General features: G+C 42.7%; 2 protein-coding genes across 2 annotated transcripts; both read left to right on the top strand.

The window, feature by feature from the left end:
• Positions 1–35636: 35636 nt before the first annotated feature.
• Positions 35637–69150, top strand: LOC124976288 (signal-regulatory protein beta-1-like). The gene is made up of 5 exons (XM_047539239.1): positions 35637–35762; positions 55247–55600; positions 63711–63768; positions 68333–68447; positions 69082–69150. The coding sequence occupies exons 1-5, from the start codon at positions 35690–35692 to the stop codon at positions 69148–69150; spliced, it is 669 nt and encodes a 222-aa protein (XP_047395195.1). The 5' UTR covers positions 35637–35689.
• Positions 69151–74140: 4990 nt separating this feature from the next.
• LOC124976913 (signal-regulatory protein beta-1-like) lies at positions 74141–95578 on the top strand. Its single transcript, XM_047539991.1, has 8 exons — positions 74141–74213; positions 77170–77175; positions 83169–83519; positions 87402–87722; positions 88204–88539; positions 93014–93097; positions 94397–94511; positions 95121–95578. Exons 1-7 carry the CDS (start codon positions 74141–74143, stop codon positions 94507–94509), a joined length of 1284 nt encoding a protein of 427 aa, XP_047395947.1. The 3' UTR covers positions 94510–94511; positions 95121–95578.
• The last annotated feature ends 19359 nt before the right edge of the window (positions 95579–114937 follow it).

The raw sequence follows: 114937 nt of genomic DNA, 5'->3' as shown, positions 1-114937 counted from the left end.
CAAGATGAGTCAAACTAATCAATGACATGGAGAGACCCCTTTCTCTCTCTCTCTCTCTCTCTCTCTCTGTCCCCCTTTGAGGTACATGGCTTTGTTCCATCTTGCCTTCCCTACCATGATTTCCTGCCTCCTGTTTTATTGGTGTGTAGTACAAACCATAGGGACAGGTGGCAGATTTTTGCTTTGGGACATCTTATGCTCATCATGAGTGCTCTAGAGATACCAAGAGGAAATTTATGTTGTCTCCTTCTTGGTGGTGTTTTTGAAGGCGACATGAGGGGTGCATTTTGCTTTTAATGGTATATGAATTTAGGACATGAGGAACGTGTTGGTAGTTTCATGAGCTTTCTGGAGGTTCTGCCAATGGGTGTAGAGAATGGTGGACTGAGGGGAAGAGGGTGTGTGGTGTTCTTCTCCAGGGTGCTTCTGCTTCCCTCCTGTATTTGTCAAATAGCTCTTGTTTTAGCCACGTATTCTGTGTGAGAAATCACCTTCTGGCAATTTCTACCAAATTTCTCCACTTCAACTAGACTTGTGCCATACAATGTGTTTTGCACTGAGCAATACACACATTAGACACACATTGATTGGACACCTACTGTGTGCCAGGAAATCTTACCAGAACTTGCAGTGCTTTGGGTATAAAAGATGAAAAGTAGTGACCCTCTGTTAAGATCATTGTAGGGACATGGACAGTAGTCAACACACAACCAAGAGGTGACTCACAGCACATATTAAACAGTGACCACTGTGAAGTGGAAACCATCAGCTGGATAAAGGAGCTGGAGAACCTGGGGGAGAGGGGTTCTGATAATGGGGTGTCTGGGTGGGCCTCCCTGAGAAGGGATCTGAGCACAGAAGAGGAGGTGCAGGAGTAGCCATGAGGTCCTCTGGCAGCAGGACTTCAGGACAGGGACTCTGCATGTGCAAAGGTGTGACAGCAGCTGCCCCTGCTGAGTTCAGGGGTGTTTCTCTTACTCTGATGGAAATAGAGCCACTCCCAGGCTTGGAACAGAGAGGTGACCTGCCCTGGGCTCAGGAGACTGCCTGGGCGTTGGCAAGGGGTGTTTTCCTTGGTTCCCATGGTTCAAAGGGAGATTCAGGTTAAGGGGTGGAAGGCAGGCAGGTCCCATGGAGTCCAGGGTGCCTGATGGGTGGCTGTGCCTTTCCTACAGTCCCCAGACTCCATTACTGCTCACTAGGTTAATGCTGAGGGTTCCAGCCAGTCAAGGAGCCAGGAGGGAGGTGACCCTTGGATACCCAGGCTTCATTTAAGGAGTGAAGCATGGGGAAGCCATGCCATCTTGCAGGTGGGACACTCCAGGGGTCTGGGTGTTCTCTGTCCTGTCCTGATGATGCTGTGGTAGCTTGGAGAGCCATTGAGGTGATCAGTGTTCCCAGAGCATCTAAGTCCTAGAGAGCCAAGGGGTCACCAGGCATCTGTTGCTTTCATGACATGTGGACAGGCTGAGGGGCAGATGTTGGCCTCCAGAGCCATCGGGAATTTTAAAATCATTGTGAATGGTCTAGACACTCCACGGGGAATTTGGTTTTGCTTGCAGTGAAAGGAAATAACAGGGGTCTGTTGGGATTTTTTTTTTTTTTAATTTTGGTATTTGTTCTTTTAAATAAACATGACAGTAGAGTGTATTATGACATATTATACATACATAGAGGATAATCCCATTCTTATGGTTGTACATGCTACAGAGTTACTCTGGCCATGTATTCATATATGAACATAGGAAAGTTATGTCTGATTCATTCTGTCTTTCCTATCCCCATTCCTTCTCCCTTCCAATCATTTCCCTTCATCTAATCCAATGAACTTCTATTCTTCCCTCCCACCCACCTGTTTTGTGTGTTAGCATTCACATATCAGAGAGAACATTCAGCCTTTGGGTTTCTGGGATTGACTTATTTGATTTAGCATGATCGTCTCCAGTTCCATAGTTTTACTGGAAAATGCCATAATGTCATTCTTTTCTATGACTAAGTAATATTTCATTGTGTATATATACCACATTTTCATTATCCAGTCTTCTGTTGAAGGACACCTAGATTGGTTCCATAGCTTAGCTCCTGAATTGCTTTACTATAAACATTGATGTGGTCATATCACTGTGCTATGCTGATTTTAAGCCCTTTAGGTATATGCCAAAGAGTGGAAGAGCTGGGTAAAGGGTGGTTCCATTCCAAGTTTTCTGAGGAATCTCCACACTGCTTTCCAGAGTGGTTGCACCAGTTTGCAGTCCCACCAGCAATGTATGAGTAATCCTATTTCCCACATCCTCGCCAACTTTTTATTGCTAATTCTATTCTTAATAATTGCTATTCTGACTGGAGTAAGAAGGAATCTCAGTATAGCATTAATTTCCTTTTGGCTAATTGCTAGAGATGTTGAACATTTCTTCCTGTATTTGTTGACCATTCATATTTCTTCTTCTGTGATGTTTTTGTTCAGTTCCTTTGCCCATTTTTATTAGGTTGTTTGGGGGATTTTTTTGTGGGGTGTTAAAATTTCTAGAATTATTTCTATATTCTGTACTGTATTGCTCTATCTGAGTTGCAGGTGACAAAGATCTTCTCCCATTCTGTAGGCTCTCTCTCTTCAAACTCTTGATTGTTTCCTTGCTGCACAGAAGTTTTTTAGTAAAATGAAGAAATGGATTCTTCATTTTACATTTTAAGTTTTAGAAGTCTCTTTGAGGAAGTCAGTTCCTAAGCTGATGTGATGGAGAGTTGGGCCTACATTTTCTGGAAGTAGGCACAAGGCTTCCAGTCTAAAGCCTAGGTCCTTGATCCACGTCGAGTTGCGTTTTGTGCAGGGTTAGAAATAGGGGTTTAATTTCATTTTGCTACATGTGGATTTGCAGTTTTCCCAACACCATTTGCTGAAGAGCCTATCTTTTCTCCAATGAATGTTTATGGTGCCTTTGTCTCATATGAAATAACTGTATTTATGTGAGTTGTCTCCATGTCATCTATCTGTACCATTGGTCTACATGTCTCCTTTGGTGCCAATACCATGCTGTTTTGTAAATATAGATCTGTAGTATACTTTAAGGTCCAGTATTGTGATACCCCCTGATTCACTTCTTGTGCTAAGGATTGCTTTGGCTATTCAGGCTTCTTATTCTTCCAAATGAATTTCAGGACTGTTTTTCCTATTTCTATGAAGAACATCATTGGAATTGTATTCAGAATTGCATTAAATCTGCATAGTGCTTTGGGTAGTATGACCATTTTGACAGTATCAAGTCTGCCTATCCAAGAACATGAGAGATCTTTCCATCTTCTGAGGAATTGTTCAACTCCTTTCTTTAGTGTTCTGTCGTTTTCATTAGACTGGACTTCCACCTCTGCTTTAGTTTGATTAATGTTTATTTTTGTTTTTTCAAGCTCTTATGGATGGGATTGTTTTCCTAATTTCTCTTTCAGTTGACTCAACACTGATGTATAGGAATGCCATTGATTTATTGGTTTCAATTTTTATCCTTCTATTTGCTGAATTCATTTTTGAGTTCTAGCAGTTTTCTGGTGGAGTTTTGGGGTCTTCTGAATGTGGATTCATGTTATGGGCAAATAGGGATAGTTTGAATTCCTCTTTTGCTATCATATCCCTTTAACTTCTTTCTTTTGTCTAATTGCCATGGCTAGCATTTCCAGGACGAGGTTGAATAGAAGTGGTGAAACAGGGCATCCCTGTCTTGCCCCCGTTTTTAGAGGGAAAGCTCTCCATTTATCTCTACATAGAGTGATGTTACCCTGGGGTTTAGCATCTGTAACTTTTGCAATATTGAGGTATGTTCCTAGTATCCCTAGTTTTTCTAGTGTTTTGAGCATCAGTGGATGCTGAATTATTTCTAAGACTTTTTCTGCATTCATTGAGATAATTGTGTGCTTCTTGTTCTTAAATCTATTGATGTGATGAATTACATTTATTGATTTCCATATATTGAACCAACTTGCAATGCTGAGATGAACCCTACTTAATTATGGTGCACCATGTTTTTAATATGTTTTTGTATGTGATTTGCCAGGATTTTATTAAGATTTTTGCATTTATGCTCACGAGGGATATTGGCTTGAAGTTGTCTTTCCTTGATGTGTCTTTGTCTGGTTTTGGTGTCAGGGTGCTAGTAGCTTCATGGAATGAGTTTGGAAGGGTTCCTTCCTTTTATATCTCATGGAATAATTTGAGGAGGGTTGCTGTTAGTTTTTGATTGAAGATCTGGTAGATCTTGGCTGGGAATCCAGCTCATTCTGGACTTTCCTTTCTTGGTAGACTTTAGATAACATCTTCAATTTCTTTGCTTAAATAGATATGTGCAAATTTTCTACATCCTCATGATTAATTTGAGTAGGTCATATGTCTCTAGAAATTTGCCAGTGTCTTCAGGATTTTCTATTTGACTGTCAATTTTCAAAATAATTTCTGAATATCTTTTGTATTTTAATCATGTCCATGGTGATGATTTTCTTTCTTTATGATTTTTAGTTAATTGAGTGTTTTTCTCTTTGTCTTTGTTAACTTGGATAATGCTTTATTCCTTTCGTTCGTATTTTTTCAAAGAACCAACTTCGTGTTTTGTTGTTTTTGTGCATGTGTGTTTATTTCAATTTTATCGATATCATCTCTGATATTTAATATTTGCTATCTCCTACTACTTTTGGTGTTGATTTGTTCTTCCTTTCCTAGGGCTTTGAGAGTAATCATAGGTTATTTATTTTGTGACTTTTCCTTCTTTTAAACATTACAACCTCATGTACCTGTGACTGCAGTACTGATGTGATCCTGCAATATGTATAATCACACAAGTCAGAGATCACACTTTATTTATATAGGATCTATCAAATTGTATAATGCATTCTACTGTCATGTACAACTAATTAGAGCAAATAAAATAAAAACATTGGAGCTGGGGATGTAGCTCAGTTGGCAGAGTACCTGCCCTGCATGCACAAGGCCCTGGGTTTGTATCCCAGCACCACAAAATAATAATAATAATAATAATTTTTAAAAAAGAATAAACTCAATACAATAAAGTTTCTCTTAGAACTGGCTTTGTAGCGTCTCAGACATTTTGATATGTTGTAGCACTAGTCACATTTACCTATAAGTAGTTTTTAGTTCATTTATGATTTCTTCTACAAATACACAACTGAATATTATTCAGCCGTAAGAAGAATAATATTATGGCATTTGCAGATAAATGGATGGAATTGGAGAATATCATGCTAAGTGAAATAAGCCAATCCCAAAACACCAAAGGCCAAATGTTTTCCCTGATAAGTGGATGGTGATACATAATGGGAGTGGGAGGTTGGGGAGGGGGGTAAAAGAAGAATGGAGGAACTTTAGATTACGTAGAGGCAAATGAGAGGGAGGAGGGGACGGGTGTATGAAAGATGGTGGAATGAGACAGACATCATTACCCTATGTATATGTATGACTACATGAATGGTGTGAATCTACATCGTGCACAACAATAGAAATGAAAAGTTGTACCCCATTTGTGTACAATGAATCAAAATGCAGTCTGTAAAAATAAATTTTAAAATATCATTTGTCATTCAATAATGTATTATTTATTCTCCGGGTGTTAGTGAAACTTCTGTTTTCTATTTTATCATTGATTTCCAATTACATTCCAGTATTACTTTGTCAGCTGTGGGGTACCAGAGTGGGGACAGACAGTGGGTTTTGATCCTTGAGCAGTACAAACTCAGAGAGTACCTCACTCCTTATGATGGCACCAGCTGCATCAGCCTGGGCTCTGGGGTGGGTGGGGAGATGACCTGAGATCCTCTTCCAAGGCACAGCTCCTGTGGAGACTCTGGGCTGCTCCGTAACTGGCTGCAAGCCTGTGTGGACTGTGAAGCTTTCCAGGGGCCATGGTGCTGACCTAGCTTGGACCTTGGACTGAGTGGAGGCAGGTCCCTGGGGCCTGTCCCTGAGGAAAGCATTGTGTCCCTGGATTGGTGAGTGCACTCGTTCTTTCCAATCACACTACCTCTCTCCCTCTCCCTCTCCCTCTCCCTCTCCCTCTCCCTCTGCCACCCTCCTTCCCTCTTTATCACTCACCCTCTTTTACTCTCTCTGCTTCCTGGAGCTGATGGCCAGACTGAGCAGCTGTCCACCACAAGCCCTCCTTGGTGCCAGCTGACAGTGGACTGACCACTGAAACTGTGAACCCACAATAAGCTTCCCTCCCCTAAGTTGTTCTTGTCAGGTGTTTGGTCACAGTCATGTATTCTCTGTGGGAATCAACTTGTGGCAATTTCTACAAAAGTTTTCCACTTCAAATAGAATTCTGCAATACAAGAGGTTTTGCCCTGAGCAATTCACACATTAGGCACACATTGACTGGACACCTACTGTGTGCCAGGAACTGTTATAGGAAATTGCAGTTCTTTCCACATAAAAGAGGAAAAGAAGTGATCCCATGTAGCTAAGATCACTCTAGGGACATGGACAGTGGTCATCATATAACATAGAGGTGAATCACATCACACATTGAACAGTGACCAGTGTGAAGTGGAAACCATCAGCTGGATAAGGGAGCTGGAGAACCTGGGGGAGAGAGGTTCTGATAATGGGGTGTCTGGGTGGGTCTCCCTGAAAAGGGGATCTGAGCACAGAAGAAGAGGAGGTGCAGGAGTAGCCATGACGTCCTCTAGCAGCAGGACTTCAGGACAGGGACTCTGCATATGCAAAGGTCATGACAGTGGCTGTCCCTGCTGTGTTCAGGGGTGTTTCTCTCACTCTGATAGAAATGGAGCCACTTCAAGGCTTGGAACAGAGAGGTGACCCTGGGCTCAGGAGACTGCCTGGGCTTTGGCAAGGGGTGTTTTCCTTGGTTCCCATGGTTCAAAGGGAGATTCAGGTTAAGGGGTGGAAGCAGGCAGGTCCCATGGAGTTCCAGGGTGCCTGATGGGTGGCTGTGCCTTTCCTATGGTCCCCAGACTCCATTACTGCTCACTAGGTTGGTCCTGAGGACTCCAGCCAGTCAAGGGTCCAGGAGGGAGGTGACCCCTGGGATACCCAGGCTTCATCTAAGGGGTGAAGCATGGGGAAGCCATGCCATCTTGCAGGTGGGACACTCCAGGGGTCTGGGTGTGCTCTGTCCTGTCCTGATGATGCTGTGGTAGCTTGGAGAGCCATTGAGGTGATCAGTGTTCACGGAGCATCTAAGTCCTAGAGAGCCAAGGGGTCAGCAGGCATCTGCTGCTTTCATGACATGTGGACATGGCCATGAGGGGCAGATGTTGGTCTCCATGTATATATCCCATTTTCTTTACCCATTCATCTGTTGAAGGGCACCTAGGCTGGCTCCATAGCTTAGCTCCTGTGAATTGTGCTACTGTGAACTGAGCTGCTGTAAAAATTGATATGGCCGTGTCACTATAGTATAGTATAGTATGCTGATTTTAGGTCCTTTGTGTGTAGGAAACACAGGAGTGGGATAACTGAGTCCTAGGTGGCTCCATTCCAAGATTTCTGAGGAATCTGCATACTGCTTTCCAGAGTGGCTGCACCAAATTACAGTCCCACCAGCAATGTATGAGTGAACCTTGTGCCTACATCCTCACCAACATTTATTGTTAATTGTATTCTTGAAAATGGTCATTCTGAATGGAGTGAGATGGAATCTCAGAGTAGTATTAATTTGCATTTCTCTAATTGCTTGAGATTTGAACATTTTCTCATATATTTGTTGACTGATGGCATTTCTTCTGTGAAGTGACTGTTCACTTCCATTCCCATTCTGTGATTGGGTTATTTACTTTAGTTTACTTTAGTTTTGGTGTTAAATTTTTTGAGTTCTTGTATATCCTGGAGATTAATGCTCTATCTGAGGTGAGGGTAGCAAAGTTTTCTCCCACTCTGTAGGATCTCTTCACATTCTTGATTGTTTCCTTTGCTGTGATGAAACTTTTTGGTTTGATACCATCCCATTGATTGAGTCTTCATTTTACTGCTTACACTTTAGAAACCTCATTGAGGAAGTCGCTTCCTAAGCCAACATGATGGAGAGTTGGACCTACTTTTTCTTGGCAGGCACAAGGCCTCCGGTCTAATGCCTTGGTCCTTTATCCACTTTGAGTTGAGTTTAGTGCAGGATGAGAGATAGGCATCTAATTTCATTTTGCTACACTGTGAATTCCCAGTTTTCTCGCACTGTTTGCTGAAGAGGCTCTTTTCTCCAATGGATGGTTCGGTGCCTTTGTCTAGTATGAGATAACTGTATATGTAGGTGTGTCTGTTTGTCTTCTATTCTGTACCGTTGGAATTCATGCCTGTTTGGGTGCCAAACCATGTTGTTTTTGTTACTACCACTCTATGGTATAATTTAAGTCTGGTATTATGATGCCTCCTGCTTCACTTTTCTGGCTGAGGATTGCTTTTGCTATTCTGGGACTCTTGTTTATCCATATGAATTCCATGACTGCTTTTTCTATTTCTATGAAGAATATCATTGGAATTATAATAGGAATTGCATTAAATCTGTATAGTGCTTTTGGTAGTATGGCCATTTGACTATATTAATTTTGCCCATCTAAGAACATGAGAGATCTTTCCATCTTCTGAGGTCTACTTCAATTTTTTTCCTTTGTGTTCCATAGTTGTTACTGGAGAGGGCTTTCAACTCTTTTGTTGGATTGATTCCCAAACATATCTTGAGGCTCATGAATGGCACAGTTTTCCTAACTTCTCTTTCAGTTGATTCATCACTGTGTGTAGGAACACAACTGACTTTTGAATATTAATTGTATATCCTTCTACTTTGTGGAACTCATTTTTGAGTTTTAAAATTTCCTGGTGGATTTTTGGGGTCTTCTAGATATGAAATCATGTCATTGGCAAATAGGGATCGTTTGAACTCTTCTTTTCCTCTTCATGCCCCTTAATTTCTTTCCTTTGTCTAATTGTCATGGCTAGCATTTCCAGGACTATGTTGAATAGAAGGGGTGAAAGAGGGCATCCCGATCGTGTTCCAGGTTGTAGAGGGAATGCTTTCCATTTTTTCTCCATTTAGAATAATGTTGGCCTGGGGGTTAGCATAGATAGTTTTTACAATGTTCAGGTATGCTCCAACAACCCCTAGTTTTTCTCATGTTTTGAGCATCAATGGATGCTGAATTCTGCTAAAGGCTTTTTCTGCATGTGTTGAGATAATCTTGTGATTCTTGTCTTTAAGTCTATTAATGCGATGAATTGCATTTATTGATTTCTGTATATTGAACCAACTTGCATCCCTGAATTGAACCCCACTTGATCACAGTGCACTATCTTTCTCATATGTTTTTGTATGTGATTTGCCAGGATTTTATTACGAATTTTTGCATCTGTGTTCATGAGAGATATTGGCCTGAAGATTTCTTTCCTTGATGTATCTTTCGGCCTTTGGTATCAAGGTGATACTAGCTTCATGGAATGAGTTTGGAAAGGTTCCTTACTTTTCTTTTTCATGGAATAATTTGAGGAGGATTGGTATTAGTTTTTCTTTGAAGATCTGGTAGATCTTGACTGAGACTCCATCTGGCCTGTGCTTTTTTTGAGAGTCAGCTTTTGAAGACATCTTCAACTTCATTGCTTGAAATTTATCAGTTTAAATTTTCCTATGTCCTCCTGATTCAATTTGGGTAGGTCATATGTCTCTTGAAATTGGTCAATGTCTTCAAGATTTTCTATTTTCTTAGAGTATATATTTTCAAAGCAGTTTCTGATTATCTTCTGCACTTCAGTAATGCCCTTAGTGATATTTCATTTTTCATCCCAAATTTTAGTAATTTGAGTTTCTCTTTCTTTCTCTTTGTTAGCTTGGCTTAGGGTTTATCACCTTTATTTCTTTTATCCACAAACCAAACTTTGATTTCATCAATTTAAAAAAGAATTTTGTTTCAATTTTATTAATTTCTGCTCTGACTTTAATATTTCCAGACTTTTACTGCGTGTGGTGTTGATTTGTTCTTCCTTTTCTAGGACTTTGTGATGTCATGTTAAGTTATTTATTTTGTGACTTTCTATTCCTTTTTTAGAATTTCTATTCCTTTTTTAGAATTACTAATCAGTCTGATGGACCAAATATGTTCTTCTATATCCCTTACCAGTTATTACTAAGATTCTGTATTATGTGGACTAAGACCCCCAAGGTTGTGGGTTTGGGCTATTACTTCTTTGTTCTGGGAAAATTACCTTTTTATAATGTATCAATCTCACTTTTGTTATCTTTTTTTGTAAAGTAAGGTTAATCTGAAACTATTTATACTTTATTTGTCTTTTCAGCCTTCCAGACTCTTCCCCCAGTCAATTCTTGTCTTTTTATTAATTACCCAGGAATATAGTCGTCTTCCCATTATAGTTTAAATTTATCCTCATCTCTCCGTTTGTGTTATTCTTATCCTTCTTAAGTATCATCTGCTAAGTTCTTCTTCTAGCTCATTAACGACATGGCTAAACGAGGTTAGCATTTGCACCAACACCTTGAGATCACATGCTGTTACCCACACGTTGCCATTCATCTTTCTTGAGGATTGCCATTCTGACGGGAGTGAGGTAGACTCACAATGGGGTGGAAACCACACAGGTGTGCACTGGTTGAAAACTGTGTTTTTAAATTCTCTATTTGTGACCTTTTAATTTTAATGGAGAGACTACACTTAGCCTGTCAAATGTAGGAGCACTTCAGGTCCAAGCACATGGCCTAAACTCTAATGACTTCCTTGAACATCTGTAGGAGAGAGGGCTCACATTGCTCCCTCTGTGTTCTCCTTGTACACAGAGCCACCCATCACGTTGATGGCATCCGGTCATGGGGTTGGGAGATGGAGATCCACAGCAGTATTATGGTTTGGATGTGAGGTGTCCCCCAAAAGCTTACATTTGACAATGCAAGAAGGTTCAGAGAAGAAATGACTGGGTTGTGAAGCCTTAACCCAATCAGTGGATTAATCTTCTCATAGGGACTGAGTGCTAACTGAAGGCTAGTGGGGTGTGGCTGGGGGAGGTGGGACATTGGGGGCGTGGCTTTGGGGTATATATTTTGTACCTAGTGGAGTCTCTCACCTTGGTGATCATCATGTGAGCTGCTTCCCTCTGCCACACTCTTCCACCATGATGTCTTGCCTCACTTGAAGCCCCAGGGAATGGAGCCAGCCTCCTGTGGACTAAGACCTCTGAAACTTGAAACCTCAAATAAACTCTACTCCACTATTGTTCTGGTCAGGACCCTTAGTCATAGCAGGGAAAAAGTGTATTAAAACAAGCAGCAAGGGGCACAGCAGAGAAGGGGCGGCAGGGAAAGTGTCCTTGGGAGGGGACCATGTGGTGTCCAGAGGAAGACCTTTCTCACAAATGCCACTGCACCTTATTCTGGACACATGGGCAGGTTCATCCAGCTGTACTGTGGCCCTCTACCCCCTTGACCCTCACACTAGCTCTCAGCAATGGACACTCAGCACCACAGGGAACTACACTTCCACCAGCAGAGAGCCTTCCTCCAATCACATCCCACTCCAGTGCTCTGGTACACAGCCAACCCCATGGTCTGGTGTTCCAGGTTCCAGTGGTAGGATGATTCTGCAGCTGGGTCAAGGTAGCACCTGGTTTTCCAGTGTGCATTCTTGGAGTTGGGACAGGAGTAGCACTGTAAGGTAGAGAATGTTAGCAGCACTCTAAAGAAGAAACAGAGAGCTGCACAAAGCAGGGCACAAGACAACCAGCGAGCCAGAGAGCTGTGCAGCATGTGGAACCATTGGGACAACCAGGTAGTGAAGCATGAGCAGTCATAGGTTGTGCCCTGGGGACTTTGCACCTGACGTGAGAACCTCCCTTCCACATGGATTCTGTGTTGTTAATGTGAGGGTGAATCCCACAGATAAGCCACCTAAGGACCACGCCAACACAGCTGTGGGAACTGCACCTGGAGAGGCACAGGAATTCAGGATTGATCAGGATCAGAGTTCCTTGAGAGAACCCCTGGCCAAGTGCCTTGTTGGGGTCCCTGCACATCACACAAGCCAACACACTGAGGAATTGCACAGGTTTGTGTGAATGCCACTAGATCACAGTCCAGGCAGAGCAACAAGGGACTCTTGGCTGAGAACAGCTTATTGCATTGACCAAATGGAGTGTTCCCATCTGCTTGTGGGGATGCTGAGGGATCAGGAAATTCTGAAAGGTTAAAAATTTGTGATGCTACTGGAGAACTGTATCTGTGGAACCCCTTGGAGTTTCTATCTCCAGCATCCTTTCATTCCAACCTCACAGCCTCCATTTAACATTTCTTGCAAGACAGGCCTAGAGGGATTGATCTGCCCATTTTTGTTATCCTGGAATATCTCTATATCCCCATCACGACAGCAGGACAGTTGTGCCAGGTATAGAATTCCAGGCAGATTTTTTCAACACTTACATCATCTTTCTGCCTCTGGTTTCCATCATTAAGAACTTGGATGAAAACCTTAATAGGATCAGGTGTATGTGCTGTACAGGCCTCTCTCTCTGCTTCAGCTTTGTCTTTGTTACTTCAGCTTTGGCAGATGGGTTACAAGGTGGCTCAGTGTGACTCTGCTCCAGTGATGGTACCAGGAGTGTGTGGAGCATCTTGGATTTGCACATTCATATTCCTGATCATATACAAGATTGGGGATCTTTTGCCCCTTCTCTCTTCTTTCTCCTCTTCTGTGATTCTCATATGAATGGGTCAGTAACAAGTATGTTGATACTTTTGTTGATATCCTGCAAGATCTTCAGATTTTTATCTTGAATATTTTTTTCTGAACTGTAGACTCAGAAATGTCGATGGTTCCTGCTCCACATGTGATTTTTAGCTCCCTATTCAAATCTTTCTTGGAATCTTCAGTGACCTTCTGAGTTATTAGAACTTATCAATCCCCAAACTTCTCTTTGGTTCCCTTCATCTTTTCTCTATTGATGTTCTCAATTTGCTGACCACATTCCAGATTTCCTTTGCTCCTTTGACCATATTATCCTAGAGTATGTTTGAGGCAGCTGCTTTACAGTGCTGGTCTCTTGTCAGGTTGGTTCCAGTAGATCATTAGGGTCCTGATGAGAAAGAGACAGGAGGGTAAGAGCCAGGAAAGGATGAGGAATGGGGAGGCAAGAGGGTGGAGAAAGAGGGGGACAGGAAACAAGGGGAAGCAGCTCAGGAGACCTGGATGTGCAGAGTCAGGCACAGAGCCTCCTCTTGCACCAGCTCCCACGACCCTAGGAGGACGCCAGTGACGGCACATTGGGCTTGTGACGTTCACATCATTACGTGATCAATTTCTGATTTGGGCACTGGGTTTGCAGTCATTTGTCACAGCAGCATTAGAAAACTGACACAACGTGATCACACTGTGAGGAAAGCGAGGGGACCTCAGCATGTTTCGTTTCTTATCTGAGCTGCACGCTCACTGTCGTGTGCACCATGACCTCTCCAGGCTGAGGGAGGGAACCCATCGTGAGCTGGGGTCTCGTGGAACAGGGAGGCTGAGCCAGAGACTCAGAGTCCAATGCGTCTCCCACTAACTGCACCCACCACTCCCCACAGCTCAGGAGTCTCAAGAGCCACATGACCCTCCCAATGTCATGTCCATGAAGAGCCAGACACCTTGTGGTCAGAAAGGGAAGAGGAACAAATAGTTGGAGACACCTGAGAGTCAGGGGAGGCTCAGACCCTCAGTCCCTCCCTCCAGCTTGCTCAGGGCTCTGGGCTCAGGAGCAGGTGCTTCACTAGTGGGAGGTGCAGGCCGTGGTGCTGCTCAGTGTGAAGACACACACCTGTGCTGAGCCCACGGCCACTCTGTGAGCACTGTCAGTGACAGGCACTGCTGATGACACGTGATAAACCAAGAGGCTCCCACCAGGATGAACAGGGACCACCCTGTGTCTCCGTCCAGGAGCAGCTGAACCAGAGCTGCATGTGATTCAGCCTGAGACGTCAGTGTCTGTCGCTGCTGGAGAGTCAGCCAGTATGCACTGCACTGTGACCGCCATGCACCCTGTGGGGCCCATCGAGTGGTTTAAGCAGGCAGGGCCAGGTGGGGAGTTAATCTACAAATTCATAAAAGCCACTTCCTCCGAGTCACAAATGTCTCAGATACCACAAAGAGGGACAACAGGGATATTTCCATTCCCATAATTAAGGTCACCACAGCAGATGTCAGCACCTACTATTCTGTTAAGTTCCACAAATCCAGCACTGAAAACAAGGAAGTTAAGTCTGGACCAAGCACCGAGCTGTCTGTGCGAGGTGAGTACAGCTGACTCCTCATCCCTGCAGTGTGACAAGAGGTCAGGGTAACACCTTCCATTCTGGGAGCCACACTAAGTAGCAGGACCAGCCATGGGTGCTCATGTCATGATCTGCTGTCACCCCTCCTATAGGTCAGAGAGGCAGAGGCCTGTGGAGGCCATGCTATTTGGTCCAGGCTCCACGGCTGGTAAAAGGGGTCCATCTGCACCCCTCACCTGCCTGCTCCACAGCTCTGACCTTTTCTAGTCTGGCCCAGTCCTGAGGCTCCACAGCTGCAGGGCTCTGAGGGTTTGAGGGACTTGCCAGTCACAGAGCCAGACCGTCTGCTGGCTTCAGAGAGCACTTCCTCTGTCTGAGTGAGTATTCAACTTTTCCACAGAAACCAAGGGCCTACTGTGTGCCAATCTGTGCTCTGAATGCTCTGGAAGCAGTCAGGGTCAGCCCAGGCTATTGTTCTTCTTCCACTGAGATAGTGTTCCTGTGCCTCCCCTAACATCTGGGTTTTTCTCAGCAGCAAGGCCACAGGGCATGCTTTCCTCACTTCCTGTTCTGGAACATCACACTGAGGACTGTGACAGGCTCAGGGTCCTGCGGAGGCCCTGGTGGAGGAGCTGCCGACATGTTGGGTCTGCCCTGGGACTGCCTAGATACGACTGAGTCTCAGGAGCTAACCCTCGCAGGCACTCCAGGGTAGGAGCAGAGCTGGGTCACTCACCCGGGAGCACTCCCCTGCAGGTGACATAGGGTTCCAGGTCAGGAAGCGCAGGTGCTCATGGTGTTTCCTCACGAGGCCTGCATGCTCTTCCTAAGGCATGAGTCTGAGGTCCTCAGCACACTGTGGATCTTCACACCTGCCAGCCCTGTTGACCCTGGGGAGCTGGAGGACCAGGCAGGCCTCTTGCACACAGCTCATTAATGCCAGCATGGGGAGCAGGGCCCAGATCCGAGTCCAGCCCAGGGTCCTTGCTGCCCTGGGAATGGACACCGTCTCCACAGAGGAGCCAGGGCACAGAGGGTGCTCAGTAAAGATCCTGGCCTGAACTGCTGAGCAGTGATCCAGTGTTTCTGCTCCTCATCTGTCTCCCACAAGCTCAGGAAGCCATCACATTCATACCCTGAATCCCACAGTGACTGGAAAACGTCTCCCAAATGTTAGCAACAATTTTCTTCCACAGAGAGATCCACAGCAAGACACTCAGAGCTGCTTTGTTGTTTAAACAAGGGCAAAATCCTTCTTCCTGTGGAAATGTTGTAGTTGTTCTTACTGTGGTGGTGGGTAGGGTCGGGGGCTCCCCACTGGCTGTGCATAGAATCAGGTGGGAAACTGAAGCCAACAACTTCCAGATGCAGATTCCCTCCACATTTTGTTTATAAGTCTGACATGGGTCGGGGTTTCTGAAGATTTTGGGTACTCCAGAGGGTTCTAATACACAGCCAGGACTAATGACCCCTCAGCAGATGTCCTGAAGTCACAAGAGAAAAGTTGAAGGTACTTCCTCTGACAAAGCAGGTCCCCCATGGAGGACCCAGCCTGCTCCCCAGGGGCCTTTGCTCAGGACCTCACTGGCCTGGGCTCTACTTCCCAGCAGGGTTGCCCACCTGCCATGCACATGGGGACTCCTGCCCTGTGGCCCATCATGTCCTGGTGGCTTCACTTCATTGGCCAGTAGCAACTACCCCTGCTGAGCTCCTACCAGAGCCGAGCATCAGCGTGCCAGGGTAGGGGAGTGGGTCCATCTACTGTGCTAAACTTTCTGCAGGCCAGGGATTGGGCTTGTCAACTTCACTCACTTTTACCCTAACGGAAGCCACTGGTCACTGGGCACATAGAATGTGGCAGGCTCTGTGATTAGTGATTCCGTTCCCGTGCAACCCTCAATGTTTGAGCACCTGCTGCATGCCCAGCCCTGTCCTGAGGGAGGCCCTTGCTGAGCTGGCAGGAGCTCAGCTCTCTGTGCCATAAGGTCACAGCTTCTGCCTGTGCTGTTTCAGTTCCGCCCACTGTGGAGGTCACCGCACTGACCACAATGGCAGGGAGCCAGGTGAACGTCACCTGCCAGGTGAAGAAGTTCTACCCCCGGATCCTACGGCTGACCTGGGTGGAGAATGGAAACGTGTCCCAGATAGAAACGGCCTCGACCCTCTCAGAGAACAAGGACGGGACCTACAACCTGACCAGCTGGCTGATGGTGAACTCGTCTGTGCACAGGGAGGACGTGACCTTCACCTGCTGGGTGGAGCATGATGGGCAGCATAGAGGGAGGACCACCCTTTCCTCCTGTCCTGCCTCTGTTTCTGCACCTGACAATTGCTCTGTTCTTCCTCATGGCCTCTTCCTCCTCCTTGCCTTGTCGACCTCTCCCCAGCCTCCGTTCCATACTGGAATTTTCCATACACATCTGTCTCCTTACCTAGAAAACTCTGGTCCCTGTTGCATGAAATCAGGAAAGGACTCCCTGAGGATGCAGAGACTGTTTGGATCAGGACACTAGGTGACCTTGAGTGGTCTCCACAGGGGTCTCATTTGCCTCCTGATTTGTGATAACAGACCAACAGTAATGACAACCCTCAAAGCATCCTCACAACACAAATTTCTGCTTGTGTGTACTCTCCATTTTTGCTTCAGGCATGCTGTGAGTTAAGAGTTTACAGAAAGGGAGACTACGATGGCTCTGGAGAGTAATGGGGGTGTCACTGATGACTTCCTACCCTGACACCTGGAGATATAGCTACACTACACAAGGTTAATCTAATGTCCCTGGGCAGAGCGCCACCAGCCTGTAACACAAACTTGAGTTAATGGAAGCAATGTTCCCTCTCCAATTAACATTGTCCCGAGGACCCACAGTTGTCTGGAGACTTCCATTCTGTGACCCAATGTAACCACAGGAGTGGGTCTGGACTCTGGAAGAATCTTTCAAGTCTGAGTTCCTTCCAGCATGGCCAATCACGGGCCTTATGTGCTGTGCCATGTGCTGTGACATGTGCTGTTGTCCCTGTCCCTTCTTGCAGGAACACTTATGATAGCAAGAGAATGGTAATTTCCCCCAAAGGAGAAGATACATGGAAGCTGCCTACTCCCATCCACTAATAGCTTACTCAGGTATTCACACCAATGCAAGTGCAATCTACAGCTGGAATCATCAAATGATGAAGGACATTCTTCTACAAATCCAACTGCATTATCCCAGTTAATAAAATTAATAATATCTTTAATCATTGAAAATATATTCAGATGTTTCAAAATTCCTTTTATACCAGTTTTCTCTGAACCAATATTAATTTTAATTCATCTTTAAATGCATGGTAATACCTCCTTAGGAAACCATCTGGGCAACAAGAAGCTTTTTCCAAATGGGAATTTCCTTAGCATTCTAGGGCCATTCACATGCTAGATTTCATTTTGAGTGTATTGGGGTTGGTTGTGCTTCTGGAGGAATTTTTGGTCCATTTTATCTAAGATGTCAGCTTTATCTATGCCTGTAGATTTGCACCTTTTTCTAACTTGATGTTGGTTAATGTGTATTCTCTCTCTCTCTCTCTCTCTCTCTCTCTCTCTCTCTCTCTCTCTCTCTCTCTTCTCTCTCTCTGTCTCTCTCCTTCCTCCTCCCATCATCAGATTGCAAGAAAATTTTCAATTTTCAATTTGATTGACCTTTCACTGGGACCAACTCTGGTTTCAATGATCTTCTCTATTACTTCTCTGTATTCCATTTTATTGAATTCCTACTCTTCTTACTTCCTTTATTCTGCTTTCTTCAGGTTCATATAGATTTTTTTTAATTGCTTCTGTGGGAGGAACTTCAATTATTGATCTAAGACCCTCCCAGTTTCCTCTGATATGCCTGGACACCAGCACAAAATCTGCATCCTGATGGCCAACCCATGGGAAATGTGACCTTGTGCAGCCCAGATCCACTCTGTAAAGTGGGACCACAGCATTTCTTTTTTCCTGATTGCAGTGGTGATTACATGATTCAGGAATGCATTTTTGTTGGGATGGAGCCCAGAAGAAGGCACTGGATATTTGTGGAGTCAGGTTAATTTGAGTCCATCCTCCTGCGACTGCGATCAGCAACACAGTGTGTCTGAAGGTCTTTGAGTGCCTTCATCCATTGGTCGATAGTTCATCTCAGGTTCTAAAATTCCCCCATCGAGGTCCAATCCAAACCCTGAAAGTCATTGAATTTGAGATTCCAATCTCCCCTGCAGCTCTCCTACTCTTAAAATTACCTCCGGGAAACATTCCTCTGCTTTTGCTGCCCTCTGGCTCCAGGAGACAAAAAGTGTACAATAGCACCAAAAAGTCTCTTGGCCCTCACCCTTCCCTTAACCTTCTGATGACTCACACTTAACTTGTCATTGTCTTTCCTGAGACCACTGATGGCCAGAAGCAGCCCTGAAATGCCACAGCTAATATGTGTTCAGACATCAGATGCCAAGATTCCCTTCCTGAGGTTAAGCCAGTTCACTTTTGATGAAAATGTGAGCAACTGCAAACATGGCTCTTGGTAAAATGCAAAGACTCCAGAGATCTGCTGCCCAGGATCTGGCTTTGTGTGTCCAACAGAGAGACTTCAGGTGACCTAGCATGGGAGTGGTGGTCTACTGAATGGAGTTTGAGGCCCCTCCCAAGAATAAGAACCATTTTTGTGACTCACCAGTGTGTATCTGGACAGCAATTTTGTCAGGTCAGCAGGCTCCTTAGCAGGGTCCTGAGACACAGGGTCATTCAGTTCACCATGGCACCTAGATGGCATCCTTGCTCTCTCGCTCACAATGGCATGGCATTCACCCAGGTGCATGCCCCCTGGAAATTGTTCTCATGTCTCTGAGACACTGGACCATTTTCTTGATCCAAAAACATGGTCTCAGGAATCACAATAAAGGACTCCAGAGAGGAGTTTCTCTGGCTTGGATTCCACTAAGCTATGTCCCTCCCTAAACTCCTCAGGCCTCGTTTTCCTTAACAAAGGAGATGGAGATCACTCTGCACAGAATGGTGATTATCAAGTAGGAACCAGCACAACTGGGCGGGCGAGGTGCACAGAGCACATATTTTTACTTTCCCTCAGTGAGGACACCCTGGGACCAAGGGGTGGGTGATTGAAAATGAGGAAACTCTTGACCTGGGCTTCTGCCTAAGGCTCAACCAGGGCAGCTAGGACAGGGTGTGTGTGATAAAGCTTCACGAATTTGTTGGAACCAAATCAGCTGGGAAAAGTGCAGGTTACTGGGTGGGCATGGATCCACGGGATCTATTCTAATGGTTCCTCCAGTCCCTTCATTTTCAGAAGCAGTGAAGTCTACACTCACAACATATCTCTTAGCCCTGTTCCTTGATCCCAAGATCCTACTTGCAGTAGATGTCTCCACCACCTTCGTCCACAGGAAGCAGAAGTCCTGACTGTAAGTCTTGAGGAGGGAGGGTGGGCAGCAGGCTGCTGCAGAGAAGCAGGGTCAGCGGGAGTGCCAGCCCACCTGGGCACAGCAGCAGAGTCAGTGGTGTCTAGAGAACAGGCACACATCCATCAGCACCTTTGGGTTCTCATGGAACTTTGTGGGGTTCCCAGCTCCTAGGAAGTGAGTGGGGTGTGCTGGAGATGAGTAGGCCAAAGGTTGACAATGGATGTCCACTGACAATGGGTGTCTAGGCCTCCATAGTTCAGAAGATTCCATGGTATCAGCAATGTTGAGAAGGTCTAAGTGGGCTGATCTCAGGGCTGCTCCCCTCTGACCCGCAGTGTGGCCAAGTTGAAGAGAGAGGGAAGGGGAGTCAGGACACAGAAGAGGCTGAACTCAGAGCCGTGTTTCAGGCCTGTTGGTTCATTCACGACAGGCATCCCAGGATGACCACACCAGGACCTCATAGCTCTCAGGGGACATGTCATCAATGCAGAGCAGATAATTGAATGAGGACGTGTTTCCCACAGATCCTTCATCTCTCCCTGCTACCTGTGACCCTTGTTCTGTCACCTTCTTCCTGCTCCTTGGTGCTCAGCCTGGGAGAAGGAACCTTCAAGAAACCTCTGTAGACTTGCTCCAAATGCCTCCCTCCCTGGACACCCACAGCCCACAGGCCCCTGTTGCTCCTCTGGTCAGTCCTTGATGCCCCACGGCTAAGTCTGCACTCATTGTCCTGAGCAGGGCCCTGGAACCTGCTTCTGGGCAGCAGCTCATGACTCCTCCTCAGAATGTGATGACCAGCCCCATTGAACATGTCGGTATGGCTCTCCTCCACTGCCTTGGGGTGCCCATCAAGCACCCCATGTCCTCTCTTTCAGGGGTCATCCTGCCTTCTTTCTCCTGCCTACCTCTCCTTCCCAGGCTTCTTGATGTCCTCAATGGAAATTCATTCTTCTTTAATAAAAATAATTATTCTTTTTCCTCTTTACATAAGTGTCTCTGCCTCAAACCCAGAAAAAAAAAAAAGTTTCTACTTAACCTAAGCAATTTTCTACCTGAGCGCTTACTAACATGAATATTTCCCTGGATAAAGGCATCCATCGTTCTCCATGGAAGAGCAGGATTTTAAAAATGATCCTGAAAACTGAAACTGTGGGATGCCATCTCCATAGTGATACTGAAAAATAATGATCGTTCTTCCACATTTACAGTGTCTGTCAAAATATTGGGAGTGAAGGGAGAGGAACGGGTATTGGGGAAGGAATGATAGTGGAGTGAAACGACATCATTACCTCATGTACATGTATGACTGCATGACCGATGTGATCCTAAAATATGTATAGTCAGAAAAATGAGAGATTACACTCCATTTATGTGAGGTCGTTCAAAATGGATAAATGCATTCTACTGTCTTGTCCAACAAATTAGAAACAATGAAAAAATAAAAATAAAATAATAACTTTAAATATTTTTTAAAAAGTCAATTTCTCAGTGTTTTGAGTGTCAGTTTAAACATTTAGGAAATGTAAACTATACTAAAATGAGTGCTCAGTGCACAGCAATTTGAAACATTAGAAACAGGGAGTGAAGGGATCCAATATGGTGGACTAGAGGGAGGCTGCATTCCTTGTTGCTCTGTAACTGGGGTTTCAAGCGAGGAAAATCTGTTTCTCTGTGAGGCAATCTTTACTGCTCACGGATCCCATGCTGTTTACACTAATTGTCTACCTGCATCACCTGCAGTCTGCCAGCTTATCGACTACTTTCTCAGTGCCTGTTGCTCACTGCTGCCATTTGCCTGTTTGCCTGCCTCTTGTCTGCCCATCACCTGCCTTTCATTTACCCATCACCCACGCTCGAGGTCCACCTGCCAGTCATCCATCAGTAGCCTGCAGATTGCGCACGGACCACCAGCGAATCGCCAGCTGCCTGCTGTTGCCTGGAAGTCCACTGTCACAGTACCAATAGGTTTGATTACACATGGCTGCCACCATTTGGGGACAACAGCCAGGACCTGCAGGACCCCTGGCCTGACTGACTTGTGCCCTACCTCCAGGATCCTCCAGCCCAACTGACCGCACCCCACCTCTGGGACCCCAGGTTGAACCACACACCACATGGGCTCAGCACACATGCCCCATAGGGTAGCCCCCATTTGCTAACACATTTAGAAGCCAGTGTAGACATCTTGGATTAACCTGGAAGCAGAAGCTGTCATCTTATGTGGGGTAAATTCCTTCCTGAGACACCTGCTGGAGACTGGAAGCTCATTGTCACATATCTCTCATATATCAGGCTCCTGAAAACTGGGAGGTTTGAATAGTATATGACTGTTAGAGTGTAGATTCTTTTTCTCCTTTTTGAAAATATTTATTTTTTATTTCCTTATTTTCTCACTTTATTTTCCTTTTGTTTACCTGTTTCCTCAAGTCTCTTTCTCCCTTTTCTCATGCTAACAACCAACTTATTTTGATGACACTTTCACTCTTCCTACCATCTAGAACTTCTACATACTCTTTTCGTATCACTTTAACAGTTACATCCCACAGCCCTCCCCATCCTCTTTGTCCTCCATTAGAAATGGCAGACCTCACTGCAAATCTGTTTGTTATAGTGCAGATAATAATAGAACTCATCATCTCTGTTTATTATGACAATATTGTTAACATCTTCATAGGGGCTATTTGTTGTAGGGCTGCGTAGTGTCTGTACTGGGTGCTGCTAAATTGATCTCTCCCTTAAAGAGGAGGTTTTGGAAACTTGCAGGGTCACTATAAGCCTATAGGGGGGAAACTGCAATACCCCAGATCTGCACTGCTAGACGGGAAGATACATGAACAACATGAAAAAACGAGGGAAGGAAATGTTCCAAACGAACCACAATTCTCTATTAATAGACTCCAGTGACATATGGTAGAAGAAATGTCAGAAAAGGAGTTCAGAATATACATAATTTAAGTGATTCCCAAAGCAAAGAATGAGATAAGAGAGCAAATGCAGGCAATGAATGATCGCTCCAATAAGCAGTTGAAAGAGTAATTGCAGGAAGCAAAAGATCATTTCAACAAAGAGAGATTCTGAAAAAACACACAAACAGAAATCCTTGAAATGAAGGAAACAATAAACCAAATAAAAAACTAAATGGACAGCACCAACAGGCTAGATCACTTGGAAGACAGGACCTCAGACAATGAAGACAAAATATGTAACCCTTAAAACAAAATTGACCAAACAGAGAAGATGGTAAGAAATCATGAACAGAATCTCCAAGAATTATGAGACATCATGAAAAGACCAAATTTAAGAATTATCAGGATTGAGGAAGGCACAATGATACAAACCAAAGGAATGAATGCCTATTCAATGAAATAATATCAGAAAGTTTCCTAAACCTGAAGAATAAAATGGAAAATCAAATACAAGGGGCTTACAGAACACCAAATGCACAAAATTACAACAGATCCACACCCAGGCACATTAAAATGAAAATGCCTAACATACAAAATAAAGATAGGATTTTAAAGGTTGCAAGAGAAAAGCAACAGATTACATATAGGGGGAAACCAAAATAGAATCAGCAGATTTCTCAGGCCAGACTCTAAAAGCTAGAAGGGCCTGGAACAACATATTTCAAGCTCTGAAGGAACATGGTTGCCAACCAAGACTCATACCCAGCAAAACTAACCTTCAGATTTGAAGACAAAATAAAATACTTCCAAGAAAAACAAAAGTTCAAAGAATTTACAAATAGAAAACCTGTACTACAGAGCATTCTCATCAAAATATTCCATGAGGAGGAAATGAAAAACAACAATATAGGTCAGCAAAGGGAGGAACTACCATAAAAGAAAAGCCAGTCAAAGAGAAAGCAAGTCAAGTTAAGACCAAAAATAAGCCCAAATGACTGGGAATACAAATCATATCTCAATAACAACCCTGAATGTTAATGGTCTAATCTCAACAATCAAAAGACGTAGACTGGCAGATTGGATTAAAAAGAAAGAACCAACTCTATGCTGCCTTCAAGAGACTCATCTCACAGAAAAAGACATCCACAGACTAAAGGAGGGGAAAAAAAAAAAAAAAAACCTACTACACACACAGACTCAGTAAAAGCATGGGGGTTTCCTTTCTTATATCAGATAAAGTGAACTTCAAGCCAAAGGTAGTCAGAAGGAATAAAGAAGGACATTTCATACTGCTTAAGGGAGCCATAAATCAGGAAGACATAACAATATCATAAATATTTACACCCCAAGCAATGGTACATCCATGAACATCGAACAAATCCTTCGCAAGGGCTGGGGAGATAGCTCAGCTGGTAGAGTGCTCGCCTTGCAAGCACAAGGCCCTGAGTTCGATCCCCAGTACTGCAAAAAAAAAAAAAAAAAAAAAAAAAAAGAAAGTTTCAAATCCTTCGCAATTCCAGGAATCAAATAGACCACAACAGAGTATTTCTGGGTGACTTTAACACACCGCCGTCACCACTGGATAGATCTTCCAAACAAAAACTAAACAAAGAAACCATAGAACTCAATAACACAATCAATAACTTACACTTAACAGACATATAAAGAATATTCCATCCAACAATGAGCAAATACACTTTCTTCTCAACAGCATATGGAACCTTCTCAAAAATAGACCATATGTTATGCCACAAAGCAGCCCTTAGTAAATGCAAAAAAATAGAGATACTACCTTGTATTCTATCAGATCATAATGGAATGAAATTAGAAATCAATGACAAAATAAAAACAGAAATTACTCCAATATCAGAAGACTAAATAATATGCTATTGAATGAAACATGGATAACAGAAAACCACAGGGAAGTGATTTAAAAAATTCTTAGAGGAAAATGAGAGTGACAATAAAACATATCAAAATCTCTGGAACACTATGAAAGTGGTACTAAGAGGAAAATTCATTGCATAGAGCACATTCAAGAAAAGAATAAAAAGTCAGGAACTAAATGATCTAACATTACATCTCAAAGCCCTCAGAAAAGAAGAACAGAACAACACCAAAAGTAGTAGAAGACAGGAAATAATTAAAATCAGAGCTGAAATCAATGAAATGGAAACAAAAGAAACTATTCAAAAAATTGACAAAACAAAAAGTTGGTTCTTTGAAAGAGTAAACAAAACAGATAAACCCTTAGCCACACTAACAAAGAGAAAGAGAGAGAAAACTCAAATTACTAAAATCTGTGATGAAAAAGGAAATGTCATGACAGACACCACTGAAATACATAACAAAATGAGAAGCTACCTTGAAAATCTATACTCCAACAAAATAGAAAATCTCAAAGACATCAACAAATTCCTATACCCAAAGAACTTAAAATCGGCATACTACATTAACGCAGCCACATCAATGCTTATAGCAGCTCAATTCACAATAGTTAGATTGTGGAACCAACCTAGATGCCCTTCAACAGATGAATGGATAAAGAAACTGTGTTATATATACACAATGGAATATTATTCAGTCATAAAGAAGAATAATATTATGGCATTTGCAAACAAATGCATGGAATTGGAGAATATCATGCTAAGTAAAATCAGCCAATCCCAAAAAACAAAAGGCCGAATGTTTCCCTGATAAGTGGAGAATGATATATAATGGGGGTGGAGGTGTGGGGAGTGAGAGAAGAATGGGGGAACTTTAGATTATGTAGAAGGAAATGAGAGTGAGGGGGTATGAAAAATGGTGGAATGAGACAGACATCATTACCCTATGTACATGTACAATTACACGAATGGTGTGAATCTATATTGTGTACAACCATAGAAACGAAATGATGTACCCCATTTGTTTACAATGAATCACAATGCAGTCTGTAAAAAAATTAAAAAATAAATAAATAATTTAAAAAAAAATTCCTAGAGACATATGATCCTCCCAAACTGAACCAGGAGGACATACACAATTTAAACAGATCAATTTCAAGCAATAAAATAGAAGAAGCCATCAACAGCCTACCAACCAAGAAAAACCCAGGACCAGATGGACAAACCCACATAAATACAGTTATCTCATACTAGGCAAAGGTGTCAAAACATACAATGAAGAAAAGATAGCCTGTTTAACAAATGGTGGTGGCAAAATTGGAAATTCATATGCTGTAAAATGAAATTAAACCCCTATCTCTCACCCTGTACAAAACTCAACTCAAAATGGATCAAGCATCTAGGAATTAGACCTCAGACACTTCACCAAATAGAAGAAATAGTAGGTCCAAATCTTCATCATGTTGCCTTAGGACCAGAATTCCTTAATAAGACCCCCATAGCCAAGAAAGAACAGCAAGAATCAATAAATGGAATGGATTCAAACTAAAAACCTTTTTCTCAGCAAAGGAAACAATCAATAATGTGAAAAGATAACCTACAGAGTGGGAAAAAAATCTTTGCCACACACACTTCAGACAAAGCACTCATCACCAAAGTTTATAAAGAACTTAAAAAACTTCACACCAAAATTACAAAGAACCCAATCAATAAATGGGCTAAGGAACTGGGCAACCACTTCATAGAAGAAGAAATACAGGTGATCAACAAATATATGAAAAGGTGCTCATCATCTCTAGTAATTAGAGAAATGCAAATTAAAACCACCCTAAGATTTCATCTAACTCCAATTAGAATGGCTGTTATCAAGAACACAAGCAATAATAAGTATTGATGAGAATGTGGGGGAAAAGGCACACTCATACATTGCTGGTAGAGTTGCAAATTGGTGCGGTCACTCTAGAAAGCAGTATGGAGATTCCTCAAAAAACTTGGAATGGACCCACCATTTGACCCAGCTGTCCCACTCCTTGGTTTATACCCAAAGGACTTAAAATCAGCTTACTACAGCGATGCAGCCACATGGATGTTCATAACTGCTCAATTCACAATAGCTAGATTGTGGAACCAAATGCCCTTCAATTGACGAATGGATAAAGAAACTGTGGTATATATACACAATGGAATAGTACTCAGCCATAAAGAAGAATAAAATTATGGCATTTGCTAGTAAATGGATGGAGTTGGAGAATATCATGCTAACTGAAATAAGCCAAATCCAAGAAAAACAAAGGCTTAATGTTTTCTCTGATAAGTGGATGATGATAAATAACAAGGTGGTGGGGGAGTGGTAATAAAAGAATGGAGGAACTTTGGATGGTGTAGAGGAAAATGGGGAGGGAGGAGGTGGGGGATAAAAATAGTAGACTGAGACACACAGTATTACCCGATGTATATGTATAATTACATGAGTGGTGTGAATCTACATTGTGTACAACCATAGAAATGAAAAGTCGTACCCCATTTGTTTACAAGGAATCAAAATGCAGTCTGCAAAAATAAAAATGAAAAAAATATACCAAGGAAATTGAGTTTTTTTATCACATGGAAAAAAAAAAAAGAAACACCAAGTGTTAGTGTTTCATTGCTTTGTAAAATCTTATCCAGAGGAGTCTGAATCTTGCTGACCTTCTTCTTATTAACTGAAGAGGTGGAGGACGTGTCCTTTCTACCTTGACGAAGCTCAGCCTCCTTTCACACCCTCACCCTTTGGACACCACCACGTCCCTCAGCTATGTGGGTAAAGTCACCTACCCCAGGTTCCTCTGTCTGCCAGAGGGAAGTCCCCACGAGGGACCTGCGTGTCCACACACCAGGACAGCTGCTTCTGTTCTGACCCACTTGTGTCCAGCTTAATCTCACTTCCAGCATTACCCCCTCTCCTGTCCTCACTGGGCTCTCATCCCTGTGACCTATTCTTAAAATATGGAATAGATCAAAGAGGATTAGAGTAGAAATCAAGAAACTCTTCCAAGCAAATGAAAGCAGAGATGCAACAGACCTCAACGTCTGGGACACTGTGAAAGCAGTCTCAAGAGGCGCATCGATAGCCCTGACTGCCTAACTTAAAAAAAAAAAGAGATCACTAATAAACATGCTTATGCTGCACCTCAAGGCCTTAGAAAAATAACACTAATTCCACAAAGAATAGATGATAGGAAATCATTAACATCAGAGCAGAAATTCATGAAATTGAGAAGCAAAAACAATATAGGGGAGTAATGCCAGGAAGAGTTGGTTCCTTTAAAGGATAAATATGATTCATAATCCCTCAGTTAAATAACTAAAAAATAGAGAAGTCACAAATTGGAGTGAAAAAGAATATATCACTGGAGAAATTCCTCAAATCCAGAGGATCATTACAAAGGCTGGTGAAAATTTAGACTCCCATAAGCTGGAAAGTAGGAAGACACTGCAAATGTCTAGACACGCATGACCAGCCAACATTGAACCCAAAAGATATAGAACACTAAACCGAACAATATCAAAGAATGAAATTCAAAGAGCAATTAAAATCCTTCTAACAAAGAAAAGTCGGAGTACCTAAGCAACCCACCGAGATCCTGTCTCTAAAGAAAATATGAAAGGGGCTGGGGATGTGGTTCAGTGGTTAAGCACCCCAGAGTTCAGTCACTGGAACAAAAAAAGAAAGGAAGAAAGAAAAGAAAGGCCCAGGAGACTGGGTCCTGAGCTGAGTTTACACACCTTTAAAGAAGAACTAAAGGCTGGGGAGATAGCTCAGCTGTTAGAGTGCTTGCCTCGCAAACACAAGGCCCTGAGTTCAATCCCCAGTGCCACAAAAAAAAAAAAAAAAAAAGAAGAACTAAGGCCAGTGTTTCACTAATTAGAACATGAAACAGAAATACCTTCTATGAAGCCTAGTGTTACCCTGATAAAATAACCAGACAGGACACATCAAGGAATGGAAACTGCAGGCCAATAGTCCTCATGGACAGAGAAGTAAAAATACTTCCTAAAATATTACCAACCTGCATAAAAAAAAAAATCAACATGGTAATACACCATGATCAAGTGGGTTTCCTCCCAAAGATGCTACATTGCTACAACATTCACAGATCAATAAGTGTTAGTCACCACTTAGACAGAATCAAGGACAGGAATCACAGCATCATCTCAGTACATTCAGAAAAGGCCTTTCACGGATGGGAAAAAACCTACCACGCACACGGACTCAGTAAAAAAGTGGGGGTTTCCATCCTTATATCAGATAAAGTGGACTTCAAGCCAAAGTTAGTCAGAAGGGATAAAGAAGGACATTTCATACTGCTTAGGGGGATCATAAATCAGGAAGACATATGATAGTAAATATTTATGCCCCAAACAATGGTGCATCCCTGTACAACAAACAAATCCTTCTCAATTTCGGGAATCACATAGACCACAACACAATAATTCTGGTGACTTTAACACACCACTGTCACCACTAGACAGATCTTCTAAACAAAAACCAAACAAAGAAACCATAGAACTCAATAACACAATCAATAACCTAGACTTAATAGACATATATAGAATATTCCATCCATCAACGAGCGAATTCACTTTCTTCTCAGCAGTACATGGAACCTTCTCGAAAATAGACCATGTGTTATGCCACAAAGCAGCCCTTAGGAAATGCAAAAAAATAGAGATACTGCCTTATGTTCTATCAGATCATAATGGACTGAGAATAGAAATCAATGACAAAATAAAAAACAGAAATTACTCCAACACCTGGAGACTAAATAATATGCTATTGAATGAAACATGGATAACAGAAAACATCAGGGAGGAGATAAAAAAAATTCTTAGAGGTCAGTGAGAACAACGATACAACATATCAAAATCTCTGGGACACTATAAAAGCGGTACTAAGAAGAAAATTCATTGCACAGAGCACATTCCAGAAAAGAATGAAAAGTCAACAACTAAATGACCTAACATTACAACTCAAAGCCCTAGAAAAAGAAGAACAGAATAACAGTAAAAGTAGTAGAAGACAGGAAATAATTAAAATCAGAACTGAAATCAATGAAATGGAAACAAAAGAAACTATTCAAAAAATTCACAAAACAAAAAGTTGGTTCTTTGAAAAAGTAAACAAAATAGACAAACCCTTAGCCACACTAACAAAGAGAAGGAGAGAGAAGACTCAAATTACTAAAATACATGATGCAAAAGGAAATATCACGACAGACACCACTGAGATACAGAACATAATGAGAAGCTACTTTGAAAATCTGTATTCCAACAAAATAGAAACTACCAAAGACATTGACAAATTTCTAGAGACATATGCTCCTCCCAACTGAACCAGGAGGACATACACAATTTAAACAGATCAATAGCAAGCAATGAAATAGAAGAAGCCACTAAAAACCTACCATCCAAGAAAAGCCCAGGACCAGACGGATTCTCAGCCGAGTTCTACAAGACCTTCAAAGAAGAACTCATTCCAATACTTCTCAAAGTATTCCAGGAAATAGAAAAGGAGGGTAACCTACCGAACTCATTCTGTGAAGCTAATATCACCCTCATACCCAAACCAGGCAAAGACACATCAAGGAAAGAAAATTTTACACCAATATCCTTGATGAATATAGATGCAAAGATCCTTAACAAAATATTGGCAAACCGTATCCAAAAACATAGTAAGAAAATTGTACACCGTGATCAAGAATGGTTTAACATCTGTAATCAATAAACGTAATCCATCATGTCAATAGACTTAAGGATAAGAATCATATGGTTATTTCCACTGATGCAGAAAAAGCGTTTCACAAAATACAACACCCCTTCATGCTCAAAACACTAGAAAAAATAGGGATAGTAGGAACATACCTGAACATTGAAAAGGCTATTTATGCTAAGACCATGGCCAACATCATTCTTAATGGAGAAAAACTGAAACCATTCCCATAAAAATGGGAACAAGACAGGGAAGTCCTCTTTCACCACTTCTATTCAACATTTACCTCAAAACTCTAGCCAGAGCAATTAGGCAGACCACAGAAATTAAAGGGATACGAATAGGAAAAGAGGAACTTAAGCTGTCACTGTTTGCTGATGACATGATTCTATATTTAGAGGATCCAAAAAACTCCTCCAGAAAACTTCTATTCCTCACCAATGAATTCAGCAAAATACCAGGCTATAAAATCAACATGCATAAATCTAAAGCATTTTTATATGCAAGCGATGAAACATCTGAAAGGGAAATGAGGAAAACAACTCCATTTGCAATAACCTCAAAAAAAAAAAAAAAAAAAAAAAACCTTGGGAATCAATCTAACCAAAGAGGTAAAAGATCTCTACAATGAAAACTATAAAACATTGAAGAAGGAAACTGAGGAAGATCTTAGAAGATGGAAAGATCTCCCATGTTCTTGGATAGGCAGAATTAATATTGTCATAATGGCCATACTACCAAAAGTGCTATACAGATTCAATGCAATTCCAATAAAAATCCCAATGATGTACCTTACAGAAATAGAGCAAGCAATCATGAAATTCATCTGGAGGAACAGGAAACCCAGAATAGCTAAAGCAATCCTTAGCAGGAAGAATGAAACAGGGGGTATCGCAATACCAGAACTTCAACTATACTACAAAGCAATAGTAACAAAAACGGCATGGTATTGGCACCAAAATAGACAGGTAGATCAATGGTACAGAATAGAGGACACAGGCACAAACCCAAATAAATACAATTTTTTCATACTAGACAAAGGGGCCAAAAATATACAATGGAGAAAAGATAGCCTCTTCAACAAATGGTGCTGGGAAAACTGGAAATCCACATGCAGCAGAATGAAACTAAACTCCTATCTCTCACCCTGCACAAAACTCAACTCACAATGGATCAAGGACCTTGAAATCAGACCAGAGACCCTGCATCTTATAGAAGAAAAAGTCAGTCCAAATCTTCTACTTGTTGGCTTAGGATCAGACTTCCTTAACAGGACTCCCATAGCACAAGAAATAAAAGCAAAAATCAATAACTGGGACAGATTCAAACTAAAAAGGTTTCTCTCAGCAAAGGAAACTATCAGCAATGAGAAGAGAGAACCTACAGAGTGGGAGAATATCTTTGCCACTCATACTTCAGATAGAGCACTAATTTCCAGAATATATAAAGAACTCAAAAAACTCTATACCAAAAATACAAATAACTCAATCAAAAAATGGGCTAAGGATATGAACAGACACTTCACAGAAGAAGATCTACAAGCAATCAACAAGCTTGTGAAAAAATGTTCACCATCTTTAGCAATAAGAGAAATGCAAATCAAAACTATCCTAAGATTCCATCTCACCCCAATTAGAATGGTGATTATCAAGAATACAAGCAACAATAGGTGTTGGAGAGGATGTGGGGAAAAAGGTACACTCATACATTGCTGGTGGGGCTGCAAATTAGTGGAGCCACTCTGGAAAGCAGTGTGGAGATTCCTCAGAAAGCTTGGAATGGACCCACCATTTGACCCAGCTATCCCACTCCTTGGCCTATACCCAAAGGACTTAAAATCAGCGTACTACAGAGATATAGCCACATCAATGTTTATAACTCCTCAATTCATGATAGCCAGATTGTGGAACCAACCTAGATGTCCTTCAATTGATGAATGGATAAAGAAACTGTGGTATATATATACAATGGAATATTACTCAGCTATAAAGAATAATGAAATTATGGCATTTGCAGGCAAATGTATGAAACTGGAGAATATCATGCTATGTGAGATAAGCCAATCTCAAAAAAAATCAAAGGTCGAATGATCTCGCTGATAAGCGGATGATGACACATAATGGGGGGTCAGGGGCAAGAATGGAGGAAGGAGGGACTGTATAGAGGGAAAAGAGGGGTAGGAGGGTGAGGGGAAGGAAAAAAAAAGAAAAGGCCTTTCACAAAATCCAGCATCCATTCATGTTGAAAACCCTGTAGAAGATGAGGTTGGAAGAATCTTACCTCAGCATTATAGGCTGTGAAGGTCAAAGTCACAGCTAACATCATACCCAATGGAGAAAAATTAAATCCACTTTGTCTCAAATTAATTACAACCAAGGTTGTCCATACTCACGACTCCTGCTCAATATAGTCCTTGAAACACTAGACACAGCAATCAGGCAAGACATGGAAATTAAGGGATACAAACAGGAAAAGAAGAATGCTGCTTGCAAATGACATCATCCTATAACTAGAAGACCCAAAAAACTCCAGAAGGTTTCTAGCAATTACAAATCAATTCAGCAAAGGAACAGGACTCCAGACCTACACCCATAAATGAATTGCTTTCCTTGGCTCCAACTGTGATTCAATCAAGGGAGAAATCAGTAAAACCATCCCACTCATAAAAACCTCAAAAAAGCAAAGGTTGTGGGAAGTGACCCAGCCAATGTGGTATAAGAGCTTACAGTGAAAATTATAGAACACTGAAGAAGGAAATTGAAGGAAACCATAGAAGATGGAATCACATCCCATGTTCTTGCATAGGCAGAATTAATACTATCAAAGTGACCATACTTACAAAAGCAATATGCAGACTCAAGGCAATCCCCATCAAAATGCCATTCTTCACAGAATTGGAGAAAACAATTCTTAAATGCACAGGTAAAAATAGAAACCCAGAATAGCCAAAGCAATAATGAGCAAGAAAAGAGATGCAGGGGCATCACCATACCTAACCTGAGCTATAGGAGCAAAAACAGCATGGTATTGGCAAAAAGTAGACATGAAGATCAATGGAAAGGAACAGAAGGAGCAGAGACAAACCCACACACTCACAGCTACCTGATATTCATTAAGGGAGCCACAAAGACACTTGGGACAAAATACAACATTTTTAACAAATGGTGCTGGGAAAACTACACAGATACATGAGAAAGAAAGAAACTAGATTCAAATCTCTTACACTGCACAAAAGTCAAATCAAAATGGATGAAAGATCAGGAATAATCCAGAAAGATTGCAAGACTAAAAGAAAATATGAGGACACTTCATCATGAGGGTACTGGCAACAATTTCCTTAACAGACCTCCAAAATGCAAGACAGAAAACCAATGAATCAATGGTGGGATGCTGCCAGTTAAAATCCTGTGCACAGGAGGAGAAATGATGAAGGGAGTGAAGAAAGAGCCCATAGACTAGGGGAAGATCGTGGGGAGGCCCTCCTCCAACCGGGAATAAATATTCAGGATATGTAAGAGGCTCAAATACCTTAAACCAACACATAACAATAACCCAATCAACAAATAGGCAAAAAAACTAAACAGAAACTTCACCAAAGAAGAAACACAAATGGCCAATAAATATATTTTTTAAATTTCAAGATTCCTCATCATCAGAGAAATGCAAATCAAAACTACACTAAATTTCATCTCACTCCAGTCAGACAGCAAATGCCAAGATTAAAACAATAGTAAGTGTTGGCAAAGTTCAGGGGAAATGGGGGCGGTCTGTGTAACGCCTGGATGAGGGGAAGAATTTCTGTCAGAGGACCAAGGTGCCAGTGATCAATGAAATACTAATAAATTTATCTAATCAATAAACACAAGAGTCAATACTCTTTTCAAATGGAAGATCGGGCCATACCAAATCTGGCCTCCAAGAAGATAGGGAACCCCACCTTCACCTTCATTTATAGTAACACAAGTAAAGGAGCCCAGACTGGAAGGGGCTGCTTCTGTGAGGAACAGGATGTGGCAGAGTTAGGGAAGCCATTTGCTTGGGGAACTAGTATGTCCTCAGATGGTGAGCCGTTCCCATAGAGGGCCACCTACTCCCCAGTGGTCTGAAACAGCCTTTCACGATTGCCAGTTCCTGGGAGTCACACCTCTGTATCCCATGGCTCAGCCAAGTCTGATTCTGCTAAGCATGGATGGCTCCCCACAGAAATGTACACAAACATGTTGTTGGGGGGACTGCAAATGAGGTCAACCACTCTGGAAAGCAGCATGGAGAATTCTCAAAGAACCAGAATGGGACCACCACATGATCCAACTATCCTACTCCTTGGTATTTTGCCAAATATCTAAGATCAGCGTACTATAGGGGCATAGTCACCCTAAATGTTTAGAGCAGCACAGTTTACAATAGCTACATCATGGGATGAACCCAGGGGTCTCACAATAGACGAATGGATTAAGAAACTATGTTTCATATAAACAATGGAGTTATCCTCAACCACAAAGAAGAATGATGTTATGGCAACTGCTGGTAAATGGATGGGAATGGAGAACATCATGCTAAGTGAAATAAGCCAGACTCAGAACATCAAGGTTGGAATGTTTTCTCTCAAATCTGTAGGATAGAGTTAAATACAGGGAAAAAAGAGAGGAGGACTGTGTATAATGAAGATATAGGAGAGGTCGGTAGAATAGGAGGACATCAAGTGTCAGGGAGGAGGGAGGAAAGGAGGAGGGAATGCAGAAGGAATTCTTAAAAAATCTTGTTATGTGCAAATATAAACTCACCACAGGGAATTTCAAATTTATGTATGAATCAATAGAACCCATCAAAAATCAATAAAGAGATAAGGAAAATGAAATCTGGTTGAGATGCAGAAGGAGGAGGTGTGGGGTGAGGAAGGAGGGAAATGGCAGATGCAGAACTGAAACCACCTCACATGCGTGTCTGTTTTGTCAGGATGAACCAACTATCATGGATAACTAATCCTCTGAAGAAAAGAAAACGATTTTTAACGAGTGGTCATGGCAGGAAATGACCAGCTCCTCCCCAACACTGAGTAGCCTCAGGAGCCCTCCTCTTCCCTCTGCTGAGGGACTCTTAGTGAGTGAGGCCAAAGCCAGCTAACCCTGGGTCTCAGGGTCAGGAGGCTCAGGAACATCCTCCTTCTCCTAGGACTACCAGATAGACAGTTGGGGAGGCCCAGGAAACCACCAGGGGCCAGTGGACCACCACAGGCCCAGGAGAAGGAGGCCCGTCCAGTTCCTCCTGAGGAGCATCATGAGCAACTCCTCACCTTCGCTGCCTGTGCTCCCTGGTTTCTGCTTCACACTCTTGAAGGAAATTGCTCGTCACTCCATCACAGTCACTTCCTCTTGCAACAAGAGAGGCAGGGTGTCAGTTCTCTCCACAGAGCAGAGTCTGGCATCTCCCCGGCACAGACGCTGGGACAGAGCAGGTCATTTGGGCTCCATGATGTCTGTGCCTGCTTCCTGGTTCCAGCATCCTTGTGTCCTGCTGCTGACCCTCCTGCTGGGACTCGCAGGTGAGTGAGCACTGTCTGGGGAGAATCCTCTGTCCTAGGCCCTGTTCTGCCCTTGAACTCCCAGGGACTCAGGAGAAACCCAGGCTCTGCCATGGAAGGCAAGGGCAGGGCGTAATGTGGAGCACAGACCAAGGGTCCTGAACATTGTCTCAGGATACATGCCCTGCAGCTGGGGCCAGAGGCATCACATCAGCTGATGCTCCAAACAGCAGCCACAAGAATTATGTGCATATTATAATACTTCAGCTCACAAAATGATTTTACAGAAGGATCAATGTTTGTATCCTGATAACTCCGGAGATTCTGGGAATGCCAAGAAGTGAGTAAACCTAATCAAGGTCATAGAGGGAGCAAACTCTCTCTCTCTCTCTCTCTCTCTCTCTCTCTCTCTCTCTCTCTCTCTCTCTCTCTCTCATAGTCTTCCCTTGAGGTACATGGCTTGGTTCCATCTTGCCTTCCCCACCATGATTTCCTGCCTCCCACAGGCCCAATGCCCATGGGGCCAACCAATGCTGGACTAAAACCTCTAAAACTCTGAGCTGTCAGCATCCTTTTCTCTTCATAAGTGGATTTATCTCAGGTATTTCTTACAGTAATGAAAAACTGACTGACAGAAGCTTTGATGATGTCCACACCCTCATCTCCATCACAGATGCCAGTGGAAGGCTTCAGGTCTCAGGAAATATACTGAGTAAAACTTAGAATATCTTCAACATTCACCGTGGACCAGACACTCTTGGAAGACTGTACAACTCTTATCTCATGTGACCATGATGCCCAAAGCAGACACTCTGGCCACCCCACCTTACAGATGAGGAAACAGAATCAGCAAGAGCACCAGGGTCGTTTAATGGCAGTGCTAGTTCTATGGTTTGAATGCAGGTGGTCAGATGGGAGCTCCTGGTTCAACCACTCCTCTTCTCAAACATTGGGGCCCTGACCCTATGTGTGGCCAGACATTATTTTAATGGCATGTTGTACAAACCATGGGGCAGGTGGAATCATTTTGCTTCTAAATCCCTGAGGCATCTTATGGTCATCGTGATTGATCTAGAGACATCAAGAGGAAATTTATTTTGTCTCCTTCTTGGTGTGGTTTTTTTGTTTTGTTTTTTTTTGTTTTGTTTTTTGGGTTTTTTGTTTGTTTGTTTGTTTTTTGAAGGCAATAAGAAGGATACATTTTGGTTTTAAGAGGTATGTGAAATTAGTGAATGAGGAATGAGTTGCCTGACTTATGAGCTTTCTACAGCTCTGACAATGAGTATAGAGAATGGTGGAGTAAGGGGAAGAGGATGTGTGGTTTTCTTCTCCACTGGGCTTCTGCTTCCTGCCTATACTTAGCAAATAGTTCCTGTTTTGCCAAGTACTCTGTGTGGGAAATCAAGTTGTGGCAATTTCTACCAAATATCTCCACTTCAACTAGACTTCTGCAATACAGGGAGTTGCGGACTGAGCAATTCACACATTAGGCACACATTGACTGGACGCCTTCTGTGTGATGGGAACTGTCACAGGAACTTGCGGTGCTTTGGGTATGAAAGATGAAAAGTAGTGGCCCTCTGTTAAGATCATTGTAGGGACATGGACAGTAGCCAACACACAACCAAGAGGTGAATCACATCACATAATCAACAGTGACCAGTGTGAAGTGGAAACCATCAGCTGGATAAGGGAGCTGGAGAACCTGAGGAGGGAGGTTCTGATAATGGGGTGTCTGGGTGGGCCTCCCTGAGAAGGGGATCTGAGAACAGATGAAGGGGAGGTACAGGAGTAGCCGTGAGGTCCTCTGGCAGCAGGACTTCAGGACAGGGACTCTGCGTGTGCAAAGGCTGTGACAGCGGCTGTCCCTGCTATGTTCAGGGGTGTTTCTCTCACTGTGATGGACATGGGAGCCACTTCCAGGCTTGGAACAGAGAGGTGACCTGCCCTGAGCTCAGGAGACTGCCTGGGCATTGGCAAGGGGTGTTTTCCTTGGTTCCCATGGTTCAAAGGGAGATTTTGGTTAAGGGTGGAAGGCAGGCAGGTCCCATGGAGTCCAGGGTGCCTAATGGGTGGCTGTGCCTTTCCTACTGTCCCCAGACTCCATTACTGCTCACTAGGTTAGTCCTGAGGGTTCCAGGCAGACAAGGGGCCAGGAGGGAGGTGACCCCTCGGATACCCAGGCTTCGTCTAAGGGGTGAAGCACGGGGAAGGCATGACATCCTGCAGGTGGGACACTCCAGGGATCTGGGTGTGCTCTGTCCTGTCCTGATGATGCTGTGGTAGCTTGGAGAGCCACTTGAGATGATCAGTGTCTACTTGCTCTGGCTAGTCTTTCCAGAACTATGTTGAGTAGAAGTGGTAAACAGGGCATCCCAGTCTTAATCCAGTTTTTAGAGGGAATGCTTTCCATTTTTCTCTATATAAAATGTTGTTGGCTTTGGGGTTAGCGTATACATCTTTTACAATGTTCAGGTATGCTCCTACTATCACTAGTTTTTCTAGTTTTTTTGAGCATCAGTGAATGCTGAATTTTGTCAAAGTCTTTTTCTGCATGTATTGAGATAACTGTGGTTTTTCAGTCTATTGAAATGATGAATTACATGTATTGATTACCATATATTGAAGAAATTTGCTTCCCCAAGATGAACCCTACTTGATTATGGTGCACTATTTTTTCAATATGTTTTTTAATGTGATTTTCCAGGATTTTATTAAGAAATTTGGCATCTATTTTCATGAGGGATACTGGCCTGAAGTTTTCTTTCCTTGATGTGTCTTTGTCTGGTTTTGGTGTCAGGTTGACACTAGCTTCATGGAATGAGTTTGGAAGGGTTCCTTCTTTTCTATTTCATGGAATAATTTCAGGAGGGTTGGCATTAGTTTTTCTTTGAAGATCTGGTAGATCTTGGCTGAAAATTCATCTGGTCCTGGACTTGCCTTTTTTGGTAGGCTTTAGATGACATCTTCAATTTCCTTGCTTAACCAGATATGTTTAAATTTTCTATGTCCTCCTGATTAATTTGCATAGGTCATATGTCTGTAGAAATTTGCCAATGTTGTCAAGATTTCTATTTGAGTATAAATTTTCAAAACAGTTTCTGAATATCTTTTGTATTTTAATTGTGCCTGTGGTGATAGTTTTCTCCCATCACGAAGTTTAGTTATTTGAGTTTTCTCTTTGTCTTTGTTAGCTTGGATAATGGTTTATCCCTTACATTTTTTTTTTCAAATAACCAACATTGTGTTTCATTGATATTTTTGGTTTATTTCAATTTTATCGATTTCAGCTATGATATTAAATATGTGCTATCTCTTACTGCTTTTGGTGTTCATTTGTTCTTGCTTTTCTGTGATTTTGAGAATAATCATAGGTTATATATTTTGTGACTTTCCTTTCTTTTAAACATTACTACTTCGTGTACATGTACGACTGCAGGACTGATGTGATCCTGTAATATGTATAATCACAAAAGTCAGAGAGTACACTCTATTTATACATGATCTATCGAATTGTATAAATGCATCCTACTCTCATGTGCAACTAACTTGAACAAATAAAATTACAAAATTAAAAGAAAAACAATGAACTCAATGCAGTTAAGTTCCTCTTAGAACTGGCTTCATAGCATCCCAGATATTTTGATATGTTGTATCCCTACTCTCATTTATCTCTAAGTATTTTTTTTATTGCATCCCTGATTTCTTCTTCTACCCATTGGTAACTCAATAGCCTCTTATTTAGTCACCAGGTGTTACAGTAGCTTCTCTTTTTTATTTTGCATTGATTTCCTATTTCTTTCCCTTATTCTGTGGTCAGCTGTGGGGTACTAGAGTGTAGGAAATGCGGTAGTTTTTGATCCCTTTGAGCAGTACAAACTCAAATCCCATCTCACAATCCCATCATTTCACCTCCCAACTTCCTCGTAAGGTCTCATGTGAGCTTGTGAGGGACACCTCTTGTCTGAACCATAACAATAGGTATGCAGGTACCTCTGCAGTTCTCCACAGCACACTGACTTTATTATTTAAGATAAATGCCAAGAGTTGACCACACAGCAGTTCTATTTTCAGCTTCCTGAGAAGCCTCCTCACTGATTTCCATAGGGGGTTCACTAAGGGACAGTTTCTCTAACAGTGAGTGAGAGTTCCCTTTTCCCACTTCCTCACCACCATCTAGAGTCTGTATTCTTGATGACTGCCATTCTGATGGGACTGAGATGGAATCAGAATCGGGTGGAAACTGTAGGCAGGTGTGGACTGGTTGAAGGAAGCAGGTCACTGAGGCCTGTCCCTGAGGATGGCATTGTGTCCCTGGATACTCGGGGACTCACTGTTCCCAACACCACCACCTCTCTTCCATCTCTCTCTCTCTCACTCCTTCTCCCTCTCTCACCCTTCCCTGTTTCTCTCTCTGTGTCCCTCTTTTCCTCTCTCTCTGGTTCCCAGTGCTGAGTGTCATGAGTTGAGCAGCTGTCCACCACAAGCCCTCCTTGGTGCCAGCTGACAGTGGACTGACCTCTGAAATGTGATCCCAGAACAAGCTTTCCTTCTCTAAGTTGTTCTTGTCAGGTGTTTGATCACAGCAATGCAAAGTTGACTAACGAAGAGGGACTGAGATAGTCATCCAGTGGAGCGATAGTGATCTCAACAGTGTCTTTAAATTCTTTATTTGTGACCATTTAATTTTAAGGGAGAGACTCTTCGCCCGTAGAAGATAGCAGCACTTCAAAGTCCAAGCATGTTACCCAGCACTGGCTGTGCACAGGAATCACATGAGAAACAGAAGAGAAAAAAATGCCCAGATCCGGATTCCTCCCAGAAATTTTGCTTTAATGCTTTAGATGCTTTGAGGCATCTAAGTCTTTACTTACTCCAAAATATTCTAACACAGCCAGGGCTGAAATTCCCTGAGCTAGTTGTCCTGAAGACACATAAGGAAAGTTCAGGTTTTTCTTCTGGCAATGGAAGAGAGAATGGGAGCCCTTCAGGGTGTGGATACTTCGGAACAGCATGTACTGGGCTCAGCTCTCTGGGGCCCCTGGCAGGTCTCTCCCAGCAGAGCCGCTCAGCTCCAGAGTCAGCCCGGGACCCCCATCTGATACGTGTCTGCCTCTGAACAGGAGCTGGAGCCAGTCAGTCTTGTCTCTTTAGCACACAGCTCTCCCTGCCATGAGGATCCAGAGTGTTTCTCAGGAATCTGTCCCTTAACCCTTCACAGAGCCCCACTTTCAGGAAACAGCTTCTCTAGAGGAGACACTTGTGATGCTGTTTGTGGTGCGAGAAGCACTTGGCCACTTTCCTTACAGTGGGGATTATTAAGAAAACAACAGTATGTGGGGGTTTCAGTCACATTCAGCATGGATGAAGGAAGGGCTAACTGTCTGAGGACAGTGTGGATGATAAATCTATGAATTACTAATGAACTTTTCTAATCAATAAACAGAAGAGTCAATACTCTTTTTAAATGGAAGGGAGTGTAGCAGATCGGGCCATAATAGATCTGGCCTCCAAAAAGATGGAGGACTGCACCTTCACTTTTATTTATAATCAAACAGGTAAAGAGGCCTTGACTGGCAGGGGCTCCTTCTGTGAGGAGCAGGTTGGGGTGGAGTTAGGGAAGCCATTTGCCTGGGGAACTAGCGTATCCCCAGACGGTGTGCCACTGCACACAGGGCCACTTACTCCTAGGCTATGTGAAAGTCTCCCATGACCACAAGTTTCTGGGAGTCAGACCTCTGTATCCCATGGTGCAGCCAAGTCTGATCCTGCTAGGCATGGATGGCTCCCCACATATTCCCCTTTTTATATTTTTTTAAAATGCAAATGATAGGCAGTTATTTTGAGGTTCTGGATCCTGGTTCTGAGAGCTGCTTCAAGTTCCTGGATCATGGCAACCTATTATCATGATTCAAAAAAGAATTAGTAGCAAACAGATCATTCCAATAATAACCATTCAATTTAGGAAGTATTTGATCAACTAGAATTACAGAATCCATGAGATCAATTTTGCTCTTGAATATCCTGGATATGGCAATGCAATTATATAAGATCCAGGTTATTATTATTATTGTGTCCAATGTTCATTAGATGATTCTTAATTATTTCTTAGTCCCATTGGGAAGTATGATATTTAGTTGTAGCAACATAGACATGTTAGAGTTATTATGGCATTGAAGCCCTTGTTTAAACTGGAGAGCAAAAAGTTCATCACTGATATTTCTAATAGTAACTATTAAACCATTTAATTTGATCTCAATCATTTTATTAATACTTATCTTTCAGAGGCCATAGCATCTTAACAGAAGGAATGATGCCCCTAGATATAACGAACATGGGAACAGATAGAAACCTAAAAGAATACTTTAAAATATAAAGGACCAAAATTGTCATCAAATGTAAAATAACTATTACAATATAAATGTGAATTATTCATCTGTCTAGTGTAATATCAGCTGGTTTTTTTGGATTCTAATTTGGTCCTATTAGATGGTCACCAGCAGTGTAAAATTAATATCTAAACAATAGGGAATAGTCCTAATTGAAAGCACCCAGAAACCACTCCAGACATGGGAATTCATACAAGAGATTTTATTAAGCAGACAGGAGAGTGTCTGCCCTCAGGGTGAGAGAGAGAGAGAGAAAATGAGAGGGTGGGGGAGGGAGAGGGAAAGAGAGTGAGAGCAAGGAGGAGAGAAAGAAAATGGTTGGGGAGTTATCCTTAAGTAGTGGAATTTTGCAGGCTAATAACAACAGACCAATAACTGACTAGGAAGTTCCCATGCTAACAATCTGGATCAATGACTGCCAAGAATGTTCACAGACTGATGAGCAGACCACTGGCTGGCTAGGATGTTCGCAGACTGACCATCTGGGTTGTAAAATGGTGTGGGGGAGGGCAGAATACTGGTGGCAGCAAAATAGCAGATCTGATACCAATATTTCTCCCTTTTTGTTTTTTTAGATACCAGTGGTGGGACAATGATCTTTCTTCTGTAGCTTCTTCCTGCTAGTTAGGGGCAAAGAGTCTCATTCCTGTTAAAAAAAAAAAAAAAAAAAAAAAAGGAGGGGGGATATAGGAGGGCTTTAGGTGGGAGCAGAGTTTTTGGAGCCTCCTCTAGAGGTCTCATTAATCTCCCTGATCAAGAGGTCAAGTGACCCAGAGTTGCAAAGTTCCTTAGAGAAACTCCCCTGTTCCCTGGGTTCAGGCTGATTCAGAGGGCAAGAGCAAAATACTGGTTTTCTTGGTCCTTTTGTGTTAATCTTGATCTTAAACTTGATCTTAAACACCCAGGAAGCCAGTCTCACCAATCATAAAGTGAGAGTATTGCACTTTAATGTTTTTGACTTTACAGTTATTTACCCTCTTTTATTTAATTAGGGTCTATATTATATTATCTGTCCTATAGGTGATGGCTTGTTATCTCAAATTAATTTAGGTTGTTTGTTCTTGAAGCAGTACTTCTGCAAAACATTAATCAAGCAACAGTTATAGAGTTTATGAGGAAAATACAAAATGGTATTAACAACAGTAAGACATTTAGTTTGTGTAATCACTATCTTGAATTTTGACTGAGATATACATTACATCCCCTGTTTGAGATCACAGCAATTTTACCACAACAACAACAAAAAATTTTATAGACATCAACATTTTATTAATTTGACCACCTGGAGACTTGTGAGGTAAGTGATTTTAAAGACATTTTACCTTCATTTGAACCTTTTTAAATCACGTGAATTAAAGGTATCTGGATCCATTTTTTAAATTTGAATTTTATGAGTGCTCATTATTTATGTCAATTTTGTTATTATAGACATACATAGACAACATGACATTAGACCACATGATATACACATAAAACAAAAGCAAAATCCTTGTAGCCTTTTCCAGGTGAATCCCCATTGCAACAGATATTTAAAATTAACTCTAGAGTTGAATAAAAATAGAACTGATCAAAAAAGGGGCTGGGGAGATAGCTCAGTCGGTAGAGTGCTTGCCTTGCAAGCACAAGGCCCTGGGTTCGATCCCCAGCACAAAAAAAAAAAAAAAAAAAAAAAAAAGAACTGATCAAAAAAGCATTAACCTAGGTATGTAGGATCAAAATCATGAGCTCAAAAAATATAGCATTTAAGAAAAACAAAACAAAACAAGAGTCCTAGAAGAAAACATGATAATGGCCATTAATAATTTTAGTAAAATATTATGAGGAAGCCAGAAAGAGAAAGACAGAGAGGGGAGGGAGAGGGAGATGGAAAGGGGGAAGGACAGAGAGAGAGAAAAAGAAAGCCTTAGAACCATTTTTCTGTGTTGCAGCCTAGGAGAAGTTCAAAATGGACACTTTTGTTCCTTCAGTCTCAGGTTGTTCCCTTGCTGAGTCTTCTGCAGTCTACATTCCAATGTAGGCTTCAGCAAGCCTGGGCAGGGGAAATTGCCTAGGATTTTTTAACTCTTTTTCCTGGTTGGTGATCAGGTCATGTTTGGATGCAGAAAATTATGTAACTATCTCCCACTACTTTCGAAGAATGGGGCTGCTAGATAGTACTCCTTACTGCGACATGCCACTGGCTGTTGGGCTGGTTAGGGTTACTCCCTCCACACCAGCCACCTCAAATGGGGGGCTAGAATATGTGTGTGGGACCTCATGGCAGGAGAAGTGGGTGGACTGGGCAGGGGAACAGAAGCAGAAACAGAAGGGGGTAAAGGAGATGGGGGAGCAGGAACCGGAGGGGCCTCTGCCTCAGGGGACCGGTATGGGAGTGGTTTGTCAACCGAGTCAAAATTGGAGGAGGAGGGTTTTCAAGATGGCGGACTAGAGGGTGGCTGCATTTCACGTTGCTCCAGAATGCAAGATTCAAAAGAGGAGATACTGAGAGGCTTGGGACCAACTCAAAGCCACCGGGTGAATCTCTCCCATTGGGGAGGTGTCCCGGATGGGGCGGTAGCCCCGGAATGCAGGGAACTTTGTGAAGTAGAGTTGCTCGGCGAGACGCCCCTCCCCCCACAGGAGCGGTAAACACGGACAACTGGGATCATCATAGAGGAGGCGGCTCAGCACAGCGCTTGGACTCGGAGCAACCACCGGGGCTCCGGGCGGCTGCCTGAGGAGGAGCTGTGTGGCGAGCTGTTTGGACTCAGAACGACTGCTCCAGAACACCACGGGGTTGCCCGGAGGAAGAGGAGCGTGGTGGGTCGCTTGCTCTAGGAGTGACTGCATCAGAGCCACAGGCGGTTGCCAGAGGAGGAGGCAAGTGGTGAGTTGATTGGACTAAAAGCGACTGCTATTGGACACCGGTGCCCTGCCTGGAGGAGGAGCACGGTGGGTCACTTGGTCTCGGAGCCACCGCTCCTGAACACCCGGGGGGCTACCCCGAGGAGGAGGAGGAGGAACAGGGCGGGTCACTTGGACTCGGAGTGACTGCCTAGGGCTACGGGCGGTTGGCGGGAGGAGGAGACGCGAAGTGAGTTGCTTGGACTCCTAGTGACTGCGTCAGAAACCGGGCCGCTGTTCGGAGGAGGAGGTGTGTGGCGGGTCTCTGGGTATCGGAGCTATTGTACGGGGCTCCAGGTGACGGCTCAGAGGAGGGGCTGCATAGCCGGGCGATTAGGTGCAGAGCAGGGTCCCAGGAGCTAGGTGGCTTCTTGCTGGAAGAGCCGCACAGAGACACGCCTAGGGGCAGAGTGAAGTTTCCAGGACTGCGGGCAGATTCTCTGAGGAGAGGCAGCCTAAGGAGACTCGCCTGCGAAGGGTGAGGCTCCCAGGCCCAGGAGGTAGGTCAGGGCCCCTGGGAACGTTGCAGAGGAAGACAGCCCAGCCCAGGCGGTAGTTGTAGATTGAGGGGAACCTCTAGGAAGGCAACTGACCAGTGAGACGTCCCCACTGAGTGAGTCTTCCCTGCTGGGGGAGGTTTTCCCATAGGGACGGTAAAACCAGAGACACAGGCACAAACAGGCCTTGCCTCAGCCCACAGCCTAGTTCCCCATTGGATGACCATTGGTCAATAAGTGGAGGCACCTCTGCCCACTAGCAGGGAATATACGCCACCTGAGGGCCACCACCCCTAGAGAGGCAGCTTCTTCGTGGAGCTCTGCATTATCAACTTCCTCCAAGACTTCAGGCTACTGAAGGATAAGAGGGGATATACTAGCAATCTTCAGGGACATTATAAGTCGATAGAAGAAATCTGCAATATCTTAATGACCCACTGATTCCTGAACAATATGAGAAAACAAGGGAAGAAAATGCCCCAAACAAATCTAGATGTTACATCAATAAAATCCAACGACAGCATGGCAGAAGAAATGACAGAAAGGGAGTTCAGAATGTACATAATTAAAATGATTAGGGAAGCAAACGATGAGATGAAAGAGCAAATGCAGGCATTGAATGATCGCACCAATCGACAGTTAACAGAGCAAATTCAGGAAGCAAAAGATCATTTCAATAAAGAGTTAGAGATATTGAAAAAAAACCAAACAGAAATCCTTGAAATGAAGGAAACAATAAACCAAATTAAGAACTCCATAGAAAGCATAACCAATAGGATAGAACACCTGGAAGACAGAACTTCAGATATTGAAGACAAAATATTTAACCTTGAAAACAAAGTTGAACAAACAGAGAAGATGGTAAGAAATCATGAACAGAATCTCCAAGTACTATGGGATATCATGAAAAGGCCAAATTTGAGAATTATTGGGATTGAGGAAGGCTTAGAGAAACAAACCAAAGGAATGAACAATCTATTCAATGAAATAATATCAGAAAATTTCCCAAATCTGAAGAATGAAATGGAAAATCAAGTCTAAGAGGCTTATAGGACTCCAAATACACAAAATTACAACAGACCCACACCAAGGCACATTATAATGAAAATACCTAACATACAAAATAAAGACAGAATTTTAAAGGCTGTGAGAGAAAAGAACCAAATTACATTCAGGGGGAAGCCAATACGGATATCAGCAGATTTTTCAATCCAGACCCTAAAAGCTAGAAGGGCCTGGAACAACATTTTTCAAGCTCTGAAAGAAAATGGATGCCAACCAAGAATCTTATACCCAGCAAAACTTACCTTCAAATTTGACGATGAAATAAAATCATTCCATGATAAACAAAAGCTAAAAGAATTTACAAAAAGAAAGCCAGTATTACAGAACATTCTCAGCAAAATATTTCATGAGGAAGAGATAAAAAACAAAGAAGCAAATCAGCAAAGGGAGGAATTATCCTAAAGGAACTGTCAAATAAAGGAGGAACCAAGATGTGTCAAAAATTTTAAATATGAACCAAATGACTGGGAATACAAATCATATCTCAATAATAACCCTGAATGTTAATGGCCTGAATTCATCAATCAAAAGACATAGACTGGCAGATTGGATTAAAAAGAAAGATCCAACAATATGTTGCCTGCAAGAGACTCACCTCATAGAAAGAGATACCCATAGACTAAAGGTGAAAGGATGGGGAAAAACATACCATGCACATGGATTCAGCAAAAAAGCTGGAGTATCCATCCTCATTTCAGATAATGTGGACTTCAAGCCAATGTTAGTCAGAAGGGATAAAGAAGGACATTTCATACTGCTTAAGGGAACCATAAATCAGCAACATATAACAATCATAAACATCTATGCCCCAAACAGTGGCTCATCCGTGTATGTTAAACAAATCCTTCTCAATTTTAGAAACCAAATAGACCATAACACAATAATACTAGGTGATTTTAGCACCCCTCTCTCACCACTGGACAGATCTTCCAAACAAAAATTGAACAAAGAAACCATAGATCTCAATAACACAATCAATAATTTAGACTTAACAGACATTTATAGAATATACCATCCAACCAAGAGCGAATACACTTTCTTCTCAGCAGCACATGGATCCTTCTCTAAAATAGACCATATATTATGCCGCAAAGCTAATGTCAGCAAATACAAGAAGATAGAGACACTACCTTGTATTCTATCAGATCATAATGGATTGAAGTTACAAATTAATGAAAGAGTAAAAAACAGAAACTACTCCAACACCTAGAGATTAAACAATATGCTACTATATGATGAATGGATAACAGAAGATATTAGGAAGGAAATTAAAAAATTCTTAGAGGTAAATGAGAACAAAGAAACATCATATCAAAATCTCTGGGACACTATGAAAGCAGTACTTAGAGGAAGATTTATTTCATGGAGCGCATTTAATAAAAGAAGTAAAACTCAAAAAATAAATGACCTAACACTACAGCTCAAAGCCCTAGAAAAAGAAGAACAAACCAACACCAAAAGTAGTAGAAGACAGGAAATAGTTAAACTCAGAGCTGAAATCAATGAAATTGAAACAAAAGAAACAATATAAAAAATTGACAAAATAAATAGTTGGTTCTTCGAAAAAATAAACAAAATTGATAAACCTTTAGCCACACTAACAAAGAGAAGACGAGAGAAAACCCAAATCACTAAAATTCAGAATGAACAAGGAAATATCACAACAGACACGACTGAAATACAAAACATAATTAGAAGCTATTTTGAAAACCTATACTCCAACAAAATAGAAAATTTCGAAGACATCAACAGGTTTCTAGAGACATATGAATTGCCTAAACTGAACGAGGAGGACATTCACAATTTAAATACCAATTTCAAGTAATGAAATAGAAGAAATCATCAAAAGCCTACCAACAAAGAAAAGTCCAGGACCAGATGGGTTCTCAGCCGAGTTCTATAAAACCTTTAAAGAAGAGCTCATTCCAATACTTCTCAAAGTATTCCATAAAATAGAAGAGGAGGGAACTCTCCCAAACTCATTCTATGAAACCAATATTACCCTGATACCTAAACCAGACAGAGACACATCGAGGAAAGAAAATTTCAGACCAATATCCTTAATGAACAAATTCTCAACAAAATTTTAGCAAATCGCATACAAAAACATATTAAAAAGATAGTGCACCATGATCAAGTGGGTTTCATCCCAGGGATGCAAGGTTGGTTCAACATCAGGAAATCAATAAATGTAATTCACCATATCAATAGACTTAAAATCAAGAATCACACGATTATTTCGATAGATGCAGAAAAAGCATTTGATAAAATACAGCACCCCTTCATGCTCAAAACACTAGAAAAAATAGGGATAGTGGGAACATTCCTTAACATTGTAAAGGCCATCTACGCTAAGCCCATGGCTAATATCATTCTAAATGGTGAAAAACTGAAAGCATTCCCCCTAAAAACTGGAACAAGGCAGGGATGCCCTCTTTCACCACTTCTATTCAATATCGTCCTTGAAACTCTAGCCAGAGCAATTAGACAGACCAAAGAAATTAAAGGGATACGAATAGGAAAAGAAGAACTCAAACTATCCCTATTTGCTGATGATATGATGGTATACTTAGAGGAACCAGGAAATTCCACCAGAAAACTTTTAGATCTCATAAGTGAATTCAGTAAAGTAGCGGGATATAAGATCAATGCACATAAATCTAAGGCATTTTTATACATAAGCAATGAATCTTCAGAAAGAGAAATTAGGAAAACTACCCCATTCACAATAGCCTCAAAAAAATAAAATACTTGGGAATCAATCTCACAAAAGAAGTGAAAGACCTCTACAATGAGAACTACAGAACACTAAAGAAAGAAATTCAAGAAAAACTTAGAAGATGGAAAGATCTCCCATGTTCTTGGATAGGAAGAATTAATATTGTCAAAATGGCCATACTACCAAAAGTGCTATACAGATTCAATGCAATTCCAATTAAAATCCCAATGATGTACCTTACAGAAATAGAGCAAGAAATTATGAAATTCATCTGGAAGAATAAAAAACCCAGAATAGCTAAAGCAATCCTTGGCAGAAAGAGTGAAGCAGGGGGTATCGCAATACCAGATCTTCAACTCTACTACAAAGCAATAGTAACAAAAACGGCATGGTATTGGTACCAAAATAGAAAGGTGGATCAATGGTACAGAATAGAGGACATGGACACAAACCCAAATAAATACAATTTTCACATACTAGACAAAGGGGCCAAAAATATGCAATGGAGGAAAGATAGCCTCTTCAACAAATGGTGCTGGGAGAATTGGAAATCCATATGCAACAGAATGAAACTAAACCCATATCTCTCACCATGCACGAAACTAAACTCAAAATGGATTAAGGATCTCGGAATCAGACCAGAGACCTTGCATCTTATAGAAGAAAAAGTAGGTCCAGAGCTTCAACATGTCGGCTTAGGACCAGACTTCCTCAACAGGACTCCCATACCACAAGAAATAAAAGCAAGAATTAATAACTGGGATAGATTCAAACTAAAAAGTTTTCTCTCAGCAAAGGAAACTATCAGCAATGCGAAGAAAGAGCCTACAGGGTGTGAGAAAATCTTTGCCAATCATACTTCAGATAGAGCACTAATCTCCAGAATCTATAAAGAACTCAAAAAACTCTACACCAAGAATGCAAATAATCCAATCGACAAATGGGCTAAGGAAATTAATAGACACTTCACAGAAGAAGATCTACAAGCAATCAACAAACATGGAAAAATGTTCAACATCTCTAGTAATAAGAGAAATGCAAATCAAAACCACCCTAAGATTCCATCTCACCCCAATTAGAATGGCGATTATCAAGAATACAAGCAACAACAGGTGTTGGCGAGGATACATTGCTGGTGGGGCTGCAAATTAGTGCAGCCACTCTGGAAAGCAGTATGGAGACTCCTTAGAAAACTTGGAATGGAACCACCATTTGACCCAGCTATCCCACTCCTTGGCCTATACCCAAAGGACTTAAAATCAGCATATTACAGAGATACAGCCACATCAATGTTCATAGCTGCTCAGTTCACAATAGCCAGATTGTGGAACCAACCTAGATGTCCTTCAATTGATGAATGGATAAAGAAAATGTGGTATATATATACAATGGAATATTACTCAGCCATAAAGAATGATAAAATTATGGCATTTGCAGGCAAATGGATGAAACTGGAGAATATCATGCTAAGTGAGATAAGCCAATCTCAAAAAATCAAAGGAAGAATGATATCGCTAATAAGTGGATGATGACACATAATGGGGGGTGGGAGGGGTTAGTGTTGGGGTTGGAGTTGGGTTTAGGGAGGGGGACAGGAATGGAGGAAGGAAGGACTGTATAGAGGGAGGGGAGGGGTGGGAGGGGTGGGGGGAAGGGAAAAAAATAACAGAATGAATCAAACAACATTACCCTATGTAAATTTATGATTACACAAATGGTATGCCTTTACACCAGGTACAGGCAGAGAAACAACATGTATCCCATTTGTTTACAATTAAAAAAAAAGAAAGAATTTCCCAAATATTATATTAAAAAATTCTATAATAGATTATTAATTCAACTACTTCAATATTAAAACAGTATGAAAAAAAAAATAGAGGAGGAGGGATTAAGAGGAAAAGAAGAAGCCAAAAGGAGGTGTTTGTGTTTGCAGGAAGAGCAAAGATCAGGTTTAGTGTGCAAGAAAGAGAAAGTTTGAAGATAAGGAATCCCTTCTATCTGCCCACTCGCTCACAGAAGTTGTATGCCATTACATGGCCATTTTGGATTGAGTATCTAAAGGATAAGTTTTGGTGGTTTTAGGCCGGGGGTCAGGTAAAGGGCTTTAGATTGTCTAGTAGACACCCAGGGTTGAATCTGCCAGAACAGAGGACCCAGATCCCATGGTGGAGACTGATAGAGCCAAGTCAGTGTCCAAGGTATCGCAGACTAGTGGGCGGAGATGAGAAGGCAGCACAGTGATGGGGATTGTCCCCTGACCATCAGTGTGTGTCGGGCAAAAGCTGAGAGAGTTGAGGACCTGCCGTCAGCATGTTCAAGAGACAGAGCCAAGAGGATCCTCAACCCTGAGAGAGAATCTCCACCATGAAGATCAGGGACCCACCCGTTCAGATAAGGTCAACTAAGGGGGCCAACTCAACTACCACTGTAATAATCGTAACTGGGGGAACCCCCACTCCTGAACCTCCTCAAGGGCGCTGGACAATCAACAGTCATGTCTCGGGTCAGCAGAGAAGCGTTTAAGTCACCCTAGGGGAGAACTCACCAATCTGAAGCAGGTGTCTGGATGTGGAGGAGAGCGTCCGGGTGAATGGAAGGTGTGACCAGAGTCCCGGGATCTGTGGCAACAGATGGAATTCCACTCACCTAAGTGGCAGTAGAAGACCATCTGTGTCACGGCACCTATGAAAGCACCCAGAAACCACTCTGGATGTGGGAACTCATGCAAGGAGATTTTATTAAGCAGACAGGGAGAGTTCTGCCCCCAGGATGAAAGAAAGAAAGAGAAAATGAGAGAGAGAGAGGAAGAAGAAGGAGGAGGAGGAGGAGAAGGAGGAGGAGGAGGGGGAGGAGAGAGAAAATGGTGGGGGAGCTATTCTGAAATAGTGGAATTTCACAGGCTAATAACAACAGACCAGTGACTGACTAGAAAGTTCCCCGGGCGAACAATCTGGACCAATGACTGTCGAAATGTTCTCAGGCTGACAAGTTGACCAATGGCTGGCTAGAATGTTTGCAGACTGACTATCTGGATTGTAAAAAAGTGTGGGGGGACAGAATAGTGGTGGCAGTAAAATAGCAGATCTGATGCCAATACAAATTACATGGAGTTTCAGAAATCAGAATGATTGTATGTCTAATCTTATTCTGTATTCTGAAAATAGTTTTAAAGAACTCAATTATTTGCCTAGTTTCTTAGATCTTTCAGTGTTTTAAAAATTTAGATTAAACATGGTTGCTTGTAAATTCTTTTCAAGAAGAAGTAAAAGTGAAACATATTTAGTGGTAATGTTGCCCTGTTAGGCCTTTCTGGCTTTGAATCTTCTTGAAGAAGATATTTTGATATAACTGTCTTTTATCAATTTTTGAAGATCAATCCACATAGATATCACCATCTTTAGAAATTTGATGAAGTATTGGCAAGACATTTGTCTTTTTTTATCCTCTTAGGAAAGGTGCCAGATTCCATTGCAGAACAATTAAGGCAGGGAGATATTGATGGATATTTTATAGCAATAACTGACTTTTTATGAGATAGTCCTATTCTAATAACTGTTTGAACATACAACCTTAACTTCCAAGGACCAGTATATTATGCAGTGTTTTCCTCAAAGGTTACATCTAGACAGCCAGAGAGTCTATCATGAGACCAGCATATAGACAAGTTTCCACTGTAGCCAGTAGAGTTAATTCCAGTCCCATGGATGGGTGTAATGTGGGCATCTGTAAAACCTCCCATCATATGAATGTCATCAGTAAATACTGGGATTGATTCTCCAGTTCACATCACTGGGTGTATTAAAGGTGGATCTGGGAAACGGGCCCACCAGATTTCCCATATATTTCAGTTACCTGAGAGTTCAATAGAGCTAGCATGCAAATATTGTGGTTGGAGATCTAAGATCTCCTTATTGTAAAATCTGGTGCATCCTATTTCTTCATGTGTCATTCAGCAGCAGTGAGACTTCTAATACCATAATTTTTAGAAAATTTTTTGAAATTAAGTGGGTTTATATAGGGTTCTGTTTCCCCCTTTTTAATTTTTAAAAGTGTAGAAATAGATTGATATAAACTGGACCATAATTAACCTTAAATGGTAAACAATGGACTAGGATTGTACAAGTATTCCAACCACAAGAAGTGACTTAATGAATATTTCTATTTGCCCAGGAAAATTAATAAAAGTTACCTGTTGTTAAAGTCAATGTTGTTGAGTTGAAAGGGACAATACAATCAAAGAAGTTCTAGCTTTTACCAAATATATGATTTGATTTTGTCTCTAGTAGTGGGCTGAGTTATAAAGTTATAAAATGGAGTCAGTATAGACATTCGAAATTAGTCTTATGACCTGTTCGTCCTATAGGTAATGATCTTTTTATTCTAAATTAACACAAGCTATTATATTAGAATTGGTTATATCTGTCAGGATGTTGATTCAATAAATTATTTAAAAAGTCTTAGAATTTATGTCATTGTTCTGGCAATCATATTTTAAGGGATTTATGCAAAGATAATCTATTCATAAAGATATAGTTTTATAAATATCTTTAATAACCCTGTTTTTAAAGTAGGAAAAATAACCCAAATGTCCAACATAGAGTTTTGGATAAATGAACTAAATGACAAATATCTGGCATTAAAAGTAATGTTGCAAAAGAATACTAATTATAAGCAATCTAAAACAATGTTACAAGCATTAAAATTAACAATATGATTCCATATGTACAAACTATGTTTATCTCTGAGCTTATGTATGGAAAGCAGTTTAGAAGTTTATTTAATAAATGTCAATAATAGTTGTTTATGGATGGTAAAAGCTCAAAAAAAAATTTTTATATGTACTTAATTTTTCTTAAGTGGGTTTCTGGAGAAAATTCAGGGAAGGTACCTTAATATTAAAACCATTTTTAGCCTCTTATCTGAACACTATTTCACAAAACCTCCATATATAAATCATTGGATTAATGTAAACTAATTAACATAATCCAATATCACATCTGAAACCTGAAACAGATAAGCCAAGAGAGCTCTATCCCCTCTTGGGGGATGGTGTCAAAATACTTCCATATCCCATCTTGTTAACCTTTAAATAAGCCAGTATCTCCTCAATGTCCTCTGGAAATACAGTTAAGTTTACTTCTTAGTGTGGAGAGTAACATAAAAGGTGTTTAACTTATATTTAGTCAATTTTAAAATATTAAATGACATAATTAAATTTTTAATTAATTTGTTATTGTTATATAAGTTTGTAAGAGACCATTATTGGAAAAGCTTTGATTTGGAGGGCATCAGCTTAGTAAAATGTACTTTCAATCCATATATTTTAAAGACTTCTTTATCTGGGAAACAAGGATGTAATGAACATAATAAATCAGTACTGATTACCATGGTTAATTAAAGTATAGTCATCGATGTTTTCATATTAATCAAATTTGGCTTGTAAAGAGAAATTTGAAATTTGGAATGCAAGGTGGTATTTTCAAATATCAGTTATTGTTTAACCAAATTGTATAAATTATAATGTCTTTGTAATTAGTTTTATTCAATAATTTATTCAACAGGCATAAGAAATTACTTTATTAGAATGAGAGATCAATGTTTTAAGTATTTCCCTTTTCTTCTGTCCTTTAGTTAGAAGGTCCACTTAATAGGGGTCTGTGAAACAATCTTATCTATGTTTGTAAATAGCCTTTGTGATAGAAACTTAGAATTTAAAGAATAAACAGCTTAAAATAACCTTATCTGATTGTGTTAATTATATACAGCCAATTTGACAACATGTAAACCTTTTGAAAATTACTTTGTACAAATTTTGTTTTAATTTACTCAAATATGTTGTAGTCTTTTACTTTAGTAGGTGAGAAAAAAAAATTTTAGACCCTTATATATCAAAATAATTAACCAAGAGGGTCCCACCAGGATGAACAGTGACCACCCTGTGTCTCCCTCCAGGAGCAGCTGAACCAGAGCTGCAGGTGATTCAGCCTGAGACGTCAGTGTCTGTCGCTGCTGGAGAGTCGGCCACTCTGCACTGCACTGTGACCACACTGCTCCCCGTGGGGCCCATCGTGTGGTTTAAGGGGTCAGGACCAGACCGGGAGACAATCTACGCGTTCAAAAGAGGCCACTTCCCCCGAGTCACAAATGTCTCAGATACCACACTGAGGGAAAACAGGGACTTTTCCATCCGCATCAGGAACGTCACCCCAGCAGATGCTGGCACCTACTACTGTGTGAAGTTCCAGAAAACCAGCAATGACCTCAAGGAAGTTAAGTCTGGACCAGGCACCGAGCTGTCTGTGGGAAGTGAGTACAGAGGACCTCCTTGTCCCTAGAGTGCGACTAGAAGCAGGGTTAACACCATTCATTCTGGGAGTCACACCAAGAAGCAGGAGCCAAACTGGGATGCTCATGTCATGGTCTGCTGTCACCTCTTCTACAGGTGAGGGAGACAGAGACCTGTGGAGGCCATGCTATTTGATCAAGGCTCCATGGCTGGTAAATGGGGAATATTTGCACCCCTCACCTGCCTGCTCCACAACCCTGATTTTGTCCAGTCTGGACCAGCCCTGTGGTTCCACAGCTGAGGGCTCTGAGGTTTGAGGGACTTGCCAGTCACAGAGCCAGACCAAGTCTGCTGGCTACAGAGAGCACTTCCTCTGTCTGAGTGAGTATTCATCATTTCCACAGAACCTAAGGACTGACTGTGTGCCGTTCTGTGCTGTGAATGCCCTGGAAAAAGTAGGGTAAATTTCTCCCACTAAGCGAATATTGCTGTCCCTCCCTTGAAGTTCAGGCCCTCCAGAGCAGGGAGAGGGCAGGGCATGCTTTCCTTACTTCCTATTCTGGAACAGTTTCCTGAGAGGCTTCAAATCCCTTTAGATCCTAGAGGCCCTGGAGAAAGAATTGCAAGAGGTAGGGCCTCTGTCTGGGTCTGTCTGGAAATCCCTGTGTCTCAGGGACCAGATCTTACAGGCGGTGCATTGTAGGAGCAGAGCCGGGTCACTCACCAAAGAATGTTCCCCATGTGGGTGACAGGGTTCCAGGTCAGGAAGCGCAGGTGCTCATGGTGTTTCCTCACGAGGCCTGCATGCTCTTCCTAAGGCATGAGTCTGAGGTCCTCAGCACACTGTGGATCTTCACACCTGCCAGCCCTGTTGACCCCTGGGGAGCTGGAGGACCAAGCAGGCCTCTAGCACACAGCTCATTAATGCCAGCATGGGGAACAGAGCCCAGATCCGAGTCCAGCCCAGGGTCCTTGCTGCCCTGGGAATGGACACCACCTCCACAGAGGAGCCAGGGCACAGTAGGTGCTCAATAAAGATCCTGGCCTGAACTGCTGAGCAGGGAGCCAGTGTTTCTGCTCCTCATCTCTCTCCCACAGGTTTAGGAAGCCATCATATTCATACCCTGAATCCCATAGTGACTGGAAAACCTCTCCCAAATGTTAGCTACATTCTCCTTCCATAGAAAGATTCTAGTCAAGTCACAGAGAGGTGCTTTGTTGTTTAAAGAAGACAAAATATTTCTTCCTATGAAAATGTTACACTTGTTCTTACTGTTGTGGTGGGTGAGGTTGGGGCCTCCCGACTAGCTGTGCATATGAATCACACGGGAAACTGAAGACTAATCTCCCAGACCTAGGCTCCACCCAGATATTTTGCTTTAAATATTTTTCTTAATTTATTTTTATTGTAAACAATGGGATACATGTTGTTTCTGTTTGTACATGGAGTAACAGCATACCATTTGCATAATCATACATTCACATAGAGTAATGAGGTTTGATTCATTCTGTTATTTTTTCCTTCCCCCCCACCCCTCCCATCCATCTTTCCCTCTATACAGTCCCTCCATCCTCCATTCTTGCCCCCCTCCCATCCACAATTATGTGTCATCATTCGCTTATCGGTCAGATTATTCGTCTTTTGGATTTTTGAGATTGGTTTATCTCACTTAGCATGATATTCTCCAATGTCATACATTTGCCTGCAAATGCCATAATTTTATCATTCTTTATAGCTGAATGTTATTCCATTGTATATATATATACCACAGTTTCTTTATCCATTCATCAATTGAAGGACATCTAGGTTGGTTTCACAGTCTGGCTATTGTGAATTGAGCAGCTATGAACAGTGATGTGGCTGTATCTCTGTAGTATGCTGATTTTAAGTCCTTTGGGTATAGGCCAAGGAGTGGGATAGCTGGGTCAAATAGTGGGTTCATTCCAAGTTTTCTAAGGAATCTCCACACTGCTTTCCAGAGTGGCTGCACTAATTTGCAGTCCCACCAGCAATGTATGAGTGCAACTTTTTCCCCACATCCTCACCAACATCTATTGTTGCTTGTATTCTTGATAATCACCATTCTAATTGGGGTGAGATGGAATTGTAGTGTAGTTTTTATTTGCATTTCTCTTATTACTAAAGATGGTGAACATTTTTTCATATATTTGTTGATTGCTTGTAGATCTTCTTCTGTGAAGTGTCTGTTCATATCCTTAGCCCATTTGTTGATTGGGTTATTTGTATTCTTGGTGTAGAATTTTTTGAGTTCTTTATATATTCTGGAAATTAATGTTCTATCTGAAGTATGAGTGGCAAAGATATTCTCCCACTCTGTAGGTTCTCTCTTCACATTGCTGATAGTTTCCTTTGCTGAGAGAAAGCTTTTTAGTTTGAATCTATCCCAGTTACTGATTTTTGCTTTTATTTTTTGTGCTATGTGAGTCCTGTTAAGGAAGTCTGATCCTAAGCCAACAAGTAGATTTGGACCGACTTTTTCTTCTATAAGATGCAGGGTCTCTGGTCTGATTTCAAGGTCCTTGATCCATTGTGAGTTGAGTTTTGTGCAGGGTGAGAGATAGGGGTTTAGTTTCATTCTGCTGCATGTGGATTTCCAGTTTTCCCAGTACCATTTGTTGAAGAGGCTATCTTTTCTCCATTGCATATTTTTGGCACTTTTGTCTAGTATGAGAAAATTGTATTTATTTGAGTTTGTGTCCGTGTCCTCTATTCTGTACCATTGATCTACCTGTCTATTTTGGTGCCAATACTATACCGTTTTTGTTACTATTGCTTTGTAGTATAGTTGAAGTTCTGATATTGCAATACCCCCTGTTTCATTCTTCCTGCTAAGGATTGCTTTAGCTATTCTGGGTTTCTTATTCTTCCAGATGAATTTCATAATTGCTTGCTCTATTTCTGTAAGGTACATCATTGGGATTTTAATTGGAATTGCATCGAATCTGTATAGTACTTTTGGTAGTATGGCCATTTTGACAATATTAATTCTGCCTATTCAAGAACATGGGAGATCTTTCCATCTTCTAAGGTCTTCCTCAATTTCTTTCTTCAATGTTTTGTAGTTTTGATTGTAGAGATCTTTTACCTCTTTGGTTAGATTGATTCCCAGTTTTTTTTTTTTTTAAGGCTATTGCAAATGGAGTTGTTTTCCTCATTTCCCTTGCAGATGTTTTGTCACTTGTGTATAAAAATGCTTTAGATTCATGCGTGTTGATTTTATAGCCTGCTATTTTGCTGAATTCATTGATGAGGTCTAGAAGTTTTCTGGAGGAGGTTTTTGGATCCTCTAAATATAGAATCATGTCATCAGCAAATAGTGACAGCTTAAGTTCCTCTTTTCCTATTTGTATCCCTTTAATTTCTCCGGTCTGCCTAATTGCTCTGGTTAGAGTTTCGAGGACAATGTTGAATAGAAGTGGTGAAAGAGGACATCCCTGTCTTGTTCCTGTTTTTAAAGGGAATGGTTTCAGTTTTTCTCCATTCAGAATGATGTTGGCCATGGGCTTAGCATAAGTAACCTTTACAATGTTCAGATATGTTCATACTATCCCTATTTTTTCTAGTGTTTTGAGCATGAAGGGGTGTTGTATTTTGTCGAACACTTTTTCTGCATCAATGGAAATAACCATATGATTCTTCTCCTTATGTCTATTGACATGATGGATTACGTTTATTGATTTACGAATGTTGAACCATCCTTGCATTCCAGGGGCGAACCCCACTTGATCATGGTGCACAATTTTCTTAATGTGTTTTTGGATAAGGTTTGCCAATATTTTGTTAAGGATCTTTGCATCTATATTCATCAAGGATATTGGTCTAAAATTTTCTTTCCTTGTTGTGTCTTTTCCTGGTTTGGGTATGAGGGTGATATTAGCTTCATAGAATGAGTTTGGTAGGATACCCTCTTTTTCTATTACCTGGAATACTTTGAGAAGTATTGGAATGAGTTCTTCTTTGAAGGTCTTGTAGAACTCAGCTGAGAATCCGTCTGGTCCTGGGCTTTTCTTGGATGATAGGTTTTTAGTGGCTTCTTCTATTTCATTGCTTGATATTGATCTGTTTAAATTGTGTATGTCCTCCTGGTTCAGTTTGGGAGGAGCATATGTCTCTAGAAATTTGTCAGTGTCTTCGGTAGTTTCTATTTTGTTGGAATACAGATTTTCAAAGTAACTTCTCATTTTGTTATGTATCTCAGTGGTGTCTGTCATGGTACTTCCTTTTTCATCATGAATTTTAGTAATTTGAGTCTTCTCTCTCCTTCTCTTTGTTAGTGTGGCTAAGGGTTTGTCTATTTTGTGTACTTTCTCAAAGAACCAACTTTTTGTTTTGTCAATTTTTTGAATAGTTTCTTTTGTTTCCATTTCATTGATTTCAGCTCTGATTTTACTTATTTCCTGTCTTCCACTACTTTTGTTGTTATTCTGTTCTTCTTTTTCTAGGGCTTTGAGCTGTAATGTTAGGTCATTTAGTTGTTGACTTTTCATTCTTTTCTGGAATGCACTCCATGCAATGAATTTTCATCTTAGTACCACTTTCAGAGTGCCCCAGAGATTTTGATATATAGTATCATCGTTCTCATTGACCTCTAAGAATTTTTTTATCTCCTCCCTGATGTTTTCTGTTATCCATGTTTCATTCAATAGCATATTATTTAGTCTCCAGGTGTTGGAGTAATTTCTGTTTTTTATTTTTTCATTGATTTCTACTCTCAGTCCATTATGATCTGATAGAACATAAGGCAGTATCTCTATTTTTTTGCATTTCCTAAGGGTTGCTTTGTGGCATAACATATGGACTATATTTGAGAAGGTTCCATGTGCTGCTAAGAAGAAAGTGAATCCGCTCGTTGATGGATGGAATATTCTATATATGTCTATTAAGTCTAGGTTATTGATTGTGTTATTGAATTCTATGGTTTCTTTTGTTGGTTTTTGTTTGGAAGATCTATCTAGTGGTGACAGTGGTGCATTAAAGTCACCCAGAATTATTGTGTTGTGGTCCATGTGATTCTTGAAATTGAGAAGGATTTGTTTGATGTACAGGGATGCACCATTGTTTGGGGCATAAATATTTACTAGTTATGTCTTTCTGATTTATGGTTCCCTTAAGTCGTATGAAATGTCCTTCTTTATCACTTCTGACAAACTTTGGCTTTAAGTCCTCTTTATCTGGTATAAGGATGGAAACCCTCACTTTTTTACTGGTTCATGTGCGTGGTAGGTTTTTTCCCATCCTTTCACCATTTGTCTGTGGATGTCTTTTTCTATGAGATGAGTCTCTTGCAGGCAGCACATTGTTGGGTCTTTCTTTTTAATCCATTCTGCCAGTCTGTGTCTTTTGATTGATGAGTTTAGGCCATTAACATTCAGGGTTATTGAGATATGATTTGTATTCCCAGTATTTGGTTTATCTTTGGTTTTTAAGTTGGCTTTGTTTCTCCTTTGAGTGGTTTTTCTCTAAGGTAGTTCCTCCCTTTGCTGACCTCCATTGTTGTTTTTCATTTCCTCCTCATGGAATATTTTGTTGAGAACATTCTGTAGTACAGGCTTTCTATTTGTAAATTCTTTTAACTTTTGTTTATCATGGAAGGATTTTATTTCATCTTCCAATCTGAAGGTTAGTTTTGCTGGGTATAGGATTCTTGGTTGGCAATCATGTTCTTTCAGAGCTTGAAATATGTTGGTCCAGGCCCTTCTAGCTTTTAGAGTCTGGGTTGAGAAGTTGCCTACTATCCGTATTGGTTTCCCCCCATATGTAATCTGATGCTTTTCTCTCACGGCCTTCAAATCTTATCTTTATTTTGTATGTTAGTCATATTCATTATAATGTGCCTTGGTGTGGATCTGTTGTGTTTCTGTGCATTTGGTGTTCAGTAAGCCTCTTGTATTTGATTTTCCATTTCATTCTTCAGGTTTGGGAAATTTTCTGATATTATTTCATTGAATAGGTTGTTCATTCCTTTGGTTTGTATCTCTGTGCCTTCCTCAATCCTAATAATTCTTAAATTTGGTCTTTTCATGATGTCCCATAGTTCTTGGAGATTCTGTTCATGATTTCTTACCATCTTCTCTGTTTGGGCCACTTTATTTTCAAGATTAAATATTTTGTCTTCATTGTCTGAGGTTCTGTCTTCCAAGTGGTCTAGTCTTTTGGTGATGGTTTCCATTGAGTTTTTTATTTGGTTTATTGTTTCCTTCATTTCAAGGATTTCTGTTTTTGTTGTTGTTGTTGTTGTTGTTGTTTTTGTTTTTGTTTTTGTTTTGATAATCTCTATCTCTTTGTTGAAATGATCTTTTGCTTCCTGCACTTGCTCTTTCAGCTTATTGGTATTATCATTCATTGCCTGCATTTGCTCTCTTATCTCATCCTTTGCTTCACGAATCATCTTAATCATGTATAATCTGAAGTCCTTTTCTGACATTTCTTCTACCATACTGTCATTGGATTCTATTAATATAGAATCTAGATTTGTTTGGATCATTTTCTTCCCTTGTTTTTTCATGTTGTGCATGTATCTTCCCCTCTAGCAGTGCAGATCTGGGGTATTGCAGATTTCCCCCTATAGGCTTATAGTGGCCCAATAGGTTTCCAAAACCCTTTCTTTAAGGGGAGATCAATATTAACAGTGCCCAATTCAGACACTATGCAATCCTAGACCAAATAGCCCCTATGAGGACAATAACAAAATTGTTATAATAAACAGAATGAGTTCAAATATTATCTTCAGTATAATTAACAGATTTGCAATAAGGTCTGCTGTTTCTAATGGAGGACAAAGAGGATGCAGAGGGATGTAGAATGTGGCTGTTAATGGAATAAGAAAAGAATATACAGAAGTTCTAGATAATAGAAAGGGTGAGAGTGTAATCAAGAGAAATTGAATGTTAGCATGCAAAAAAGGGAGAAAGAGACTCTGAGGGAACAGGTAAACAAAAGGAAAAGAGAGCATGAAAAGTAAAGAAATGAAAACAAATTTTTTCAATAAGGAGAAAAAAGAAAATGTGCAGTATAACAGTAATAAAATAATGAAACCTCCCAGTGTTCAGTAGCCTGATGCATGAGAGGTACCTGACAATGAGCTTCAAGCCTCCAGCAGGTGTCTCAGGATGGGATTTGCCCCACCTAAAGATGGGAGCTACGGCTTCCAGGATTATCCAAGATGACCGCTCTGGCTTCGAAAAGTGTTGTCAAATGGGGAACTGCAGCTCAGGGTGTGGACGTGGTCAGCTGGAGGTCCAGGAGGCGGGGTGTGGTTGGTCAGGCAGGGCCTTGGAGTTCCGATGTGTTTGGTGTGGTTGTGGGATCCTGGAGGCCGGGTGCAATCAGTCGGTCTGGGGTCCCCGTGATAGGGCGCAGTCAGTTGGTCTGGGGGTCCTGGCGGCAGGGAGCAGTCAGTTGATGTGAGGGCCCCAGAGGCAGGGAGTGATTGGTCAGGCTGAGGGATCCTGCAGACGGGGCTCAGTCAGTCTGGCCAGGGGTCCTACGGGGCCTGGCTGTTTTCTCAAAATGGCTGCAGCCACGTGTAATCAAACCTGCAGGTACTTATAACAGTGAACTTCCAGGCAACAGCAGGCAGCTGGTGCTCCACTGGCAGTCAGCGATCAGTTTGCTGACTGTTGTCTGAGGATCAGGAGGTGAACCTCGTGCGTTGGGTGATGGATAGGTGTAAGGGAGGCGATGGATAGGCGAGAGGCAGGCAAATGGCTGCTTTAAATATTTTGACATGGGTCTGGGCATCTGAAGTTTTTCAGTCCTCCAGAAGATTCTAACACACAACCAGGGCTGACAATCCCTGAGCTAGGTGTCCTGAAGACACAGAGGGAAAATTGGTGTTATTTCCTCTGGCAATGGAGGAGAGCAAGGGAGCCCTATTCAGGTGTGGATGCTGTAGAATAGCCTATGCTGGGCTCAGCTCTCTGGTGTCCATGGCAGGGCTGACCCAACAGAGCCCGCTCAGATCCAGCATCAGCCCCAGAACCCCATCTGATGCGAGTCTGCCTCTGAATAGAAGCTGGAGACTTGAGGCATGGCTCTTCAGCACAGGGTCCTCCCTTGTCTTGAGGAACCAAATGTCACTGAGTAGTCTGTCCCTTGTCCCTTCACAGAGTCCCACTTCCTGGAAACAGCTGCTCTGGAGGAGACCCCTGTGATGCTGTTCATGGTGTGAGAAGCTCTTGGCCACCTTGCTTGCAGTGGGGATTGCTAAGAAGAGAGGGAGGGCCGGGGTGCAGCTCAGTGGGGGACGCCTGCCCAGCTGCCTCAGGCCCTGGGTGAGACTCTCAGTACCTGACTGGGGCAGGAAACAGGTGGAGCCTCATCACCGGGGGTTTCTGCTCTTCCTCTCACTGGGGATCTCCTGGCAGCTGAAGGAGCAGGACAGAGGCTGTTCCTGGGGTCCCCACTGCATTTGTTGCTCCTTCTGGCTACTAAAGAACGAATGTGTGGTTTCAGAAGGAGTGAGCATAGCAGGCACTGGAGTCACTTCTTAGGCTCCTACTGCATGCCAATGCTGTGCCTTGCCTTCCCCCTAATCCTGCAGGGTGGTGATCTCAATCACCTTACAGAAGGGGACACTGAGGCTCAGCAGAGAAGGAGCAGGGGTAACATTAATGGTCCTGTGCGGATGAGAGGACCTGCTCTCCTCCCCTCCCCCCCAGCCTGTGCCCTTGGCCGGCCATGCCCCTCTCTGAGCCTTATCCCACAAGGGGCTCTCACTAGGACCCCCTCATGGGGCAGGTGGGGATTCAAGAGCTGAGAGGTTCCAAATGCTCAGGTCACTGTCAGGACCGTTAGCACAAAAAGACCAGGCCAGACACAAACTTCACAAATCAAATCATATCTTATTCAGGAAGAAAGTTTCATGCAGGGGATCAGGGTGGGCAGGGATGGGGTGTGCACCTCCCAGGGACCCATTTTCCTTGTGCAAAATGAGTCCTGGTGGACTGACTTTCCTGATATAAAATGAGCCACTGACCAAAGTAGGAGATTGGGCTTTTCTGGGTTCTGTGAGATGATTTTGTGAGCATGTCAGTTTGGACGCTTGGGACTTTGGTTCTTGGCGTGGGTGTGGTAGGCAGCACCTGGAGAGGATTTATCTTGAAAGAGATGAAAGCTATCAATGTAGGGCTTTCTTTTTCACTTTTTCCTCAGGCAACACTATTTTGGGTAATTTTTATTTTCCATATTCAACAAGGACACTTAGCAGCTCTTGACATGTGGCCACTGATCAGAGTCCCTAACCCCTGTAGGGACTTCCAGCTGCTGGGGTCTGGGTGACTTGGGGTCTGGGTGACTCCACTTCTTCAGTGACACCCTCCATGGTGTGCCCTCTGAGTGTTGGATGCAGGTCAGGCAGTGAGGTTCATATTTGCTAAGACCAACATTCAAGGTATTTGCCACCCAGTGACTGCTGTAGAAGGTGCTGGGTGTTGTTGAGCGATCTGGAGTCTCCAAAGGACCCATCTGAAGACCATCCCCTGCCCAACGTCCTCATGATCCCGCCCCCTCAGGGCCTGCTCAGCAGCATGGGTCTGTGCCTCTTGTATATTCATCAGTTATGATGACTATTCTTGTTCATTGTAGAATAATTTACAAGTCTATATATAGATTAGAACCTGCAAGTCAGTTGCAATCCCCTGTCCTCAATCCCAGAGTCTCCACTATGAAGAACTTGGTCCTTTTCTCCAAGGATCTTCTGACATAAACAGCTATTAAAGAAGAAAGGGAGGGAGAGGACCGCCCCCCATCCTACTGTCCTGCCACTTGTCTCTGCACCTGATAGTCACTCTGTTCTCCTTCCTAAGGACCTCTCCCTCCTGCTTACCCTGTCAACCCCTGTCCAGTCTCCATTATTATATATTGGAATTTTCCATACACTTCTGTCTCCTCACCCAGTAGGCTCTGGCTCCTGCTAGGTAAAATCTGGAATGGAATCCCTGAGGATGTGGAGACTGTTTGGACCAGGACCCTAGGTGACCTGGTGTGGTCTTCACAGGAGTCTCATTCGCCCCATGATTTGGGATAACAGACCAACAAGTAGTGATGACCTTAATACCATCTTCAAACCATGTAAACTTTTGCTGGTGGATATTCTCCATGTTTGCTTCAACCACCCTGTGAGTTAATAGTTTAGAGCAAGGGAAACTAGGACAGCCCTAGAGAGCTGATGACTTCCTGCCCTGACACCTGGAGACTGGCTACACTACTCAAGGCAAATCTAAGGTCCATGGGAACAAGTCTGCCACCTGGCTAGAAAGCAAATTTTTGCTACTGAAAGAAAATGTACACTTTCTCAAGGATCCACAGTTGTCTGGAGATCCCCATTCTGTGACCCAATGTGAGTTATCTCCCTGTGTAACCACAGGAGTGGGTCTGGATGCTGGAAGATTTCTTCAATGTCCAGATTCCTTCCAGCATGTCCAATCATGGGCAGCATGTGCGGGGTCAACACTGGGCCCCTGATTTGTCCCTGCCCCTTATGGCAGGAATAGTAACTAGAGGAAGAGAATGACAATTTCCCTCATAGTAGGAGACATATGGAGGCTGCCAAATCCCATCTGCTAATCACTTAGCCAAGTAAGCACACCACTGCAAGTGGATTCCACTGCTGGAATGGTCAAATGATGAAGGATATTCATCTATAAATCCAACAGCATTATCCCAGTTAATAAAATTAATGAAAATTGTGTCTAATTATTAAAAATGATTGCAGTATATATTCAAATTTTTCAAAGTACCTTCTATAGCAGTTTTCTCTGCAACAAAATTGGTTGGAGTTCATCTGTAAGTGTATGGTACAACCTCCTTAGGAAACCTTCTGGGTATCAGTAAGCATTTCCCCAAGATTTAATATGATGAACTTCCTTAGCATTTTGGGGCCATCAAAGTCTATATTTCATTTTGAGTGTATCAGGGTAGGTTGTGAACCATGAGGCATTTTTGTTCCATTGTATGCGAGGTTTCATTTTTAATTATACCTGCAGATTTGCTCCATATAAGTCCTTATTATATGGTTAAAGTCTGAAGGATGTGTAGCAAATATAGTACTGTGTTTTCTCTCTCTCGCTCTCTTGCTCACTCTCTCTCTCTCTCTCTCCAATTAGTTTTCATGAGATTTTTCAATTTTATTGATCTTTAAAAGGGACAATCCCTGTGTTTCAATGATCTTCTCTATTACTTCTCTGTATTCCATTTTATTGTATTTCTACTCTTTCCTCTTTTTATTATTTCCTATTTTCTACTTGCTTAGGGTTCATTTTGATCCTTGTTACATTACTTCAGTGAGATAGGTTGAAATTATTGATCTGAGACTCTGCCAGTGTCCTTCGACTTGCCTGGACACCAGCAGGAAAACGTAATTCAGATGGCCAGCCCAGGAGAACACTGGTGCAGCCCAGATCCCCTTTGTAATGTGGGACCACAGTATTACTTTCCTCCTGGTTGCAGTGAGGATTACATGATGCAGGAGAAGCATTTTTGTTGGGATGGAGAAGGAGGATGGCACCGGATATTCCTGGAGCAGAGTTAATCTGAGGACATTCTACTGTGACCATGAGCAGCCACCCAGCATGCTCTGAAGGTCTTTGAGTACCTTGATCCATAGGTCCCTAGGCCTCATCTCAGGTTTTGCAACTCCCCCTTCAGGACCCTATCCAAACACAGAAAGTCCTTGAACTTGAGAATTCAATCTCTCCTGCAGCTCTCCTACTCTTGGAATTACCTCCAGGAAACAGTCCTCTGCTGTTGCTGCCCTCTGGCTCCAGGAGACAAAAAAACTACAATAGTACCAAAAAGTCCCTTGGCTCTCACCCTTCCCTTTACCTTTCCATGACTCACATTTAGCTTGTCATTATCTCTCCCCAGAGGACTGATGTCCAGGAAACAGCCCTGAAATGCCACCGCTAATAAGTACCCTTTCCCAATATGTGTTCAGACATCAGATGCCAAGATTCCCTTCCTGAGGTTAAGCCAGTTCACTTTTGGTGAAACTGCGAGCAACTGCAAACATGGCTCTTGGTAAAATCAAAAGACTCCCAAGTTCTGCTGCCCAGGATCTGGCTTTGTGTGTCCAACAGAGAGATTTCAGGTGACCTAGCACTGGAGTGGTGGTCTTCTGGATGGAGGTTGATTCCCCTCCCAAGTAGAAGAACTTTTTCTTGACTCACCAGTGTGTATCTGGTCAGCAGTTTTGTCAGTTTAGCCTGCACCTCCTTAGCAGGCTCCCAGGGTCCTGAGACATAGGGTCATTCAGCTCACTCATGGCACTGAGCAGACAGCCTTGCCCACCATGGAACAGCCCTCACCCATATACTTGCCACACCAAAAATTGTACATATGACCACAAGACACTGGATCATTGTCTTGGATCCAAATCCATGGTCTTAGGAATCTCCATATAGGACTTCAGGGAGGAGCATATTAGGATTCCACTAAGCTGTGAACCCCCCTAAAGTCCTCAGGCCTCAGTTTCCTTAGCAGGATATGATTATAATGTCTCTACATGGAATGGTGAGGATCAAGTAGGGACCCAGCATGACTGGAAGGGCAATGTTCATGGACACACATTTTCAACTTCCCCAGTGAGGACACCATGGGGCCTGAGGCTGGGTGAGTGGGAATAAGGAATCTGTTGACCTGGGCTTCTACCTCAGGCTTGACCAGGGCAGCCAAGTCAGAGTGTGTGTCCCAGGAAGCCTTCTAATGGCTCCTCCTGTTCCTTGCTTTTCAGGAACAGTGAAGTCCACACTTGCTTCATATCTCGTAGCCCTGTTCCTGGGCCCCAAGTTCCTACTGGCAGTCGGTGTCTCTGCCATCTTCATCCACAGGAAGCAGAAGTCCTGACTGTAAGTCCTGAGGAGGGAGGGTGGGCAGCAGGCTGCTGCAGAGGGACAATACCAGTGGGATTTTACCAGTCACAGCAGCAGAGTCAGTGGGGTCTAGAGAACAGGCACACATCCCTCAGCACCCTCAGGTTCTCATGGAACTCTGTGGGATCCCCAGCTCCCAGGAAGTGTGTGGGGTGTGCATAAGATGACTAGGTGAAAGGTTGGCAAGGGGTGTAAAATGAGTCCTAGAGGCTCCAGAGGTGAGAGACCCAGGGGCTACCATGGGGGTCAGGAGATTGTATGTGTCCCTTGGAGGCTACCTGTGGATGGGTCCATTCCTAGGCCTCCATAATTCAGAAGATTCCACTATATCAAGCAATGTTGAGAAATTCTAGGTGGATTCTTCTCAGGATTGCTCCCCTTCTGACCCTCAGTGTGGCCAAGCTGAAGGGAAAGGGGAGGGATTTCAGGACACAGGAGTGCTCAGGGCCCTAGCTTGAGGATGTTGGTCCATTCACAACAGGCCTCCCAGGATGGCCACAGCAGGACCTCATAGCTCTCAGGGGACATGTCATGAATGGACAGCAGATAATTGAATGAGGATGTGTTTCCCACAGATCCTTCCTCACTCCCTGCTACCTGTGACCCTCAGTCTCTGCCACCTTCTTCCTGCTCCTTGGTGCTCAGCCTGAGAGAAGAAGTTGTGGACAAGCCTCTGTAGACTCTGCTCCAAATGCCTCCCTCCCTGGACACCCACAGCCCTGTTGCTCCTCTGGCCAGTCCTTGATGCCCCATGGCTGAGTCTGCACTCATGGTGATGAGCTGGGGCCCTGGGACCTGCCTCTGGGCAGCAGCTCATGACGCCTCCTCAGAATGTGATGAACCAGCCCCAGTGAACACGCCAGGATGGCTCTCCTCCACTGCCTTGGGGTGACCTTCAAGCACCCCATGTCCTCCTGTCAAGGGTCACCTGCCTTCTTTCTCCTGCCTACCTCTCCGCCCCAGCCCTCTGGAAGCTCTCAAATGAAACTCATTATTTAATAAAAATAATTATTCTCATTTCTCTTTACTTAAGTGTCCTATGACTCAAATGCAGACAAAAAAAAAAAAAGTTCTTAACCTGAATGATTTTCTTCCTTGGCACATACTAACCTCCGTACTGCCCTGGATAAAGGTAGCCATTCATCTCCAGGGAAGAGCAAGATTGTAAAAATGACCCTGAAAAACTGAAACCCTGAAATGCCATCTCCATCGTGATCATGAAAAATAATGATCATTCTTCCCCCTTGACAGTGTCTGTCAAAATATTAAAAACACTCAATGTATCAGTTAAATGTCAGTTTAAATGTTTAAAGAAATGTAAACTATAATAAAAATGTGTACTTAGTGCACAGTGATTGGAAGCATTAGAAACACCAAGTGTTTGTGTTTTATTGCTTTCTAAAAACTTACCCCGAGGAGTCTGAACCATGCAGAGCTTGTTCATATTAACTGAAGACGTGGAGCAAGCGTCTCTCTGCCTCGGTGAAGTTCCGCCCCCTTCCATACCATCACCCTTTGAGGCACCACCACTCCCCTCGGGTGTGGGTAACGTCACCTTCACCAGGTTCCTCTGTCTGCCAGAGGAAGTCCCCACGTGGGATCCCTGTCCACACACAGGTCAGCTGATTCTGTTATGACCCACTTGTGTCCAGTCCAATCTCACTTCCAAAATTGTCCCCTCTCCTGTCCTCACTGAGCTCTCATCCCTGTGGCCTATTCTTAAAATATGGAATAGATCAAAGAGGATTAGAGTAGAAATCAAGAAGCTCAAGTAAATGAGAACACACATACAACATATCTAAATCTCTGGGACACTATGAAAGCAGTTCTAAAAGGAATATCCATGGCATTCAGTGCCTACCTTAGAAAAATAAAGAGATCTCAAAGAAATAATCAGCATAAGCACCTCAAGGCCTTAGAAAATAAAGAACAAACTAATTCCAAAAAGAGTAGAATGTAGAAAACAACTAAGGTCAGAGTCAAAATTAATGAAATTCAGAATGAAAAGCAAAGAACAAAGAAAGAAAGATCTGCTTCTTTTAAAAGATGAAATATGATTGATAAACCCTCAGCCAAATAACGAAAAGAAAGAGAGAGAACTCAATCGAATTAGAGTTGAAAATGTATATATTACTGGAGACACTTCTGAAAGTCAGAGGATCATTAGAAACTATGTTGAAAATTTAGACTCAAATAAACTGGAAAATCTAGAAGGCACTAACAAATTCCTAGGCACATGACCTACCCAGATTGAAACCAAAAGATATGGAAAAACCTAAACAGACCAATACTAAGGAATGAAATGCAAACAGCTATTAAAGTCCTTCCTACAAAAAAAAAACTCAGGACCGCATGAATCCTCAGGTGAGTTCTACCACACCTTTACAGAGGAACTAATAGCAGTCTTTCTCAAGTTAAGCCATGAAATTGAAATACATTCTATGAATCCAGTGGAACCCTGATGCCAATAGCAGATGGGGTAGATCAAGGGAAGAAAACTTCAGGCCAATATCCTGATGGAGTTAAATGCAAAAATTCTTAACGAAATTATACCAACCTGCGTGAAAAGCACAGAGATGGTAATACACCATGATCAAGTGGGATTCATCCCAGGGATGCTAGTTTCTTCAACATTCACAAATCAATAACTGATATTAACCACTTAGACAGAATTAAGAACAGGAATCAAAGGACCATTGCAATAGGTGTAAAAAAAGGCGTTTTGTACAATCCAGCATCCATTCATGTTAAAAACGCTGGAGGAGCTTCAGATGGAAGAAACTTACCTTGGCATTATAAAGGCTGTGAATGACGAAGCCACAGCTAACATTATACCTAGTGGAGAAATTTTAAATGCACTTTGTCTCAAATTAAGTACACACAAGATTGTCCATGCTCACCACTCCTGCGCAATATAGTTCGTGAAACACTAGACAGAGCAATCAGGCAAGAGATGGAAATTAAGGTATACAAAGAGGAGGAAGTCATCTGCTTGCACACGATATGATCCTATAACTAGAAGAACCTCCCCCCCTCTAAAAAAAAACTCCAAAAGAAGACTTTTAGTGATTATAAATCAATTCAACAAAGGAGCAGGCACAAGATCTACACCCATAAAACAACTGCTTTCCTATACTCCAACAGGGATTCAGCCAAGGAAGAAGTCAGCAAACCATCCCATTCACAAAAACCTCAGAAAAATAAAGGTCCTGGGAAGTAGTCTAACCAAGGAGGTAAAAAGAGCTCTAAAAAGAAACTAATAGAACACTGAAGAAGGAAATTGAAGGAAACTGTAGAAGATAGAACAACACCATGTTCCTGCACCAGCAAAATTAACATGATCCAAAAGGCCATACTACCAAGAGCAATATGCAGATTCAATGCAAGCACCGTCCAAATGACAATAGCATTCTTCATAGAATTAACAAGCAATTCTTAAATTCATTTGAAAGAATAAAATCCCAGAAGAAATAAATCATTACTGAAAGAGAAAATGATGCAGGGGGCATCTATCTGAGCTGAAATTGTACTAGAGATCTATATTAAGCAAAACAACATGGCATCGACAAGAAAAGACATGAAGACCCATGGAAAAGGAAAGAAGACACAGGACAAACCCACATACTCACAGCTACCTGATATTTGACAAGGGTACTGAAATACACTTTGGAAAAAAGAGAACCTCTTCACCAAATGGTGCTGGGAAAACTGGATAGCTAGCTATATGTAGGAAAATGAAACTAGATCCATATTTCTCATCCTGCACAAAAGTTGAATCAAAATGGATCAAAGACACAAAAATTAGTCCAAAATGATTACAACCACTAGAATAAAACACAGGGCCAACACTCTATCATGTCGATGCTGGTGACAACTTCCTTAATAAAATCTCCAAAGTGCAAGAGAGAAAACCAAGAATAAATAAGCAGGATGCCATCAGTTAAAATTGTGGGAACAGCAAAGGAAATGATTAGGGGAATGAAGTAAGAGCTTAATAAATGGGAGAAGATCGTTTTCAGTCACTCTTCCAACAGAGGATTAGTACTCAGTATATGTAAAGAAAGTCAAACTCAAACAAAAACATTAAAATAATAATAGTGCAGTCAACAAACAGGCAAGAAAACTGAACAGAAACGTCTCAAAAGAAGAAACACAAATGGCCAATATGTATATGACAAAATCGTCATCATTCCTCATACTCAGGGAAATGGAAATCAAAATAGCACTAAGGTTTCATCTCATTCCAATCTGAGGGCAAATGCCAAGATCACAAATAATAATAAGTGTTGGTAAGCATGTGGGGAAATGTACACTCATATATTTTTGGTGGGACTACAAATGAGGTCAGCCACTCTGGAAGGCAGCATGGAGAACCCTCAAAGAATCAGGAAGGCAACCACCACATGACCCAACTATCCCACTCCTTGATATTTTTCCAAAAGATCCAAGATCAGTGTACTACAGAGATGTGGTTACCTAAATGTTTATAGCAGCACAATGCACAATAGCCAAGTTATGGAATCAAACCAGGAGCTTGACAATAGATGAATGGATTAAGAAACTGTGTTTTCTATAAACAAAGGAGTCCTTCTCAAGTGCAAAGAAGAATGACGTTAGGGTAATTGCTGGTAAATGGATGGAAATGGAGAATATGATGCTAAGTGAAATAAGTCAGACTCAGAAAGTGAAAATTGGAATGTTTTCTCTCACCTGTTGGAGGCTAGAGTTAAATACAGGAAAGAAGGTGAGGAGGATTGTGTATAATGGAGATACAGGAAAGGTCGGTGGAATAGAAGGAGACCAAGAGTCAGAGAGGAGGGACAGAAAAGGTAAGGAAATCAGGAATGAATTCCTTTTTTTTTTTTTTTTTTTTTTTTTTTGCGGTGCTGGGGATCGAACCCAGGGCCTTGTGCTTGCAAGGCAAGCACTCTACCAACTGAGCTATCTCCCCAGCCCAGGAATGAATTCTTAAAATCATGTTATGTGCAAGTATACACACACCACAGGGAATTTCACCTTTAGGTATAAATTAAAAGAACCAATGAAAACCAATAATGATATGAGCAAAAGGAAGTCTAGGTGAGAGGAGGAAACGGGGGATGGGTGAGGACAAGCGGGAAATGTGGGGAAGGGGAATGGAAAACAAATTCCACGCATGCCTGGTTTTGTCAGGATGAACCAAAAAAAAAAAAAAAAAGGATTTCAAATGGGTGACCCTTGCTGGAAACGACCAGTTCCTCCCCAACAATAAACAATCTTCCTCCCTCTGCTGAGTGGCTCTTAGTGAGGTTGCTACAGAGTAAAGTCAAAGCCTGTCACACCTGGGGTCTCAGAATGAGGAGTTTTGGGCACGTCCTCCTTGTCCTTGGACTCCCAAATTGACAATAACTAAGGTCCAGGAAAACAAGAGGGTTGATAAGGAGCCAGCGCAGGCCCAGGGGAAGGAGGCCCGTCCAGTTCCTCCTGAGGAGCAGCATGAGAAACTCCTCACCGTCGCTGCCTGTGCTCCCTGGTTTCTGCTTCACACTCTTGAAGGAAATTGCTCGTCACTCCGTCACAGTCACTTCCTCTTGTAATAAGGGAGGCAGGTGTCAGTTCTCTCCACAGAGCAGAATCTGGCATCTCCCTGGCACAGACACGGGGACACAGCAGGTCCTTTGGGCTCCATGATGTCTGTTCCTCCCTCCTGGACCCGGCATCCATGTCCTGTCCTGCTGCTGACCCTCCTACTGGGACTCGCAGGTGAGTGAGCACTGTCTGGGGGAATCCTCTGTCCTGGGCCCTGGGTCAGCTCTGCCCTTGAACTCCCAGGGGCTCAGGAAAAACCCAGGTGCTGCCACCAAAGGCAAGGACAGGGCATTGTGGAGCCCAGTGCAAGGGTCCTGAGCACTGTCTAGGATGCATCCCCCGCAGCTGGGGCCAGAGGCATCACATCAGCTGATGCTCCAAACAGCAGCAACAAGAATTACTGGCATATTATAATATTTTGGGTCACAAAAAATCCTTTTAAAAGCATCAATGTTTATATCCTGAAAACTCTTGGGAACCCAAGAAGTGAGGTATCCGCCTCAGGGCCATGGAGGGAGTTCTTCTCTCTCTCTCCACTCCCCGCTCTCCTTCTCTCTCTCATAGTCTTCCCTTGAGGTACATGGCTTGGTTCCTTCTTGCCTTCCCCACCATGATTTTCTGCCTCCCACAGGCCCAATACCCATGGGGCCAACCAATGCTGAATTGAAACCTCTAAAGCTCTGAGCTGTCAGCATCCTTTTCTCTTCATAAGTAGATTTATCTCAGGTATTCCTTACAGTAATGAAAAGCTGACTGACACAGGGTCTGATGATGGCCACACCCTCATCTACATCATAGATGCCAGCGGAAGGTTCCAGGCCTCAGGAAATATACTGAGCAAAACTTTGAATTTCTTCAACATTCACCATGGGCCAGACTCTCTTGAAAGACTGCAGAGCTCTCGTGTCATGTGATCATGATGCCCAAAGCATACACTCTGACCATCCAGCTTACAGATGAGAAACACAAGCCCCAGGAGCCCCAGGGTCATCCGATGGCAGTGCCAGGGCACTGGTTTGAATGCAGAGAGTCTGATCAGAGCTCCAGCTTCAACCTTTCCTCTTCTCAAGAAATTGTGGCCCCGATTCTTTATTTGGAGAGACATCTGTTTTAATGGTGTGTAGCACAAGACCATGGGGGGCAGGTTTTTCTTTCAAAGCCTGGGGGATCATATGATCATCCTGAGTGTCTCAAGGATTTCAATTTTATTCTTTTTTTTTTTTTTCTTTTTTTCTTTTTTGGAAGGTAGCAACAAGTGTTCCTGGTTCTAATTTGTTTGCAAAATTAGTAAATGAGGAAAGTGTTGGTAGTTTCATGAGCTTTCTGCAGCTTCTGCCAATGGGTGTAGGGAATGGTGGACTAAGGGGAAGAGGGTTTGTGGTTTTCTTCTCCAGGGTACTTCTGCTTCCTGCCTATATTTGGCAAACAGGTGTTTTGCCAAGTATTCTGTGTGGGAAATCAAGTTGTGGCAATTTCTACCAAATTTCTCCACTTCAAATACACTTCTGCAATACAACGGTTTTGCACTGAGCAATTCACACGTTAGGCACACATTACTGGACACCTACTGTGTGCCAGGAACTGTCACAGGAACTTGCGGTGCTTTGGTCATAAAAGAGGAAAAGTAGTGGCCCTGTGTAGCTAAGATCACTCTAGGGACATAGACAATGGTCAACACACAACCGAGAGGTGAATCACAGCACATATTGAACAGTGACCAGTGTGAAGTGGAAACCATCAGCTGGATAAGGGAGCTGGAGAACCTGGGGGAGAGAGGTTCTGACAATGGGGTGTCTGGGTGGGTCTCCCTGAGAAGGGATCTGAGCACAGATGAAGGGGAGGTGCAGGAGTAGCCATGAGGTCCTCTGGCAGCAGGACAGGGACTCTGCATGTGCAAAGGTGTGACAGTGGCTGTCCCTGCTGTGTTCAGGGGTGTTCCTCTTACTCTGATGAAAATAGAGCCACTTCCAGGCTTGGAACAGAGAGGTGACCTGCCCTGGGCTCAGGAGACTGCCTGGGCTTTGGCAAGGGGTGTTTTCCTTGGTTCCCATGGTTCAAAGGGAGATTCAGGTTAAGGGTGGGAAGCAGGCAGGTCCTATGGAGTTCCAGGGTGCCTGATGGGTGGCTGTGCCTTTCCTACAGTTCCCAGACTCCATTGCTGCTCACTAGGTTGGTCCTGAGGACTCCAGTCAGCCAAGGGGTCTGGAGGGAGGGGACCCTGGGATACCCAGGCTTCATCTAAGGGGTGAAGCATGGGGAAGCCATGCCATCCTGCAGGTGGGACACTCCAGGGGTCTGGGTGTGCTCTGTCCTGTCCTGATGATGCTGTGGTAGTTTGGAGAGCCATTGAGGTGATCAGTGTTCACAGAGCATCTAAGTCCTAGAGAGCCAAGAGGTCAGCAGGCATCTGCTGCTTTCACGACATGTGGACAAGGCCATGAGAGGCAGCTGGTTGCCTCCAAAGCCATGGGGCAGTTTATGGTCACTGCGAGTGATCTGTACACTCCAAGGGGAATTTGGCTTTGCTTGGTAGAAGGAAATAACAGGGGTGTCTGTTGGAATTTTTTGAATTTTTTTATTTGTTCTTTTTAGATATACATGACAGTAGAGTGTATTTTGACATATTAGACACACATGGTGTATAACTTCCCATTCTCATGGTTGTACATGCTGTGGAGTTACACTGGTCATGTATATGAACATAGGAAAGTTATATCCGATTCATTCTGTCTTTCCTATTCCATCCCCCTCCCTTCCCTTCATTCCCCTTTGTCTAAGTCAATGAACTTCTAATCATCCCTTTCCAGCTTCCCTTATTGTGTGTTAGCATCCACATATCAGAGAGAACATTTGGCCTTTGATTTTCTGGGATTGGTTTATTTGATTTAGCGTGATCGTCTCCAGTTCCATCCTTTTACTGGAAAATGCCATAATGCCATTCTTTTCTATGCCTTAGTAATATTTCATTTTGTATATATACCACATTTTCTTTATCCATTCATCTGTTGAAGGGAACCTAGATTGGTTCCATAGCTTAGCTCCTGAACTGCTTTACTATAAACATTGATGTGGCCACATCACTGTGCTATGCTGATTTTAAGCCCTTTAGGTATATGCCAAAGAGTGGAAGAGCTGGGTCAAAGGATAGTTCCTTTCCAAGTTTTCTGAGGAATCTCCATTCTGCTTTCCAGAGTGGTTGCACCAATTTGCAGTCCCACCAGCAATGTATGAGTGAACCATTTTCCCCACATCCTCGCCAACATTTTATTGCTATTATATTCTTGATAATTGCCATTCTGACTAGAGTGAGAAGGAATCTCAATATAGCATTAATTTGCACTTCTCTAATTGCTAGAGATGTTGAGCATTTCTTCATATATTTGTTGACCAATCATATTTCTTCTGCAATGTGCCTGGTCAGTTCTTTTGCTCATTTTTTATTGGGTTATTTGGGGGTTTTCTTGAGGTGGGGGATCGGTTAAAATTTTTAGAATTATTTCTACATCCTGTAGATTAATGTTCTATCTAAGGTGCAGGTGGCAAAGATTTTCTTTCATTCTGTATGCTCTCTTCACATTCTTGATTGTTTCCTTTGCTGTGAAGAAGCTTTTTAGTTTGATACCATCCCTTTTATTGAGTCTTCATTTTACTTCTTGCACTTTAGAAGTCTCATTGAGGAAGTTGCTTCCTAAGCTAACATAATGGAGAGTCAGGCCTACATTTTCTTCTAGTGGGCACAGGCCTATGGTCTAATGCCTAGGTCCTTGATCCACTTTGAGTTGACTTTTGTGCAGTGTGAGAGATAGGGGTTTAATTTCATTTTTCTACCTGTGGATTTCCAGTTTTCCCAGCTCCATTTGCTGAAGAGGCTGTCTTTTCTCCATTGTTATGTTCATGGTGTCTTTGTCTAGTGTGACATAACTGTATTTATGTGGGTTGTCTCTGTGTCTTCTGTTCTGTACCATTGGTCTTCATGTCCCCTTCAGTGTCAATACCATACTGTTTTTGTAACTATACCTCTGTAGCATAATTTAAAGTTTGGTACTGTGATGCCTCCTGCTTCACTTTTCCTGCTAAGGATTCCTTTGGTTATTCTGTGCCTCTTATTGTTCCAAATAAATTTCATGACTGTTTTTTTCTATTTTCATGAGGAACATCATTGGAATTGTATTTGGAATTGCATTAAATCTGTATAGTGCTTTGAGTAGTGTGGCCATTTTGACAATATTAGTTCTGCTTCTCCAAGAACATGAGAGATCTTTCCATCATCTGAGGTCTTGTTCAATTTATTTGTTTAGTGTTCTGTAGTTTCATAGTACAGGTCTTCCACCTCTTCTTTAGATTGAGTCCCAATTATTTTTGAGGCTCTCATGAATGGGATAGTTTTCCTAATTTCTCTTTCAGTTGATTCATCACTGATGTGTAGGGATGCAATTGATTTTTGGGTGTCAATTTTATATCCTTCTACTTTGCTGAATTTATTTTGAGATCCAGAAGTTTTCTGGTGGAGTTTTGGGGTCTTATGAATGTAGAATTATGTTGTCGGCAAATAGGGATGGTTTGAGTTTTTCTGTTCCTATTCCTATCCCTTTAATTTCTTTCTTTTGTCTAATTGCTATGACTAGCATTTCCAGGTCTATGTTGACTAGTAATGGTTAAAAAGCATTCCTGTCTTGCCCCAGTTTTTAGAGGGAATGCTTTTCATTTTGCTCTATATAGAATGATATTGGCCTCAAGTTTAGCATATATAGCTTTTACAATGTTGAGGTACATTCCTACTATCCCTAGTTTCTCTAGTGTTTGGGCATCAATTGATGCTGAATTTTGTCAAAGTTTTTTTCTGCATGTATTGAGATAATTTTGTGGTTCTTGTCTTTAAGTCTATGAATTACATTTATTGATTTCCATATATTGAACCAACTTGCATCCCTGAGATGAACTCCACTTGATCATGGTGTACTATCTTTTTAATATATTTTTGTATGTGATTGCCAGGATTTTATTAAGAATTTTTTCATCTATGTTCATCAGGGATATTGGCCTGAAGTTTTCTTTCCTTGATGTGTCTTTGTCTGTTTTTGGTGTCAGGGAGACACTGGCGTCATGGAATGAGCTTGGAAGGGTTGCTTCCTTTTCTATTTCATGAAATAATTTGAGGAGGGTTGGTGTAGTTCTTCTTGGAAGATCTGAGAGATCTTGGCTGAGAATCCATCTGGTCCTGGACTTGCCTTTGTTGGCAGGCTTTAGATGACATCTTCAATTTCCTTGCTTAAATAAATATGTTTAAATTTTCTATGTCCTCCTGATTAATTTGAGTAGGTCAAATGTCCCTGGAAATTTGCCAGTATCTTCAAGATTTTCTATTTCAATATAAATTTTCAATCATGAATTATAGTTATTTGAGTTTTCTCTCTCTTTTTCTTTGTTAGTGTGGCTAATGGTTTATCCCTTTTATTTTTTTTTCAAAGAATCAATTTTGTGTTTTGTTCTTTTTCTTTTTGTTCAATTTTATCAATTTCAGTTCTGATATTAAATATTTCCTGTCTCCTACTGTGTTTGGTATTGATTTGGTCTTCCTTTCCAAGGACTTTGAGAGTAATATTAGGTTATTTATTTTGTGACTCTCCCTTCTTTTAAACATTACTACCTCATGTACCTGTGACTGCAGGACTGATGTGATCCTGCAATATGTATAATCACAAAAGTCAGAGATCACACTCTATTTATGTACGATCTATCAAATTTTATAAATACATCCTACAGTTCTGTACAACTAATTAGAACAAATAAAATTAATCATTTAAAAAAAAAAGAATGAGCTCATTGCAATGAAGTTTCCTCTTAGAACTGGTTTCGTAGTGTCCAGGAGATTTGGGTGTGTTGAATCACTATTCTCATTTACCTCTAAGTACATTCTCAATTCATGCCTGATTCTTCTACAATCATTTGTCATTCAATAATGTATTATTTAGTCTCCAGGTATTAGAGTAGCTTCTATTTTTATTGTATCGGTGATTTCCAATTTCACTCCATTATTATGTTGTCAGCTGTGGGGTACAAGAGTGGGGACAGTGGGTTTTGATCCCTTGAGCAGTACAAACTCAGAGAGTACCTCACTTCTTACGATGGCACCAGCTGCAGCAACCTGGGCTCTGGGGTGGGTGGGGAGGTGGCCTGAGATCCTCTTCCAAGACACAGCTACTGTGGACACTCCAGGCTGCTCCCTAACTGGCTGCAAGCCTGTGTGGATTGTGAGGCTTTCCAGGGGCCATGCTGCTGACCTAGCTTGGACCTTCCCTCACCACTGCTCTGCAAAGGGGAGTCCCACCTCCTCTGCATGGAAGACAGTCTGGACGAGGCCAGGGGGCTTTCTTCCTCTTTCTCCTTTACTGTTTTGTTTTCATGGTGGTGGGAGGACATAGGAGTTTCACAATACTGGGTTTCCTTGTGGCCTAGTCGCACATGCGTAGACCATAATATGACCAAATTCCCTTCCTGGTCCCCTCATGCCTCTCTGCCCCTCCTTCCCTCCTCCCTGGTCCCTTCCCTTCGTTCTGCATTCATGATACCCTGGTTTTACCCCCTGTCTTCCAAATACAGAAGAAAACAGTGCTTGTCTCTCTGAGTCTGTCCTGTTTTGCTTGATATGATGCTCTCCATGACATCCCTCTTCCTGAAAATGATGTGATTTCCTTCTTCTTTATGGCTGAATAAAATCCCATGTGTAAATACAGCACATTTGCTTTATCTGTTCACTTTTGGGGTACACTTAGGTGATTCCATAATTTGGTTATTGTGACTTGTGCTGTGATAAACATGGATGTTTTAGTCATCTTTTTTTTTCCACTGTGACCCAAAATCCTGAAAATAATAATTAGAGGAGGAAAAGACTAATTTGGGGGCTCACAATTTCAGAGTTCTCAGCCCATATGATCACCCACCGTCCGCGGGGACAATCACAACGCATACGCTCTTCTTGAGCACAGGAACCAAAAGAGCCTTATTCCACAAGTCTCAGACTTATATTGAGAACATCAGCCTATCAGAGAGTAGACTACCAGGAAAGTCAGCCTATCAAGGAACAGTCTCCAGGCAGATACCAGGATTGCCTCATGTACAACACCGAACCAGAGTTACTTCCTAAAACTTGTTTATGAGTGCAGCTATGTCTGGCAAGCTGCCAGGCGCCATCTTAGAGATCAGGCCATGGTGCGGCTCTGGGGCCCTCAGAGCCCACCCCTGACAAGCCCACAGACACTCCATTTCTTGAGGATAAGCAGGATCACCAGGATAAGCAGGATAACATGGCCACCAGGAAGGAGAGAGAGAGAGGGAGGGAGAGAGAGAGAAAGACTCCCTTCTCTGACCAAATAGAGACCCCATAGGCATGCCCCATGAATCCACTTCCTCCAGCCACACCCAATCTGCCTGCAGTCACCACTGAGTTAATCCCTATAATGGGATTAAGACCCTGATTTGGCTAAGGCTCTCACAACCCCATCATTTTACTTCCAAACTTCCCTACATTGTCTCACATGAGCTTGTGAGGGACACCTCATGTCTGAACCATAACAATAGGTATGCAGGTACCTCTGCAGTTCTCTACTCTACACTGACTTTAATTCTTTAAGATAAATGCCAAGCAGTGGTAGAGTCGATCACACAACAGTTCTATTTTTAGTTTCCTGAGAACCTGATTTCCATAGTGGGTTTACTATGGGACATTTCTCTAACAATGAGTGAGAGTTCCCTTTTCCCCACTTCCTCACCACCATCTAGAGTCTGTATTCTTGATGACTGCCATTCTGATGGGAGTGAGATGGAATCAGAAACGGGTGGAAACTGTAGGCAGGTGTGGACTGGTTGAAGGAAGCAGGTCACTGAGGCCTGTCCCTGAGGATGGCATTGTGTTCCTGGATACTCGGGGACTCACTGTTCCCAACACCACCAACTCTCTTCCATCTCTCTCTCTCTCACTCCTTCTCCCTCTCTCACCCTTCCCTGTTTCTCTCTCTGTCCCTCTTTTCCTCTCTCTCTGGTTCCCAGTGCTGAGTGTCATGAGTTGAGCAGCTGTCCACCACAAGCCCTCCTTGGTGCCAGCTGACAGTGGACTGACCTCTGAAACTGTGAGCCCAGAATAAGCTTTTCTCCTCTAAATTGTTCTTATCAGTTGTTTGATCACAGCAATGCAAAGTTGACAAACAGAGAGGGGCTAGGTTGTCATCCAGAGGAGCAATAGTGATCTCAACTGTGTCTTTAAATTCTTTTATTTGTGAACATTTAGTTTTAAGGGAGAGACCCTGTGGAGGGTACCAGCACTTCAAAGTCCAAGCACATTGCTCAGGGGACATTTATAAACTCAAATTACTTCTTTGGGCATCTTAAGGAGAGAGGGTTCACATTGCTCCTTTCTCTGTTCTCCTTGTGCAAGGAGCCACCCATCACCTGGAATGGCAGCCATGCTTGGGGGTGGAGCCTTTGGGACAGCCAGGTAGCCAGACATGTGCAGTCAGGGACCATGCCCCAGGGACTTTGCATGTGACTTGAACCTCCCTTCCTCATGGTCACTGTGTTGTCAATGTGACGGTTAATCCTATGGCTGAGCCACCTAAGGACCACGCCAACACACCTGTGGGAACTGCACCTGGAGAGGCATAAGGAATTCAGGATTGATCAGGAACACAGGTCCTACAGAGAATGCCTGGCCAAGTGCCTTGTTGGGGGTCCCTGCAGATCACACAAGCTGACATTGTGAGGGATTTCACAGGTGTGTCTGAATGTCACAGATCACAGTCCAGGGTCAGCAAGAAGAGAACTCGAGGCCAAGAACAGCTTATTGCATTGATACCTGTTGACTGAATGGTGTGTTCACGTCTGCTGTGGGGATGTTGAGGCATCAGATGCCCTCAGTCCCTCCCTCCAGCTTGCTCAGGGCTCTGGGCTCAGGAGCAGGTGCTTCACAGTGGGAGGTGCAGGCCATGGTGCTGCTCAGTGTGAAGACACACGCCTGTGCTGAGCCCACGGCCACTCTGTGAGCACTGTCAGTGACAGGCACTGCTGATGACACGTGATAAACCAAGAGGCTCCCACCAGGATGAACAGGGACCACCCTGTGTCTCCCTCCAGGAGCAGCTGAACCAGAGCTGCAGGTGATTCAGCCTGAGACGTCAGTGTCTGTCGCTGCTGGAGAGTCGGCCACTCTGCACTGCACTGTGACCACCCTGCACCCCGTGGGGCCCATTGAGTGGTTTAAGGGGTCAGGACCAGACCGGGAGACAATCTACAAGTTCAAAGAAAGCCACTTCCCCCGAGTCACAAATGTCTCAGATACCACACAGAGGGACAACAGGGACTTTTCCATCCGCATCAGGAACGTCACCCCAGCAGATGCCGGCACCTACTACTGTGTGAAGTTCCTAAAATCCAGCAATGAAGACAAGGAGTTTCAGTCTGGACGAGGCACCGAGCTGTCTGTGCGAGGTGAGTACAGCTGACTCCTCGTCCCTGGAATGTGACAAGAGGTCAGGGTAACACCTTCCATTCTGGGAGCCACGCTAAGTAGCAAGACCTGCACTGGGTGCTCCTGTCATGATCTGCTGTCACCCGTTCTGCAGGTCAGGGAGGCAGAGGCCTGTGGAGGCCATGCTCCTTCATCCAGGCTCCACGGCTGGTAAATGGGGGCCATCTGCACCCCTCACCTGCCTGCTTCACAGCTCTGACCTTTTCCAGTCTGGCCCACCCTGTGGCTCCACAGCTGAGGGCTCTGAGGGTTTGAGGGACTTGCCAGTCACAGAGCCAGACCAAGTCTGCTGGCTTCAGAGAGCACGTCCCCCTGTGGTGAGTCTTCTCCCTGTGCCACAGGCACCTGGGGCCCACTGAGTTCCAACCTGCACTCTGGATGCTCTGGAAACAGCAGGGGCAGCACAGGCTAATATTTTTCTCCCACCAAGATAGTGTCCCTGTGCCTCCCTTTAGGACAAAGCCCTCCTGAGCAGGACGGGGGCAGGGCATGCTTTCCTTAATTCCCTTCTGGAGCAGCATCCTGAGAGGATCCTAATAGGCTCAGGTTCCCTGTAGAGCATAGAAACCCTGGTGGAGAAGCTGCCGAGGGTTTGGTCCTTTGTCCTAGGCCTGCCAGTAAATCCCAGTGTCTCAGGCACCAGCTCTCCAGGCAGTGCAGGGTAAGAGCAAAGCTGGGTCACTCACCCAGGGAGAACTCCCTATGTGGGTGACAGAGGGTTCCAGGTCAGGAAGCACAGGTGCTCATGGTGTTTCCTCACGAGGCCTGCATGCTCTTCTTGCGATAACGGTCTGAGGTCCTCAGCACACTGTGGATCTTCACACCCTGCCCAGCCCTGTTGACCCCTGGGGAGCAGAGGACCAGGCAGGCCTCTTGCACACAGCTCATTAATGCCAGCATGGGGAACGGAGCCCAAATCCGAGTCCAGCCCAGGCTCCTTGCTGCCCTGGGAATGGACACCGTCTCCACAGAGGAGTCAGGGCACAGAGGTTGCTCAGTAAAGATCCTGGCCTGAACCCCTGAGCAGGGAGCCAGCATTTCTGGTCCTCCTCTGTCTCCCACAGGTTCAGGAAGCCATCACATTCATACCCTGAATCCCACAGTGACTGAAAAACCTCTCTCAAACGTCAGCCATAATCTCCTTCCACAAGAAGATTCCACAGCAAGACACACAGAGCTGCTCCATTGTTTGAACGAGGGCAAAATCCTTCTTCCTCTAGAAATGTTATGGTTGTTCTTACTGTGGTGGGCGGGGTCAGGGGCTCCCCACTGCCCGCGCATAGGAATCACTTGGGAACCAGAAGATAGATCTCCCAGACCCACCTAGATATATATCCACCCAGATATTTTGCTTTAAATATTTTGATGTGAGTCTGGGCATCTGAAGTTCTTACTTATTCCAGAAAATTCTAACACACAGGGCTGACAACCAGTAAGCTAGATGTCCTGAAGACACAGAAAGGAAGTTGGGGGTTTGCCTATGGCAGTGGAGGAGAGCATGGGAGCCCTTTAGGGTGTGGATGCTTCAGACCAGCCTGTGCTGGGCTTAGCTCTTTGGGGTCCCAGGCAGGGCTCTCCCAACAGAGCCCCCTCAGATCCAGCGTCAGCCTGGTATACCCATCAGATTCATGTTTGCCCTTTAACAGGAACTGGAGCCAGGGACTCCTGGCTCTTCACCACACAGCTCTCTCTGCCTAGAGGACCCAAAATATCACTCAGGAATCTGTCCTTATCCCTCACAGAGCTCCACTTTCTGTCAACAGCTTCTCTGGAGGAAACCCTTGTGATGCTGTTTTGATGTGAGAAGCTCTTGCTCACTTTGCTTGCAGTGGGGATTATTAAGATAATAAGGGGAGGGTTGGGATTCGACTCAGTGACTGACGCCTGCCCAGCTGCCTCAGGCCCTGGGTGAGACTCTCAGTACCTGGCTGGGGCAGGAAACAGGCGGAGCCTCATCTGGGGGTTTCTGCTCCTCCTCTCACTGGGGATCTCCTGGCAGCTGCAGGAGCAGGACGGAGGCTGTTCCTAGGTCCCCACTGCATTTGTTGCTCCTTCTGGCTACTAAAGAATGAATATGTGGTTTCAGAAGGGGTGACACTAGCAGGCACAAGAGTCATTTATTAGGCTCCTACTGCATGCCAGCCTGTGCCTTGCCCTCCCCCTCATCCTGCAGGGTGGTGATCTCAATCACTCTCTACAGAAGGGGACACTGAGGCGCAGCAGAGAAGGAGCAGGGGTAACATTAATGGTCCTGTGCGGATGAGTGGAGTCTGCTCTCCTCCCCTCCCCCCCAGCCTGTGCCCTTGGCCGGCCACGCCCCTCTCTGAGCCTTAACCCACAAGGGGCTCTCACTAGGACCCCCTCATGGGGCAGGTGGGGATTCAAGAGCTGAGGGCTTCTGAGAGCTCAGACCAGGGTCAGGACACTGAGCAGCTCTTGACATGTGGCCACTGATCAGAGACCCTAACCCCTGTAGGGACTTCCAGGCTGCTGGGGTCTGGGTGACTCCACTTCTTCAGTGACACCCTCCATCGTGTGGCCTCTGAGTGTTAGACCTGGGTCAGGCAGTGAGGTCAGTATTTGCTCCTACAAACACTCATGGTATTTGCTGCCTGGCAACTGCTGTAGAAGGTGCTGGGTGCTGAGGAGCAATCTGGAGACACCAAAGGACCCCTCTGAGGACCCGTCCACAGGCACCCGGCCTCCTGATCCCCTCACCTGTGCCCTCAGGACCTGCTCTGATGCCTGGGTCTGCGTCTCTTGGAATGAGCCAGCAGTTATGCACTAGCCCTGTGGCTTGCTCAGTATGCAGTGACCTGGGATTCCAATGGAAAATGACCCAGGGAAACCCAGATTCAGAAAAGAGCCCCTTCAGCCTCTGCCTCTCAAATTCAGGCTTGGCCCAGGTTAGATCTAGGGCATGTTTGTGGAAAGAAGAAAATTGGCACGAATTCATAATACCTGTGGAAGAGTCTGCACAGAATAAAGTCTGTGACGTGGATGGACCTGGGTTTGCCGGGTGTGGTCGGGTGTGTTTTATGTTTTTGTTCTTTTTAGTTCTGGGGATTCAACCCAGCGGCAGGGGCACTTAACCACCGAGCTACCACCCCAGCTCTTGTTCTTTTTTATTTTGAGGCAGGATGTTGCTAAGCTTCCCAGCCTAGCCTTGAAATTGCGGTCCTCCTGCCTCAGCCTCCCCAGTGGCTAGGATCATAGGCATGAGCAACACGCCCAGCTGCTTGCTGAGTGTCCAGCAGCAGCTCTGTGGATCCACAGCCAGCTGTGCTCAGTGTGGCCTGGGAAGAAGGTGCCGAGCAACGGCACCTGTGTATGAAATGAGAACCCTCGCTCCCTGTTCAGGGAGGTGGCCTGGTGCTGGGTGTCCCTGCATCTGCTTCTCATTACTTACCCTGGTGGCAAGGTTGGCAGGTCAGTGAGCAGAAAAGATATTAAAAAGTGAGGCAGGTCTGCAAGTTCCTCCCTGAGTCCGAGTAGTAGCAATGCCCTGGGGCTGAGAGGAAGGCGTGGCCCTCAGGCTTGGAGCAGCACCTGGGCTGCAGGTCCTACTGTCTGGCTGGACAGCTGGGCTCACCCAGAGACAGGAGGGTAGGGACGCCAGGCCGGGATAAGCACAGCACCCAGAGAGCTTCATTAGGAGGATTAGGAAGTGAAGTCTTGTTATTTAGGGTGCAACCCAGTGACAGAGCATGTGCTTGGCCTGCACCTGGGTCGTCCCCAGCACAGCAAATACAACAACAACCTCTAGGACGGTTCTTCAGTGTCACTGGGTGTGGTCGGAGGTGGGCTCCATCACCTGATTGTCTGTCACTGCTCCCTCACAGCCAGACCTTCTCCCCCCGAGGTGTCGGGTCCTGCGACCAGGGCCACACCTGGGCAGACAGTGAGCTTCACCTGCGAGTCCCACGGCTTCTCCTCCCCCATCATCATCTTGACCTGGTTCAAAAATGGGAACGAGCTCTCCCACATCCAGACCAGCGTGGACCCCGCAGGAGAAAGCGTGTCCTACAGGGTGTCCAGCACAGCCCAGGTGACCCTGGCCCCCGGGGACGTCCACTCTCAGGTCATCTGTGAGGTGGCCCACATCACCCTGCAGGGGGAACTTCCTCTTCGTGGGACTGCCAACTTGTCTGACACCATCCGAGGTACAGGACCCTGATCCCCGCCCCAGCCCACAGCTGGCCACCCAGCCTGCTCCCCAGGGGCCTTTGCTCAGGACCTCACTGGCCTGGGCTCTACTTCCTAGCAGGGCTGCCCACCTGCCATGCACATGGGGACTCCTGCCCTGTGGCCAGCATGTGCTATGGCTTCACTTCATTGGCCAGCAGCAACTACCCCTGCTGAGCTCCTACCAGAGCCGAGCATCAGCGTGCCAGGGTAGCGGGGTGGGTCCAGGTACTTTGCTAAACTTTCTGCAGGCCAGGGGTTGGACTGGTCAATTCACTCACTTTTACCCCAAGGGGAGTCACTGGTCACTGGCCCCTAGGGTGTGGCAGGCTCTGTGAACCCTCAATGTTTGAGCACCTGCTGCATGCCCAGCCCTGTCCTGAGGGAGGCCCTTGCTGAGCTGGCAGGAGCTCAGCTCTCTGTGCCATAAGGTCACAGCTTCTGCCTGTGCTGTTTCAGTTCCGCCCACTGTGGAGGTCACCCCACTGCCCACAATGGCAGGGAATCAGGTGAACGTCACCTGCCAGGTGAAGAAGTTCTACCCCCGGAGCCTACAGCTGACCTGGGTGGAGAATGGAAATGTGTCCCGGACAGAAACGGCCTCGACCCTCTCAGAGAACAAGGACGGGACCTACAACCTGACCAGCTGGCTGCTGGTGAACCCGTCTGTGCACAGGGAGGACGTGACCTTCACCTGCCGGGTGGAGCATGATGGGCAGCCGGCCACCACCAGAAACTGCACCCTGCAGGTCTCTGCAGGCTCCAAGGAGCATGGCCTGGACCACGCCCCCTCTGGTGAGGCCTCCACCCCAACTGACCGACTGACCGAGTGCTTTTGAACTTGATGTGGTTTTGTCTCTGTTGTGATGTTAACAGCAGTGACCCCTCCTTCTCGGGGGCAGTCCAGAGGCCTGCAGCACAGCATCCTGAAGTCAGCTGCTCCCACACCCACACTCCAAGGGTCTCCTCTGTTGGGCTGGGCACAATTTTATGGGGCCTTCAAACGTAAGCATAAGGAGGAAGGAAGCAGGTGGATGGGTCTGTCCTGGCATCTGCCACTTGCCTTCTTCACCTGACACGTGTCATGTCCTCTTGGCCCTCTTCCTCTTCCTCTCCTTCCACCCACCTGGAGGTCATCCAAAAACACACAGTGACACAGAACCAGGTGAACCACACCTGCCAGGCAAAGAAGTTCTATCCCCTGAGCATGGGGAGCATGTAAACATGTCCAGGACCAAAACCTCCTCAGTCATCAAGAGAACAAGGCTGGGACCTGTAAACACATGAGCTGGTTCCTGCTGAACTCATGTACTCAGAGCAGGGACCGGGTGCTCACCTGCCAGGTGGTACATGATGGTAGCCAGTGGCCTCCAGAATGGGCTGGATGTCTTGGCCATCCAGAAGGAGCAAGGCACAGACCCGGCCCTGGGTCTCCACTCCAGCTGACTGACTGTGACTTTTTATATCTAATTTTTTTTTTTTTTGAAAACTATTTTAGGAGACCAGAACATGCCACTCTTAATTATGCCTTTTTTTATATAAAAATTATTTTGAAAAACAGCACAGAATTTCTGAAAACAAAGTAGAAGTTACCATTGTAAAAGGGAAATTTATATCTAACATTATTTTTATTTTATTTATTTATTTATTCATTTTTGGTACCACCTTGCTAAGTTGGTTCAGGCCTTGCTAAATTGCTGAGGCTGACTTTGGCTTGCAGTCCTCCTGCTTCAGCCTCACTGGGATTACAGGCATGCACCTTTGTGCCTGGAAAATATAGGGATTTCTATTTTGCTAAATTACAGTGAGGCTTTTAGTTCCTCTCCCCAAATCTGTGGTTATAAAACAGACCCATAGTACTCTTAATTTTAATTGCCCTGATTACTAATGAAGTTGAACAATTTTTCCTATATTTATTCACTAACTGTGTAGTTTTTTCAATGAAATATGTGTTTACCTTTTATTTGCTCACTTTCTGCACTTTTGCCTTTTTCATACTGATTTGTAGCAGTTTTAAAATTTAAGTCTAGATACAAACCCTGTGGACTATTTGCATTGAAATTATTTTTTCTGATTTGTAACTTTTGTTTTCACTTTCTTATGTCGTCTTTTCATATACAAAAGTTCTCAGTTTTGATGTAGCCAAATTTATCAATCTTTTATTTTATGGATAGTATTTTTGTCTTGCTTAAAAAATCCTTGTCTATTTCAAAGTATTTTCTCCTAAAAGTTGCAAAGTTTTTATTTTTCACTTAAGTCTCAAATCTGTCTGTAAATTATATCTATATATGGTGGTAAGACAGGATTCCAATTTCTTTTCTTTTCATATACATAACCAATTGTCTCAGCACCATTTAAAGTACTTAATTAGAAATTCTGATAAGAGCTATCATAATGTAATTATATATATCATATACAATTTGTGGGTGTATATACGTATGTATATATATATGTATGTATATATGTATATATACATATATGTGTGTGTGTATTTATATATATATATATATACATGTATAAACATGTATATATATATACATATATAATTCTGACTATATTCTATGCTATTTCACTGGCAATTTGCTTATCCCTGTCCCAATACTACATCATCTTAATACTACATCTTTTTAACACATCTTCAGATATGGTCATGTATCTAATCTCTTTTTTAAGTGGTAAAAGTAGTATTCATGTTTACTATAGAAGAATTCTCAAGTCTATCCATCTATATTAGAACCTTAAAGGCAGCTACAATCCCCTGTCCTCACCCCAAGGTCTCCACTGTGGTGAGATTGACCCATATCTCCATGGACATAAACAGATATTGAAGAAGGAAGAGAGGGAGGGGACCACTCTGCCCTACTGTCCTGCCTCCTCTTGTCTCTGACCTGACGGTCACTCTGCTTTCCTTCCTCAGGGCCTCTCCCTCCTGCCTACCCTGTCCACCTCTGCTCAGCCTCCATTCTATATTGGAATTTTCCATACACATCAGTCTCCTTACTAGAACACTCTGTCGCTGGTATATGAAATTGGGGAAGGATTCCCTGAAGATGTGGAGAGACTAAGTAAGGACCCATGCAGAGATAAATCTAAAATAATTTTGGTGCACCAGAACCAGTTCTAAAAGGAATTTTGAATAACTTTGACTACCTACACTGATGGACTCATCAGTCCTCACTGATCCCATGTCTAGATTCAATACAATTCCTATCAAAATCCAAAAAGATGCTTTTCTAGAAACTGAAGGAGGATTTCAGAAATGCATACAGAAAGACAAGGAATCTGGACAAAGGTGGTGACAACACACACATCATCATCATAACGTGCAAATTTCATTGTCTCCGTTCTCCTTTGCTTCAGCCAAGCTGTAAGTTAAGAGTTACAGAAAGGGAGAATAGGATGGCCCTGGAGAGCAATGGGGGTGTTGCTGATGACTTCCTGACCAGACACCTGGAGATCCATCTACACAAGGTTAATCCAAGGTCCCTGGGGTCAGGGCCACTACCGGCCAATAACACAAATTTGAGCTAATGAAAGAAATGTCCCCCTCCCATGAACTTTGTCCCAAACACCACAGTTGTCTGGAGACCCCCATTCTGTGGCCCAATGTGAGTTAGTGCCCTATGTAAGAGCAGGTCTGAACTTCAGAAGAATTTTCAAGGTCCAAACTCCTTCCAGCATGCCCTATCATGGGCCTTGTGTGCTGGAACACTGGGTCACCGATTTTAGGAAGCAGATGACAGTTTCCTTCATAGTTAGAGATACATGGGGGCTCCCTAATCCCATCCGCTAATCACTGAACCAGGTATGCACACCAGTGCAAGTGGAGTCCACAGTTGGAATGGCCAAATGATGAAGGACACTCTTCCACAAATCCAACATCATTATACCCGTTAAAAAAATTAATAATAAAGGTAGTATTATATTTGTTATACATTCATCATCATAAAATTAATCACAATTCCCCAATCATTCAAAATAATTGGAGTATATATTCAGATTTTTCAAAATTCCTTTTATAAGTGGTTTCAATGCAACAAAATTAGTTTTAATTCATCTTCAATTGCAACTTCGCTGAGAAAACATATGAGCATCAAGAACTCTTTGCCTTATTTTGAATAAAATTCCTTAGTAATTTAGGGCCATTCATAGAATTGGTGTCATAATGCATGCATTGGGGTAGGTTGTGCTTCTTGATCAATTTTGGTCCTTTTTATCTAAGGTGTCAACTTTATCTATGTCTTCAGATGTGCTCCCAATATCTCCCCATTATCCTTCTAATATCTATAGGATCTGTAGCAATAAACCCTGTTTCACTCTTGATGTTGGTTATGGGGTCATGTGTTCATTCTCTCTCTTTCTCTCTCTCTGAGCTGGTAGGAGCTCAGCTCGCTCTCTCTCTCGCTCGCTCGCTCTCTCTCTCTCTCTCTCTCTCTCTCTCACCAGTTTTGCAAGAAAATTTTCTATTTCATTGCACTTTTCAAGGGGCCAGCTTTTGTGTTTCAGTGAACTTCTTTATTACTTCTCCATATTCCATTTTATTGAATTTCTACTCTTTTCTTATTTCCTTTATTCCGCTTGCACAGGGTATATTTTGTTCTTCTTTCTGTTCCTTCAGTGGTAGGACACTTCAATTATTGATCTGACGCTCTCCCGGTTTCCTCTGACTTGCCTGGACACCAGCATGAGAACTGCATCCTGAGGACCAGTCCGTGAGAAGTGAGGTCTGGTGCAGCCCAGATCCTCTCTGTACCATGGGGTCACAGCATTTGTTCTTTCTGGGTTGCAGTGAGGATTACATGATTCAGGAAAAGTGTTGTTGTTGGGATAGAACATGGAAGAAGGCACCAGATATTTTTGGAGCAGAGTTCATTGACAGCCATCCTGCTGTGAGTGTGAGCGGCCACCCAGAATCAACTGAAAGGCTTTGAGTGCCTTCAGCCATAGGTCCCTAGTCTTCACCTCAGGGTTCCACAACTTCCCCATCAGGGCCCTATCTAAACAGAGAAAGCCCTTTAAAGGAACCCACTTCCTCTGTAGCTCTGCTATGCTTGCAATTATGTACAGGGACCTATTCTCTACTTCTGCTGCCCTCTGATTCCAGGACGAAAGAAATCCGCACTTCCACCAGGAACTCCTTCTGCTCTCACACTTCACTTTCCCCTTCTGATGACTCATGCTTAGCTTCTCATTGTCTTTCCCCAAAGGACTGATGCCAGAAACAGCTCCGGATACCTAATAACAGCCATTTCCCCATTTATGTTCAAAGAGCAGATGCCAAGAATTCCCTCACTGAAGTTAGACAGCAAGTCCACTCCTGGTGAAAGGGTGAACAACGGCACCTCCACCACAGGTCAGTGCCTGCCCTGGTGCCACTGACCACCAGAGCTGGGGTCTGTGTTACCAGCCAACTGGTGACTCTCAGGTTCAAACTCACATTGTAGAGTCTAATTCCCAGACCACTCCCGGAGTTGGGTTTCCATAGGATGTGCCTTCTGAGATGGACAAAGAAGAGCAGGGAGCATTCTGGAATGTTGCCAGGATCAGCTTCAGGGTCCCTCCCAACTGAGGGAGAGAAGCAGCAGCAACTCAGCTGCTCCTACGAACAGCCAGAGGAACTTTAGGGCTGCTTTCAGTTGAGGACGGGGGCTGGGCCTTCTTGCTCCCTGCTCAGGTAGGCTCTGATGCCGGCTGCCTTCTAGAAGGAGGGAGGGAGCAGGGCAGCTCTCTTCAACTGACAGGGGGTCCCAGAGGGCCACTCAGCTGAGAACCAAGGCCTCCAACAGGGCATGGGGTGACATGTCCACTCCTTCCTAAGGACCATGGAGCATTTCTTTATAAAAAATTTTCCATCACTTTCATCTTAATTTTAAAAGCAAACAATAGCTCATGGTAAAAATGCAAAGAATCCAAAGGGCTGCTTCCCAGGATCTGGTTCTGTGTGACCAACGGAAACCCTTCAGGTAACATGCCACGGGAGTTTTCCTCTGCTAGGAGTTTGAGGCCCCTCCCAAGTAGAAGAATCTTTTTCTTGACTCACTGGAGTGTTTTCCAGCCAGCTATTTCGTCAGTTCATCCTGCACCTCCTTAGCAGGCTCCCAAGGTCCGAGACACAGGTTCATTCAGCTCACCTATGGCACTGAGCAGGCAGTCTTGCTCGCCTCTCTCACCATGGAATAGTCCTCACCCCACATGGATGCCCCCTTGATAATTGTTCTCATGACCCAGGACACTGGACCATACTCTTGGCTCAGGAATCACCATATCGGACTCCAGGGAAGAGCTTCTCTGGTTTGGATTCCACTAAGCCGTGACCCTCCCTAAACTCCCCAGGCCTCGGTTTCCATATCAGGAGGAAATGATAATTCCTCTGCACAGAGTGGTGAGGGTCAAGCAGGACCCAGCATGGCGGGGGGGCAAGGTGCACGGAGCACACGTTTTTACCTTCCTCAGGGACAACGCTTGGGAACCTGAGGCTCTGTGAGTGGGAATGAGGAAATGTTTGACTGGGCTTCTGCCTCAGGCTCCACTAGGCAGTCGGGACAGGGTGTGGGTGCTAAAGTTTCACAACTTTATTGGACCCAAGTAGCCTAAACTGGGAATAGACTCCCAGGATCCATTCTAATGGCTCCTTCTGTCCCTTGATTCTCAGGAACAGTGAAGTCCACACTTGCTTCATATCTCGTAGCCCTGTTCCTGGGCCCCAAGATCCTACTGGCAGTCGGTGTCTCTGCCATCTTCATCCACAGGAAGCAGAAGTCCTGACTGTAAGTCCTGAGGGGGGAGGGTGGGCAGCAGGCTGCTGCAGAGGGGCTGGGCCAGCGGGATTGCCTGCATACCTGGGCACAGCAGCAGAGTCAGTGGGGTCTAGAGAACAGGTACACATCCCTCAGCACCCTCAGGTTCTCATGGAACTCTGTGGGGTTCCCAGTTCCTAGGAAGTGAGTGGGGTGTGCTGGAGATGAGTAGGTCAAGGGTTGACAATGGGTATCCACTGAGTCCTAGGGACTCCAGAGATAACCGGTCCAGGGGGTTCCATGAGGGACAGCAGATTGGGTGTGTCCTTTGGAGGCCATCTCTACATTAGTCCACTGCTAGGCCTCCATAGTCCAGAAGATTCCATGGTGTCAAGCAATGTTGAGAAGGGCTAGGTGGGCTGCTCTCAGGGCTGCTCCCCTCTGACCCTCAGTGTGGTCAAGCTGAAGGGAGAGGGAGGGGAGTCAGGACACAGGAGAGGCTGAGCTCAGAGCCCTGGCTTGGGGATGTTGGTCCACTCACGATGGGCACCCAGGATGGCCACACCAGTGCCTCATAGCTCTGAGGAGACATGTCATGAATGCAGAGCAGATAATTGAATGAGGACATGTTTCCTACAGATCCTTCCTCACTCCCTGCTACCTGTGACCCTCAGTCTCTGCCACCTTCTTCCTGCTCCTTGGTGCTCAGCCTGAGAGAAGGAGCCTTCAAGAAGCCTCTGTAGACTCTGCTCCAAATGCCTCCCTCCCAGCACACCCACAGCCCACAGGCCCCTGTTGCTCCTCTGGTCAGTCCTTGATGCCCCATGACTGAGTCTGCACTCATGGTCCTGAGCAGGGACCTGGGACCTGCCTCTGGGCAGCAGCTCAGAACACATCCTAGAATGTGATGAACAAGCCCCTTTGAGCAGGTCAGGATGGCTCTCCTCCACTGCCTTGGGGTGGCCATCAAGCACCCCATGTCCTCGCTGTCAAGGGTCATCCTGCCTTCTTTTCCTGCCTAACCCTCCTCCCCAACCTTCTTGAAGTTCCCACATGAAACTCATTCTGGTCTAATAAGAATAATTATTCTCTTACTTTTTTGGGGAGGAGAACCCCCCCAAATAAAAGTTCTCCTTAACCTGAATTATTTTCTTCCTTACCACTTTTTACACTGGATATGGCAGTCCTTGTTGTCCACAGAAGAGCAGGGCTGTAAAAATGACTAGGCGAACTGAAGCCCTGGGAAGTCATCTCCCCGAAATTCAAGAAAAACAAGGATTGTTCTTCCTCCTTTACAGTTTTTGTCAAAATATCGAAAACACTAATGATGTCAGTTAAATGTCAGTTTAAATGTATAGGGAAAGGTAAATAATAATAACATGAGTACTTAGTGTATTGTAATTTGAAATATCAGAAACACTGCACAATAGTGTTGTTTTATTTCTTTGTAAAATGTATCCAGAGGAGGCTGAAGAGGGTCTGCCTTGTTCTTCTTTAAGATGTGAAGCCAGCATCTTCTCTACCCTGGCGAAGGTTCAGGCCCCTTTCGTGCCATCTCCCCTTAGGGATGTGGGTAACGTCACCTTCCCAAGGTTCCTCTGTCTGCCAGAGGGCAGCCCCCATGTGGGATCCATGTCCACACACCAGGCCAACTGCTTCTGTTCTGACCCACTTGTGTCCAGTCTAATCTCACGTCCAACATCGTCCTCTCTCATCTCATCTCTGTGGCCAAGTCCCTCTTTCAGTTATTCATTTCTGTAAAATGTCATATGGGTTCCTTGCTGGGAGACAAGGAACCATGACAACCAAGCTCCGCTGTCTGTCTGAAAAATGAGTGAGGCAATCACAGGACCCATCCAAGAGCCAACCATGATGTGTCACTGAAGATGAGGCCCTCTTGGAATCCACATAATGCTTTGTGGACTGAAGATCTAGTGTGGAATTTGCCCTGTGCAATTGCAGTAAACCTACAGTGGTCACTCAATTTGAATCATGTGTTGGGGAATTGGTGCTATTTAATTAAACTGTTGCAACTAAAATTCATGCATATCAGCACCAAAGTGAGAACCACCTGTATTTGCCTGCCCATCTTCCTCAAATAGAATGTGAGTTCTAACAGGGAATGGACTATCTAAGCCTCAGTAACTGCAATGTTTTTTCAAACATTGTTCCAAAAATGTTTTAATAAATGAATGAACACATTATAGAGGATGTTGATTTCTATTAGATCTTGTATTTCAACATAAACTTTTCTTTATATAATCACCTGGCTCTTATATCTTCCAACTCTTTCTCTAAAGCCTATCTTTTTTGTGTTTTGAAAATCCCATCACAGGGAGGGAGAGGTGAAGTGCTGGTGACTGATATTGGCCAAATTATATTGTTAGATTATGTGCATGTAAAAACATGCAACAACAAATCCCATCATTATCTACAAGAATAAAACACCAATCTTTAAAAAAATGTAGAAAGAAAAAAATACCATCAAAATTCAACATCTTTACAAAAGTGTTGGTCAACTTTGTGTCACTGTGAAAATGCAGCTGAGATTATCAACTTATAAGGAGGAAAGGTTTGTTTTGGATTCTGATTTGGAGGTTTCACTCCATGGTCAGTGGGACCATTGCTTTTGGACCTGTGGAGAGGCAACATGTCATGGCAGGACAGACGACAGAGGGAGATGGTCACTGCTATGGGGCACAACTTAAGAACAGACTGATCAACACTGAGAAGTCCAAATTTGAAAGTCTTTATTAAACCGGCCGGCTGACTGTCTCACCCAATGCCCCAAAAGTGGCTACTGGGAGAACAGCCCCGACCATCAGGTTGTAGGGGTTTTTATACCAAAAATCACATCAATCATAAGTGTTTGTTGCTATGATTCAAAATTACAAACTAACATCATGAAATCATCAGCAGAGGGGTAAGTGGGTCAAAATGACCCTTACCTGGGTACAAACTAAAGAATGGTTACTAACATCCACACAATCATTGTTGACATCACCAATCACAAGTTGTATTGTTTAGGAGAAATAGGAATCAAAAGAGAAAATTTTTCATCATATAAGGATTGTCATTTTGTCATTTTGTATTACTAAACATGTCATGCTAAGTAACTGATGATGGGTACAGAGGCGGGTGTTCCCTTGGGAGAAGTTCGTCTCATACCTAACATGGAGTCTTAGAGCAAAACAGAGTCTGTTTGGTCATTGCCCATAGTGCCTGTCCTGTAACATTTCCATGGAGCTAAATCTGTCAGCCCATCACAGGACCTTATGGTAGGAACCAAAAAGGAGAGAGAAGAGGACTGTGGAAACAAAGACCCCTTCAAGGGCATCCCCCAAGGCCCAAAACCTCCAGCTCAACCCACCTCTTAACAGTTCTCCCACTTCCCAGCTGCTAAGCTATTGTCCAGAAACTTAATATAGGGCCTTGCAGGGACATTGGAGAATTTAAGATCCAAACTATGTGAGTAAGGAATTGTGAAAGAATGAAAGAAGGAAGGAAGGAAGGAAGGAAGGAAGGAAGGAAGGAAGGAAGGAAGGAAGGAAGGAAGGAAAGAAAAAAAAGAAAGAAAAGGAAGGAAGGAAGGAAGAAAAGAAGAAAGAAAGAAAGAGAAAGAAAAAAGAAAAAAAGAAAGAAAGAAAAAGAAAAGGAGGGGAGGAAGGAGAGAAAGAAAGAAAGAAAAAGAAAAGGTAGGAAGGAAAGAAGGAAAGAAAGAGAAAGAAAGAAAAGGAGGAAAGGAAGGAAAAGGAAAAGAAAAGAAAAAAAGAGAAAAAAAGGAAAAGGAATTCAAAACCAAAAGCAACATTGATTAGAATTTGCCAGACAAGGAATCCTACTGAAGGAGCTCCCAATGACCAAACAGAAACAATTTGAGGGGAGATCCAAGATGGCGGACGAGAGGGAGGCTGCGCTCCTTGTCGCTCCGTAACGCCGGTTTCAAGCAGAGGATATCTGTTTCTCAGTGAGGCAGTTTTTGCTGCTTATCGATCTTCTGGTGTTTACCCATTTGTCTGCTGTGATGACCTGCAGTCTGCCAGCATATCAATGCCTTTTTTCAGAGCAGATTGCTCACTGTCAGGCATCTATCATCCGCCATTTGCCTGCCTCTCGCCTGTCCATCACCTGCCTTACACCTATCCATCACCCAACGCACGAGGTTCACCTCCCGATCATCCAACAACAGTCCACAAACTGATCGCCAACCGCCAGTGGAGCACCAGCTGCCTGCTGTTGCCTGGAAGTTCACTGTGACAGTACCTGCAGGTTTGATTACATGTGGCTGCCGCCATTTTGAGAAAACAGCCAGGCCCCGTAGGACCCCTGGCCTGGACTGACTGAGCTCCGTCTCCAGGATCCCTCAGCCCAATCAATCACTCCCTGCCTCTGGGGCCCTCACATCAACTAACTGCTCCCTGATGCCAGGACCCCCAGACCAACTGACTGCGACCTATCACCGGGACCCCAGACCGACTGATTGCACCCGGCCTCCAGGATCCCACAACGACACCAAACACACTGAACCTCCAGGACCCCTGCCGGACCAATGCATCCCGTCTCCAGGACCTCCAGCTGACCACGTCCACACCCTGAGCTGCAGCTCCCCATTTACCAACAAATTTCGAAGCCAGAGCGGCCATCTTGGATAATCCTGGAAGCCGTAGCTCCGATCTTTGGGTGGGGAAAATCTCATCCTGAGACGCCTGCTGGAGGCTTGAAGCTCATCGTCAGGTACCTCTCATGCATCAGGCTACTGAACACTGGGAGGTTTCATTACTATATGACTGTTATACAGTAGATTTTCTTTTTTCTCCTTTTTTTTTTTTTTTTTTTTTTTTTTTTTTTGTGGTGCTGGGGATCGAACCCAGGGCCTTGTGCTTGCGAGAGCGAACACTTTACCAACTGAGCCATCTCCCCAGCCCTTTTTTCTCCTTTTTAAAAAAATTTAAGTTTTTATTTCTTTACTTTTCTTGCTCTCTTTTCCTTTTGTTTACCTGTTCCCTCAGAGTTTCTTTCTCCCTCTTTTGCATGCTAACATCTGATTTCTTTTGATTACACTCTCACCCTTTCTATTTTCTAGAACTTCTGTATATTCTTTTCTTATCCCATTAACAGCCACATTCTACATCCATCTGCATCCTCTTTGTCCTCCATTAGAAACCGCAGACCTTATTGCAAACCTGTTTGTTTTACCGAAGATAATATTTGAACTCATTTTGTTTATTATGACAATTTTGTTATTGTCCCCATAGGGGCTATTGGGTCTAGGATTGCATAGTGTCTGATTTGGGCAATGCTAATATTGATCTCCCCTTAAAGAAAGGGTTTTGGAAACCTATAGGGCCACTATAAGCCTATAGGGGGAAATCTGTAATACCCCAGATCTGCACTGCTAGAGGGGAAGATACGTGAACAACATGAAAAAACAAGGGAAGAAAATGATCCAAACAAATCTAGAATCTATAGTAATAGAATCCAATGACAGTATGGTAAAAAAAAATGTCAGAAAAGGACTTCAGATTATACATGATTAAGATGATTCATGAAGCAAAGGATGAGATAAGAGAGCAAATGCAGGCAATGAATGATAATACCAATAAGCTGAAAGAGCACCTGCAGGAAGCAAAAGATCATTTCAACAAAGAGATAGAGATTCTCAAAAAAAAACAAACGGAAATCCTTGAAATGAAGGAAACAATAAACCAAATAAAAAACTCAATAGAAAGCATCACCAAAAGCCTAGACCACTTGGAAGACAGAACCTCAGACAATGAAGACAAAATATTTAATCTTGAAAATAAAGTGGCCCAAACAGAGAAGATGGTAAGAAATCATGAACAAAATCTCCAAGAACTATGGGACATCATGAAAAGACCAAATTTAAGAATTATTGGGATTGAGGAAGGCACAGAGATACAAACCAAAGGAATGAACAGCCTATTCAATGAAATAATATCAGAAAATATCCCAAACCTGAAGAATGAAATGGAAAATCAAATACAAGAGGCTTACAAACACCAAATGCACAGAATCACAACAGATCCACACCAAGGCACATTATGATGAAAATGCCTAACATTCAAAATAAAGATAGGATTTTGAAGGCCGTGAGAGAAAAGCATCAGATTACATATAGGGGGAGACCAATACGGATAGCAGCCAACTTCTCAACCCAGACTCTAAAAGCTACAAGGGCCTGGACCAACATATTTCAAGCTCTGAAAGAACATGGTTGCCAACCAAGAATCCTATACCCAGCAAAACTAACCTTCAGATTGGAAGATGACATAAAATCCTTCCATGATAAACAAAAGTTAAAAGAATTTACAAATAGAAAGCTTGCGCTACAGAATGTTCTCAACAAAATATTCCATGAGGAGGAAATGAAAAACAACAACGTAGGTCAGCAAAGGGAGGAACTACCTTAGAGAAAAACCACTCAAAGGAGAAACCAAGCCAACTTAAAACAAAAAATAAGCCAAATGACTGGGAATACAAATCATTTCTCAACAATAACCCTGAACATTAATGGCCTAAACTCATCAATCAAAAGACATAGACTGGCAGAATGGATTAAAAAGAAAGACCAAACAATATGCTGCCTGCAAGAGACTCATCTCATAGAAAAAGACATCCACAGACTAAAGGTGAAAGGATGGGAAAAAAACCTACCACGCACATGGACTCAGTAAAAAAGTGGGAGTTTCCATCCTTATATCAGATAAAGTGAACTTCAAGCCAAAGTTAGTCAAAAGGGATAAAGAAGGACATTTCATACTACTTAAGGGAACCATAAATAAGGAAGACATAACGATAGTAAATATTTATGCCCCAAACAATGGTGCATCCCTGTACATCAAACAAATCCTTCTCAATTTCAAGAATCACATGGACCACAACACAATAATTCTGGGTGACTTTAATGCACCGCTGTCACCACTAGATAGATCTTCCAAACAAAATCCAACCAAAGAAACCATAGAACTCAATAACACAATCAATAACCTAGACTTAATAGACATATGTAGAATATTCCATCCATCAACAAGCAGATTCACTTTCTTCTCAGCAGCACATGGAACCTTCTCGAAAATACACCATGTAATGCCACAAAGCAGCCCTTAGGAAATGCAAAAAAATTTAAATACTGCCGTGTGTTCTATCAGATCATAATGGACTGAGAGTAGAAATCAATGACAAAATAAAAAAGGGAAATTACTCCAACACTTGGAGACTAAATAATATGCTATTGAATGAAACATGGATAACAAAAAACATCAGGGAGGAGATTAAAAAATTCTGAGAGGTCAATGAGAACGATGATACTACATATCAAAATCTCTGGGATACTAGGAAAGTGGTACTAAGAGGAAAATTCATTGCATGGAGTGCAATCCAGAAAAGAATGAAAAGTCAACAGCTAAATGACCTAACATTACAGCTCAAAGCCCTAGAAAAAGAAGAACAGAATAACAGCAAAAGTAGTAGAAGACAGGAAATAATTAAAATCAGAACTGAAATCAATGAAATGGAAACAAAAGAAACTATTCAAAAAATAGACAAAACAAAAAGTTGGTTCTTTGAGAAAGTACACAAAACAGACAAACCCTTAGCCACACTAACAAAGAGAAGGAGAGAGAAGACTCAAATTACTAAAATACATGATGCAAAAGGAAATATCACGACAGGCACCACTGAGATACAGAACATAATGAGAAACTACTTTGAAAATCTGTATTCCAACAAAATAGAAAGTACCAAAGACATTGACAAATTTCTAGAGACATATGCTCCTCCCAAACTGAACCAGGAGGACATACACAATTTAAACAGATCAATATCAAGCAATGAAATAAAAGAAGTCACTAAAAACCTATCATCCAAGAAAAGCCCAGGACCAGACGGATTCTCAGCTGAGTTCTACAAGACCTTCAAAGAAGAACTCATTCCAATATTTCTCAAAGTATTCCAGGAAATAGAAAAGGAGGGTACCCTACCAAACTCATTCTATGAAGCTAATATCACCCTCATACCCAAACCAAGGAAAGACGCATCAAGGAAAGAAAATTTTACACCAATATCCTTGATGAATATAGATGCAAAGATCCTTAACAAAATACTGGCAAAGCGTATCCAAAAACATATTAAGAAAATTGTGCACAACGATCAAGTGGGGTTCATCCCTGGAATGCAAGGATGGTTTAACATCCATAAATCAATAAACATAATCCATCATGTCAATAGACTTAAGGATAAGAATCATATGGTTATTTCCATTGATGCAGAAAAAGTGTTCGACAAAATACAACACCCCTTCATGCTCAAAACACTAGAAAAAATAGGGATAGTAGGAACATACCTGAACATTGTAAAGGTTATTTATGCTAAGCCCATGGCCAACATCATTCTGAATGGAGAAAAACTGAAACCATTCCCTTTAAAAACAGGAACAAGACAGGGATGTCCTCTTACACCACTTCTATTCAACATTGTCCTCAAAACTCTAGCCAGAGCAATTAGGCAGACCACAGAAATTAAAGGGATACAAATAGGAAAAGAGGAACTTAAGCTGTCACTATTTGTTGATGACAAGATTCTATATTTAGAGGATCCAAAAAACTCCTCCAGAAAACTTCTAGACCTCATCAATGAATTCAGCAAAATACCAGGCTATAAAATCAACACGCATAAATCTAAAGCATTTTTATATGCAAGCAATGAAACAGCTGAAAGGGAAATGAGGAAAACAACTCCATTTGCAATAGCCTCAAAAAAATAAAATATTTGGGAATCAATCTAACCAAAGAGGTAAAAGACCTCTACAAAGAAAACTACAAAACATTGAAGAAAGAAATTGAGGAAGACCTTAGAAGATGGAAAGATCTCCCATGTTCTTGGATAGGCAGAATTAATATTGTCAAAATGGCTATACTACAAAATGTGCTATACAGATTAAATGCAATTCCAATTAAAATCCCAATGATGTACCTTACAGAAATAGAGCAAGCAATCATGAAATTCATCTGGAAGAATAAGAAACCCAGAATAGCTAAAGCAATCCTTAGGAGGAAGATGAAACAGGGGGTATCGCAATACCAGAACTTCAACTATACTACAAAGCAATAGTAACAAAATGGCATGGTATTAGTACCAAAATAGACAGGTAGATCAATGGTACAGAATAGAGGACATGGACACAAACCCAAATAAATACAGTTTTCTCATACTAGACAAAGGTGCCAAAAATATGCAATGGGGAAAAGATAGCCTCTTCAACAAATGGTGCTGGGAAAACTGGAAATCCACATGCAACAGAATGAAACTAAACCCCTATCTCTCACCCTGCAAAAAAACTCAAAATGCATCATGGACCTCGGTATCAGACCAGAGACCCTTCATCTTACAGAAGAAAAAGTAGGTCCAAATCTTGAACATGTCAGCTTAAGATCAGACTTCCTTAACAGGACTCCCTTAGCAGAAGAAATAAAAGCTAAAATCAGTAACTGGGATAGATTCAAACTAAATAGCTTTCTCTCAGCAAAGGAAACTATCAGCAATGTGAAGAGAGAACCTACAGAGTGGGAGAATATCTTTGCCACTCATACTTCAGATAGAGCACTAATTTCCAGAATCTATAAAGAACTCAAAAAACTCTACACCAGGAATACAAATAACCTAATCAACAAATGGGCTAAGGAAATGAACAGACACTTCACAGAAGAAGATCTACAAGCAATCAACAGATATATGAAAAAATGTTCAACATCTCTAGTAATAAGCAAAATGCAAATCAAAACTACACTAAGATTCCATCTCACCCCAATTAGAATGGCAATTATCAAGAATACAAGCAACAATAGGTGTTGATGAGGATGTGGGGAAAAAGGTACAACTCATGCATTGCTGGTGGGGTTGCAAATTAGTGCAGCCACTCTGAAAAGCAGTGTGGAGATTCCTTAGAAAACTTGGAATGGACCCACTATTTGACCCAGCTATCCCACTCCTTGGCCTATACCCAAAGGATTTAAAATCAGCATACTACAGAGATACAGCCACATCAATGTTCATAACTGTGCAATTCACAATAGCTAGACTGTGGAACCAACCTAGATGTCCTTCAATTGATGAATGGATAAAGAAACTGTGAGATATATATATAAAAACAATGGAATATTACTCAGCCATAAAGAATAATAAAATTATGGCATTTGCAGGCAAATGGATGAAATTGGAGAATATCATGCTAAGTGAGATAAGCCAATCTCAAGAAACCAATGATCTCAGTGATAAGCGGATGATGACAGATAATGGGGGGTGGTAGGTGAGCAAGAATGGAGGAAGGAGGGACTGTATAGAGGGAAAAGAGAGGTGGGAGGGGTGGGGAGGGAAGGAAAAATAACAGAAAGAATCAAACATCATTACCCTATGTAAATGTATGATTACACAAATGGTATGCTGTTACTCCATGTACAAACAGAAACAACATGTATCCCATTTGTTTACAATAAAAATAAATTTTAAAATAAATGAAAAAATTTTAAAAATAAAAATAAAATAAAAATTAAAAAGTGCTGGGGATGTAGCTTAGTAGCAGAGCAATTGTCAAGGATGCTTAAAGCCCTGGATTCCATTCTCCCTGGATTCCAATGCTGAAAAACAAAATGAGAAAAATTCCAATAGACCAAATCTAGGCAAGTTCCAATGGAGGTGCATGTTACAATGTACCTGTCAATCACTCCTTAAAACAGACATGGTCATCAAGATCAAGGAAAGTCTGCGAGAATGTCACAGCCACAAGAAGGAAATGAAATACTGTACCCTGGGGGAATCCTGGCATAGAGAAAAGGAAATGAGATAAAAATAAAGCAAATCTATATGAACTGTGAACCTTGGATAATCATGAGGTATCAGTGTTGGCTCAGGATTATAATAAATATTATCACACAAATGTAAGATTTTAACATTAAGGAGCCATATATAGGAGTATATGGGGACTCTATTATCTTATTTATTTTTCTGTAAATCCAAACTGTTCTAAAACATTAAGCCTATTTTTTAAAACTCAACTCCTTTCCCTCAGATAATTCTTTTTGCCTCTTTTACCCTCTTGAGAAACAATGCAGAAAAATATGTGGCAGGGAGAATTTGCTAATGTGTCCAAGTCTTATCTCACTTCACAAGCACAATGCTTCCTTCTCTTCTTTGTCCTCTGCCAGAGCTCACCCCAATCCCAGGCATTCAGAGATGCTGCTTCTCAGTCACTTATGAAGTTGACCCTCAACTTTTCCAATATGCAAATCCCTGGTCAGGCTGAGTAGGGACAGAGAATTTTGGATTACCTGTGTGAAGTGAAGTACCTTTGAGGATCTCATTGGGTGAGTGATTATATGTTCTGAGTTCAAAATTTTGCAGGTAGAATATGTTCCAGAGAGCAGTGTGGTAGGTGTCATGATGCCTCCAGGCTACAGAAGATGGTCCTTAGCTGTCGGCCCTCTCTAAGAGCACCTCAGGTGAAGACAACCACCTGGCTGAAGGTCTTGTCTGGGAACAGGTCATGTTGATGGTTCATCAGCCTAGTGGTATAAAGGTTCCACTCTCTCCCATAACTCAGAACAACTCTGAAGGAGCCAGAGGTCCATATGTGGTCAGCTGAAGTCTTCACTGGGATTTCATGGCCGCTCAGCTTCTCCTTCTACCCAATCCTGTTTCCTTCTCCTCCCTTCCACACGTGGTGATTTCAAAAACACTCTGAAAAATGACCTGCTTGTCCATCTTCAGCTCAGAACCTGTCTCCAAGAAACCCAACCTGGAACAAAGAGGTCATACTAGACATCGGAAAGGTGGAGGTCCCTTTGTCTTTTAAGGTGTCAGTCATGGAAGGATGGATATTTTATGTGATCGTGGGAGCAATGAGAATCCACAAAAGTGTTGATGTAAGAGAAAGGTGTAATCGGATGTGTGTTGTAAAAAGGACTACTCTGCCTTATGAGAAAGATAACTTAAAGGGGACAAAAGAAAATGAAGTATTCTATTTGAGGTAACTATTTTCATTCGGATAAAAGATGAGGATGAAGATAGAGAAATAGATTGGTTCAGGGGGGATTTGGAGGCAAATTTAGTAAGACATGGGAGGAGATAGATATGAGTGGATGAGTGAGTGGGTAGAACATGGGTCTCTTAGTAGTTTGACCAATCAATGAATGATGGTACCATATACCATGGGGAGGCAGGAGATGATAAGGTCTATGAGTGCAGATCCACAGATCCTGAACTCAGATTTGAGTCTTTTCAGTATACAAATGAAGACTTCGAGAAGGATGCAGAATTTATGGGTCTGCATTATGGGTTCGATATAACTCAGCTACCAGGAGGTGGATTCAGAGTTTGATCTTAGATTATACCTGGATCCAGTGGTTCTCTTGGCCATCAACCCCTTAGTACTTACTTTCCAGAGAGCTTAGAGTCTAATGGAAGATGAGAAGATTCCAGGAGGAGGAAGGATAGGGTGATGGAGGCTGGATGGGGATTTTTGCATGGAATTATCATCTTGGAACAATTGGAAAGGACGGAGGTGTCACAGGAGAAAGGAGAGTCCTGTTATCTCATAGAAGATGTTCAAGACCTGCTATTCTTTTTCCTCCCATTCTAACAACTCCCCTGGCTCTAACAACTAGTAGGGCCTGATAAGAAGGCAGGGGTCACAAGGACGCCATAGGGAGAAAGCCATAGAACCATTCCCTGGCTGTTCCTTGGACATTAAAGGGTCACCTGATAAGTGTGGGTTGAGAGTCTCTGAACACAAATTTTATGTTTGGATACAACCTATTGCAGAGGTAAGAGAGAAAGAGGCTAAATGTTTCTCCCTCTTTCTGGGTCATTTTCTTCTGCCCCTCCACTCTTTCCCCTAGAGTTGGCACAGACAGGAGAGGGAGCCCTCACCTCCCAGGCATGACCCTAAGTATGATGCCCCCCATACCCACCTTCTGCCCTTAAAACCACCTCCATCCTCTGAAGCGCAAGTGACTCCTATCTGTACTCACATCCTTTTCTCAGTCACCCCTGAATCTCATGTAGGAAGGGAAAAGTGATTCCAAGTATTATGTGCAGGGATCATGATGAAGTCAGGAGTCCCCAACGCACATTGCATTAAGGCTCATTTTTAAGGGTCTCTTTAAAATCCCACTCTCCTCACCATGAGGGCAAATCCATGAGACCCAGATGTTGGGCTCCTGCAGGAACAGAGCCTAAAAACTGCAGAAACGTCTGGTCCAGTCCATGTCTGTGGGGCTCTCAGATAGGCAAAGGCCATGAGGTTGGAAGTGACCTCTGAGAGGGGATGAGGCTCAGGAAGAAGAACAGGCTTGCAGACGTCAAACCTTTCAGCTCCAGCGACCTTGGACATTTCCAGCAGCCACTTCCCTGCTTGCAGCAACCTTGTCTGTCCAACTTGATAATTATGAAGGAAGACGTGTCCCAGCACCATGACCTTTCATCTCATCACGATCCCCTTCCTCTGACATCAGGAAGGCAGGAACTGTCCTCTCTCCTCAGAGCACAGAGCCCAAGACCTTTCTGGGGCAGGTATTCAGGCAGAGCAGGCTCTGCAGGCCCCCATGACGGCCATGCCTGACTCCCCACCCTACCCACCTCTGTCTTCCCTACTGCTTCCCCTGCTATTGGGACTCACACAGTAGGGCTGTGACTTGGATGTGGTTTGTTGCCCCAGAGTTCATGGGCTGGGAGCCTCGTCCTCAGTGTGGTAGCTTTGGGAGACGTGTGGATTTTCAGGAGGTGGGGCCTAGTGTGAAATCCTTAGATCCCTGGGGTCACTGCCCTGGGAAGGGACTAAGATGTTTCTCATGGGACCCTGATTGTTGTTCATGAGAGGGTTGTTAGAAAAGCCTGAGCCCGGCCCTATTCATCCTCTTTCCGGCTGCCTTTTTGACAATGTGGTCTCTTCCCACTGTTTCCATCTGCCATGAGGTAACAAAGCCAAGGGGAACCTTGCCAGAATCTGATCAATGCTATTTGGACTTTCAGTCTCTAAAATTGTAAACTGAATAAAACCTCTTCTCTAAAAAGAGCCTGCCTCTCTAAAATTAGCCTGCCTCAGGTATTTTGTTAGAGTAATGAAAAGCAGACTAGTAAGCCCTTGGGTATGTGTGTGGCAGAGATTCCCCTCAACCTGTTCTGTGTGCTCTTCCCACCTGTTCCCATAGAATTGATTCTGGGGGAGTTTTCTCTGTCCCATCCTCAAAACAGTCATAATTTAAAAGACTAAACTGGGATGGCCCCCAGTGGCCGTATGCATCCCATAACTGTTTGTTCAGATAATGGATTCACACTCATGCTCACAGGGCTGAGCACTGCACCCATCTGAGTTCCCAGATCTGTCCTTTAAATTTAATACCACTGCATGATTACTACCTGCTCAATGAAGAAAAACACTGTTCTATAAAGCATAAAATTCTTAAGAAAAGAAACACCACAGTGCAGACACCAAGAAATAATTATTACTAAAATTTTACAGAAATTTGAATGCTCAGAGAACACTGGCCAGACATGGTCACGTCTAGAAATCTCTCCAGGTCTAGGATGGAAGCTGCAGGCATGTGGAATCTCTTCCTCAATCCCTTTGGTCCGTGTTAGAGGTTTTGAGTCCCAGTTGCCACAGCAGGTGACTTGAGGAATTCAGACCAGATGAGAGCAGGGGCAAGACCACTACGTGAGCATGAAGAGGAAGGAAGGACTGGGTGTTTAAGGAGATACCAGAAGGTAGGAAACATCCAGGTCCACCGGGAATTTTAGCAAACTCCAATTTTATGCAATTTCTTCCCGAAAATAGGAGGTAACCCTTTCCAATTCATTTTATGAGGCTTTTATTGCCTTGGTAGCAAAATCAGATTGACTGTACAAAAGAAAAGAAAAAGAACCCACGCACCAATATCTCTCATCAACTTACATGCAAAAGTCCTCAACAAAATATCCGCCAACAGACTATGTGTAACTTAACTGTGTGTAACAACTTTACAATGTGTAAAGGTATGCACCATGACCAACTAGACTTATCCCAGGCATAGGAGGATGTTTCAACATCTGAAAATCAGCCTTTGAAACTCATCACCTGGAAAGGTTGAAGAAGAAAAAATGTAGGATCATATCTCTTGGTGCAGAAAAATAATTTCACAAAACCCAACATCCTTTCATGATAAAAAAAAAAAAAAAAAAAACCTCTCAGCAAACTAGAAATTTCAGAGGAAGTCTCCCAACTTGAAAAAGAGCATCTATAAAGGCCCATATATAAAATTATAATTAGAGATGAAAGACTGTTTTTCCCTCTAAGATCAGGAGTAAAGCAAGAGTGTTCACTTTTGCCACTCGTATTAAACATAGTACTGGAAGTTGTAGGCAAGGAGAGCAAACAAATTAGAAAGAAGGAAATAAAATTGCCCCTATTTGAAGATGACATGATTGTCTACAGAGAAAATTTCAAAGAATCTACTAAACAACGATTCCTAGACAAACGGGTCCAACAAGTTCACAGGATGAAAGATCAACATACAGCTATCAACTGCACATCTATACACTAAAAGTCAACAAGTAACCATTGACGTTAGCATAAAAATACTTATGTATAAATCTAACAAAATATACACAAGATCTATATAAGAAAAACCCCAAAACATTAATGGAAAAAAAAATCAAAGAGGGACTAAATAAATGGAGAGATATCCCATGTTCATGGAGATCAAGACTTAATGTTGTCAAGGTATCAGTTCCTCCCTAGTTGAACTATTGATTCCATACTTTGTTAATCAAAATTCAAGCAAGTTATTTTGTGGATATTAATGAGTTTTTTTTCAAAGTTTATATGTAGAAGCAAAAGACCTGTTGGGAGAAATCCTAGTTCCTGGCTGGCAGTACTGAACTCTCAAGTGTGTAAACTTGCAGGGAGAAGCATTCCACTTCTCCTACCTAGGAAAGTAAACAACTGCCCCAAGTTGACCTAGTGTTACCAAGGGAACCTGTATAGGAGCCTGGTGGTCTGATCCCCCATGGCACATTGTGATTGGGCAAGAAACCTATAAAATGTATGGCTATTCCCACAATAAACAAGTTTGCAGGCTGCTCACCACAAGTCTGCTTTCACCCAGCTCCTGAAGTCTGGGGATCTTGACTCCATGGCCCTTACCCTGCATCTGAGCTAGCCTGGCACCACTACAAAGACCCACAACAGCCAACACAATATTGAAGAACAAAGTCTTCAACACTTGCTGTAAAGTCATAGTTACCCACACACTATAGTATTAGTGAAAGAATAGACAAACAGATCAATCTAACAGAATCTAGAGTCCAGAAATGCACCCACATAAATAGTCAATTGATCCTTGGCAAAGGAGCACAAGTAATGTAATAGATAACAAAGTACTGGGACAACTGGTCATCAAGATGAAACAAGATGAAGATAGACCCAGACCTTACACCCTTCACAAAAATAAACTCAAAATAAATCCTAGACCTAAATGTAAAATACAAAACTATAAAACTCCAACAAGATAACAGGAGAAAATCCAGATGACATTGTGTATGTATTAGACTTTTAAAAAACTTAATAGATTTTTTTCTATTAAAAACTTTATTTTTAGATAAGTTATAGTTTCAGAGAAAATTTGAGCTGAAGGTACAGGTATTTCCCATATACTTCCTATCTATGACTTGTGTTTCCATTCTCTTGGCAGTGTCTTTCAAAGAGCAAAAAAATTTAATTCTAATGATGTCTAGCTGATTACTGATTTCATCAATCATGTCTTAGTGTTGAATCTAAAAAGTCAAATCTTCCACAGATGAAAAGAAAATATTTACATGCATCTGATAAAGAACTCTTATCCAAAATATACAAAGAACTCTTAAAATTCAGCAATAAGAAAAAGAAAACCCTATTTTTAAATGGGTAAAAGACCTGAAGTTTAAAGAAGATATGGAGATGGCAAAAAAAATATGAAAAAATATTTTCATCAACTAGGTAAAAATAATGAAGTAATCTAAGTAAAAAAAAATCCTTTTTCCATGATAGTTGCGGTTATGCAGCAAGAAAGCAGACAAATGAGATATTTGCAAGAGAATAAAAAAATGTATACTTTCCTGGAAATATATCAATCTTCCTTGGAACTCATAAAGAATAAATATTGAGAACAAATGTTTAGGTTACTAATGGCTACTAAAATGATTTAGATATAATAATTAGGTTAATGGAGCTGCATTCCAAGATTGACATAGTACATCATAGATGAGTAATTCAAAGAGATCTTTCCATGATGCATCTCCAAGCATCCTTGGACACCTCTCAATGGACAGGAGAGGAAGCAAAATGAACTCTAAGCAAGGTTGACTAGATAACAGGAATAGCAGCAGAAATAGAAAAGTCATTGAAATTGTCCACATACCTTAGTGACTAACAGTGATCTGCATCTGAGGAAAAGCTAAAGAGCTTCCAGGTTTATGAGTTTCTATTACATACCTCCTGAAGGTCACCAGGGCTGCTCTGTCAAATCAGTGCAGGAACAGAAAATCCCACAACCTTGTTAACACTTAATTTTTTTATACCAGGTATAGTATATAGGCAATAACTGCTTTATGATAGTGCAGAATTAAGGTCATAAACTTTATTTCCAATAAAACATTGTTGAAAAAGAGAAATGAAGCTATCCTTAAGTGGTAAACAGAAGAGAAGACCTTGCAGTGATAACTAAGTAAACCCAGGCATGATGGTTGGTCTTGGCATGATACTGGGCTAAACTTGAATATTCCCAATGAGTGTTTACCAACAATTTATATAAATATCCCATTTTAAGAAAAAAACATGTTGATTTGACGAATGGAAGACACCCATTCTTAATGTTACTCTTGTGTTTGGTGTCAAGATTAACAAAGGATTTTTTGATCATCTAGCATTACATTGATTTAAATTAGGTCCAAAAAGTCAGTTTAATATGGAACCAATCTAGGTGCCCTACAACAGATGAATGGATAAAGAAAATGTGGTATACATGTGCAATGGAATATTACTCAGTCATAAAGAAGAATGAAATTATTATGACATTTGCTGGTAAATGGATGGAACTAGAGAATATCATGCTAAGTGAAATAAGCCAGTCCCAAAAAAACCAAAGGAAGAATGTTCTCTCTGATATGTGGATGCTAACCCACAACAAGGGAGGGGAAGATTAGAAGTTCATTGGACTAGACAAAGGGGAATGAAGGGAAGTGAGGGAGGATGATAATAGGAAAAACGGTTGAATGAATCAGGCATATCTTTCTTATCTTCGTACATAAATACATGGCCAATTTAAATCCACATCATGTGCAATCACAATAATGGCATATAATATTTCAAAATATACTCCACTGTCATGTAAAAATATAATAAAAATATTTTTAAAAACAAAAAGTCAGCTTAAAAGGAAATATGAATGTTTTACATGGCATGATAATCAAAGGGGTGATGTGTTGGATACTTGTCTTATACTTACCCATAACTTGCTTAAAGTAGAGAAATATATAAAAGAATTTCTATAATTCTACATTTATATCTTTCTTGAAATTATTGAACCTGAGATAAATTATGCCCATGAGGACCTACCAGAAAGGAAGGAAATTCATATCCATTACTGAGCCAAAGCCGGAAGTCCTGTACCCACCTTGTGGGTGAAGTTTTACAACTTTGGTTATAACACTGCTTTCTCTTCCTCTGGCTCCTGGAAGGTTTTATTCTGTAAGTTATTCTTCAGAAAAACCAACAGTAACAGGCAAAGTATAATTGTGATGGGTTGACAGATTTGACTCCATGGAAATGTTATAGGCCAGGCTATATGGGCAATGACTAAACAGACTCCATTTTACCTTGAGACTCCATGTCACGTGGGAAATGCTTCTCCCATGGGAACACCTCACCTCTGCATACTTCAACAGTTGCTTAGCATGACACATTTGGCAACACAAAATGACAAAATGGCAATGCTTGTATAATGAAAAATTTGTTCACTTTTCTCTAGTTTCCTAAACAATATACCATATTATCAGTGATGTCAACTGTGATTGTCTAGATGTTAGTAACCATGTAGTTTGTACCTAAATAAGGTCATTTTGACACACTTCCCCCTCTGCTAATGATCGCAATTCCATGATGTTAGTTTGAATCATAGCAATGACACTTATGATTGATATACTGATTTATGGTATAAAAACCCCTGCAACCCTATGGTCGGGGCTGTTCTCCCAATAGTCATTTGTGGGGCATTGTGTGAGACAGTCAGTCAGCTGGCTTAATAATGACTCTCAAATATGGACTTCTCAGTGGTGATCGGTCTGTTCTTAAGTTGCACCCCACAACATAATTTCAGTTTCTTTTTTTTTTTTCTGACTCTAGTCTTGGTCTGTCAAGTTTTTTACAACTTTCAGTAGAACAGGGATGGGAGATCAGTGGATTTAGAAGTATTCATTTTTTCTTTTCCTTTCCACAAAATATAAAGTTTACATGAGGTAAATTTTTTACTTGCCAAATTAAAAAGTCCTGTTTAAGTCAACAGGAGCCTAAAACCTTCTTGTATGCTAATTATAGAAAAATAATAAACCTAAGGGAAGAGTGTAAATAAATTTAAATATTATACATAAATATGCATTAATGTATATAAAAGGAAAATAATATCATTAAAATTCTACAAATAGAAAATTCTATTCGTGTCATTTGTTACAGAGATAGTGTTAAACATGGAAATACATTCTTCTGCATTAATTTCTGTGTTGCTAAAGTTCAGAACTAATTTTCACTTTAGAATTTTTCTATTGGACTTGTGGACAGGGACTAAATTGTAGCTGCTTGCGAAGGGAAGAACTTGGTGGCACAAGTAATCCCAGCAGCTTGGGAGACTGAGGCAGGAGAATCGCAAGTTCAAAGCCAGACTCAGCATCTTAGCGAGGCCCTAAGCAACTTAGCTAGACCCTGTCTCACAATAAAACACAAAAAGGGCTGGGGATGTGGCTCAGTGGTAAAGTGTCCTGGGTTCAATCCTGGTACCAAAAAAAAAAAAAAAAAAAAAGGAGGAGGCGGTGGATAGTCCAATGTTAATGAGTGGTTTTCTCATTATAGGAAATAGTATATTATAAATAGATAACAGAATTTTGTTATTATTTACGACTTTTCTACTAATTATGGCGATAATGTCTCTTAGTCCAGGTTATATTAATTCCAAAGGCTTTTATCCTAAATCAAGTATAAAGAAGGAAGTGAAGCACACAGCTGAGATGTCCTCCACGGTGACTCTTCCCTCTCATGCCCACGTTGGCCACACCCACTGAGGAAATGAATCACCTGGAGTCCCTGTCCTGGTCACCCCTCTCACAGTTCCCTTCCTCCAGGAGGGGCAAGGGCAGGGTGTCTACCGTGTCTGTCATCA

The sequence above is a fragment of the Sciurus carolinensis genome, chromosome 2, assembly GCF_902686445.1.
Source record: "Sciurus carolinensis chromosome 2, mSciCar1.2, whole genome shotgun sequence".
Taxonomy (NCBI): domain Eukaryota; kingdom Metazoa; phylum Chordata; class Mammalia; order Rodentia; family Sciuridae; genus Sciurus; species Sciurus carolinensis.
Note: the sequence above shows the minus strand (reverse complement) of the source record. Positions and strands in the feature narration are given on the sequence as shown.

Coding starts and splice junctions, on each gene's coding strand:
- LOC124976288 (XM_047539239.1), top strand. CDS start 35,690: ATGATGTCTGTGCCTGCTTCCTGGTTCCAGCATCCTTGTGTCCTGCTG. Junction 35,763..55,246: donor CCTCCTGCTGGGACTCGCAG/GTGAGTGAGCAC, acceptor GTCTCCCTCCAG/GAGCAGCTGAACCAGAGCTG. Junction 55,601..63,710: donor CACCGAGCTGTCTGTGGGAA/GTGAGTACAGAG, acceptor GTCCCTTCACAG/AGTCCCACTTCCTGGAAACA.
- LOC124976913 (XM_047539991.1), top strand. CDS start 74,141: ATGTCTGTTCCTCCCTCCTGGACCCGGCATCCATGTCCTGTCCTGCTG. Junction 87,723..88,203: donor CTTGTCTGACACCATCCGAG/GTACAGGACCCT, acceptor GTGCTGTTTCAG/TTCCGCCCACTGTGGAGGTC. Junction 88,540..93,013: donor CCTGGACCACGCCCCCTCTG/GTGAGGCCTCCA, acceptor TTATGTTCAAAG/AGCAGATGCCAAGAATTCCC.